This window comes from Fistularia commersonii, chromosome 28, assembly GCF_037954325.1.
Source record: "Fistularia commersonii isolate RoL2024-O1a breed Wild chromosome 28, RoL_Fcom_v1.0, whole genome shotgun sequence".
Classification (NCBI taxonomy): domain Eukaryota; kingdom Metazoa; phylum Chordata; class Actinopteri; order Syngnathiformes; family Fistulariidae; genus Fistularia; species Fistularia commersonii.
In genome coordinates, this window is record NC_141311.1 from 11,371,734 (window position 1) to 11,474,441 (window position 102,708).

The following is a 102,708-nucleotide window of genomic DNA, read 5'->3' on the forward strand; positions in this document are numbered from 1 at the left end:
CTTTTCTCCGGGGCAACTCATATTCCTTTCTTACATCGATATCCCCCAGTTATCCATGACAATAATTGTTCCGACCATATGTGAATTTAACTGATGCCCCACAAATGTGTAAGCGTGCTATGTTTTGTTTTTACAAATAAAGTCTTAAGCTTGTTAATCTGGACTGTCAGGATGTGCTTGCAAATCAATTCATATGTGTCAGTCCCGTGATCATTAAAAACTGTTTTTTGAACAAATAACTTAATCCACGCCTGACATACACTGGCATGTATGACATTTTCCCTCACGCAGCAAATCTTGATCAAATTTGTCATGGGAATGAAATGTTTTATCAAGAATGATTAGATTCTCCGTTTTACTCGCCATAATCACACATAATTGTACACATGCAAACATCCCTGCCACTGTAAGTAATAAATCCATGAGATGACAAGTATTTGAGTAAATGTGCAACAAGGAACCTTGAGCTGTATCTTGGGCTCAATTTTGCCACTGCAATCTGACAGTTCTCCACTAGAGGGGATATTGCTTTTGCCATTAAGATTCTTGAAAGTCTTCCTCTCCAAGTAAGTCAAAAAGCCACAGTGCGAACCAAAAAATATACATATAAATAAATAAAAATAAAAATAAAATAAAAAATAGAAAGAAACTAGGGACTTACATTATTCTCGAAATAGTCTATAACCATAAGAGAAGTTTTTTTTTTTTTCTTTTTCGTTGCATTGAATTTTTAAAAACAAATGTTAAACACGAAGAACAAATGCTGTCTATCTCTGCATATCAAACAACCGCACTCATCTGATCTCTCCATTTTACGGCCATCCTCATCTATTTACCTGCTGTTGTCAAATAGAAAAACACAGTGATTAACTTCCATGGAGACTTAATTAACAAATCAAACATCTGGATATTCAGACCTGGAATACTGCAAAGGCTTAGCAGCCTCTTGTAACTATGGGCATTTGATATATCAAACAGTCTAGCCTGATGCTTCTTGCTGAAATTCCCCCATCTGGCTTGTTTTGTACCTTTTGACAGCGTACCTCAACTTCCAGTTTTCTTAATTTTTGGCGTTTGCAAATCGCAACTCTATGTTCATTCTTGTTGGAATGGGAAAAGAGTAAGAGTCATATCAGAATAGCAAATTACAGCAAATCTTTTGCAAAGAGGCATTTTTGAGACATAAAGTAATCATCTTTTAAACATGGAAGATGTTTTCATAAACCATCATAGCATATAATATAATATAATATGATATAATATAATATAATATAATATAATATAATATAATATAATATAATATAATATAATATAATATAATATAATATATCATATCATATCATATCATATCATATCATATCATATCATATCATATCATATCATATCATAACATATAATCTCATATCATATCATATCATATCATGTCACTTCCACAATAATTAGACATCACCCACCATTAGAATTGTTACAACTACTGCTTCATTTAAAATTATGTTTAATCGTTATGGAAATAATGGGAAAAAAAAACAAAAACATGTGACCAATTTTCTGGTCGTGAAGAAAATTAGACAAAAAGCAAGGAGTTGTTGAAAAGTGTTCAGCATCTTTGAGAGCAGGATAGTTTTGAAAAGCACATAATCTTTGATGTATATCTTTCATCTTAAATCTGCAATTGCAATGGTTTAGAATAGTATAGAAAACCATAGCGACTCATTTGTATGTCAAGGATTCCAACTTCATAAACATACACAATTTCTTTACACATCAAATTGTTACATTTCAGATAATCATTCATCTGTTTTTTGCCTGTTTGTGTGTTGGTTTCAGGGGATTTTCACATAGTATAGTGAAAATTGAAAATATTACTTTAATGATTGTTAATGTGCTTCTAATCCAAGATTCTATTGAGTTTAATCGCTTAACTTATCAGTGTATTGTGAATGAAAGCATTTGCTCAGAATGTCCCAATGAAACTGAAAGTCCAGGCCTGGCAATGCTCTATCCACCAAGCTAATATCCTACAGACCACACTTTTTGGCTTACCCCTCCTTATCCTCAGGCTGCACCAGCTGCCGTCTACCTCGGACCACATTCCACGCCCCGGATATGTTGTCCTCTTCCTCATCTCTCCTCCTCCTCATTTGTAGGTGCTTTTTCCTCCTTTTTGGCTGCAACTTTGCAAAAGGTGAACACAAGTGATTTTCAACAGCACCGTGCATAACTAATGGTGGAAACATGCTAAAATCATCGAAGAAATGTCCTTGGGAAGACAAATGAATTTTCAGCAGAATAATTAACTTAATTAACAAATTTGCATGCATATTCATCAGGGCCATTGAAGTCTTTCCAGCTCAGCTTGATGAACGTTGCTGTGTAATAACCAGCTCATTTACAATCTGCCATCCACTGCCATTTGTGTGGATTACTGAGAAAAGATATGCGTGTCTGCGCGTGTGTGTGTGTCTGTGTGTGTTTTTAGAAATGTATGAACACGACGATAATGGTGCATCCTATGTGCACACACTCTCTCCTGTTTCTCTTAATATGTAACAGAGGATAGCTTAAAGAATTGATTTGACATACTGTTTTGTTGGATACACATACCAATTTAGGCCCAGCTGCCTCTCCTTACAATCACACACATGCATAAACACATAGGGGGAAAAAGAGACAGAGATACACATAGAAAAAGTATTCATATATGTACATATTCATAGCCACGTATCTTCTGTCAATATGACTGATGGGGACCCGACTTTGTGTTTGAGTGATCTACACCCTTACCTCGTTGCATCTTTCGCCCCCTCTCCTCCTATCCCCGTCCTCTCTTGTGGGCAGTTCTTGGCACAGATCCTAAGTCGTAAACTCTCCTGGGTTGCCAGACTGTGTGTTGTTGCAAACGTGAGGCCCTGTGTACCCCCTCCCTATCTCTGCAGGGCAATCTTTAAAAGCAGCAAGGTGTGACGGCACAGACTGGCAGCTTGGCAGCCCTGCCTGAGGATACCAACGTTCTGTCAGCCGTGAACGGGCACCATCACATGGGCTTGCCTAACTAATACGCTTGCAGTACATGTGCCTTTCTCATGCCTCATCTATGTCAATCTGAGACAAAGGGAATCATTAAGAAATTCACATGGCTTTGTTTTGTGATTTTGCTGGGATATAGATAATTGGGAATTTCACACAAGCTAAGGTAACTGAAGAAGTGATTATCCAAATGAGTTTAGAAGAGTTAATTACACTCACATGGATGTATTTGACCTTCTTCTGGTTGGATGAGAAATAAAAACTTATAGTGGGAAAACTATTGATGTTCTCTTAAGATGGTTTCCTCGCAAGGTTGTACTTATTGATGTTAAAGCCTGGTAAGTTAGCAACTTTCCAATGGAAAAAGCAAACTGCTGCACCTCCCATATCAACGGAATGGCAAGTAAATGATTTTGCACCTTTCATACAAGCAGTACGCTGCACTGTCCCAAGATTTTGCTGTTGCAATTATCACATTTAGTCAAGACAAAACCAGCCATAATTCTGGGGGGAAAAAATAGCATCCTGACACTAAAAACTTGTGATATTCAGCATTCTTTCCTCCCCTTGCGTCTGTGATACTTTGTCCAATGCATTTTATGCAGACATATGTGTGACACTCGAAGCTGTTATCATAGATGGAAGTGTGAAGGCGAATTATTGCAGTAATATGTTACTCTCTTGAGTGTTGTGACAGGAAAATGCTTCTCAGAAACAGAATTGGCATTTTCAAGGATTGTCTTGACACATAAGTCTTGTCTTCCATGCTGGTTTCTGAGATGCCAAGTCTGCAAATCAATTTGTCTGACATATTTTGACTATGCTCGATACTTTTTAACAGGCTCTGTCTGATAGAACAGTTGTGCTTATTGAAAGACTTCTTATCATTTCGATGGCATGTTTTACTCATAAAAAGCCGCCATTCATTGTGCTGCCGGCCCTTATTGTTTTGAACCTTTCACTGAAGCAAGACGAATACAAAAAACAAATGGACCATTAAGCTGACCTTCAAACTAGGGCCTTATGAAAATCAGATGGTTGTCATCACAGTGACAGGGATATTTACGCCACCACAGCCTGTTTCCCCTAAGTGGATATGAAAGATACAGATCAATGTGCATTTTCATTATTTGTATTTTGAAGTGACAGCAACTCTCACAGCTCTAATGAATAGAATTATGAAAGCTTCATGCTTCTGAGTGACATTCAATCACAGAACATGAAGGGTTTGTTTCGGCTGAAACAGAAGCTCCCCCCTGCAGACCGTCTTTACTGGCCTGCCAATACTGATTGTGCCATTCTTTAGTAGTTACAGCAACTGATATTAAAGATTCAGAACATACATACAGGTTCCCATTGCCATTATCTAAACAATATCAATGATGACAAAGTCCCCACAATATGTGCTATAGAGGGATAGAGATAATGCCTAAAGGGTAATATCTGCCATTTTGGCTTAGGGCTGTCAAATATACGGACATTTAAAAGGGGTGTTTTCCACCCAGCTTGGGCCAGTATATCCGGGAATATAATCTTGCTATTTCTGTGAGCTTTTAGCTCTCTTGCTCTGTTACTCTGTTAAGGTGTTTGTCAATGCATTTGTGTGTGTGCGTGCGTGCGTGTGTGTGTGTGTGTGTGTATGTTAGGGGGATGGGATAGGATATGTGTGGGGGGTATTTGACGATGGTACCGTTTGATGGTGCAATTGATGAGAAAGTTCTGAAGAAAGTCCCAAAGCCTCAGAGGAATTTGATTACCTCCATCCATTATCTGCACAGTGAGCAATCGCGAGGCTCACCATCTGTCATCCGTTTCATTTGCATCGTCAACACCTGCCCTGCCTGTTTATGCCTTCACATTTTTATAAGCTGCCTTTCAAGGCAGGGAAAAATGTTGACTTTCCCTTCTAAATGCATTAATTCCACAAGTTCAAAGAACATATTGAATGCAAACAACTTGGTTTATGTCTAATAGACTTTGGAAAGTCTCCCTTTTATTGCTACAGATTTGTGTGTGGGGGGGCGTTCAAGATGCTTTCACAGCTTTGTGAACAATAAAGTGTTTAATTTCATGGCTGAACTGATGCAAGATAGATAGATAGATAGATAGATAGATAGATAGATAGATAGATAGATAGATAGATAGATAGATAGATAGATAGATAGATAGATAGATAGATAGATAGATAGATAGATACCATTTGTTATAACACATTGTGCTGCATGCATTCACTTTTCGCTTCTTCCCTCCCTCCCTCCCCCCTTCCCTCCCTCCAAAAAAACCTCCCCCACCCAACCATCCCCTCTCCCATATCCCCAGGTGGTGCCGACGGCTGCGGGGCCCATTAGCGACAGAATTCCTGCCTCCAGCAGGCCATGCGTGTCCCGAGTGACACATTTTTGGACCGACACCAAGAATCCAACCCTCCACAGACAGCTCACTTCCCTCTGCAGTCACCACAGTATGTGCGTGTGTTCATTTTATGAGTGTTTATGTGTTCTTGTGTGTGTGTTTGTGCAAGTGAGAGAGAGAGATAGAGAGGCCTTGCAAACACAGTATGAGTCCCACAGGAAATGCTTCAAAGGCAGTATGGGACAGATTGGTGATGGCGTGGAGTGGACTAGAATATTAAAAAGACACATGAAGATATTCTACAATAGAAAGTTCATACATCGATAAGATGACTATCCTGTCTTCTGGGAACATTTGTTGCAGTCGTGTCCTCCTTGAAATTTTCCTATGGGCATTAACTCAAAAGTATATATAAGTGTTTCATTTTCATAGAAAACCTAATTGGATTTTGTAGCAGCACATTGCTGTTTGTTGATGCTCTTTGCCAGATGATGCTTATATACCAAACTTTCTTTCACAAACAGTTCCTGCTGTACAATAGTTGCACTACTATGTACTGCATATTGTGAAAGGTGGCCCATCTGAATAGATATATGAAATTGATTGTCAACATTAAGATGGAGTGATTATGAAATGATACACACAAAGTACAAAAGAGACAGTCTTTTTAAATTGATATTATGAATGGAGTCTTTCTCCATACTAATAGATAGTTAATTATGTACCTAATGACTCCTCACAAAGCACTATATAATTAGTCTAGATGAGCCGAGAAAGTTCCTACTTGTTCTTACATGTTTAATGTTGGTGATTTCTCATCTTTAAATGGGAGTGTGGAAGATGGTGTTACTATCTATCAATCTATCTATCTATCTATCTATCTATCTATCTATCTATCTATCTATCTATCTATCTATCTATCTATCTATCTATCTATCTATCTATCTATCTATCTATCTATCTATCTATCTATCTATCTATCTATCTATCTATCTATCTATCTATCTATTCAAAATCTCCATCGTCTGAAAAAATTAGCTGTTCACAGTATTACCCAAGCAGCTCTGCCAGTACTTAACAACATAGCAATACCATCAACAATAGCATCATAAACTGCTTTATTTCTTGATCTGCCTCCTACCCTGGTGACTATAACTATGACTAAACAGATTAAGTAGCTAACAGATTACAGATGGTCTAAAGTCAGTCTTTTCAAGTCAGGATATGTTCCAAATTTAGCTCCAAATAATTATTCCGTCGCTGCAAGTTGTTAAATTTTCCCTGTGGATAGACGACAACAGTGGTCCAGTGCGACCTCATATTATTTACCAGCCTCTGTGCAAGGGCTCCAATAAGATCTTCATGCCAAGAAAAAGGTGTTCAAAACTTCATAGGCATTATGTCTCTTTTTACTGCAAATTGGATCAAAAATATCAAAAATGAAAAAGTGTTATGAAATTAAAATAAGGCTTTTGATTGGATTATAACCTTTCTTCAAATGCACTAAATGTACATTGGTACTGTGAGACACAAGCTAAATGCATGCTTTTAACTACAACATAAGATTTTTGATCATGTCAACCGGGAAATATGTGGGCAATTTTAAGCTACTCTTGTAAAAGACCTTTTAGAATATTTTCTGCACATTATTTCATCGTGCTCTATTTCAATAATCTCCTGAGGCCAACTTCCAGCCCAGATCAATCAGGCAAGGTTACCATCTTCTAAGGTTTTGCACTAAGTTATGCAAAGAAAATCTTTAATGTTGCACCTTGGCCTTAGGATTATTTGCAGAATGTACTGTGGTCCTGTTGAAGTATCCAGTACAAGTTAACAGTTCTATCGAGAAAAAATTAAATATATACAAAGTACTTCTCGAAAAATCATTAGTAGCCCCAGAATCTGATTGAGATATTTGACCAGTAGGCCTTAGTCTTAAGCCTTTGGGATGAGAGGGGGGCTTGTTTTGGAACTGAAGGGTTGTAGCCTTTTTAAGGAAACTAGCACCTCAAACTTGTTGGTCTTTTTTTTTTGTTAAATTTTTTCTTGTTTTATTAATTGTTCCCTTGTTTGAAAAGTGAAAATACTGCTAGATTTTTAGACTGACACAATCCTTGCATCTTTTATTAATTTATTGATTTCAAGACTGAATGGACCTGGTGTTTTAAGGAAGCGTCTGAACCAAGTTGGTGTACATTTTCACTTCCGACCTCCTCCTATGGTCACAAGTTTTGAGTAATGACTGAAAGATTTAAATTGGTAAAGAATATCGCCATTGTAACAATTTATACACAGGCAAATTATAGTGACATACTTAGTTGTGATGACAATGAGGCAAAGATCTGCATCTAAGTCACAGAAAATTGTGAAAAAGGTGTGTATCATGTATTTGCATATTGTCCAAAGTACATTGACTGCTGTGGGCAGAAATGCTTCAGCGTCATTTATTTAGAAGTGAGTACATCAGTGTCATAATTTGGATAATCACCGGGGCAGTAGCCACCGTGATTCTACTCTTGTTCTCTTCTCCGCTGTTTCCATTTTTACCTTACTGGAACCAGTTGAGTATCTCGGGAAACAATTTGTGTCTATTTTAGATTGCAGTTTTAATAGCTTCCACTGTTATGACACCTTTCTATCTTACTTGCCCTGGAAGCCCTTTTATAATTTGACCTCATTGATTCATTCATTCATTCATGCTAACACACTGATAGTGCAACCTACTTATTTAGAGTAACAGGGGAGTAATGTTCCCTGAAGACATCTTGGTAGTGTGCAGAAGCTGAGGATGGAACAGATAACCCTTCAGTCTCCAGACTGACACTCAGACATCTGTGCCACTAAATCCCAGAACACATGTGATGAAATAAATACCTCATCCAGTCTGTAAACACCTTAGCTTAACTTGAATGCATTAATGGGGAGGTGGAAATTTGGGCCGACTTATATACATGTATAATACTTAGCGGCATATATGGACAATGGAGCTGTCAAAAAGAATCAGACACTTATCATAACATACCAGAATTAGTCCATTGAGTACAAAAGGTGTCTGAAACAGACTCCCGCTGTTCTTCTATTTCTGACAGTCATTAGAAGTACAATACAAGAAGTCAACGCACCGCTCGACCAGCTGAAGATGTTGCACGTTCAGGCAGTGTGCGAAAGTGAGAAGAAAAGCATGTACACCGTTGTGAAAAAAATCTATCTATATTCCGTAGCACATTCATGCCGACCAGATGCTCACATTCACAGCCGAGGGAATCAAAAATACTTCACCCTGTATCACCAGTATCTCAGTCGGCCCTGACACGGGGTGTTGCTGGGGTGTCAAAGGATCACACCCATGCATCCCAGCTGCTCTGAAACTAATTCTATACACTCTTGTGGTGAAGCGCCACTCTTCTCGCTCACATTATACTACACCCTTAGACAAAGTACAAAGCCCAACAGTGATGTAGTGACAGATGCGCCTGTCACATATTTAGCATCTTCCCCACCTTCAAAATAGTGCCACGGCAGAAGTACCTCTGCCTCCCTTGCGTTGCCATTCATAGCCTACTATTCACAAGTCATCCTTTCACACTCCCTGGTGGTTAAAAGCAGATTGTAAAACAGAAATCCTTTACCCAATATTTATCCAGTCAGACCAAATATTATAAATGATGCCTATATCTGTCCTTTCTTTTTCAGGCCAACATATTCTCTCTCCCACCCATCTAACCCCTCAGTGCCAAGTTCACAGATAGAGAAGGTACTTCCTGTGAGAGGCTGGGCCGGCTGCCAGAGAGACTGATCCACCAATCTGACATGCTAATGAGATCTTGGCCCATAGTCCTCGAGTGTCAGGCCTCCACTGCAGCACCAGCCCTTCCCGTGACCTGCAACACACATGCATCCACACACACGCCTGGCCTACTCATATGTTTAATTTTTTCACACATGCATCCACACACTGGGGGAGTGTGTGTGGGGTTTCAGCTCCTTAAATCTGTCTAATTAAAACACCAAATCCCTCTACTCCCTTCACCCACCAAACCAATCCTCACTTCCCAGCCGCCCCCCTCCCACGTGCACATACGTGCGCGCGCGCACACACACACACACACACACACAGACGCACCCCACCCTCCTCCATCCTCACTGCCACAAACCCCGATTCCGCAGGAGAAATGATTATTAGGAATTTAATGGGGGAACATTTCCCATCCCACACCATCTGGGGCTTGGGAATGGCACAAAATTTGAGGATGCTTGGCGACATGGCGGGGAACATTATTTTCATTTTTCTTGAGTGGGGTTCAGATTTCAGATATTGCAGAAAAAGGGTTGTGATTACAATAAATTACCATAGAAATACGCACATTTAAAAAAAAATGGGATTGTATTGTTTCTGATCATCGTAATAGTTAAGTTGTGATTCCACTTTCTAACTTTCTGCAACTTCTGAGATGACGACTGTCAGCAGACCTTTGCAACTAATGAAAAAAAGTGTTTGTTCCGGTCTCATTATGATGCTATATCTCTTATTGAAAATGCATTTCTATACAATATATACCTCCATTCGCATCCTTTGCCTCCCACACAGAGCCGGCCATATGCTGCCTCTACTTGTTTCTCCAATCCCTCTCTCTTCTCTCGGCTTAATGAGCTGCATGAATGTAGGGGTTCGTGTACACATTTGACCCCACGCTAAACTGCTGCGTGCCACCCTGTGGACCCTGTGGGCGTCAAATGCCACCCACCCCCTCCACACCCCCTCATCCCTGCCTGCCTTCTTACAAGGCCCCAATAGGGATTAGAACCCACCTCTCATTCGTGAAAACATGCATACACACAAATGCAGAGAAACACACATGCCTGATGATGACAGATGAGGTGAAAATCAAACTGAATGGGACAAATGGTGGCGGGCTTGGGAGTCGGGGGCTTAAAGAGATGCTTTTAGGGGCCCTTAGGGACATCCTGCATCCAGCTCAACTGATGAGACAGAAGAAGAGAAGGATGAGTAAGGGAATGAGGGCAGGAGCAATATCATGTACTATCTTACTCCAAGTCAAAATTGTTTGGTAGTTTGTCTATCTTTTTTCTTTTCTTCATATCTTCCATATCTCTCTCCCTCCCTCTCTCATAATTTCTTCCTTTCTTTCCTTTCGCCTTTCTATCCCCCCCCCCCAAACCATGCTGCGTTCTTTTCTTCATTCAGGTAGCAAAATACAATTTTCACCCAACCGAGGCTGGTTATTCAAAGCAACATGTGGATAGTCCACGATCTGTACGTGGACGAGATGATATCTTATTTATCTGCTCGGCACCGTTAATAGTATTCTTTTATAACTGTATTGACTATATGCGTATCTGTGACACTTTAATTTTCAAATGCAAAATAAAATATAATTGCCACTAAATCACTGATAAGATATGATTTAAAATATTCAGCATCTGATTACTGTGTAATAACCACAAATTATTTTGCTGATAAGTAAGCATTTAACTTTGTGCCAACTATTAATTATCATCAATTAAAGAATAACAAAAGCTTACTGAACCTAAACAAGCCTGGATGACAGTTGTAGTTCTTGCTTGGCCTAAATCCGCCAGGAAAAAAGTATCAGATACATAACCACATGAAAGGTGTTGCTGCAAGAGCAACTTTTTTTCCGCCAAAACTCCCATAACACTTCTCAGCATTTCCCTTTGAGATATTTTATAAATATTTCAATCGATTTCAATCCGTAATACATTTTTATTAGGATACGCTCAAATTCAAAAATTCAAATTCGGCCATGCAAGAGAAGGCATATATTAAACGTAATCGACAATGTTTCATTTGCAAATAATTCAAACACACACACACACACACACACACACACACACACACACACACACACACACACACACACATACAACTTTCCCATAAACTGGTCGGACTGAGATGAACGTTGGCGTCTAAACTCCGCCACATTATGGCCATTTTTTTTCTTTCCCACAAAGGAATTTGCAATGAAACAAATTGTGTCGTTAAATCAATGTTTCCTCGATTCTTTGTGTTGGCCTTGTAAGCTTTAATATATCTAAAATATTGATCTTTGCAGTATTCTTTTTTAAAATCCACCTGTTTTCGAGTAAAAATCCCAGTGCGCTCGGTCGGAGTGCAGGTTCATAGACCAAAGATGCAATCTAAATAAATAATACCATTTACACCGGGAAAAAGGTTTAAATTCATTTGGAAATCATTTATTTTCACATAACCATCTGCAGTCGATCATTATCAGAAAGCCGAGAGACTTTTTAAACATAAACCTCGCAATATCACAAAACAAGAACACATTACTTCACGAATTTTTCGATCCATAACGAGTTTGCGCGATTGTGTGAGTGCGTGTGTGTGTGTGATAGATAAAGGGTTAGGGGGACGTCCGAGTAATTGCTCAGTATTCGAATTGAGTTTGAAAATGGACAGAATATGATAACACGGTCACAAACACTGTTCAGAAATACATGATTTTGCCTTCCCTTGCTTCTCAGCAGCAATAGGGCCGCGTCAAAAGTTCACAACCAAACACCCCAAAACTTTAATTGAATTGCATATTGACGGTCGTCATCTCTTTTAAGGCATGTTGCTGGGATTCATGAAAGGTTAAAACTGTTACATCTTACACACTATGTTTGTTTTTTTTTTCTTCCTCCCCTCCAGTGCGACCTAAAGCCATAACTGTCGTGAAATACACAACAACGCAACGTAAAGAAGAAAATGGAATTCACTTAAAAAGTATCACGGCCGAAATGTACAACATCCTTATAATATATTATCCACGTTCAAATCGACGCACTTATAATAAATTAGCTTAAATAAATACAATAATAATTTACATTCACCTCGTTACTGCACGATTTTTAACAAAGAAAAACGCATTTCATTTCATTTTTTTAACCCCCGTTAGGACCAGTTTGGATGATGTCATCACCATCATCATCGTCACATCAGCTCTTCGAACCCCAACCCGCCTTTTATATCATAACTTTTTTTTTTTTTTGCAAAGATGTCCTAAATTTAATTAGATGTAATGAGAAAAGCCCCTAGGATCATGTATTTTTATTTTATAAAGCAATGTCTAAGTTTGCCCGCCTTGCATAGCTCAATTGGCCTTTATTGCTTTCTGAACTCTGAACCCGAATCATGTCACAAGAGTATTTCCTGTGGAGATGACACATCGTTTGAGTGATATTTTTGCTCTTTTTTTTTTAAATGCTTTTATCACAAGGATCGACATTTTTTTTGTTCTGCATTGCCGCCGTCAAACGCAAATATTCCGATCAATAGTCCTGGCGTTCACAGATCAATAAAGCTATTTCGAGTTGCATCTTGCGAATTGTTCAAAACAACTCGCACCTCAAACAAAATTACTGTACATCTGATATTCTGTGTTTCTATTTCCCCCCCCCCCAAATATCTCTACATCTCTGTCAACGCCTGACAAGATCTGCGTTCAGTCAAGCAAAGTCATGAAAAAAAAAATGTTTTTGTACTTAAATCGTAATTTCATCTGAGGTGCAGACGTTTATCATTTGAAACACACAAACTGACGCTACGACACGCAATGATTCTTTAAAAGGGAGTCTCTTTTTTTTTTTTGACATTTGCGGGGTCGAATTGGTGTCACCTCTGAAACTTCAAACTTTGTCCGTCTGGTCGATTAATTGTGGAAAGAGCCGTTAATTTCCCCTTGTGCTTGGAAGGACTGGCTGCGGACGTGCAGCTCGTAAGGGAACCGGGCCTCTGGGGAGACTCTGTACATGGAGTTGTGCGCCAGAGCCGCGCGTCCTGACGCACTGCAGTAGCGCATACCGTAGTGGTTATTTTTACTGTACTCGGGAGGATCTTCGTGTTTGAGGGAGAAAATCCCGTTAAAGTTCATCGGCGGGCTCAGCTGGCCATCGAAATGCGGGCTCCCGGCCTCCGGGGACTGGTTCTCGTAGTAGGGCTCGTACGCTCCGCTGTAACTGTAGTGACGGAACGGTTTGGCACCGCTGTCCAAATTGCCGCCGCTGTGGCCGGGCGGAGTGTTCATGTCTGAGCTCGGGTACGAATACATGGCATCGTACGGCGATCTCCCGGAGAACATGACCTCCCCGTTGTGGTCGGTGAGGAAATTTCTGGCGTTCAGCTGCAAACAACCCGCCACTAAGTTGGTCGTGGGCTGGGATAATCCTTTGCACAACGTCTGCACGAAGGCGAGGAGGTCCGGTCTCTTCCCCGCGCTCAGGGTCTCTGACAGGGCCCAGATGTAATTTTTGGCCAGTCTGAGGGTCTCGATCTTGGATAGTTTCTGCGTTTTGGAGTAGCACGGTACAACTTTGCGTAGGCTCTCCAGGGCTGCGTTCAAGCCGTGCATCCGGCTGCGTTCGCGGGCGTTGGCTTCGTGACGCCGGAGTTTGGCCCTATCCATCTGCTCCTTGCCGGGCTTCTTTTTCCGTGGGCCTCTCTTTTTAGGATGCCCGTTCTCGTCGCGGTCGTCCTCGCGTTCATCCTCTTCCCGGTCGGAGACCTCGTCGTCGGCCTCCCTCATGTCTGAGTGTGACCTCTCCGGGTGCTGCTGCCGCTCCTGCTCCAGGCTCTCAGGTAAGCTTTCACGGGGATAGTTGGCACCGAACCGTGGCTCACACATCATATGTGGTTCCTCGAATGGCAGCGTCAACATATTTCCTGCAAAATCAAAGGAAAACAATAATGGGGACAGACAGTTTTGCGGCGAGGGGCAAATTGACAAGCGAGGCCAATGTCACCGCTGTCTTGTGTTTTCAAACTTGATTTGTTTTTGTACTTGTTGCTGCAAAAAAAAAACAACACATCTCTCGGAACACATCTATCATGGGTTTGAACTTGTAGCTGTCACAAACGCGTGCAAATATATGCGCAACGTACCTCTGATCAGCGCGCACCGTGCATGTTGCCCAATATCTCCTGCGAATCCGCGCTGCCTCTTCTTCTCCTGCAAATCAAAAATGACAAGAAAAAAGGAGAAACTGCGCACCCTCTTTTTTTCTCGCGTTGGTCTGCTCTCCCTTCCCCTCTCTCCCCCTCTCCCTCACTCTTTCCCTCCCTCTCTTCCCCTTCCCTCGCTCTTTGAGGAATGACACTCATGCCAGCAGTGGGTACCCATGCCATCTGCCGCTGACGTCTTGTGGCAGCCTGGACCACGTGTTCCATCTCTCCCGGGACCTCCATGCATACCGATCATCTGGCAGCTTCTGTAATGGGCACCGGGAGGCCCGCGTTTACCGTCAAAAACACAGACCAGAGACGGATAACAACTAATAACTGCATCTCCGCGTGTAAGAAAGATGAATTAATACATTTTTTTTTTTTTTTGGTCCGAAACACAGGAAACACAGGAGAGTTTTCTGCACATCCTCAACAGGTGAGGGTTCCACGTGGCACACTTTTTTAAAAAAATGGGAAAAATAAAAATGAATTCAATAATATTATTAAAATATTTACACGTTTGAGCCTATGTTATACTGCATTTATATATATTTTATATAGTGGATGGAACACTTTTGATTAACCTATTGTTCATGCATCTGTATTCAAGAAATAGTAATATGGTTGTCATTGAGTTAGAAATTAGTTAAACAAAAGTCAGCTTAAAGGGGTTCTTAAACTTTGTAGTTCTGTTTGAGGCCGCAGGCCTTTTCTGATAGAACGCACCTGTCAGCACTTTTGACACTTTTATGAAAAGTGTTTGGGAAAAAAAATCCAAGTTACGGCATTTTCAAGAACATCGAATGAATAAAGCAATAAATAAAAAAATAAATGCTGAATTGTAGCCTGTGCATTTGACAAAGCTACTTGTTGTTTCGGCCTCAAACAATTCTCAAACATAACTCTGGCTTATAATATTATGTGTATGTGACACTCCTTAAGAACTTTTACTCTCACACTTTTACTCTCTTTTTACCATTACCTCTCTGACGTTATCATCATTAGGACACATCTTATAGCCAGGGGTTGTAGGGTTCCCAGTAATCACTGAGGCTGTGGACTCGGCAGTCACATACTAAAAAATAAAACCGCTGACTTTCTCAGTCCCACCTACTGATAATTTGCAGTCTCATGTTAACCTACTTCAAATTTTTTGATGGTGGGAGGACACCAGAGTACCGCCAGAGAAACCATGCTGGGTCCTCTGGGAGAACACACATATGCCACACTGAATGGCGCGAGTCAACCACTGAATTCTAACCATCCTGCTCTGAAAGTGAGAGGGCTCGCCACCGAACCACCGTGCTACATGTTTTGGATCGTGAGAGAAAAAAACAAAAAACGCATTGGTGGAATATATTGAACACCCCAACAATAAGGAAGTGAAGATCACTATACACTAACAGTCTATGCACTAACAGACCGCGTGACCTCACAGTTCATTAATGTAAAACAGGTAAATAAATTCTAGCCTGCACAGAGGTGGTAGCTGTAGTTTCTCAGGACCGTAGACATTAAGTACACCCCGCGGAAAAGGCTCAGTGGCATGCTGCCAAATGCACACTGGGGCACAGCTGGCACTCGATATGGGTATATGCTCTCCTCAGTTATGTGGCTCACACACACTACCGCGCACACAAACGTATCCCGGTGAATGACCTTCTTACAAGGAGAATCAATTAAAACAACTTATCAATCTTTATATAGTGGACATTGTAAGACATCGATCAGCCATGTTGGCCAGCCAGGATAGGGCCACTGCAAACTTATCATACCTTAAATCCAGAGAATGAAAAAAAAAAAAACACAAAGGTGTGTCCAGAACCAACAATGACAGCATGTACACACACTTTATGTACCAAACCTATCGGGTTGGGAAGCGAATGTAGGAGTAGCCCAGCTATAAGAAGCTGTTAATGTGAATAAAAACCTCACGTTAGCGCGCATATGGACAAACTTGTCGTAATCGACTTGTTTTGGCAACTGGACGTGTATTTCTTCTCTTGAAGGTGTTTCCCCCCTCATCCAGGAGGCTTCTTCAGTTCATATGGTCAAACATGCACCGTGCAGGAAGAAGAGAAGGAGCGTATAGACATGGACACACACAAGCCATAAAACAACGACAACAAAAAAACAGTCTTCGTCACAGCCCCCGCCCCCAAAAAGCCTCATCTGGTCTGCTGACTGTTCTGGTCCAGCAAACACACACACACACACACACACACACACACACACACTCACACACACACTCACACACACACACACACACACACACACACACACACACATACACACGGCCGCCACCATCACTACCACCAGCATGTGATGAGTCAAACTCCCCATCTCAGACTAATCAGTTGACTGCACTAATTGCAAATGCAAATATGCAAATTTATATTAATTAATTACTCCACTAATTAGTTCTCTTGTCTTTTCAGGTAATAAATCATGGTATGGTTGAGAGAGAAAGAGGGAGATAGACGTGGTAGTGATCTTTTGTCTGCTACAAATCCTACTTTCAGGTCTGAAACAAATCCTTGGGGTATTTTGGACACTTTTCATCAAAGCTGTCCTCTACTGAGATGTCTTACCTTTTTTTAATTTCTTCACAACTATGCTAATCCGGTGAATTATTGCAATTCTGATTTTATGCGTTATACTTCAACGGTGGAAGCAAAGTAATTTGAGAAGTATGACAAATAGCAGAGGTTGGTAAATCACAACGTCTCTTTGACAGTTCTTGCCTGTCAGCTCTTTTAATTATCACATTATCAGCTTTTATAGGCACATTGCGTGGTGTGGTGCTGCAATTGAAGGTGCTGCTGATCGCATGCTGGGTTCCAGGCGTTTCTCAATAGATGTCAGCACTTAAAGGGAGTTTGTGTCTGCAAGACGAGTGAATGGAAAAGTTATTTGCTATATGATGATAAAATTTCCACTGTCAAAAAGTAATGTCTGCAGACTTACCCCACTGGCCAGTGCATATAATGAGTACAGATTCATTAAAATGCAAGCATTTCTCCTTCCTCACTCAGATCCAGGAAAGTGAAATATTAATTATGAACATTGTCATTCACATTTCATGTTGTTAACTTCAACATTGTTATACTTGTTTGAAGAAATAAGAATCACATGCATAAAAGCTGATGTTTCTTTTCAATATTTTTGCAAGTCCTGTTCTGTGAAATCAGCCGTTTCTGATACGGGTGAGATTTTCCAGTATTAGATTATTCGTTCAATTCTAAAGAGTGATTAGTTACATATAACATATGTTTTTCAAGAAAGCATGAGATTTTCCTCTTGTTTTGTCAGTACCTTTTAGTCCATGAATATCCCCAGACAGAATTTCAGTGACGTGCACAAAGGATCTTTCATAACAACCATCAAACAACATAAGAAAAACACTTATTTCAATGCAAACAAACATTGGTTCAATTAAAAACCTTCAGTTAAAAAGCCTTTCTACTACTCTATTAGACTCCACTAGATAAAATGACTCATCTCATAATTACTAATCACCACTGATTGGTGGCTTGAAAACATCACAGATGCGTCTTCGGATCTCCATGAGGAATTTGTTTTATCAGTAAAATCATACTGATGCTGTGATGTTAGAATCTCAGTAAAGGAACACTTATCTTCATCAACAACACAAATAGTCCTGCAATGTTTTCATAATGTTTCCAGCCTTAATATGATACTTTCAAGGGCCAAAATTGAAACTTTGCAAAAGTTGCCAATGTATATCACCAGTGCACCTGACCATAAATGTAAAAGATAAACTATATTATTAAGACCTTTATTGGAGATAGATTTGAAGTGAAATATTGTTATTCACCCAGGATGTTTTTGCAAATATAGTCTGCAGAAATAAGATACAATGAGAAACTACTTTATTGATCTGCATTGGGGAAATTCGAGAAGTCATAGGTGTCACTTGTATAATATAGCTTCTTTTTATTTGGTTTGGTGAACGGTTGAACTTTGTGGACCACTACATTATTGTTTTATCAAATTAGGTAGCAAATAAATTATTCGTACGATATTTATAGAATATCTTATATTATATTCTTACATATGGATTTAAATACAATAAACTTAGGAATAAATTATAGGTAAGAAAAAAGGGAGTCTAAGTAAATAATCTCTTCTAGTTTGGTGCAGTTAACAATTAAATTGTGACTGTGGCTCCAGCCAAGAAGTTAAATTTCCTTTTTGAGTAAATGCATGTGAAAGAGATTTGAACGCACCCTTGTGGATAAAACTGACACGAAAATATTGAGCTGATCTCCAAGAATATAATTTGGAGTGAATAATTAGCGTATAGAAAAATGAAAAAATTAAACGCACCTCCCCTGTTAAAAACATGTAATTAAGATGTAAAGACAAGCATAAATCAAGTTTATGCATTTAAAATATCACTTGGCAATTATCATAAATTTGTTTGCTGTTATTTTGAGCTTTTGAGGCCTGACTTTCCTTCATATTTGAGGAGAAATATTTTTCTAAAATTGATACATGGCATGGCTTTAATGATTTAAAATGGCACTTTAAAGCAAAATTATCCCATCATATAGCTAAAAAAGAAACAAGGATTACCAAACTTGGAAATAGGCTTCCCCAAAATAAGATACCTGTATCATACTTGTGCATTCAGTATGAGGTAGATTAGCCTTTATAGTCTAAAGAGACGGCATGTTTCATGTTGATATGATATCAGCAGCAAAACATGTCCAACTCCCACCCACTGAAGGTGCATAGTGAGTTGGATGTGCAGGGGAGGGCTGAGGATTGCAGGACTGATTACCAGAGGCCAGGTCCTGGACTGGTGTCCTCCAGCTGTGCTTTTCTACCCAATTAGAAACTCCATATGCTGCAGCACTCAGCTGGTGAGTCCCCACTCCTCCCAACAAACAGGTGGAGCACTGTGAGTTTGTCTATGTCACTGTTATCTAGCACTGAAAAGCAAAAGAAGCACCCCCCCCCCCCCTCCAAATTCCATCAACATTTACACATAGGTAAATTTACCTGAGTTTTGTGTATTATCCACCGGGATAGTTTCTTCACTCCAACTCACTTCCTCAGTGCAAACAAAAAGACTCAAACTGTCACTTTAACTAGAAACACTCAGGTATTAAGTTGTGGTAGTGTGTGTGTGTGTGTGTGTGTGTGTGTGTGTGTTTGCTAATAGTATTAAAATATGGGAATATGAATAATGGATATGTTTTTGAAAATGTATAATGTAAAGATGTTGGTCCTGTTTTCAGACAGAGATGGGATGCCAGTGTGAAATGTTCCTTGGGGCACCCGTTTCTTTTTCAAAGCACAATCTGTTCACACACGCTCAAAGTGCCTGTGACAATCTGTTATGGTAGAATACGACACTTCCATACCCTCAAAGTGATAACATAAATAAGAATATGTCGGATTTCATTTTGATGTAAAAGTTGCATATTTTCTTTTATATTGTATAAAATGTAAATTTTAGCGCAGCGTAAAACTCGCAGGCTTTTATCCAATACAGTGTGTATTGGACTGCACCTTTATTTGAGTAAACAAAAGCCGTCATAATCTCATAACTGCCTGAGACTGCGACCTCTGCAGCAGATTGTGTTCAGATTCAGCGTTTTCCCTCACTTTGCGAACATATAGCACAAAGCTTTTATAGTGGTGCTTTGTTGTTGTTTTTTTAACTTATTTGTTTATCTACTTTAGTTTCTTTTAGTTTTGTCCTTTCCATCATCTGTACGTACTGCTTCTTGTTCCAAACCAAATTGCAGAAGAGATTGATATTCTATTATATTTATAATGTCTTAATAGAGCAGGAGCAAGAGAGGAAAACATTAGATTTTGAAGCAGGTCTGAATTTCAAAGTCACAAATTAACATTTATTAACATTGTGGGATGGAACATTTAATTAAAGAAACATTCAAAGACAAGAAAGCATGAAATCAAATGTTCTGTTTATCTCATTGCCATAATCTCTCTCTACTTTTCCCGTCTTTCTTCATCTATCTTCTTTTGTGTGCGTGTGTTTGTGTGCATTTCCATGAAATTTTTACACTGTAGTATCTTTCTAATTGAGTTTTTTGACTCCCTTATGTCTGTAATAGTCCTGTTGTGATTTCTTAATTATTTTCAAGATTTTCAAATTTGAGTGTGTTTTTTTTTTTTTTAAGAAGTGCTCGATCTCTTCTTACTTTCAGATTGTTTTAATGAAAGGTTTAGATAATATCCAAACTGATACAACGGATGTTTCACAATGACATCTTGTGTCTATGAATAAGCAACATGTAGCTCTCCTGTGAAATAAACAGATTTGTCTTTAAGAAGACTGGGTTATATAGTTAGCAGCTTCAGAACAGGTTGTTTTTCCACCTTGAGTCAAACATGTCAGGATATTCAGTCATGAAACAATTTAAAAGTAAGAGCAATGATGCACAGAAGAGTGGTTTCTGTGCCAGAGTTTGTATTCTGTGCCATAGTCTATAGTTTACAGTCTTTATTAACCCTTTCAGAGATGAGGAGCAGGTTCTAAGTCTCTTCATGATAACATGAAATGTAGTAATCTTGAGCAAATGTAATAAGAATAAGAATAAGAATAAGAATAAGAACAACTTTATTTATCCTGAAGGAAATTGTTGTGCCAGAGTTTCAGGTAAAACATGACAATAATAAATAACAGTAGGAAGGAGGGAGAATAAGAAATACAAATAAAACCATTAAGTGTCAAAGTCAAGGCTATTAAGTGTTTTAAGGTCTTAAAAAGTACAAAGATTTGGATATTCCCTCTGGCTGAAGGAAGAATGAACTATGATTTCATTGATATTCACCAAAGTAAACATAGGATTTAAAACCATAATCTTCATACACTCTCGTCATTCTGATTTAAAAATAAAAATAAAAAAATCTAATGTTATAGATGACAGAACAGGGGAGCTCATCTTTCTTTGAGACCTTCTTCAGCGGCACACTATTGGGCCATCTGGCAACATTTCTCTGGCATGGTGCTGAAACAGCAGCCTGTGTTCGCTGCAGCACTGCGTCCTTTGTCTAACTGGATAAACAGCTAAAGAAACATGATACATGACATAAAAGGTAGAAGTCAAACTTGTAATAGATGTGGATATAGTTAGTGAATACCAGTTTACGCCATTGCTAAAGCATTGAGAGCATAATATTCTCCCATTAAGTCTCTTATGGTGAATGCCAGATGGGCTAACTCCCTGCATGGACAGCAAGGCCATGACCAGCGGTGGCATTTTGGGGAGAAATGACCAGCTCTCCTAAAGGTGGAGCAGCACGTGCGGTTGGAGGCTGGCCAGTGTAACAGCTGTCAGAAGACTACTCACCTTAAGGCAGGTGCAGTGGAATTCATCTGTGTTGCCGCACGAGTAAATAAAAGCTAAAAGTCTTTGTTTTGAGAAAGACGAAGCAACACAAAAAAGGAAATCAAAGAAAAATATGTTGATTCCTCCCAACACATAAAGTGTGTGTTACCTCTTTATGGTTCCTTCTTTTAGTTCAGCTGTTAATATTTAGTCATTGATGATAGCAAAAACAAAGTAATAAAAAAATCAGCAGAGCTCAACATTAAAAGACATATGGTTGCACTTGATGTAGGATAAAATGATTATTTTCAAGATTAACTGTTAGATTTCAATGACTTTTTTCAGCATTTAAGTAAAGATTACCATCTCAATCTTTTAGTATTGTATCCCAAATTACAAGACTGAAATTTTGATCTTCAGGGTTTCCATCATTATCTATATCATCAAACCCCAAATTGGTGTTCATTGGTAATCTCTTTACAATTAATTTCATAAATATTATAATTTCATAGAACACAACCTGGAACAAGATTAGACATGACTGCACCTCTTGAGGCTTGTTGAAAGCAGATTTTTAAGAAGTCGTTAAACCATATGCAACATAAGGCTTCGTTCACTTTTCAAAAATAAATAAGTACTGTATAAGTATATAAATCAGTATTGCGACCACAATAACAAAAAAAATATTGCTCTGAATAAAATCAAGAATGATATCAGGGAGAAATTATACTTTAAATGACTATCAACAAGAATCTTAGGTTTCTGTTCATTTCCAAGAACCCTGCCAATATGTTTCTTCAGTTCTTTTTATGTCGGCTCTTGATCACATTTTTGTCTAAAGACATAGGGGGGCGTCATTTCCCAGCAAATCTAATCATCTGCTGTGTGCCATGATTGACCACAATGGGGGTCTGCCCTGCTCCTTGTGTCCACCCAGGGTGGGAGTGGGAGGGTTGTCGAGCTCGCAGCCAAGACACCTCACCTGACAGTCTTCCAGTGCGGGAGCACATGGCTGCCAGCAGAAATAGATTTTTACTATTTGGGGGCGGTTCCCCCAGTCAAGATGGGAGGAAGCCTGGCTCTTTAAGAGTTGGGCCAATTCCCAGACACAGTAGCGGCTCCTGCCACTGGCCTTTTGATTCTGGGCTCTTGATCACTCACTCTAAATAGAATTTGTAGTCTCTCCAGTATAGTAGGGTTTTCAGTTCTATTAAACAGCTTGATATGCAATTTCTACTTCAAATGCTGGGTGACGTGGTTATGTGTAGTGTATTGTAGGGATTCCCAAAAGGCCGGTCCGACAGGGGATGTCTTGCAGAAAAGCCTTTTATTTTTACGTTCAATTTGGAAATTATACATTTGGTCAATTTGCTGATTAACAAAGAGTGCAAGGACAGGGGCCAGTTTTTTTTTATGCACTGAGAAGCTCAAGTTTTCTGAAATTATGTCAGTAATGCTAACTGTTCCGTGAAAAACTAATTGGTCAAGAAATTAATAAAAATCAATAAGACCATGTTTAAAAACATATGTTGATTTTTGACCCCCAATATTTCCATATGGAAAAAAACACTTGGTTTGTTATTATTAGTGAAAAACAAATTGGTCAATAAATAAATAAAAACCAATAAAACCATGTTTAAAAACATATGTCAATTTTTGATCCACAATATTTCTATATGGAAAAAAACACTTGGTTTGTTATTTGACACTAAAATTAAAGGGTTTTCATAAATGGTATTATGGTTTAATTCCATAAGGAAAACATCCCATTTAAACCAAGCGGCTTCTCTGTTCAGGGGAAAGAGATTTAAAGCAACTGATCAGCTTACAGAAGTATCAGCAGATTCTTTTAAACATCTATCTACAGCTATTCAATTACTTCTTATCTGTGTAAGAATGGGAACACAAAAGGCTGTAAAATAAAAACCGATGGCCATGTGAATAGATCAGACAAACTAAACAAAAGAAACTTACGAAAAGAAAAGTGGGGAATGATTTGACAGACTTTGTTTTCTCTTTTGTGTCCCCCTCCTTTCACATCACAAAGCGGGACTGGAGCGAAGCCCAAGCTGGGACAGGAGGAGGGGCGGAGGACAAATACCAAACCACTCTTATATGCACGGATACACAGAATTTGCACATGCAAAGAACATCATATGCCTTGACATATGTGATGTGTTCTCTGACATTGATACGCAAGTCAGGAGCTTGAGAATCATGAAAGGGAAAAACAGTTTAGATACCCGTTGCGGTTGCTATTGACTGGAAATAACCGGAGAAATGCAGTCTCTCATTTCACTTACAAGCAGGTTGACTATTAAAGAGAGAAATAGCCAAAAACAGAGGGTCTGTAAATCAACAGCGTGCCAAAATGGAAAAAAAAGAATGAAGTTTAAGCGTCCTCACTAGATTTGTCATTCAAGCCAAAAATAAGCATTAAAAGCTCTTTAAAATGCTGATGATGGCTTTTGGTTACAGGCAGTTCCATTTCCTATCCCTGGCAAGGTTTTTTTATGGTGAGGGACCTAATACAAGATTTCTGTTCTAGTGCAAACACAGTGGCCATGGGCACCAAGGAACAGCTGCCGCATAATTGAATTAACATTTGCCTTCTGCTTTGCTACTGCTGAGAAGTCATACACATCCCTCCATGAGCTCCATCAACCTGCCCATGAATATGCATGCTACTAGTGATAAATATGTGTTTTGTGTCTAATGTTTCTGGAGCTGCCTGTACACGGGATGAACAGCAATAGTCTGACGGTATTGAAGAAGTGACACCTCGCCACATCAAGTGCATTGATCATTTTTAGTGCCATGGGCCCTGCGAGGCTCACAGCAGCCTGTGTTGAAGGAACTTCTGTGAAATCTAAAGTCTAACAGAGACATCTAGTGGAGAGCTGATAACAGACGAGACAAGTGACAAGGCCATGCTACAGGCTGCTAGACCTGGGCTGCCTGCTGTCCCTCCACAGATAAATAATCCAAAATGTAGTTAAAAAAGCACATTTGACCACAGGTTGATCCCATGATTCCCTTGTCAACTGTGACTTGTATTTATCTTTGAGAGGACATGCTTATAATCAGAACAACAGTATAAAATGCCTCATAGGTAAAACGATTTATTCAACATTTGGTAAATATTTGGAAAGGTTGACCCTAGTGTCACTAGCTGATATAAGGTGACACCTAAACTCACTTATTACATTGTGCAATAAAGACATTTTACTTTGTTAATACATAGTTTTGAAATAAACTGACTACTGATGTTAACAGTATAATCAGATAATCTTTTTATTAAACATGATGAGGTCTTAATTAGCAAGCACCATATGAGTGACTTTCTTTTACACCTAAATACAATTGGTAATTTTCAATATTACACAAAAATTGCACCTATGATGAGATGATAATAGCTGAGATTATCTTTAGGGATCTTTAGCTTGATGACTTTACAAAAAGTGTGTCCAAATTGTTGGGGTGATGGAATAGATGCACGATAATTCCACAAGTACAAAAAAAAAAATGTCCCATCGATGTTGGATATCCTTCAAGAACCAGGTGTGCACAAACACACTGTTCTTCACTTTCTAAAATTACACTTTAGAAGAAATGAAGACAGGCAAACATGATCTGAGCCCTTTAAATCCAGATTTATTGATACAGCTGTGCAGTCACATAGCATGGTGGCACACACGACCGCCTGGTCGGCATGGGACAGTGACACACACAGGCATGCACATACATGCACACACATAAGCACAAGCACACTTCTTCGTAAGGGATGAAGTGGGCTGTTTAGTGTTGTTTCATGCTATTTTTGCTTTTATCCAGATATAGACCAAAACCTACGTGTATTTGAACGGAGTCAGGCTGTGGTTCACTGAATACACGAAGGCTTCATCTTTTAGGTGGAATGAATGCTTTTCTAAAGCAGTTTTTGAACATGGGTGAGTTGTTTAATTGTTTTATACAGTCCACTTCATCACTTTTTTGTCTCAAACATACATGCACTTACAAGCACGCACGCACGCACGCACGCACACACGCACACACACACACACACACTTGAGCAGTTCACAGTGAAAGGATCATAAATAAATGTCTAGCATGTTTCCAACAAACACACTAACATGCGGGCACGCAGGCGCACGCACGCCACACCCATGCGCACACACACACACACACACACACACACACACACACACACACACACACACACACACACACACACACACACACACACACACACTTTACATCCATCTAACTTCAGTCACTAGATCAGTTTGAAATCAGTCATATAAGTGATTCAGACTAAACAAGGTAACACAGCTTCAACAAACAACAAATAATCAGTTCCATTACAAAACACCATGTTCAGAAGACTTTAAATATCATTAATACAGCTATGATTGGGATTATGGCTGGTATAAATTGCTGTCAAATATTCATACATAGGCTATCACAGTAGCATATGAAAGAGCAGAAATATATTTTCCATACCAAGAATCAGGTAAGCAAATTTTGAGGATGCAATAGTTGTGTTTGTTCTACTTGAAATTCTAAACCTGCTAAGATTTACACATAAAACATAATTTTGAGCCACTTGAATATTTTTGAGCTTGTGCAATAAGAGATTCAGAGACAGAGAAGAAAAAAAGACATCAAAGAGAAACATGTTAAAAAACACATTTTGACAATCCATCCTCTGAGACATAAAAGAGTGTAGAGTCACAGAATAAAAACATACAGCACAGAAACAAATGTAAAAGAGAAAAATATACAATTTTACTACTAGACAACATTATACTGCTGAGTTGACAGACACACTGCGGGTTTCCAAACATGTCTAAATCAAGTCTTGAGTCGAAAGTCAGTATTGTGAAATATTGTAGGAAGATTACTGCTTTCTTTGACTGCACTTAGATTAGCACAGGTTCAAATGACATCACAAAGTTGTTCTTTTTCTATAAGTGAAAGATGTGAAACAGTGAGTACATATAGAGGCACACATTCAGCCAACAGGCTTGCTAACCACTGACTGTATCGTTAGGTAGAAAGTAGAGCAGTTACATTAATTGTTAATATAAAAATGGGTGCTTAATAAAACAGAAAAAAAGCAGAAAAAAAAATCATAATGATCTACAATTTCCATTCATATAAATGTATATTTGCTGGATATCTTTTCCCTTTTGAACTCAATATATTCTATGTATATTATTATATGCAGCAGTATACACAAAATAAGTACTTCAAAATATCTATAGAAAGTGCCAAGAACTCCATCCTGGCACTATGAATTTTAGGAGTGCCAGCGGGGGGGGGGGGGGGGGGGAGTATACAACTTCTTGGTAACATTTCCATCATGATGCAAATACTGCCAAATTTCTGTTTTCCCCAGGTACACATATATATTAAAAGCAGATATAGTAAAAGCAGAAGCAGCGTTGCAGAGGTTCAGTATGTTACATATGCACAGTAGGCAATATTTGCATCTTACAGTATATTCACAAGATTACATGGGTCTTGAAAGCTCTAAAAACCTGGCAAGCAACCAAGAAGCAGACACAGTTCGGACTGAGCCCTGGATGAACAGACATCCCAAAAAGCATAATGGATATAATAGGCAAATGGGTATGTGAGTACATTGTCAACACATTGATTAGAACATGACATAAATAACCTAGAATGAGAATGTGAAGCCTCTGCAACATATCTAGTCAACAAAATGAAGTAGGAAATAAATATATCAATTATCTATCATAGACTGACAATATTTACGTTTGCTACAGCTGAAACACACACCAGAAGGCATCAAGAAGATATTAGACAAACAACAGCTTAGGGGACATTTAAAAGGGATGTACAATGTGAGGATCTTTGACACAAGTAATGCATGACTTGGAATAAACATTGCAAGCGTATAGGAATTTTACTGTTCAATTATACATTAATGTTTGGTATATTATGAAACAAGACTGCATTTGTATATATAATAGGCTTCAAATGCAAATCTTGCACTGTAATTTGACATATTTCCCTAAAATATTTTCCATCTAATCTACAACTGTCTGACAGTGTATTGTGTGATCAAACAATTTCTAATCAACCTCAGATCCACTTACATGGAACCTTCCAGTGTATACAGTCAAGACAAGGGAAAGAAAACATACATTATTATAATAAATCAATATAGAGAGAAATAGTAATATTTCAATAACAAAACAAAAATGAAAATTGCAACGTGTAAGTAAAGCACAAAGTAAATATGTTCATGGAAACAGATGGGTCACAAAAGCAGTGAAACAAACTGCTCTGAAAGCACATGGAATATTAGAAGCATGACCTGTAAAACATTTTGTGAGTGGATTTTTCTTGAACCTGCCTACTTGTGAAATGGTGCTGCATAAAATCTAAGCTTAGTGCGGTCAAATTAACCATCATATATTGAAAACATGCTTTATATACCATATAACAGATTGTGAAGTCCCTTTAAGGCTCATCTTCTATGCTCTTGTCAAAAACTTGCAATTTTTCAACTTTATTTGTTGACAGTTTGTGTTGTGAAATTTAGTTGAAATGGAACATAAAGCAAAAAACAGTGAGAAATGTGACTTTTACAATGGTTATATGCAATTCACCTAAACATACAGTTCATGATTGGGGGAAGTGAAATAATCTAAAAACATAGCAACCATTTAAAGGCTCTGTCTTCTCACCATGTAACTTCTTTCATGTTATTTTCATCAGTAAAAAGAGATAAGGAGGTAAATAAATGCACATGGGAGGAGCTCTTTGTATAGAGGATGTGAGTCTAAACATGTAAGAAATAAAGAAACAAAATGCATGTTATGTAGAGGAAGTTAAGGTGTCATTTTCTTGTTTTCCTGTAGGGTGCGACACAGTCCATCTATCAGCTTTTTCCTCCTGTGGGTGTGGGTGTGGGTGTGAGTGCTCCAGGGTGTGTGTACGTGTTCAGGTTCAGCAGCAGCAGCAGGACAGGGAAGATGGGACAATATGAAGACAAACCTGTTGCTGGCTTATTCCATGGAAATCTCTGTTTAAGAGGAAAATGGCAGCATAATAACATACAAATAAATAAAGATAGCCAAAGATAATGTGTTGTATTCATGGAAAGGGAAAATTGTAAATTCCTGCTCAATAGCCAGTAAAAGCAACTATAAGCCCAGGGTCTGTCCAGATCAAACAAAATAATGTTATTTAACCTAAAATGTTTTCATTGTAAGTGTTGGAAAAATTATTTGATCTGCATTACTTGGATCCTTGACAAAATACAAACTGTGGCTAAAAGAGCAAACCCAAATCATTTTGGGGCTACCGGTATATTTGTAGGAAAACTCACCGCTGATTCCAGGGGCCTTGTTTTCCAAACTCTCTGGTGATTCAGCCCCTTCAGACAGTTCGCCTAAAAAGCCAAGATCCAAATACACAACGCAAAATAGTATGACAATGTGTAACCATTTTCAGTAGCAATCACGTACTTTCCAAAAAAGAATCTTCAAAGTCTCTCTTAAAGTGATGTACCATTCTGCATCAGAGGGTTCTGGTGTATGGCACTCCCAGGTGGTTTGGTCTCCTCTGTCTCCTCGGTGCCATTATCTGGCGGTATGGGGACCTCAGTTGACCCATCGCTGTCCAGTTTGTCATCTTTTGGTTCACAGTCTGATTCTGCTTGAACCTCTTGAGATTCCATAGAGTCTTCCAGCTGGGCTTGCTCTTCCGCCTCCCTCTTTGCTCTTTCCTCAGCCTCTGGGGTCACATGAAGTGGAACACAAGATTAGCGTGTCAGACATTGTGTTCGTGTATTCATGCAATTTCATGTGTAACTTAATTAAGGGGAACCCCTTCTATTACTTGGCAAACTCTTGGTCAAAGATTATCAATTTCATTGCATGGGTTCATAATCAAGATTTACTGAGGATTTAAAAATGGGAACAAATGAGTTTTAATGACTATTATTGTTAATTTGTTAAAGATTCATATAGTCAGAGATTTATTAATACAGTAAGGATTATGATTGACAGGCTGTAAACATTTTTCAACATAAATTAATAAATATAACATTTTCATCATTTACATGATGTTACATATTTTATGTCATTGGCAAAATACTGGCTAAGGTAAATATAGTTTTACATCACTTTAAGCCAACATGTGCGTTAATATAATCAAGATCACTGTATTGACCAAGTGATGGAAAGGCTTCTTTCTGAGAGTGTGTACAATTTGCCAGAGTGCATTAATGATTTCAATAGGTGTTCCAATCAAGTGATAAAAGCTTATTACAAATAAAAGAATAAACTGCTGAATATATGTGAATCCAAAAATTCATATATTACTGTTTTGTGAATGAATATTTTAAAAGAACGGAAAGAAAATTGATTAAGAACTTATTGATTGGAAATTAAAGTAAATGTCCCTGTTGATAAATAATAGGCTAAACGTTGCTAGTAAAGGCATAAGGTCACGTGGCAAACAACTTAAAAATTAGAATAAATTATGTTGATTTTCATATTCTAAGCCACCACTAAATATAACTACCCATTCTTTAAAATATTTACATAGTTAAAATCTACCTCTGTTTAAGACCACAATTTATAAGAAAATACCCACATTTCTTGAACGACTCCTGTAATGATAAGATGCTTTTCCGGGGTCTCAAGTGTCTACTAACACACTTATCACTTGTATTTTACCAGCAGAAATTCTGTTTGGAAGTGCTGTACCTTTAGCAGCCTGTGCTTTCCATCTCTCTCTATTTTGGTAAACCTCTTCATTCCATAACGCTTTGAAATTCTTCATGTCCACTGTCAGCAAAGAGCTTTGGCCTGATGAACAGCTGTCAGAGCCCATGCTCTTCACGCTGTGCCTCTTGTTTTCCTCTGAGCTAATACTGTTCAGACTGGAAAGAAAAAAGGATATTTTTTAACAAGACAAGCCTGGCAGGGGGATATGAGGATGCACTGGTCTCAAGCTGACAATGTTTTTTATCATTTGTTGCCAACTTTACCGATGTTCTCAATTTAGGATATCATGTTTAAGTCAAGGTCAGCAATACGTGAAGCAGTCAGCTGAGCCTGATAACTTTACACAAGTAATGTGTAATGTGTAACTTGTGTAATTACACAAGTAATCAAACCATTAAAGTCATATGTGGTTAAAGGTTGTTTCATTCTAAAGAACAAATGCATAAAGAATGAAGAGCTATGTACTGATTTGCTTTTGTGTTGTTATTTTTCACATCTGCCTGTATCAACTAGTCTGAATGTGTTATTGTAGTTTTTTTACCAGCTGAAAAATGTAAACACCCAGATGGAAAAGAGAGGGGTAGTTGAAGGGGCTTATAGTGATGGCAGAACAAGCATAGCAGCAAACGTAGGAGATATTACCAACAAAATTCATTACCACCACTTGCGAGTTCTATTATTGATCAAAAACTTAAAAACAAAAAGTTTCAAACAGTCAAACTCACTTGATAGAAATTAATTGAATACAAACTAAGAGGGACGGAGCAGCCATCTATAGAAACTAAAGTAAACCAATGTCAACCAGTGAAAATACTACTTATTGTTGTTTAAAGTCTCCAAAGATTAATATGAGCTGACCAGAGTAACAGTTCTGCTATTTGGTAGAAAAAAAACTCCATGCAGTTTGAATGCTATCCCACAGTTTCAGCAGTCTTTCCCATAAACTGCAAAATTTTGACGGATGGATTCGTTTTGCTGCCCACTCCTCCTCACAGCATCGCTGCAGCACTTTGTGGTATGTCTCTTGGAACTGAACAAGTCTTGTTCTACTTTCAGCTTTTCCCTTCAGGGTTTGCTAAAGCAAATCAACTTTCTCCATCTTATCCTATTTTCAGTATACTCCTCTCTAACACCAACTAGCTTCATATCCTCTCACTACATCCATAAATCTTCTCCTTGGTCTTCCTCTAGACCTCTTCCCTGGCAGCTCCAATTCCCACAACCGTCTACCAATATATTCACTATCCCTCCGCTGAACATGACCAAACCGACCAGTCTGGCTTTTCTGACCTTCTCTCCTAAACATCTAACATGTGCTGTTCCTCCGATAGACTGATTCCTGATCCTATCCACCCTGGTCACTCCCAAAGAGAACCACAGCATCTTCATCTAGCAACTTCTTGATTTCCACTCCCTGTAGCCTCACTGTTCCAGCTGGTTCCTCTCATTCACACACACACATATATTCTGTCTTGCTACGACTAACCTTCATTCCTCTCCTTTCCAAAGCATACCTCCACCTCTCTGGATTTTCCTCAACCTGTTCTCTGCTCTCACAAGAGATCACATTGTCATCTGCAAACATCATGGTCCATGAAGATTCCTGTCTAACCTCATCGCTGTCCTGTCCATCACCAGTGCAAACCAGAAAGGGCTCAGAGCTGATCCCCAATGAAGCCCCACCTCCACCTTGAACTCTGTTATACCCACAGCACACCTCACCACTGGCTCACAACTAGCATACATGTCTTGCATCAGCCAAACATACTTCTCTGCTACTCAATACTTCGTCATACAATACCAGAGATCCTCTCTTGATCACCTGTTATATTCTTTTTCTAGGTCTACAAAAACACAATACAGCCCCCTCTGGCCTTCTTTGTACATCTCTATTACATTCTCAAAGCAAATACTGCATCTATAGTACTCTTTCTAGGTATGAAGCCATACTGCTGCTCACAAATGCTGACTTCTTTCAGTCTAGTTTCCACTTCTATTTCCCTTAGCTTCATTGTATGGCTCTAAAATGTATCCCTCTATAGTTGCCGCAATTCTGCACATCCCCCTTATTCTTAAATATGGCCACCATCACACTTCTTCTCCATTCCTCAGGCATCTTCTCACTCTCTAAGACCATGTTGAATAATCTAGCCAGAAACTGAACTGCTGCCTCTCCTAGACACATGTATATCATTAGGACCAACTCTTCATCCTCTTCAATGCCTTCCTCATTTCACTTTTACTCATCTCTGCTCCTTTGTGGTCTACAACAGTCACCTCTTCCACCCTTGCCTCTCTTTCGTTTTACAAATTCACCGGGTCTTCAAAGTACTCTTGCCATCTTCCCATCACTGTTCTAGCATGTATTAAAACATTTCCCTCTCTATCCTTATTAACCTGGACCTGCAGTACATCTTTTCTATCTGTATCTCTTTGTTTTGCCAGCCTGTATAAATCATTCCCTCCCTCCTCACAGTCCAAGCACCCAAGCATACAAGTTGTTGTATGCCCTTTGTTTTGCCTTTGCTACCTTTACCTTACGCTGTATCTCCTTGTACTCCTGTCTGTTCTTTTCAGTCCCCTCAGTGTCCCACTTCTTCATTGCTAACCTCTTTCCCTGTATCTACTCCGGCTCATCATCATTCCACCACCAAGTCTCCATATGTAATTTCCTTCCAGATGACACACTAAGTACTGTCTTACCTGTCTCCCTGATAAAATTCGCTGTAGTTGTCCAGTCATCTGGAAGCTCTACCTGACCACCCAGAGTCTTTCTCAATTCCTCCCTGAAAATCACACAACACTCCTCCCTTTTCAGCTTCCATCACTTTGTCCTCTGCGCTGCCTTTGTCCTTTTGATCTTCCTTGTCATCAGAGTCATCCTACAAACCACAATCCTATACTGTCTGGCTACACTCTCACCTTCCAATACTTTGCAGTCACCAATCGCTTTCAAGTTACCTCATCTATACAAGATATAGTCTACCTGTGTGCTCTTATAAGTTACCCTATGTTCCTGTCTTTTCTGGAAAAAATACTCACTACAGCCAGTGATTAAGCATGGAGAGAGAAATGTATTGACACATGCTAGAAGAGTGATGGGAAGATGGAAAGAGTACTTTGAAGACCTGATGAATTTGTAAAATGATTGAGAGGCAAGGGTGGAAGAGGTGACTATTGTAGACCACAAAGGAGCAGAGATGAGTAAAAGTGAAGTGAGGAAGGCATTGAAGAGGATGAAGAGTGGAAAGGCAGTTGGTCCTAATGATATACCTGTGGAGGTATGGAAGTGTCTAGGAGAGGCAGCAGTTCAGTTTCTGGCTAGATTATTCAACATGGTCTTAGAGAGCAAGAAGATGCCTGAGGAATGGAGAAGAAGTGTGATGGTGGCCATATTTAAGAATAAGGAGGATGTGCAGAATTGCGGCAACTATAGAGGGATAAAGTTGATGAGCCATACAATGAAGTTAAGGGAAATAGAAGTGGAAACTAGACTGAAAGAAGTCAGCATTTGTGAGCAGCAGTATGGCTTCATGCCTGAAAGGAGTACTATGGATGCAGTATTTGCTTGTAAAATGCTAATCGACAAGTACAGAGATGGCCAGAGGGATCTGCATTATGCTTTTGTAGACCTAGAAAAAGCCTATGACAGGGTGCAGAGAGAAGAACTCTAGTATTGAATGAGGAATTCTGGAGTGGCAGAGAAGTATGTTAGACTGGTGCAGGACATGTATGCTAGCTGTGAGACAGTGGTGAGGTGTGCTGTAGGGGTAACAGAAAAGTTCAAGGTAGAGGTGGGGCTTCATCTGGGATGAGCTCTGATCAGCTCCTTCTTGTTTGCAGTGGTGATGGACAGGCTGACAGATGAAGTTAGACAGGAATCTCCATGGACCATGATGTTTGCAGATGACATTTTGATCTGTAGTGAGAACAGAGAACAGGTTGAGGAAAATCTAGAGAGGTGAAGGTATGTTCAGGAAAGGAGAGGAATGAAGGTTAGTCGCAGCAAGACAGAATATGTGTGTGTGAATGAAAGGAAACCAGGTGGAACGGTGAGGCTACAGGGAGTGGAGATCAAGAAGATGGAGGATTTCAGTTACAGTCCAGAGCAAGCTAGAATGTGGAGAAGAGGTAAAGAAATTAGTCTAAGCAGCTTGGAATGGGTGGAGAAAAGTGTCAGGGGTACTATGCAATAGCAGACTATCAACCAGAATGAAAGGAAAGGTGTACAAGACAGTGGTGAGACCAGCGATGCTGTGTGGCCTAGAAACAGTGAAAATGACAAAAAGACAGGAGGCAGAGCTTGAGGTCGCAGAAATGAAGATGCTCAGGTTATATTTGGGAGTGATGAGGATGGATAGGATCAGGAATGAGTCCATCAGAGGGACAGCACGTTAGATGTTTTGGCAAGAAGATCAGAGAAGCCAGACTGAGATGGATATGAAGTCAGTTGGTGTGAGAGAGGAGGATACAGAGAATCGTGTTAGATGGAGATAGTTGATTTGCTGTGGCAACCCCTGACAGGAAAAGAAGAAGATGAGTAAAAACTGTGGAGTTGCTGGTGATGCAGAAACCAATAATCAACAGCTATTTCCAATTTTGGATAATCTGTGACCTCAAAGAAGAAAGTTAATTTGTATCAACTCTGTTTACATTTTTCTCATCATTGTCACTGAATAAATTCAAATTTTCTTTTCCCCAGCTCAACCCAGTAGATATAGATTTCAACATCTAGTTCTTATATGTTGAAATCTACATCTACTGTTAAGAAAAAAATGAAATGGTTAAAACATTTTTCAAATAAACAAAAAAAAAAACCCCATCAATATTAAACACTAGAAATAAATAAAGAACATCTTCAAGTAAAACATTCAATAAACCATTTGCGAAACTACTACAGAAGTTGTAGTGTGAAAAGCAACACTTTTATTTTATTTTTTTTTACCATATGGTACATGTTGTCTTTACAGAATAGTATTTTGGAATATGCTAGACTACATTAAAAAAATATGGAGTGGGATGCTGCTCAGCAGAATCAGACAGCCGCAGTTAGGTGTAGTACCTAACTTTGATTCCACTTATACAATTTTTTTTTTAATATTAATGTTACATTTAGTACTGCATTTTAATTCCCACTTTCAATCAAGAGCCATACACATTGGTCTATCTTCGTCACAGGGGACATCATAATGTACACGGTTGCAATATCTTAACTATTTTTAAATGGTTTCTGATGGGAAGACACTGTGATAATAAGGAGTGTACTGTATCTACAGTGACAACCTAAAATTTACTCTTTTATGTTCAAGAAGGGATAATCACTAAATTTTCATGTGCACAATTTTTTTTCAAAATATATCATGTGGCCAAAAGTAATACTGCTACAGATAAATGTGAAATGTTTCAGAGATCAATCAGTTATTTTCTGGTGATCTCACCAGAGAGGTCACTCGGTGACCTCGGAGGAAAGTGAAATGTCTGGGGATTGCTGTAGTTGTGAGAATTGTTTTTTTATTCGATCTTAAAATAATTGAGTTTTAAAAGGTGGAAGGCAGATGGAAAAGTGGGAGGGTGAGGACAGGCAGTTTAAAACAACTGGAAGCAGCTGAAATTAATATGAAGGAACAGTCTTGGCGGCAAGTTGGGTACAGAAACACCACAAGCAGTAATATAATCAATGATTTCCCCATGGGTAGCTGCAGTTGGAAGTCCAACTAATGATAGTAGTAGAGCAGAATTAAGAGGCTGATTTTAAGTGCATACAGTGGAAGGTGCACCGCAAGACCAAAGTCATTTCAATTACAAAGCACAGTTTCAAAAACAAACAAAATAATTAAAATTTTTGAATCATATTCCAGCAGAAAAAAGAAATAGCACCTGGAACAGATTTTTCCGTTGGGGTGGTTTTAAATCTTACAATAATGACGCGTTTCACATTACTGGCAAATACTGTAGTGCAGGAAAAATTGAGAATATTCATTAGCCAGTCTTGAACTGGGGCCATTCTTCATCAAGGACGGTGAGGCAAACTTGAGTGGCATCACTAAAATGTAAATTTCAAGGTATGCGGCTCTGCCAGATGAGGTGGAGACATTTCCATGCAAACAAATGGATTACACCAGGAAGACGCATCTGTTGTTATACCATTAGGCATGCTGATACTGCAGAGAAACTGTAGCGATTTAATCATATCATGTATCAAGTATGAAGTCATTCTGAGAGTTAAGCAGCTAAGTAAGAACTGGGGCAGTAAAGTTGGGAAAGCAGTTAATTTTCCATCTTGCTTTCTTGTCATGCAGTAACCTCTACTGCTCTTGACAAAACAATTCTTCTGGCTCTATGTTTTCCGGGGTAACACAGATTGAAATATTTCCAAATTTTTTTAAAGACTGCTCATTAAAAATAAGCGCTTTAGCTCACCTTGAGCGCCGAAAACCTGCAAGACCTGAATGTGAGGCCTCATCAATGAGTGGTGTGACGATTCGTTCCATCATGTCTGTCAGTACGGTGAAGGTGGGCACCACAATGAAGTCGATGAACCCTGGTGACGAAGGAATTTCCGACATTCCAAGATTTAATAAAATACCACATTTTTATTGAACTATAGCGTAGGGAGATATTTGGAAAACATTATCATGTATACACAATGACTAAATGTAATTTCAAAATCAGGAGTTCGGACAGATTGAGGTCGGGTGATGACTTCCGACCAAAGGCAAATTAACAAAAGGTGAGTTTATACAGTGTAATGAAAAATAATGGGCATATGACAAGTGGCGATATAAGGATGAAAATATACACTTCTTGAGCTTTAGAGCGAACTATAATTTGCCTATTAGTATCAAGCCTCTCGAATGTGACATTCATTCTTGATGCCATTGGAGTGGGTCACAATATTCACAGAGCTTTTTCATTCGTATCAAAGACCGATACCAACGTTGCTGAGCTCCAGGGGGGAATTACAGCTAAATAAGTTTTCCATGGCTCACATTGTTGAAATTTAGTCTTCAGCACTTTCTTACATTGGTGCAAGAGCCCAAAACTTTCATTTAACATGATGGCACTTACGAATATGGTCCATGAAAATTGGAGCATGTGCCCAAATGGAATTTTTGCTTTCACTGGGTTTTTTTTCAGGTTGCAGAAAGATAACTTCATAAATCATATAGCACCACAACAACTTTTACCTTTTATATTCTATATAATGTTATATTTTCTTTAAAGAGCTGAACATCCAGGTTAATATTTTCACCCACTATGCAGGTGTTGTGACTCACCTATCTGAGACTGAGCCACCAGTGTAGACTTCCTGTCACAGAGTGGAGAGAATGGCAGCCCAAGGTCTGCCTCTTTGTCCCCCTAGAAACAAATCAGTATTCTCGATCAAAAGTCAATCTCAGCTTTAGGTTTCCAGCAAATTGGACCCTGCCCTTGGGGCGTACATGCACAAAACTGACTTAAATCATAAAACACAATTGCAGCCCACATAGCTCACACATCAAAACTGTATACCATACATTTATGGTTTCAACATCCATTGGATTTTTTTCACCTTTGACCCAAGTGCTATGTGCGACAAATGTGTTTCATTTTCTCCTCTGATTGGTCAGAGACACACGGAATATTCAGCTGTGTGTCAATGTTCGGTGGAGGAGCTACTTAATTACAATTTACATACATGCAGATGGTTGCCTTTGTAAAAGCAGCGACAATAACAATAGTGCTGATGACGAGAACAACGTAGTTTTAAAAAGAAAATGGAAAAAGTGAAACTAATATAGCCCTTAATTTACAGAAGAAATAATTACCTTTTGTAGGGACTGACAAACTCATAAATTCTAATTACGATATGGTCATACAATAGCAGTTCTGATTTCGAAGTACCTCCCTGCAAAGTTGTTTTTCTGGGGGGGAGAAATTGCCTGAGGTAATACATCTGCTTTTGGAAATAAAAAAATATTCCAATAAAAGTAAATAAAATAAATGGATTTTATTTTATTTAATAACATATAATAATCAAACTGTATAAATCTGACGGGTAATCATTTATTGCATGATTTAAATATGAATTTAAAGGAGTAGTTGCAAGACACTTTTTTAAGCGTACGGCTCTCTCAAATGGAAGACTGATGTTATAATATAACAACAGCTAGTACTGTCAACTATTATCTCAACGCCATCAAAAAAACTGAATGTAAGAATCTCTTTCAGAGGTCCAATTTCCTGATTTACTGTTTCATTCCTAGCAGTGCTCCTTGTGTAGCTCCAACCAAAGTTCAAAAATGTTCCATTTGCACTCCTTTTAACCTAAGGAATAGCAGAGGGCTCATTCATAAATGAGGTTCATAAACACATATATGTATTATTATATATATACTGCGTGCACAATTATCAAGCAAGCTGTATTGTTGAGGATTCATTTTGTTATTGTACAACTACAGTGCTTTTGGTCAATCCAAAATGTTAAACCCTCAAACCTGAACATTTCAGTAGTAAAAGTGAAGTTTTGGCTTTCTTACAAGAATATCTATATGTACACCATTATTAGGCAAGTATTAGTGTGCAGAATTATTATCCAACTATATAAAAAAAATATATTTTTCCATCTCACTTGTTTATTTTCACCTGTTAAAGTGAGAATAATAAACAATCTCAAAATTTACAGGTAAACATTTCAAAAATAAAACAAACCAAAACGCTCAGTGACCAATATAGGCACTGAAGTCGCAAGCCTTCCATTAACGGAGTCAGTCAGTTTCTTGATCTGGTCAGAATCAACTTTTTGTGCAGCTACAACCACAGCCTCCCAGACACTGTTCAGAGAGGTTTACTGTTTACCTTCAGTGTAAATGTTCTGCTTAAGGCCCGAAAAGTTCTCAATAGGGTTTAAGTCAGGTGAAGAAGGGGGCCATGTCATTAGCTTTTCATCTTTAAGGTCCAACTAGCTCATCTTTAATAATACCTGCCCATACCAGTACCGCACCTCCACCTTGCAGGTGCCTGAGTCGAGGTGGCGCTCTCTGTCATTTATTGATCCAACAACGGGCCCATCCATCTGCTCTGTCAAAACTCACTTTCATCTCATCAGTCCACAGAAGCTTTGAAAAATCTGTCTTCAGATATTTCTTGGCCCATTCTTGATGTTTCACCTTTTGTGTCTTGTTCAGGGGAGGTCGGGTTTCAGCCTTTCTTACCCCGGCCATGTCTATGGGAACTGAACACCTTGTACTTCTTGACATGCCAGATAGGTTGCAATTATGGTATATGGCAGCACTGGAGGATAATGGGTTCCCGGTAGCTTCATGTTTGATTCTTCTCAAATCTTCGGCGGTTAATTTGCGTCTTTTCTTCTCAACACATTTCTTGCAACCCTGTTGACTATTTGCAACAAAATGTATGGCGGATCTGTGATCACACCCAAATATCTTAGATATTTCAAGAGTGCTGCATCCCTCTGAAAGCCTTTTTTACCATTTTCGTCTTTTCAGAGTCCTGAGGAGAAGAATCTGCTTAATAATTATGCTTACGCTGATATAGGTTGTTGATCTCCTTAGGCAACACAGTCCCTTGTTACACAAATACACATAACCTGATATGCATTAAATCCAATAAGCATTCAAGTTTCTACAGCTTGGAGTTGGAGTTTATGGATAAAATGATGATATGGTCAAAATAATCACTTGTCTAATAATTGTGCACACAATGTATCACCAAATTTTTTTAACTTTTCTGACCTGTCAGCACCAGCTCACCTGTCTGAAGAACTCCTCAAGTAGAGAGGTGGTCCAGCGGTAATGGAGGTCCCAGCTTTTGGCTGGGTGGCTGATGTCTGCTGTGTGCAGCAGTAAAGATAAAGCTTTGGGCTTGTCAATGCTATAAAAGAGAAAAGATAAGGTATAAGAAACTTATTTCCCAGCGTTTACGTTGTTTTTTATGGATTTTTAATTACCAAAAGGCAGTAGAATTTTGATTGATTAAAAGTAGTTTTTATGTTAGAATTGTTGGAGCAGAAAGATGGAGGTTAAACATGTGGCAAAGCAGCACCTGCACTTGAAAAATATCTTTTAAGTTAGTCTTCTGTGAAGGTGGAGCACAATGACACAAAAAGAAGGAATAGCAAATGTAGAGCTAGGAAATATGTAGCAAATATTTATTGCATAAAACTACAAAAAGGTAATGTAATGCAAAAGATTCATACAACTTAAAAAACACTTAATATTTTAAGATACATTTTCATAACTACATGTAACAGCAGACGGTCTGCAACTTAATTTATCAATGCATATTGAAATATGCATATATCGATATTTTAGATAAAAGGAAAGAAATGTGGTAAAAGTTCTGATATTAAATGACAAAGGCATGTAATTTTGCAAATTGAGAAATTGTCTTGTAAGATATCGAAATGGAAACAGTATAAATGTGTCAATTAATTCATTCAATCGGCTAATTAATCGGTCTTCTGAAGAGTAACCGTACTAATTCACCAACACTAATGTGTTGAACAGTTTACTTTGTCATTTGGTACTATTAGCTTTGTTGATGGGGTGCAAAAATAAGTTCTAAATAGCTGTTGTAATTCCACTGACCCAGTATCGGCAACCTCCACTGTAACACAGGATGGAGAAAAAAAAAAATTCCCGACAATTAAACACATGCAGATTCATGTGAAAATCTATAAGCTGAAAATTCATATACCGTCATAATGACTTAGAAGCAGATGCCTCCAGCCAAAAATAAAGGAAGAAAACAACACATTTTTTTCCTTCAATCACACTGCCTCCATTAAGTTAATCGCTTTTAGTCACTGGAACAGAGAGAGAAGATGCACCTCATCAAACATGAGTGGCGTCTGAGATGTCATCTGATAGCATATCAAACTATTGTGCTTAATGAACTAATGCATTACCAGACTAGTATGGAAAAATAGCAGACAGGACACTCATAAACACACACATGCACACAAACACACAAAAACATACTCACACACATGCATTCATGCACGTACACATACACACTCACACATACACAAGTACACATGTGCGCACACGCACACTCACATACACACACACACACACACACGCAAACCCTTCAAGGTGAAGCATGGGTAAGAAGGACTGGCTCAAATTTCCCCTCATTCCATTTGCATCATAAAGCATCTTAAAATGCATTTAAAGTAGACCGGTTTAAATTACTTCACATTGGAGTCAATTCAGCAGTACCACCTTCTGCAGACTGACGTCACACATTCACATTCTTGTTAGACACTCTACTGTAACTTGATGAATACTGTATAGTCAGTGATTTTTGGTTTTGAACAATACACAGGCAAAGGCACTGGTGATCTCAACACACAATTTAAGTATTTTACTGTATCTCCGTATCACTGTTTTCAGAAAATTTTTGAAAACATAATGATGGATTTGCATTATGAAAAGATATACTATATATGGATGAAAATAATACAGCAAAGGTCAAATTCCGCACAACATCTGTAGCATCCTGCTACAAAATATGATTGTTATACTTGTTTTTACAGGATTTTCACCTTGCTTTTTTTAAATTGCTATAAAGTGGTTTTAGGGGATGTACTTTTTACTGAGAAGGGTTAATAGGAAGGGTTAATGGGATCTTAAACATTTGGTGGTGGCTGATGGTGGGGTTAATTGTGCTTAATGAACTGATACATGCCATTTTGATGGCGGTGTGCACATGGTGCGGCTCCTCAGTGTCCCACCAAAATGTTATTTTCGTGCTGCCGCCCTGTAAGTCGCAGTGATTTGTTTGTCTTCCTGAGGTCTAATCATCAGGAGTTTCTGCTTGTCATCGGCAGAGTTAGGAGGCTGTGGTCTGCTCGCTCTGGAGGACAACATCATCATCATCAACCACTTCTTTATCTTGCTCAGAGTGGAAGTGTCACACACAGTGCGCGAGGATGCAGAGAAGTGGTAAGTGTGGAGGTATTTGGGCTCGGTGAGTGGCGAACAGACATAAGCAGGCCATCCCAACCATCATGCTAGACAATATACATCAGTTGGAAAAAAAAAACGGGCCGCTGCCAACTACTGTCATCAATTCTGAAGACTATGATAGCGAGCTATGTCTTTTTATCCTCTGCTTACATTCATTTGAGCTTCAGCAACATCACAAGGAGTGAGGCACTGAATTCGCTGCACCGCCATATCAGTGGGAAGCAGACAAATCACCCGGATGTTTTTCTCATCTTAGCAGGGGGACTTTCTCTTTCTCAGGACATAAAGGTTCCAACATTGGGAAACAGCATTCTGGAGCATAGCTTCACCAGCCAGGGAGGCGCGCACAAGACCCTCCAACACAGCGTTAGAGCAGCTGAGGAGATTGTCGTGCCCGTCTCCCATCTAGAGCCCTTGCTTCAACTGCAAGGCCCTTAGTATTCCAGGTGATCCCTCTGACCTGTCTCAGAGCTTCTTTAGTCTACTCCCATCAGGAAGGAGACTGCACAGTCTGCACAGGACCAGCTGAGTCAAGGACCGATTCATTCACCAGGCTCTCAACTTCCTCCTTGCTCTGCCCCCTCTCACCCCTCTGCTCTTCTGCTGCCCTCCCACTCCCAACGAAACCACTGAGCCCTGTCATCCCCAGGAACTGCTCACTGCTATATATACAAACTTTTTACTCAGGGTTAAAGCAGCCACTTATGTAGAACTGGCTCAACCACTCATATTATGTAGAATTGGACTTGCACTTAAAACAGTTGTGTGCCTAAGATTTCTTATAATTAATCTTTTTTTATTCTATTTCATTTATTTCTTTATTTGACAGATGTATATATTGTTTCTACTTGTTTTTTTTTTATCTGGCATACAAGAAAATTCATCTGCTGCACCTTTTGTCAATGCGATTTGAATCTTCTATATGAATGTAATACATGTTAGGATTAACAATAAAGTAGACTTTGACTTATTTGAGATGAGCATTGCAACAATTAGATAAATGCATTTAAATGGCACAGAAGGAAACTGACCCCTCAGGCTGTTGTAGAAAGTTCTTCATGGCCTTCACCTGCTGAAAGTGACAAGACATATCTGTGGCTAGCACCATCTCGACCACGAGAGCCCGTAATTCTCTGGATTGGAAGAACAGAGAAAGATTATCATTACATTACATTAAATTGCATTTGGCAGACGCTTTTATCCAAAGCGACTTACAATAGAGGACATAGGGACTGCAAATAACACTTGCAAATACACGATGCACAGGAAATATACAGAACAGTAAGCTTGGGTTAGTGAGCTTTTTTTTGTTTTTTTTTGACAAAGACATACACAAACGTACACACACACACTGCATAGCCTAACTATCATGCAACACATCATGTTTTCAAATGTCTAAAGCTCTGCAAAAAATATTGCCATGTTACAAAACCTCAATAAGTAAAGGAAGGGGGGGGTCAATATGGTATTGAAGAGGAATTTTTAATGTTTATTTATACATGCCTTATGGCAAGTCTTGGGTCATGCACACGTTGCAGCTGTGTCCTTTAACACATTTCATGTGACTGTTTCATTTTGCAGCAACTTATAGGACCTCGAGGGTAATCCTGCTTTTTTTTATTCGACATAACACATGTCTCAGTCTTGAGAAAGAAGTTACCACTAAGATCTAAATGTGTCACGTGGAACCATTTCATTTCTGTTTATCTGTCTCTGTCCCCTCTAAGCCACGTCTCTGTTTCATCCTCCTTTATCTTTCTGCCCCTCTCTCTCTCTCTCATTGGCTGTCTATGTCAATCTCTCTGACCTCCAATCATCCTTGGAAAGGTTGTAGAGGATGTTCATCTCATCATCGTCCTGCAGTAGGCGGTAGGCTGCACTGAGATGGTGACTCTCCAACACTGAGCGGTCATTATACAGAATAGCTGTGTCCGACCTGCCGATCATTAAGGGGGCGAGAGAAAAAAAAACATCTTAAATTGGCTGACATTGCAAGGAAGCAATAGTGCAATAATGTTGGTGCTACTTCTTGTATGTTTCAGTGAATCAGTGATCTTCACTGCCGCTTCAGCGATCAGTGACTGTGAATCGGGTCGAGTTTGAAATGCCAAGGTGAAACAAGGTGAAAGATCTTTGTCGATGCAAAGCCTTAAATGCCGTTTTCTAATGAACGATCAGGATTAAATTACTGTTCGGATAAGAGCAGGCTATAATGCTTTGTCAACTCAGCATAGTGTTATTACTTTGGTGTCATTATGATCAATTTACTGCAATATCAAAATTACATATTGCCCATGCATTGAAATTGAGCTTTTTAAAGTGTGAACTCTCTACTGAATGAGGTACCATTTGGAAGAACGGTATCCAATAATTCATTATTCTTAAGGTACAATATTTATCTACACAAAATAGTTGCTTAAGTCCATGGCATTCAGTTGAATTTTGACTCCCTTTCTGTGCCACTGATATTACTGCAGTGCACTTTGTTCCAGTGAGAATTTATAGGTTCTTTGGTGGAAATGAAAAAGTGTATTGAGTCTGTGCCATGCATTTTTGATTTTATGATCCATTACCTTGTTTGAATGTGGAAGTTGTTTGTGGTCCCTGTGTGCTCATAGTCATGTACTGCCGCTGCAAAGATCATGGCAAAGATCTCCAGCTCAGTCAACCAATGCTATAGGCAAGTGAAAAGAGGGAGGGAGGGGGGTTGAGGTTGAAGTACGAGGAGTGACAATAAGTAAGGTAAGAATGAGGAAGATATTAAAAGGAGCATAATCGTGAAAGGAGGATTTTCGAAAGGGAAGGCAATGGTACAGAAAAGACAGACATCAATGGCAAAGAGAATGGTAAAGTAATAAACAATAGAGACAAAATTGACCGAAATTAGATAAGAAAAAAGTGAAGCCAGCAAAAGGAAAATGAATGAAATGCATCATAAAGATACATGATATAGAGGATGTACAGGTTTTTGGTATGAGGAATTAAAAAATAAAGTAAACAAATGTGAATGATCAAAAAGAGGGAAGGCCAGAAAATAAAAAAAGAAACTTTAGATAAGATTAGTTGAATTTAAGATGAAATTTCACTGTCAGTCTTCACCTTCCCCCTTTTTTTTCCATCGCAGTCGTGTCTCATTAACATTTGTCACCGTTGCTAAATATAAGTGTGTCATGATGTCTAATTTCATTATGAGCCAATCTTGTTGGGGCGTAGAATTACACAGCATGCAGTCCTGATTACATTTTGGTTCAGTTTTCAACCTTTTTTAGTTTGATGTGGCGCAACAGCAAATAGGTGTGCAATATCAAACTGTCAACACGCTGTTAAAAGAATAGTATGACATTTCTAAACACAATCTCGTTTGATTTCTCATTTAAGCTTGTGGGGATCCGCAGCCTATCATTTGCATTTATTTGGAACATGACAGTGCTGTAAGTAGTCAGTTTGCTTCACATTGAGACTTGAAAAACTATCAGACAGTAGAACGAGTCAAATTTGTATCTCTCGTATTTTGGCGCTGATGCCAAAAGAACAAACGTGAATGTCAATTGATGAAGGATGCAAATACATTTTGCAATCTAATACATTAGACAAACGTCATTATTTGGAGTTATTGCAATTATCTTGGTTGCCTAGCACATATTGTACCACCACCAAAGTGAACTGAAAGAACATGCATAGATTCATAGATAGATCAGAATGAAGTTGACCTTTTCCCATAACACTTAAAAAGAAATAAGCAACTGTCTAATCCGGAAAACGGCGAGAATAAAATGTGAACAGTTATGTCTCAAATAAGGATACATATTCTTAAAATAACATATATAAAATCAACACACCTCTACATTTATACATATGTTCTATTGTTTACAGCCATACATGTTTAATCTGTATGTGTACGCAGCCTGTACACACACACACCTGTGAGTGGGCATTTTCCTGTGAGATTCATGAGCATCAGAGTGCACTCGCGTATACTGAGTGGGGATTTAGCTCAGGAAAGTCAGTCAATATCGGTGACTAATCAACAGTGGGGGATGGGAAAGTCATTAAGAAGAAGGCGAGAGCAAGATGGCCGATCCATCCTTTAGTATATTTCCTCATGGGCCTGCTTTATGAATGGCCTGTTGATTGTTGATTTAATGGAGTCCGGAGGGCCTATGAAATGATAGATGCTGTTTTCCGGCTCTCCCAGGAGCCTGTGGTTCTAGCAATGATATGGTTTACAGGGTAAGGCACAGCCCAAAAAAACATGCCATGTTGACAGCTGTTGCAGCCACCTTATTAAGGTGATTAAATAAAAACCCTGGAAGCGTGGCAGTCAGCTTGCTTGGGACTTTGAACTCAGCCCTATAGTGAGGCATGTGTTCTGGAGGGAAAAATTACACCATTTGAAATGGCCTTGAGTCACAGCTGCATAGGGGTATGAGATGTAGGTCAATGCTTTAAAAAGGAAGAGCGGTTACACAAAATGCAAAGAATAACTGAAGCCACATCATAGCAAAATATCAAGAAATATGGGATATACGACAGTTGGATGCTGAAACAAAAACTAGAAATAAGCCACTAACATTTCAAATAGACTCCTACACATGTAGGCTGAAATCTTCCACCTTGCTGGAGAGCCAGAGCGTTGGGTAGAACGCTTTGTGGATATTAGCCGTGTTTAGAAGGTGCGTGTAAGGCAAAACTGCAATTAAGCTGTTAAAGGGGACCGAATCCTGAATCAAATCAAATGCGAATCAAATCCTCTTAATCCGGAGGCAGAATTTCTGCATGTGTTTCTACTTGAGAGTGAAACAACTGGTTTCTGTAGATTTTCAAACACATACAGTTGATGTTGTGTACATATCCTACTTACCACCATGCCAGTCTTGAGAAGCAAGTAGTGAACAGTCTGTGTGACATCTGCTGCATGCATCAAGTTGTGGTAGGGGTTTTTATGTTTGCTATAGCCCACTTCTAAGGCCTCTACAAATGAGACCACTGCAGATATCGGAATCTGATCATACACACAAAAAAAACAAAAAAAAACAATAAAAACACATGGCAGACAGCTAGAAACTTGAACGGTCTATCTTTAAATGTACATAATAATACCATACAATATAATGCACCCTCTCCCTTCATAGCGTCTGAAATTGATGTCACAAAGTAGACTGTGTATCATTTAACAACTGCAGCCTATGATTATGTATTCAACTCAGCTTCATTGCCCATATCATTTACTCTGAGAAGCTGTCACTTCAAGTGGAGTGCCCTCAACTCTAAGACAGGAACCAAATGAACTTCATCACAATGAGATGACATCCACTGTGTCAAACTACGTCCCTCAATTGCCATAGCTAAAATAGATAAATCTAAGACTTCAGTGGCAAAGAGGTGAAGCTCACTTCAGTGAAATCAAGTGCACTGAGGAAGAATTATAAAGAAGCTGGCAAAAATAATGAATATCCCCTTATTTCATAAGAACAAAAAACACAAAACAGTCACCATTGATGCATTTCACTCCAAACTATTTACCTTGAAACGGTTAATGAGGTCGTATCTGGTGAGCAACTCGTAGAAAATGAATTTTAACGCATGATCCCCACTTGCGTCATTTAGGGCAAAGACATCAAATGACCACTTGTCAACATTCTGTGTAGGGGGAAAAATCATGATATAATACACCACAAAACATATATTTTCATATGCTTTGAATGCTTTTTCTTGAATATTTGAGCCAGTCAATACCTTAAGCACTGATATGACAGAAGAGGGGTAGCTGAGTCCCACCAAATTGGAGGTGCGTCGGTACATTCTGTTGGGGTGTGATAAAAACATTAAATGAAGCACCTTTGTATTTACTGGCACAAAAACATCCCTTGGTTCAAAACTAGAGGGCTCTGCAGGGTGCATATCAAAATAACTCATAGCTGGGGAAACTGGAAGCAGTCATATTATTTTGCAGTGGATCTGATGGTCGTCTTCAACTACTGTAATGTTGCTAAATTACAAGGTAACAAAACCAATGTTAATTTCAATGAATTATTTGAATGAACACAATATATAGTGGAACTTTTCAATTTATGTTTGTTCTATATAGAATGCCCTCCCCCTTCATTGTAAATGAGCAGCTTAGAAATACTTTTACTTTAAGAGCAGTCCAAAGCAACGTGAGAGGAAAAGCCGCAAGGAATAAAAGAAGAAATACTTATACTTTACATGCCTAGTGAAGCTAACTGATTAAAATAAATGTATTTAGTGAACAACTATATGTCATATAGTGTGATAACCTGCAATCTAGGAGCAAGAGTTGTTTTCTAATTCTCAAGTGATTATGTTTTGCCCAGTTTGTCAAGGAGGCAGCATGGTGGTGCGATGGTTAGCGCTCCACGCCAGAGTGTATCCCACCTCTTGCGATATACATTTAAGTCACGTGAATGTGCAAAATATTCATAAAAATTTTCAAGGCAAACCCTAGATTGAGCATTTGAAAGGACCATACTGGTATTCACGTGACCTATAAGTCCACAAGCTAACAAAGTTTTGATGTATTGAAACCAATGTACAACATTAAGTAAATTGTGACATTTGTACATATACCTCTCTGATCTCTAAATAAAAGAAAATGTTAATGTGTAAATTCCTTATCATTTCCATGTTTTCAGATTTGTATGGTTCTGACATCAATGTCGGCTTGTATAGTTGATGTAGCTGATGTTTTTGTATTAATGTACATTTATATTGTGCATTACCTTTTTTGTGTTGCCCGAAGAAGACGCCTACATATGTAATAAAAAAATAATTTAGAATAAATAATAATTTGAAAAGAGTAGAAAATGAATGTTGAATTTTTTTTTTAACTATTACCCTCAAAAAATTCTGTTTTCAATAAAGCTTTTCTCAATTCCCAGTGGTAGAATATTCTCTCTCCTTTATGAGGATTTTTTTTTTAATTAAAGTGACAGTAATTTCTCTATTCCCTGTGATAGAATATTCTCTCTCTTTTATGAGGATGAGATTGAAATAACTGTACTTCAAGTTGTCTCAGGACTTCCTGATGATTGAAACGATAACAGCCGTGGACGATATCAAGTTAATAATACTAGATTATTTGAAGATTAGTCACTTCAAAACTTCACTTGGATTTGGTTGTCGTTATATGCCAGTGCATTACAAAAGATGCAACAATTTTACCTCTCAACAAAAATTCCAGCCTGGACCGCATGGACAATACTGCGGAATCTAGGTTTCTCTTCATTGCGTCGCAGCATTAGGCCCATCTGTCGAGTAAAAGTGGAGGCCAGCCAGTCCCGGACCTCTGAAGGTACAGATTCTGACTGAATGTCGCTAAGCTCATCCTCTGTGTCTACTAAGCGCCTGAAACAAAGAAAAAATAAAATAAAAAACATACAACAGAAGCATATAAACAGGGATACAGACAAGAGAAACTTTCAGATGCAGAGACTAAATGTATACTGGAAATATTTTTTGCAGGTTAAACAGAGAATCACTTGCAGATCCCTGGACTGCTAGTCAAATATTCCCAATATTGAACTTCAAAACATGCTTGGTCAGGATGTGCAACTTTAATCCAATTATGTGATATAATTCTCTGAAACCTGTTGTGTTGACATGTGAGAGGGATCAACAGCAAAGCCTGTTGGTCCCTACCCTCTGAACTGAATACATGTTCTTATGGGATATAGAAAGCATTAAGCATCAAACTGATAATCATGGTGAGACATGAATTCCACACAGGATCGTTCATCATCCTGCATCCTGGAGTGGTCATGCTATTGCCAGCCTTAATCTGGTTGGATCTAGAAGATGAGAGCCTTACATAATTCCATAATCCCAGTCATATCTTGGAAGCTGGACTCAATTCTGATATTGACATACATTCGTACATCATCTGACTTTAGGATGACCTTATCAATTATGAAAATGGACGTGAAAAAAGACTGTGGATTCTACATACTGTAAAGTCTAATAATGTTTTCATCACATCATTGGTCCATCATGGAGAAGGCATTAAGATCAGTTTAGTTCCAAGCTACATTTGTTAAGATTATTTGTATGAAATAAAACACAATTGTATTTAACTTGTTTTCATTAATCATATCAGAGAAGCCCATCCCCGTGTAATATGAACTGGTTTATAACTCGTAAGACCATTCATTCTAGAAGGTAATGGCCGGGGTAGATGCAGCTAATGTTGCAAGAACATATCTTAAAAAGATGATACTTTGCGTGGAAATAGTTATTGGAGATGTTAAATAATCTGAATAAACTGGCTAAAAACTAGGACGTCCTAAATGTGATGTTAAACGACTGAAACAGACTGATATACAATATAAGTGAAAACGAAAAAAAAACAAAAAAACAAGCAAAAACAAAAATCATGACAAAGTGTTGCATTGACAGTTTGTGATGATTTTTGAATTATATGCAATCCTGCCATGTTAATACCTCTTCTACTGCAGATGATATTTTTTTTTTCTTACCTTGTTTCCTCAATGTAAACTGATTCCAGCACGGATGCTGCATACTCAAGGTTTTTCTTGAGGTCAGCAAGGGAAGCTTCTCCTCTCTCTAGTTGCTTCACCAGACATCTTAATCTAAAACAGGGATTCAATGGTCATTAACAAACGGTAATGGAATTAGGCCCCTCAGCCATCTTGACATGATAAATGAAATGCAGCTGATATTAGTTTAATCTGATCAGGTCTGCTTCTGCCCAACATGTTTATTTTGGCCAAAAAACACACAAACGGCAAAAGTATAGACAACATGGTTTTTCAACGAGAGTATTCATATTATTAAAACTGACAGGCATTTGATTCTCTGATTAATAATCACTTTCTCCGACAAGTAGACAGAAACGACCAAAGATTTTAGACAAATGTTGTATGCATTCATTAGCTCTGCCTTTTTCCCAAGCCGACTGAACAGTCACTATAATACTGAATCAGAAGAAATGCTTTCTTAATTCCTTTACAATGGCGCTGCAATGGAATCTCCTATTCAATGGAGCCTCCATGTGATCATTATTTTCCTTTTTAATGTCTTAACTGGCAACTTCATTAGTGGTCATTTCTTAAAAGAGACATTCCCATCTGTTAAACACAGGTGTAATTAAGAGAACAATTACATTTATAAATTAATAGGGGCTGTCCTTCAGCATGAATCAGTGACAGAGCCATTACACAAACCGCTTCCCTGTCATGGTCCTGTACCCAAAACTGATTGGAGGTCAAATTCAGTTGTGATAGGCCTTCATTCAAACTATTGGTTTGTCTGGTTTTGAAATATTTCAAAAATTGGATGTTTTAAATACAATTCATTCCCATAATGTTGCATTCTGTATTCATATCAACTTGAATTAGACATCCATCATAATTCAGGTCAGAGAAGCTATGTTGCTGGCACATGACATCAGCTAATTATCAGAATGACGATGGATTGGACATTCTCTTTTAAGTCAAAGAACAGCAAGTTGATCTTAATATACACTACTGTATGATGTTAGTCTCAAACATTGGCATTAAACCTTATGAAAACATCAAACCATCAAAAAAAATGGAGGGGTTGGGGAGAGGGGGGGAGCCACAAGAACACACGATAAAAGCTTAAAATTCAAATAGTAGCTGCAATTAATACATTAAATATTATCCTGAAAATGAGTTCCATCAAATCAGCATTCAACTAAACATCAATATGCACAGACCAACTGAACAAATTGCAGAAAAATTAATGTATATGAAAAAAATTGTTAACACATGTCAGTCAGTGCAAATTATGGCTACAGATCCATGTGCTCATTCAAGCTCCTGCAAAAACCAATCTTAAAGAGATAGACAGATGAAAACACATTTTAGAGGAGATTTTATACTGTTCATCCTTGTGCATTATAACACCTGCTGCTGTGCTGGAGGTCATGTGCTCTTTCACAGTGAATGCCTGCAGAGGCTACGCTTGTTACTGAATTATTAAGCAGAAAGGTAGGGGAGTAGAAGGTTTCAGATGCTCTCATTGATTACATTCCCTGACAGCCAGTGCAGGATTTTTTTGTAAAGGCAATAAAAATGTCCCTGTGAAACATGGTCACAGAAGCCTATATAATTCTTTAGGCACACTTATTTCGCTTTTCGCAAGTTTGAATAGGTTTTTCTTGGGAACAGCAGGGGAAAAAAATCTACAAAAATCTGCTTCGAATTACTTTTTTCTACTTTCAACCAAACCATAATGCATTTTTAAATGTTTAAAGGTGTCATCATCAGGAAGTATAGACTCTAAAAGGTTTCTATCTGGTTGTAGGTTACATTCTGAATACTGTGAAATTTCTAATTAGTTAGAGATGTTTAGGAAATGAGTACATATGCTGTAAAGGGATCATTTTCATATAACTTATGCCACAGCAGCTGCATTTGTCGACTTATATTTATTTTTTTCGACTATCTTAAGACTCACGAGGAAGTAAATGAATGAATACAAAGCTGCAACTCTAGGATCACTACCATGTGATTTGGTGGCACTGATGATGGTTATTAGGAACAGCTGTGTGCCACAAAGCTTCCCTAATATACAAAAGTAAAAATAACAACTTACACCTCCCCCTAAAACACCACCTGCACACCCACACACATACACACACATACACACACACACATACACATACACACATATATATATATATATATATGAATACATATACATACATATATATTTATATATATGTGTGTGTGTGTGTGGGTGTATGTGTGTGTATATATTTATACACACACAGGCGTTCCCTGTCCAGTTTGGGCAGCGGGTCGGCCGTGGGCCTGATGGACATCACGCTGTCGCTAATGGAATCCAACAATGTTGAGTTCCTTTTCTTTTCCTGCCCCAGATTCCGCCTCCAGCGCTCGCAACCTTGGCTAACTCCCGGTGTCCGGCCGCCGGCGAGGAGCGAACACGGCCTCATAGTCAACCCGGCTAAGTGTCAGTTCGGACTGCCGGTGATCGAGTGAATGGTTGTCTGTCTGTATATGTGGCCCCGCGATTTACAGGGCTACCAGTCCAGTGTGTACCCCACCTTTCGCTTAATGACAGCTGGGATAAGTTCCAGCATACGCCGTGACACTGAGTGCAGAGGAAAGCGGCAGATGATGAATGGATGGATGGATATATTTATTTCTGTGTGTGTGTGTATATATATATATATATATATATATATATATGGTTAGACACCTCGGAAATTGGGAGTGATCTCAATTAGAATTGTCCCAAATCCTAGCCAAGATCCTTTACAAAAACAGGTCATTTGTTCATTTGCCCCTTTACTATTGAATATGAAGGAGGAGCAAACAACCTTCTCATTTTAAATAACATTTTGATAAGGGTGTATGCATTTGCACACAAAAAAATCAAAAAGAGGGGTTTTAAAGAATCACTTTATCAGAAAAACAGATGAAAATAAGCCCATAACCCTAATCCCTAATTAATAAATAATAACTCTAATTTGTCTAATCTGACTCTGCATTTTGTAGCATTGTGAGGATGTCCTGCTGAAGGACTTAAGATTGACTTTAGCCTATACTTTCCTTCTGCACATCGACTAAAAGACACATCTCTGAGCAATTCCGCTCTGAGCATATATATATATATGTCACATCTCTGCCCAACAAAACAAAAGTCATCGAATTTTATCAGCTGTCATAACTTAGGGCGGTATCCAGCTAGGTTAAAAGGACAAGGCCTGAAGAAACTCCTTGGCAAGTAGGAAAATCACTAAGTTGGGGAGAAAACTCATTTGTTGGAGGAGCAAACATGATTTGATTTGCTAGGACTGACCACTTGTTCAAGAACTATCTTCTCAGTTTTTACATTAACTGCATTCCTTCTCTAATTATAAAATAAAAACAAACATGTTGCTGCAGCTTGGTTGGTAGAGTGTGTGTCCCTCAATCGGAGAATTGGTGGTTCAGTCCCTGACTCCACATGTCAAAGTGTCCTTGGACACTGAACTCCACGTGGCCCCTGATGGCCTAGTTAGCACCTTGAATGGAAGCTCTGCTACCATAAGTGTGTGTGAGTCTGCAAATGCTATCTAGTGTAAAGCATGCGAAAGCCCTATATGAATGCAGACCATTTACAAATAAAATTTTCAAACAAATCAGAATGGTACTAAGGGAACAAACAAAGTTATAATGATCCATCAATGAAAAGTATGGAAGACCAATAATAACCCCAGCTTTTGGGTAAATAGTTAAGCAATCCATAGCTTGCACTTTTATTTTAAAATAGTCTTTTAATATGAATATCTCTGTAAGTGTATTTGAGTGCAAGATAACTGATATAGACAATGAATGAATGAATTGATTGATTAATAGAAATGTAAAGATTGAAGACTAGTAATAGTGAGTACTGAAGTGGAATTGCAGCGGCTACACTCCACTTGAAGGAACTGGTTCGAAATCAATTTCTGAGAATATAGATGCAGTTTGAGGAAAACTTGAAAAAGTTATGAATATGTTGAGTGACTGGACTGATTTGCTATGTACTGTGTAAATATCCCATTCACTACCTTACCCATTCACATGTCATGTCCTAACTCTGCCGTCTCTCTTATCCTTGTTTGTCCCGGCCCACACACATCCTAGCGAGATTTGTTTATTTATTTTATTCATTGCAATTATTTTTGTCACTGTTTTTATATTGTCATTTCATTCTGGTTGTGTATTTTTCCCCCTCACTGTTCGTTGATGTTGCCCATTGTTATCCCTGATGTTGTTGCTTTTACTGTTGTTGTCGTCTGCTGTCTATTTATCCGCTGTCTATTTATTCGTGTCTGTTGTATCTATTATATATATATATATATATATATATATATATTTATTTATTTTTATTTTTTTACCTTATAACTGTTACGCGGCTGTGACAAAGGAATTTTCCCTATGAGGATCAATACAGTTTATCTTATCTTACCTTAAATATTGAGTAACGGCAAAAGTGCAACAAGATAGAATGGAGTGTGGATGTGGTTCATGGAAATGGATTCATTTAAAACTGGGAATTATTCGAACAAAAACAACTAAAGATCAGTTGGTGCTCTTTTGTAAGACTGCAACACAAAAGCAGCTTTTATATGGAGCTTTAAAGTGACAGTTACCACCCACCCAAACAAAATTTTTTTTTTTTTTCCTTTTGTTTGTGGTGCTATTGATCCATCTAGATTGAGGCTGTGTGAGTGGCTGCAGTTTGAGGATATCGATCAGGTGCCCAATTTCATGATATACTGTAGGACTGATTGGAGATCTTTATGCTCAAAGTGTCAAAAATGTACATTTAACTTGTACAAAGTACATGGTTAATCTGGAGGTTCGGCAATATTCAATCATGTGCAGGATTTTCAGAAAAAAGGATTTTTCAAAGCAGTAAAGTATCATTTGTTTTGAATATAATAAGGTCCAGTATGACAATTCTTGGCTCTGTGTTCCTAAAAATGAATGAAATATAATTTCCGGGTGTTGCATCATGGCACAAAAAGTTCTGTTATTGATATATGAGCTATTTTCAAACTTCTAAACTTGTATGGATTTTTTTAGGCTATTTATCTATACCGTACATTATGCATCTCTCAAAAAATGGGCTGGTTTTGAAGCCTGTGATATTTGTGCTTTACTGTCTTTCTATGTAATCGACTGAAAACTAGGCTCAGGTTAGATAAGCCACTTGGTCTCCAATGGCACTGATTTAAGGATGCTGAATTCTATTATCATATAAGCCTGAGAAATCAAGTGTTGAAATGTGAGTACAGTCTGATATTTGGATGCCATTCTGACCTTGATTTGTCAGATGAGATGAGAGTCTTGGTAGATGAGCTCAAATTAGATTTTAACTACCAACAACATATTTTAATTACATCAGTTTATCTAGATTGAAATCTTTATGTTTACTTTAACATATGGCTTTCCAAAGGAATTGCACAATTGTTCATGTCTATTCATTGTTTAAGAACGTGAATGGCAACATTGACTATCTGTTAATAAATGTGCACACTGGCTGATTTGAGTGCTATTGATTAAATCTGGTAATGTTGGACATATTTCTCTGTTGAAATTGTTCTGGAAGCAGGATTAAATAGAAGTGGAACAATAAGGAAAACAGACATGGTTTCACTCATGGGGGTCAGCAGAGAGCACAGAGGGGAGATTAAAGTTAGAATTTGGGTTTAGTGTGTTTGCCTGCAGCTCCTTGGTCCTGACTGAAAAAGGAAAATGAAAAAAAAAAAAAAAATCAGAAAATGTTTTTGGCAATCTAGTCGAACTAAGTCTGTCTGTTGTGTTCTTTAAATGAAATAACAAAGCAGATGGCAATGAAATATACATTTCTTCCTCCTCTAACAAATGGTTAGTTACTCCAGCAAAAGAAACTTTCCGCAGCTCAATACATAACAACATACTTACTGGGAAATATATAAATGAATGAATGAATGAAGTGTATTTCATTTTGGTTATTTACCTGCAAGGAGGAACCTCGGGAACAATTTTCCACACAGTACATAGAAGAGTAAGAGATACAAAAAGACTGAGTGGAGGGAAATTAAAGCACTTCTAAGATTAAAAAAATGTCACAGCCAGTGCTACAGTGACACTATAGCCTGGATGGAGTGTAATCCATGTTCTGTGGTCAATGTTATCACTTCGAGGGATTAGCATGCTTTCAGGGAACACACACAGATTTGGGGCTGATAAGCAGAAAAAGGCCTGTAAAAATATGATGACTCAGATCAGCTGTAGTGCCAAAGAATCTATGGCCTTGGCCATGATTTGTGACTGCAGCAGATTGTGAGACGTCCACATTTTGACAAGACAGAAGAGTTGTAGCGGTAAATAGATAGGCTTGGTTTAATCTAATGTTGGTATGTGTCATTCCTCTCCCCAAAAGGAGCCCACCCACCTGCCTGGATGACTAGAGACCAGTAGAACTCACTCCAATCATCATGAAGTGCTTCGAGAGAGTGGTGCTGGCCCACATTCAGAACGACATCCCAGAAACCCTAGACCCCCTGCAATTCGGATACCGGCCCAACAGGTCCACCTCAGACGCCAGCCTCCACTACTCCCTTTCCCACCTAGAAAACAAAGACTCCTACTTCAGGATGCTCTTTGTGGACTAGTGTTCCGCATTCAACATAGTCATACCCTACAAACTCACAGTCATACCCTACAAACCTCACAAACTCACCCCACCCTCTCACTGGCTCCTGGACTACCTGACTGGCAGACCTAAGTCATTCAGGATAGGTAACAGGATCTCAGCCAGCATCATCGTGAACACGGCACTCCTCAGGGATGTGTCCTCAGCCCCATCCTCTACACACTGTTCACCCACGACTGTGTCGCCTCCCATGAGGACAACATCATCCTGAAGTTTGCAGACAACCCTGCAGTGATAGGATACATCACCGGCAGAGACGAAACGGCCTACAGGATGGAGGTGGCCATTCTGGTGAAGTGGTGTAAGGAGAACAACTTCACCCCCAACACAGACAAGACCAAGGAGATGATAGCGGACATGAGGAAGGAGAGAAGACCTAATCAGCCACTGTTCCTCCAAGGTCTCGAGGATGAGAGGGTGAGCAGCTTCCAATAACTGGGTGTCCACATAAGCGAGGACCTCACCTGATCCCTCAACACCACGCAAACGGTCAGATGGGCTCAACAGCGGCTGTACTTCCTGAGGAGGCTGAGGAGGTCTGGCATGTCGCCTAAGATCCTCAGCAACTTCTACAGCTGCATTGGTGAGAGCCTCCTGACCAGATGCATCACTGTTTGGTACAGCAGGAACACCGCTCTGGACCGAAGACGCCTGCAGAAAGTGGTAAAGAATGCAGTGAGGATCACCAGAACCCCACTGCCTTCTCTGCAGAGCTTCTACCACTGAGTCCACAGGAGAGCTGCCTCCATCACCAAGGACCACACCCACCCCCAACATGGACTCGATTATAATACGATTAAAGAAGTCATTCTATCCGACTGAAACATGATTCTACACTGTGCATGTACACTGTGATTTGAATCTTGAATTTGAATCCAGCAGAGAATGGAGAGCTGTTTATGTACCATACAAGTGGCGCTCTTATTGAATTCATTTAATTTGTTAATTTGTCCGAGTATGTGGCAAGCGGGGAAAAATCTGTAAGGCAATCGTTTTCAATTCAATTAATTCAGGTCAGTTCAGTTCAAAAAACTTCTTTCCTGGTGGCAACTACAATGTTTTCTTGTGCCAGATATTTGGATGGAGAAAAGTTCATTAATGGGTTTAAAATCTTAAGTAATTTAAAACATTACCACTGAGTCATCATTTTCCAATCATTACGTCAAAACATGTATAAACCTGTATAAAAAGTTTTGTAATGGGAGAGTATATATAAAAGTTTGAATCAGGAGCACAGTAAGTGCTGTCAGTAGAACATTGCTGTATAAAATCTCCATATAACATGTAACACTCTGTGGTAATTCAGGGATTAAACCTAAACAATGTTCTTTTGGTTCTATTTTTGCCCAGGTATATCCCCCACTCCCCTCACACCCCCTTTGTCCGTTCAAAAATTCACCTGCAGTTTTTCTTTTGCCTTTTTTGTCTGAATTTTTTGTGTTAATGTGATTTGATTATCATTTGAAATGATGTAGCAACCTGTTGTTTTGTCTATGATTGTTTACCTTTGCAAATGAAAAATAGGTGATTTAAGCATATATCTCACATTACACACCGAGCACTTCTATCTAAACTTCCCAAATATCAGAGATCCTACAGCAATCATGCTTCATGTTGTTTGGATTGGTAGGTTTGAATGCTTGTTAAGTACAATTGATCTGCCAAAGAGTTTAATTTGAATCAAGCTGAGACCTTTTTGCTATGCATTTCAGGGTGGTCACTTTTACAAATGAGACATCTGTCAATATAACAGTGGGCTGGATCATTTGCTGTATTAGCTTGATGTAGTAGCAAGTCAGCAAATCAACTGTATGTCATAGAAAACACTTAATGCCTCTTGCATTGACATACAGGAATTTGTCAAAAGGCATCAAAGTTTAGGTTTCAATAGTCATTTGCTGAAATAAAGTAACATATTTAATTATCTTTTATTTGACAAAATATTATTTTCTTGTTTTCCTCTATTGAAAATTTGAGATGTATATAAACCCCAATTCCCATTAAGTGGGGAGGCTGTCTAAAGCGTAAATATATAATTTTCAACAAATATTCAGGTGAAAAAACTATAAAGACAAGATATGTAATATAAACTTTAATGTTTTTTGCAACTAGTTTGATTTTGTTGCCACACATTCCAAATAAACAGGGACAGGGGTATTTTTACCACTGTATTACATCACCTTTCCTTTGAAAAACACTCAATACACATTTTAAAAGGGAGGACACTAATTGTTAAAGGTTTATAAATGGAATTCTGATCCATGCTTGGTTTTTGTATAATTTCAGTTTCTGAACAGTCCGGGGTCTCTGTTGTCCTATTTTGCACATATTTTCAATAGGAGACAAGTCTGGACTTTGGAGCGTATTCAACTGAATATAGGTTCAAAGTGATTTGCAAACCATTATATTCTGTTTTTATTCAAGTGTTACACAATGGAATTGAGGTTAGTGTTTTGAGAATATCTTACGTTCTTTCCAAATTTCCTTATAATTGATCCCTGCTCACTTGTTCTGTCTTGCTATAGAATGCAAATTTAATACCTAAACTATAGCAAAAGCACTGAGCAATGTAATACTTCATTTTTAGGTGGGAACGACTATTACAAGCGCAACGTCTCCACTGCTGTTGATGGCTCTAATTACAACTACAAATGTTCGGGCAGTGCAAGCAAGAACATTCTCTCAACGAAACCGGTAACTTCTTCAAAATGTTCTGATATCTGTTCTAAACAAAGCCTTTCCCGTGGGAGGCTGAAAATGACAGATGTGACAAGAATGGTGGGGTATAGAAGAAGACTTAAAAAGATCAGTGGTTGGTTGAAAACAGCCCACTCATGTCAAAGTCTCAATCAAATGCACCTGCCGAGCTAAAAAAGTAAAATAAATTAAATGCAAAGCAAAAACTCGTAGAGGCATGACAGAAAAAAAAATATTTGTTTAAAAATGACCAGTTTACAATGTAGTGAACATCTCAATGAGTTAGAAAAAGGAGGAAGGTTCACTGATGAACTGCGGCAATTTATACCACACACAAAGAAAAAATAAATAAAAATGCAGTTGGACACATCAACAGGCAATACAGCCTCCTTGGGGCAAAACAATGTTCAGGTTTAACTGAACCCCTTTTGGGGGATGTTTGTCTAAAATGTGATGGAGAGGTCCTTTATTTAAATTGATCAGGGATTAATAGATGCATACTGTAGATGTTACACAAGACTCTCCACATCATATGAAGCAGATGGGCATACAAGTAGTTACCTCTTACAAGCAAGACTGGAGAGCATACATCATGAAGCCTGCAGTTATTTTGGGAATCTGCTGACCTTTTTCTGATATCACTGAGAAAGAATAAAAATAGTACTGCATTTTATCTTACTTGATATTTAGCACTGCCGTATGAGATGATGAAAATAATAATTTTCTGGGCCAAAAATAAAGCAGAGGTAATATTACACAGATCATGTGGATAAGTGTACACAATTAATATGGCCTTACCTGGCTCGACACTTTTAAAAGCAGTGTATTATAGAAATTCTTGTGGTATTGATTACAAAAGATATTTTTTCATGTTAAAGAATACTTTTCAATGCAGATATCCAGTAAAACTTTAGTCTTTGCTGTCTAAACTATTATGTTTTACAACTGAACGTAAATAAAACAGCTACTTAATCAGCTCTTTACTGACAGTTGGCAGGACATGAACTAAAATTGTTCCAATCCAAGCAATTCACCAAGTAAAAATTCCTCATTTCCCAATTGAGACATAGTAGAGTAGTCAATCGTAGTCATAATATAGATAGTATTCTCAACCATCGACATTTGTCTCCTTCTCCAATGGTTTGCACAAAAACAGGAACTGTAGGGAAGGGGATAATCACTTGAGAGGAAAGCCTACCTTTCTTGTTTTTCTCTGTAAAATTCATTTTACAGTCCTGGCATGTTTTAGTGTGTCAAAGGCTATTTACAAATTACAGAACACACACATGGGAGACAGCAGACAGGTCTGCTAACCATGAGCTTCAACGACATGTTAATCATGGTATAGTTTCCCTACATATTCCAAACAACCGCTTGAGACTCATGTGAATTGTAACAGAGGCAGCAACCTCTATTGCACCAACCTAATTCTCAATGAAAAAGCCTATCATGCGTCTAATCTTATATAGTATCAGTAGCACAAATTAGTATTTGAGATTTTTAGACACCGATGTGGCAATGCTGCATTTTCATATTTGTGTCTGAGACATTTATTTTCAACAGAGCACAAGCACAGCCACTCTGGGACATACTAATTCAAATGCTGTATATCTCCTTCCCCAGGTAGTATTTGATCACCACATAAATGTTGTGTCTTTGACAGATAGGCTAGTAAACATAAACCAGGCTGTTTGCATGACAATATGCTTTCAAAACTTTGCTCAGGGCAGATTTGTGAGGTGGGTGTGATATACATAAAGGTGGATGACATACACACATGGCAATGAATAAAGGGAGTGTTTTGTTTGGCTATTTCAGTCTTTTTGGTGTGTTTTGCATACTCACATGACCTAATCAGTTATCTGACCCATTTAAAAGGATAAATGAAAACAAATATCTGAGCTCTTGAGATAGGGGACAGCATAAAGAGATAGGACTGCTTATCAGAGTATGTGTTATTGTCACATCCATGTGTACATAAAGATGGGAAATTACCGGTGTAAGAAATTAACTTTTGCACATTTAAGATTGAATTATATGTCAATGAAAGGCAACTGCACCATTTGCATCAGAAGAGTGGAATTGTTTTATTTACCAGCAGCAAAGCCATTATTTTAAAAGGCTGAACATTCATCAGCTAAATATGCTTTTATTATCCTGGTAAACTCCATATGTATTTGCAAGCTACATGTAAAGCAGGCCTTCATAGGGCTCTCTGCAGAGGTAAACTATGTGGATGCAAAACTAAGATATTCACTGTGATTAAAGTTTCACTGTCTGTGACATTATATGTCAGATTGACTGAAAGGAATTTAAAATGTAAAAAACTGTTGTAATAAGATGATAGTTTATTGATCCCCATTGGAGAAATTCATGTGTCACTGCAGGGTAAGAAGACAGTGATCAAAAAAAACATTAAAAGGACAGAGACAATTAATAAACAACAGATAACAGATACATTAAATAGCACAGACAAAGAAATATAAAGATTAAATAGTTGAAAAAAAAAAAAAAACGCTACTCAAGAACAGAAACAAAGTGACAAATTGCATGCAGATAGTGGCCATTAACTAGGGATGCGACTCCATCAGCTGTGTGCTGCACAAACTCCTGTTGCATAGTCAGATTTTGGTCGGGACGTATTAAGGGTTAAGTTATGCACGGGATGGGATGATCATTGGCTGAATGAGCTGCCCATCAGCAACAGCTTGCCGTGTAGAGGAGGACTGTTTCCAAACAGTCCAACTTCAATCCCACCACCGAGTGGGCTTTCCTTACCAGCTTGTTGAGCTTGTTAATCTCACAAGTCTTGGCACCGCCCCAACGGCACACTGCAGCAAAGAAGAGCATGGCGGCAACCATAAATTGGTAGAAGGCTTTGGGGAGCTCGCTACAGACACCGGACGACATAAGTCTCCCCAGGAAGGCTCTGACGGTTGTAGGTCCAGTTCAGTTTATTGTCTATGTGGACCCCAAGGTGCCTGTACAAGTCCAATTCAACTGGAAGTATGTATTTTGGTTGTTTTTTTTTTTGTTTTGGAGCAATCCTTATTTTAATTAGATACAGTCAAGCAATTCCTACCTGTCAGTTAAAATGAATAAATAAATAGATAAATAAATAGATAAATAAATAAGTAAGTGATTTCAAAAAATGTTGCATTCTAATTGGAGATTTTACACATTATGATGCGCATCCTCCTCCATGAATGCCACCATGCAGCCTCATGGCACAAAGGATCCTGGTTCAATTCCAGAGAGGGGACTTTTCTGTGTTTTGCGTGTTCTATCGCCCATTGACATGCTACAGCCTATCCCAGTGCCAGAAGATGAATATATAATGATGTAACTCGAGGTTAACATTATTGATTGCAGTATATGTATTAATGGCCAGGGAAAAATATACTTGTTCGAACTGAACAGTTAGAATTTAAAGCTGTTCTAAATCCACAAAACATTTGCTTTAATCCCAGTAAGCAATTTGTGAGTTCTGGGAATTCATTTGTTCTGCAGGGAAAGAAAACAAAGCCAACAGCTTAATAGAGCATCGAGAGTCTGCACATGAGCAGCACTACAACATGATGATCACTATTGGTGTGCCAATCAATACTTAAACATCCATACTTCAAAACCAATATAGTAATTCTTCAGATACCCTCATTTATGTAATGCTGTCAGATAAGAATATTAATACTGATTCTAAGTAATTTCTAAACGGAACGTATTTTATTATCAAAGGGGGACTCAAATCCCATTGACAAAACCTACTTTTGTCTTTGCCTAAATTATGCAAACGATGGTTCAATAATATAATAAATGAAGTGCACTACCATAATCACTTGGTACATTTTTTAGGTCAGTCAGAATCTTTTCTTCTTAAGTCCTTTTTTAATTTTTATCTCCAAACATGCAAGAGGATTCTGATCCTAATTTCTGATTCTAATTCTGAAACACTTGTCACATGAGATGATAGATGTCTCTATTCATGCATGTTATTATGAATGGTAATTTCTGAATGGAAGTGATTGTACACCCAGATTTCTACTATGTGTTTATTTCATGAACAAGAGGTTTTCACTTGCAACATTTCTTTGCATCTGTCCCTGTATAGTAAAAGTTCTCTTAACAATGCACAAAATGTCTGCTTTAAACACTGCACTGAACCCAAAAATCTCAGTTAAGACTTCAGGCCTTATTTTAATGAATTAACACACAAGGTCCAAGGCACTCCTAGCAGGTTTCCATTGGGTCAAAGCATGGAAAACACCATCTGTTATTTTGAAGATGCAATTATGATGCCCGGTGCACACTTTAAATCAATTATCCTGAGCATAAGTTCATGCACGAGTTCTGCATCTGTTTGAGAGACACTTTGATAAAAAATCTGAATGTTGGCTCTTTCCATTAAGAGAATCAGGTGCATTGCTGACACAGGTGTTTTATCTCTGAGGTATTATGATGACACACTTGTTTCACCGAGATCAGTGTGCTTTTGAGAGAAAGTCAATTGTAACTATGAACAACCTGCAGTTATGTAATATTTATCCAGCACATGTAAATAAACTGCATCAGTCTCCGGTCACAGCACATCATACATAACTTACACATAATTTCCTTCTATTTTTTTCTAACACAAACTATTGACCAATTAAATGAGACTGTGATTTTTTTTTTTAATTCTGTGCCCCACAATACACAGCATGATTATAATTATTTATCATTGGTATGATCATCCTTATTATTTGTGTGTGGGTTCTCAATCTGAAGCTAATACATGAAAATGATTTTTTTGAATACATTGATCTGTTTGACCCTGGCACCATCAAGATATCTTTTCATACATTCATCGTGAACATATTTTCCCTGTCTCATTAGCTGTCTCAGAGTTGTTTATCTTCATAAAATGTTACAGCACTGTAGTATTAATAGATTATACTGCATCAGCATTCATAAATGTTCATCCCCTCCTGCATCCCCAACCCCCCCGGAAAACAAAAAATATTAACGATGGAATAAATGTATGTATGTAATGGTTCTGAGGTGGCTATTTGGTTGAGTGGTCAGTTTTGACTTCCAACTACTGGTACTTTGGATCTTCGGTGATTGAATTACACTGTTTGTAAGTTTTGGATAAAAGCATTTGCCAACTGACTGTAATGTAATGATTCACTGTAGCGACCCCTGAAGGGGGAAGCCGAAACAAGAAGAAGAGCATCTATAAGTGAACTATACATATTCAGTCCTGGCCTAGTACAATAAACCATAGAGGAAAACAACAAAAATGAACAATAAATTACACTATAATGTTTTAAATGTTTTAGTTGTTCACTCACAAATAAAATCCCAAAAAACATAATACTTGTATTGTTTTCTGTTTCAAGAAAAGGTCCCTGCCCATTGAAAAATCATCAATATATCTTAAAATATGCCTGAAAATTTTTAACACCTAAAACTTTTGTTAATATGAAACTGAAGTGACTCAAGTTAAAATCCTCCCAGGAAAAAGCATCAAGACTTGAAAATGTTACATTTAACAAAATATCCTGCTCTTATTCTCTCTATTTGACTTGATTAGCAAAACCAACAGAGTGAGTCGGCTCAATCAACAGTTTATTACATTGCAATTCAAGTCAGCAAGATACAACAGACAAGCAGAAATAATGGGATGCTTGGCGTGTAATCAAAGTTCAGTGGCCTGACACAAAGTAACCCAACTGAATTAATTGACCTCAGTGACTCTCTGCACAGATCCTGTCATTCCAACAGCTCACCCAGTGATAGAAAGGACATACACTTTCATTTTGTTCATCCGTCTTAAGTATGCCGTCCACTTTTTCAAAACGATGTCACCGTTTGTTCCTGCAAAATGCGCTTGTACCATATGCTCTTCATCAAGGTCAGTGAAATAACTTTGTGTCATTTTGAGAAATATGAATTTCCGTTCTAAAAGGCAAACAGCCACAGAAAAAAAAAAAAAAATTCAAAACAATGCAAAACAGAATTCATAATCTCACATACAAATCCCTGTCTTGATATCCCTCCAGTAGCCATACCTACAATTCTGGCTCTTCTGTCAAACATGCTCTCTGCCATGCCATGTGTCTGTGCTGGAGTATAATCCCTAAAGCACAGTGGTTCATGAGTTATGTAATCTGAAAGATTAAAGCATGCATGGCAGGGAAGGTCTGGGTGGGAGAGCCAATTGGAGGCCGATGTGAACGTGAACTTGTTGGTGCCAATATGCTGCCAATAGTGAGAGGGGGAAAAAAAAGACCTCCACTATTGAGGCATAGATTCAAAAGTGAATAAATTATCCCTGCATAAATATATATATATATATGACCCGATATCTTCAGGAAATTGCCGTTTACTCTCATATTACTTCCTTTTCAATCTGTGAGACAACTATTCACAAAAAATGGCAAGCATAGAATTTATGATGCTACTTGAAAACTAGTAAATTCAAGCAAGCTTTTGTTTATGTTTAAACCCTTATGCGCTATATAATATTCACATATTTTAAGTGATTCTAAATGTGTTGCAATGGATCCTTATGACTTTCTCTGTGTCATTGTCTGTGTAGAACTTAAAATTTAGCATCTTATCTGATGGTCCTTGTTGCTCATCTTATGTTGTGACAGGGTGGTAATGACTTCGCAAACATCGAAAGCACCATCTATTTGTTGAAAACTAATTCTTCCTTAAATACATTGTATGCCACAACATCTCAATATGGTCTATGGACCCTGTTCGGTTTAACTGTGTGAATGAACAGTCTTGACACGAGCATATGACAAACACAAGGAGTGGGATCTACATGTCTGCCATTGTTTTGGTTACTTAGGAAACATGTTATTAGCCTTGATATAATGGCAAATTGCAAAATTACTTTTAAAGTCATGTTGATTATTAAATAACTACATTTTATAAATATCTTTGATATTGTGAGGTGTTTTTTACATCATCAGAAAATTTCTCACCCCCAGATTATCACTTCTGCACCCTTAGCAAACAAGTTAACCCCAATTACTCTGTCACTATTCTCAGTCACACGGGTTATACAAGGTAACAGGATTTAATTTAGCTTCTTCAAGGCATGTTAACATGTGGGGGAGAGCATATTTATAAATACAGACCAGGAGGGGGTAGGGCTGGGACACTCAAAATTGAAAGTTAGAAAGAACCTTTAACTACCCCATACATGAATCTTGCTAATTTCAATTATATCAGTTTGTGAAATAGTGCTTTGCCAATAGTCCCTCTATCCTGTCCTAGTTGGCTGTCTCGAGCTCTGTGATGAAAAAGAGGTCAAACTATTATTTAACCAATAGAGCTCAACCAAAATAGCCTGCCTAAAAAAATCATGTCAAAGTTCATTTTCATCAAGGATAAAGCAGTGAAAATAGGTTTCACATGTAAATAATGCAGAAAACATTTGAAAATGTATGATTGATTCGTATTTGTTAACATGCAAGAGGAAATTGATTAAAACTATTGAAATCTTGATTGCCGCTCAAATTAGCCATGAGAGTATGACCTTGTGTTCAAAGTGCTTAATTTACATAGATCTTTTAAAAAGGATAAAAATGTGATTGTCCAAGTCAAATTTGTTTGATGAAATGAGTATCAAATGAGGATTTTTGAAAATGAAATGCAAGCAAACAAAAATCAGCTAAAACATTCACACACCTTTACAGATTTACAACATATACCCATTCTATAATTACTTCAGATTACTGTGAACACGTTAAGCTTCTTGATTAAGCGTAGCCTTTAACCACAGATTAAAGTGGCTCCCCAACCAGGCGTTATATTAAGCCATCTCGCCCACATATTTAGCTGGCATCACACTGGTTGCCAGCAGTGGGTGTTCTCTTTGCCAAATTCTGCTGCTAGGCTAATAATTTGAACACGGCTCTTTGTTGTATTTGACAGTCCCATGAGAGTATTGAAAACTTGAACTTCGATACTATAAAAGCTAATCCCTGGTATATGAACATGCATCTTTGTGTCCTACGATACAACTTTGAGAGTGATTCCAAAACACTATTATGAATAGAAGACTCGAGAGAAAGTCAGTCGAGGTTGAAACACAAAGAATCAATAAATAATTTTTCAAAAACACATCACTAAATAGCTGGTTTGAGCAGTATGGTTCACAGATTTGAGTAGTGTGGATCATTATTATGACAGACAGGAACAAGGGGGCTTTCACGGATTTACTTGTACTGTATCAGGGTCCTAGTCTCAAGTGGTTCAGATAATCATATAGACATTAAATTATACCAAATGTAAAATTCCAAGAAAAGACCATGTTAATTGTGAGTACTGTAACACAAACCAAGGTGCATTAATGGGATGCAATTAAAAACAGTCTAGACGATGCAGTTAAGACCTTCTATACCCCCGAGATGTGGGTCCTGTTGGTAATAGTCACCCTATTTTCAATCATTTCAATATACCCTGGTCCTCTTGCACTCTTCCCCAATCATAAATATTACTTTGTTTGACTTTTTAGAGATTACATTGCATTGCCTAATTTACCTGTGACTGTGCTGTTGAATGACAAATTGTCCGTACACATGAAAGTGTAATTGTACAGATCGCTTACTTTGAATGTGTTTGCATAATCGGCATAATCGGCATATTTGCATTTGATTACCAGTAGATTTACTGGAAACCGTGGGTGGTTCGGTAAAAAGAATAACTAAAACACTGAGCTGTTGGTTTTTACCAAACTGGGAGTGCCATATAGCAGTTTGCCTTCCACTTGGCACAGCAAATGTTTTCTAACACATCATATATTTACATTGCTTAAAATGAATTAATACTCAGTAACTACATCTACGACCAACTGTTTCTTAGGCCTAGTATGACCCAAAAAATTGATATGCTGTTCTCTGCTCACTCTAAGCTCTGCAACATGCAGCTACACTTCTTGAAAATGCCAGAACTTCTTGATGGCTATTTATGAATAATGACTGCCCATGTCCACAATGCACCTTTTAACCTGGGGGAAAAAGCACAGGGAAAAGCAGAATCCGTAACTTCAACATCAAAAGAGCCTTATAGTATACAAGTGAAAGAAAGACACTTTAGTCCATTTTGTACCAGTATTTGATCAATATTAACCTAGTTTTGTGTCTGAATGAAATGATGTTGAGACCTGAGAAATGAAAACATGTGGGCTGTGAAAAGCAAGGGAAAATAAAATCAAACAGAAGTTAAAGATAATAATATCCCTGTGGCAAAAAACAACTAAGGGTTACTTGTGGCGGTCAGAAACAGACACAATCACAGATGCCATTGTGATGACCAAATGAAAGAGATGGGGCAGAGAAAATAGATCTTTCAACTGGATTATGGCTGATTCTAATTCAGACACCAACATAATAAATGATAGAGATTCCCATAGTAATGTCATTATATCAGTACCAAAATATTGCAAATACAATGACAGCAGGCAAACCAACACAGAATGTGGTACCTTCTTAAAATGAATTACTAAGATAGATCACTGAATGACTAAGTCAATATACAAATACACAGTATATGATTCAGATTGTTAAACTATCAAAAAAAAATATGGGAGATATAGAGATATATGAGAACATTTAATGTAGCTGCCGCAGTCTGCATCCTCACCCCCCACCATATACACTCAAAAAACAAAGAATAAATCAATAAAAGCTGAAAAGTGGTGTACTGCGGTGAATGATCACTGGCATGTCCTTCAACCTTCAACAGGCGAGGGCATTGGAGTGCAACTTCTATGGCCATGAGCCCTTCACACAATGTATGTACATCAAGAGAAGATCATGGAGCTATATACTGTATATATTTTTGATGCACTTCAACTCCATGAAGAACTAACCCTGAAGCTGAGACTGTTATTTAAGTGTCCTTGAATGACAGTGTGAACCACTAGGATGTGGTTGTCTATTGAATTCTAGCATTGCATTGCTCCCCAGGAGTTTGCAAACAAAATGTTTTCTTGTCAAACCTGCAGAACAGAATATAAATTTGCTCACGTATCATGTATGAGATCTGTATTAAACTTAATGGTCCTGTACATTAACATGTTGTTGAACCAGAAACAGAGGTGAACCACAGCAAAGGGCATCACTAATGACACTAGCAAAATAAAGGACAGCCCACGCTATCTGCACAAACATGGTTTGCATCCAATAAAACATATTGCTGGGTGTGTATGTGTGTGCATATTCATGAAGACAGATTTTCTTTGAAAACATGAGTTGTTGAACTGTCCTCAGGTCTATCAGTATTGAAGGTCTTACCCTATTGAAAAATATTATACTTGCTACTTTTTGTATCTTTTTCAGTACAAATCACTTATATAGTAAATCATCAGTGTGGTGGTTATTATTGGAAAATTTTATATTGATTTTGTGATGGGATAAGATGAAGTCTGTGGTGGACGTACAGCAGTGGGATTTCTCCTCTGGGAACTGTGAATAGATGCAGTGTTGGACAACTAAATAGAAAGGTGACTTTCCTGTTCTTGGTCCTTTAGTTTGATAGAAAAAAGAAATGAAATGAGCTTCCAATAAAAGTGTGTGTTGATTTACTAGTGGAACAAATATAACACAAAAAAATGATTCTGAAAAATGTGAGTGTATGTATTCGTGGTCCTTTCTGGTCTTGCTTGGAATCTGTATTTACTATAAGTTCTGTTAATACCAAATTGATTTAAAGGTATATTTATGAATTGTTGTGACATTTTAAACCAGTGTGTCCAAGTTGCAATTTTTGCTATTATGTCAGTACCACTTGCATTTCATAAATATCAAGTGAAATATTTGTGTTTTAGTGACTGTATATAAAAGTAATCTACATAAAAACAGCAATTCAGAAAAGGACCATCAGAATAATTACCAACACCGAATATAAAGACCACATAAATTAACTCTTTTTCAAGCAAACACTTTTAACATTTCAGGATCTGGTTATATTCAAAACAGCACAAATAATATACAAACCAAGAAATCACTTTCTACAAAAAATAAATGAATTGTTTGCAGAGAAAAAAAGAGGAAATCATTTAAGAGGGGAGACACATTTTAAAATGCCATTTGAAAAAGTAATTTTTTAAAAGTATATGAGTTTCAGCTTCAGGGGTGAAATTATGAAATAGTCTTGCAGATGAATTTAAGCAAGGTACAAATATAAAGCTGATTAAACTCATACACAAAACACACATTTTAAATAAATATGAGGATGAAGAGCAGCTGCTAAATCCAGGACTTTAGTGTGGGTGTCAAAAAACAAAAATATTGTGTTTGTGTCTTTTTGTTGGCTTCAACAACCCTCCCCCTCGCCATATTACTAGTTGTACTGCAGAAATACACTTCATTCAAATTTTATTTTCTGTAATGGATGTTTAGTCAATTGTGTTTCTTGAGAATTCTAATAAAATGATAGATAGCATATTTTTAGTTAGCTTCTATAAAATTGTGTTATTTCAGCATTTGTTTATTTATGCTCTCACATAGGCAGCCATTACGACTATATAAACCAAACACACAAACAGAGAGAGAGAAAGAGAGGAGACAGAGAGCGAGAGGTTTAATTAGACTTTGCAATCTTTTTTCCAAGTTGTAACGAAACATATTTCACTTCCCAATACAAAATAATTCATTGTTTATTGTTCATGACACAGCCAGGCACCAAGTTTCAGGCATAGCATCATTGATCAATACCTCTTTAGCCAAATGAATTCCACAGAGAAGTTGCAAAAATAAATAAGTCAGCAACTGCTTTTTCTGCAAACTGTACTGAATAACTATAAGTGTGTGACAAAGAAATGGCAAAAAAATCTATTGTATAAAGTATTGGGCTACCACAAAAGGCAAACCATAGCAAATCAATTTGAATCTGCATTGGCTCTAAAACTATATGACTTTATACACACACAAACACACACACACATATATATGTATATCCATCCATCTTCCCCCCACCCTTACTCGGAATTGGGTCGCAGGGGCAGCAGCCGGAGCAGTGAAGCCCAAACCCTCTCCCCGCAACATGGTCCAGCTCATGGGGGGATTCAAGGGCGTTCCCAGGCCAGCCTGGAGACATAGTGTCTCCAGCGTGTCCTGGGTCTTCCCCGTGATCTCCTCCCAGAAGGATATGCCTGGAATATCTTCCCCGGATGTGTCCAGGAGGCATACTGACTTCTCATCCTATCTCCGAGGGAGAGTCCGGCCACCCTACAGAGGAAACTCATTTTGGCCGCTTGGATCCACGATCTTGTTCTTTCAGTCGCTACCCACACCTCGTGACCATAGGTGAGGGAGGGAATGTAGATCGACCAGTAAATTGAGAGCTTCGCCTTTTTGCTCAGCTCCCTCTTCACCTCGACAGACCAGTACAGAGTCTGCATCCCTGCAGACGCCACACCGATCCGCCTGTCGCTCTCCCGCTTCATTCTTCCCTCACTTGTGAACAAAACCCCAAGATACTTGAACTCCTCCACTTGGGGCAGGACCTCTTCCCCAACCCGGAGTGGGTATTCCACCCATTTCCGGTTGAGCACCATGGTCTCGGATTTGGGGGTGCTGATCCTCATTCCGGCTGCTTCACACTCTGCTGCGAACCGCTCCAGTGAGAGCTGGAGATCATGGCCTGATGAAGCCAACAGAACCACATCATCTGTAAAAAGCAAAGACTCGATCCTGCGGCCACCAGATCTCACCACCCTGGCTGCGCCTAGAAATTCTGTCCATAAAAGTTATGAACAGTATCTGTGACAAAGGGCAGCCCTGGCGGAGTCCAACTCTCACCGGGAACTGGTCCGACTTACAACTGACAAAACGGACCAAGCTCCGACACCGATTATACAGGGACCGAACAGCCCGTATGACGGGGTTCAGTACCCCATACTCCCAGAGCACCCCCCACAGGGTTGCTCGCGGGACACGGTCGAATGCCTTCTCCAGGTCCATAAAACACAGGTAGACTGGTTGGGCAAACTCCAATGCCTCCTCAGGAACCCTACCAAGGGTATAGAGCTGGTCTACTGTTCCACAACCAGGACGAAAACCGCACTGCTCCTCCTGGATCAGAGGTCCAACAACCCCGCGAACCCTCTTCTCCAGCAACCCTGAATAGACCTTACCAGGGAGGTTGGCAGCGCGCACACACACACACACACACACACACACACACACACACACACACACACACACACACACGTATACAGACTTTTCTGTTCCAAATCCTGCAGATATTTCCCTGCCAAATTCTTCATTCAGTCCTCTCTCCTTTAAACTTAAACTATTCACAGTTTGGTTAAAAATGATGAAACATATTGAGCTCTTGAGCTCTTTGTTGAAGTGAGTCATCTTACTGTTTGCACCAAATGTTATGCAAGTAACACTAAGACAATATAACCTAAAGTCTGAGGCCTTATGTTTTGGTCAATACCAGAGTTATAAGTCAAAGTTGTTATAAATGTGAATGAAAATCAAGTCCAATTCAGTTAGAATCATTCAGTTAGCTCATGGTGCAGGTTCCAGAAATTCACTTGCTAACAGAAAAATATGGAATTACATTTTTATTTGTATATTAAAGTGAGTTGCCTATGGATAGGACAGGATAGGATAGAACTTTATCGATCTCTTGGGAGACTGGAGAGGGAAATTATAGAAGCTTTGCAACCTTATTCATCACATTGGAAACCCAAGACAGACTCCAAATAATCCATTTCGTAGGGTCTTAATTTTGTGGTTTCCTTATTTTCATCTTCAGCCCACTACTCTTATCTTGTTACCAAAATTTTCATGAAATGGTCCTTGGCATTATTTATCTTTTGTCATTATAGCTAGTTATATATTATATTTATTTAGTGTATTATATTTGACTATGGTATACCGTATAAGCAACATCCCTCCAAGAGTGAAATAACTGAGTTACTGTGAGATGAATGATGTTAGATGACAGATAGCTCATTGAACAACAAAAATATTCACACAGATGGCTTGCAGGCATCTCTCATGAATAAATACATTCAGTGTAGTAAACGTTAGATTAGAGGATGCTCATAGTATTTCTTTTAAAAGCCACAGACTGTGACCGATTATTGGCAACTCAAAATCAATAAATACAGATACACAAAAAAATAAATTAAAAAAAAAAATCACATTTCTCCCCTATCTTTCTGTGACCTGCCGCCTATGTCCAGGGGTAATATCTTTTACACAAACTACTAGCAAGCATGAGACAATGGGCTGGATGGGAAGGGGGTGAGGGGGTCTTAAAAAAAGGAAAAAAGAAAACAGATTAAACTGACAATTGGGGACCATATATTGTATGCGGGAAAGCATGTGGCAGTAAGGTTCTCTGTTAAACTGTCATTTAGGCTTGGCAAGTCCCAACAAAAGCAGTACATTAAGCGCAATAATGCTAGTTAAGAGGCTGAAAATTATCAGTAAAGATATAAATACGGGTCATATGTGTACTGTATTGCTTATTTCATATCTAAATATGTATTACTATGACTATTATAATCAGGATATTTACTGTATGAAAATCATACATTCTCATTATCACTGTATATGGTAATGCACAGTAATAAGTTTTAACAGTTTAAAAGCAATGTTGGAGAAAATGCTGGATCACATTTTTTGGATCATACTTTTTAAATTATAATTTATCCCAACAGTGTTCAAAAGAAGAAATATTATATTTTAAGGGAGCACACTGACTACATTAGTTCATTGATAAGAGATTGAATGACTTGATGCATTTTCATATTGCTTGAAACCAGTATATTGCCGGATACAATAAATTCAAGTAACGAACATCTATTGAGTTAAGGAGTATATACTGTAGATGGCTAAACTGAGAGGCATATCTTATCACCTGTCTGGCTCAGACAAAGACCGAGTCATGAACCCACAGTTACCGCAAAAGACAGAAAAACCTAAAGTTAAAAAAAAAGTGGGGAAAGGAAAATATGATCAGTTGAGGACAATACAAGTTACAATTAACCCAAGCTTGGAGGTTCTTGTGAGCTTGGCTTTACCCCACAAATCATCCAGCAGTGGGGACAAGATGAAAAGGGGGAGAAGGAAGGGAAAAAAGGCTGAAGAAAGTAATAGACTAGAAGAAGTGAATGACCTTGCTATAACCACAAAGTATTAGTGCATAGTCCAGCCGATTTTAGAACGCTTTCATACCAGTGTTACACTTCAATTGCTTATTCTGTTGGACGAAAGGTCTCAGATAGCTGTGTAAATATCATAGGGAAATCAGATTGATTCTGTGTAGTACAGAGTCCTCTGCAAGCCAAATGTGAATGAGTAAATATGTACAGTACTTTGAAGGGCCTGTGAATAAAAAAGGGCTATATAAATTAAGTACATTTATAATTTCACTATAATGCAAATAAAAAAGGGACTAAAAAGAGACAAATGACTTTAATGCTTTATGTATAGCACACTTCATACACACACATATAAACATGGAACTAAATAAAAGCAAGAACTCCACAACTTATTGCCAAAAACAATTATTGAAAGAACAGCAAGTCATTCAAGGCTGAAATTGAGGTCTTGAGCCCACTCAGCTTGTCTGTTGTCAATCTAAACTCAACCCCTCCACCCAGACTAAAATGAAGAGCATTGCCCAGTGTTTTACATCTGCTCCTCTGACCCCACTATCTCTGATCGCATTTTTACTACATAAAAGCCCAAGAGGCAACGGAAAAATGGTATTTCATGTCAAGAAAAGCAAAAGTCAAAATAAACTTTTATTGTGATATAAACTTTAATGAAAAATTACAATTATTTGAATGATCAGACAATCATTGCTAATGTGGTGACTTGTAATAAAAAGTAATGTTTAAAATGACCTTTAGTTGTACTGAGTGAGAATGATGTGATATCTGTTGTAGAGGTTATTTCTAATTGGTCAATACTGAGCATCGTTTCTTAAGTTCTCTTTCATTCTGCTCTTTGTTTCTCACAAACAAATCATTGTTTAATGAGATCATGACATTTGTTCAGGTATCCAGCCAATCCAAATCGGAGACTAAAAGCGTACTGCATCGTTCCTCCAAATGAATCATCACCAGTAAATAGCTACGATGGCTGCCAGAGCTGAGCACCAGAAATGAGAAAAAGATGCTCAGGTAACATCCAATGGGCCTATCTTAAAAGGCAACCAATACCTAGAAGATTTTTTCTCTGTGATTACTAACATTCCCCGGAGTTGAAGAACCGGTTCTTTGTTATTCATTGTTCTTTCTATTGGGATTTACTAAACTACATTGAAAAACACAAACATGTAAAGTTACATATTCTTGTCTAGTATAAATCAAAGTGCACAAATGTTTATTTTTCTTAGTAAAGTCTTAAATATCTTCTTCATATGTTGTTGGGTTTTTCTAAGCGGACTAATTTAACAGAGGCCATGACTTCAATGATGCTCACTGGTGTTTTCCATTCTCACAGTTAGGATTTATAAGTCAATCATTTAATGTGGCCGGATCTCTTGCCTGTAACAGAAAAATTGTAGTTAGTCTTACAGATTATGAAATGCCTTTTTTAAACTCCATCAGATCATTGTATGTTTGTTAAAGATTATGAATTTATGCCAAACATTATCGAGTTAAAAATAGGTTATATTATGTGAAAATACAAATGATAAAATAATTAGAAAAATTCGAGTGAAGAGACATTGTGAGCTTATAGTCTTTCTATGGATTTCATCCTGTTGCAAACTTGATTTCCTGAGAATAAATGAGATGATTAAACCTATACTTTATCTAATTACCCTTTATTATTACAAAAATGTAAAGCTATGACTGATTTGCAAGGAAGTTTTAGGATCGTTTATGGTCAACATCTCCAAAACACAGCACTTTTCCATAATTTATGTATCTATGCCATTTGAGTTGTGCTTGTTCTGAAAAGACTTTGAAACCTGAATACTGACATGACATACAATACAGACAAGCTTGACAACATAAAGTGGCTAAATCTGAATGCAAAACCCTTATATGCTATTCAGGAAACAAGGTAAAATTATATTTATGTCATGGAGACTTGACCCATCTAAAGGCAAAATAAATTGCCAATCTTGTGACCTTGTACATAATAAATGACAGTAATTGGTTGTGTGATTTTGGTTTGATGATCTATGGATTTTTGGTCAACCAAAGAGGAAGTATTGGTGCATCCTTCTTTAAGAGGATTACAACCAATTACTCAGTGTCAATTGTGAAGCTCAGTATTCATTCAGGAAGAAACACATTTTTAATTCCCTCACAGAAACGGCTGCTTACAGCAATAGGCCAATAACAGCATTTAAAATGAGAGCAGAATTTGAACTTTAAGGGGGTTAACAAACCATGTTTTCCATAGTAATGCAAAAACAAATATTTTGGGCGACCTAGGGTAAAAGTCAAATCAAGCTAAGATAATAAATATTACAATAAATAAATAAATAATGAATAAAATATTGAATATTATCAAATGATTAACCCTCTCAGGCTCAAATTAAGTTGTAGTTGCAGGAAAAATCTGATATTTGGCTGTCGCAAATCTGCAACATCTGCCTGGAGAAGGTTAAAAGAATAGGACAGAAACAAGAAGAAAATTATGCATTCTTCTATACTCTCTTGACAGCTTTAAGATGTTTAGGAGAGTGACTATAAATGTTCAAAAGTTCTCTTTGCATGTACTGGACATACAGAGGAATCTCACATCTTCTCAATTCCTCTGCATGTCCAGTACATTTTTATCTATTGTGACATATCCTTTTAGAAAGCCCTGTATTAAATCTACATTAACTTTTTCCTTCACTTGTAGTAAACAACTTTAGTATAGCAGTCAAACCCATTAACTGGGCCCCACGACTTTCTGAATCGGTTTCATTCCCATTGTTTTTGAAGAGAACTTTTCAGCAAGGCACCAAATGATCAGTGCATCTTTAGTATTATAATTGCTTTGCCAAAGACAAGTCTCCTGCTAATCAAGTTTTAATATAACCTCATCACAGACCTACCGCACAGGAGACACCCTCCTGTCACTGTTATCTTTCTTGGTAGAACCAGGAAGCCATTATTTCCTAATGAGTAAGCCACAATACACTGTAATGCTCTCCAGTTTGAATAGCTGATGGATTTAATTATATTTTTAATGCAGAATTGCAAATAATGTACTAATAGAGTAGGACACAACCGAAATCTCAGGTGTTGAATACTACCGCACTCTGTTCGGATGATACACATGAAGGATCTGTTATGTGCTGACATAGATGAACACAAGATGAGCTGGGAAAACAAAAAACATTTTTCCTCAGTCATTCAAAGTGCCAAGAAGGACCATTTTCAGGGGGAGGGTGTTTAAACGAGCTGGCTAGAATAACACCACAGGTAAAACCCCATATCAGTGAGTGCCAGCCTCATTTCTACCAAAGGCTCTGAAAAAGCAATTCCCTCTTCCATTCAACTGTTTATGGCAAGATGATGAGGCTGCAGCACGAGCTGGAACCAAATTATTAAAATTTGTTTTGAAACAGGTTTTGTACTGCAGAGTTGAAAGCAAAGATGAGTCCATTCAGACGATAAAAGTGCAAAAAAAAAAAATCATCAGCGTGGCATTTGCATGCGCATGACAAAAATAACGGATCGAGGTAAGATAAGTAACAGAAAGAAAGAGCAAAAGAGAAATAGAGAGCGAGAGAGAGAGAGATTCACAAGTTGTTAGAGTAAAACCGAGTAAGTGTCTGACTTCTCTGGTTAGGGACTAAGAACCACAGATGTGTTTGGTGGGACTTTTTCAAACTTCAGCTGATTCTGTTAGTACCTTCACTCCTCATGACCTAATGACATTCCATATCTGGGGAATTGTTTTACATTGTGAGGAGATGGAAGGGAGCTGTCCATAGAAGACAGATCTTGAACAAAAATCCTAACTTTCTTTTCATTATCACATCCATCTCTTTTAAATGCATCTCCCAGATTTCCCCTTTCTACCACCTCTTCACTGTAAACGGGCTATTCTATCTTTCCATCTGCATGTGTGAGGGGTTGTCCTGGTGTGTCAGTAATGACAATGTCCCAGTGTTCCTTTCTGCCAATTAGCTCAGCCGTAATTACACAGACACACATGGAGCTGTCAATCACCTGGCTCCTCCACACAGGAACTCACCCACCCAGCAGAGCAAGAGAGAGAGTGAGAGAGACCGTAACAGAAAGATTCAGTTTCCAACAGCTAGCTCTACACCACGCAAAACAACCACAGACTGTGCCAATAAGTAGCATGAAGAGATATTTGTTCAATTACTCTGACTGTGCAATCCCACAATTCAGAAGAAAATGCCAAGAAAGTGCATTGCAACAGTGCTTTGGCAGCCTTGATTTGTATTGCATCAATTTCCCATTTTTTGTACCGAAAAGTGTTGCCTTTTTTATTGCTTTATTTTGCTGTCATTTAGAAGATGTATATGTTCATGGCCCATTTGCCGCACAAATTCAAGTTAAGACAGCCAAGCAAATGTAATCACATATGAAAAATTCTTTTTGGCACATACATACTCTACAAGGTAAACTGACATATACACTAATATCAGCACTTCGCCATGATATACTTAAACCATTTGATCAAATTGCCAAGCCTTTATCCATCCATCCATCCTGCATATCTGGGACCGGGTTGCACCCAGACTTCCCAGCCACTTGGTGCAGCTCTTACAGGGACATCCCGAGGCATCCCCAGGCCAGCTTAGAGACATAGTCCCTCCAGCATGTGCTGGGTCTTCCCGGGCGTTGGACATACCCAGAACCCCTCACTAGGTAGGCATCGAGAAGGCATGCTAACCAGATGCCTGTATCACCTCATATGACTATAATCTAGGTGGAGGAGCAGGGACTCTACTTTGAGCCCTTCCTAGGTGGCCAAACTCCTCACCCTATCTCTAAGGGAGAGCCTGAGCACCCCGTGCAGAAAACTCATTTCAGTCGGTTGGATACGTGACCTTGTTCGGTCGCGATCCACAACATGTGACCAAAGGTGAGGGTAGGAACATGGATCTACCAGTAAATTGAGTTTCACCTTGGCTCAGCCTCTACTTCACCAAGACAGACCGGTGCAGAATCCACATCACTGCTGATGGTGCACCGACTGGTCTTCTTCCATCTTTCCCTCACTTGTGAACAAGACCCAGGGGACTTTTAGTATCCGGAGTGTGCACCCACTTCCGACTGAGAACTATGGCCTCGGTTTTGGAGGTGCTTCTCCTCCTTCCGACTGCTTCACATTCGGCTGCTTCATCGAGAGTTGGAGATCACAGTAGGATGAAGCCAACAAAACTATAGTACATCATCCCCCATGAGCAAGACCAAATCCTGAGGTCACCAAACCGGATCCCCTCAACATCTTGGCTGCGGCTAGAAATTCTATCCAGAAGAGTTATGATAAGAGTCGGTGACAAAGGACAGCCATGGCGAAGGCCAACGCTCACCGTAAACAAATCGGACTTACAAAACCAGTCTTAATTTTTTTATGAAACAAGTTTTTTCTTTTAACTTTTAGAGGTTATTTTCATGAAAAAGTATAATCAGATACTCCTCTTTATACTTAAAGCACTGACCTTGGCTTAGCTTTAGATAACTATGTACATGATCATGTTCAGTGAATGTAACAAGCTCATGTGTCAATCGTTCAGTGAATAAAACTTCATTATGATGAAGAAATGTGACAGAGCAAAAAAAATTCTGCATATTCCGGAAAGGTTCAAGCCTAGAATTTGATTTAATTAAGGCCAGAATATAAAACTTTTGCACTGAAGACATATTTGATACACACACAACTCCTAAATTCCTTCTACCTTGCTGCATTAATCAACTTTACAAAATTGCAGGAAATAAAAAAAAACATTTAATCACTATGCAAGTGATAAAAAGTAAGTATTAGATTATATTAAACATTTCACTGTTTTACAGATTGTCTAGGGTGCTAGAGCCAGAAATATATATTCTTCACCAGCATAAGTAATCACCGCAGAGCCAAAAAGAATAATAGAACTGACATATCAATGCAGAAACAACCTTAACAAATGATACTTACATTTCTATTAACCATGCATTCAGTTGTATTAATTACTGCTTGATTTAGTGCTTGTAACTACCTACTCCCTTGAGTATCTCAAAATACTAAATAAATGAATGCTCCAGACTAAAGTGGATAATATTGCACAAAGTTTATGCATCAAGCTTAAGTCTCCATTTTGCAAAACACATACCTCCTCGTACCTTCTACCCAGACTTGAACGCTCTATCGGGAAATTACTTCAAGCATAAACGTGTAACAAAGAGTATTGAACTTATCAAGTTGTGACCAAAAACTGCTCCTAATAATACAGTCAGCAAGTAAGTAGGTAAGAATAACATGAAGTCATTGTGACAAAATGACAATTTTTATTCAAAATGCATTTCATTATAGTTACAAAATGTTTTATAAGGTGACCGAAAAATGACGAGGCAAAAAATGCAGCAGTAGGTCATGCACTAGGTCAGGGTATGCAGGAGAGTAAGGGCTGATGAGTAAAGGAACCGAGAAACAAGGGGAAAGTGTGATGAATTAGAGATTAACAGTAAGGATAGGATGGACAAAGTAGATGCGGAGGCAGTCCATGGTCCCAGCATCAAGCCTTACCTCTGGGACGTCTTCTTATACTTCCGCCTGCCAGGGAAAGAAAATATACAGGATATTATTGAGATATACATATACTGTTGACCAAGTTTTAAGACAGAATTATAAAAAATATTGTACGATTCGCAGCATGCAAAAACAAGGAGAAATGAGCACATGACTTTGCTTTTCATACAAATGAAAAAATGACATGTGAACTAAGATAAAACCATGGCAAATAATAGTATCTTGGGATGTTGTTCAGTATGGTCCTCTCCATCCAATACTATTACACAAATTGCTTCCAAAAAACATTGGAGGTCATTTTAAGACATTATTTAGATATTATTACCTTTGTTACCTTTGCAGATCAATCCTTCTCAGACAACAGTGTATACTATCCCTCATGTAACCAAGCAGATCCCCAGCAAAATAAGAAGTACTACGACTTTACTGAAATAGTTAATAATCTGGCAGCATTTTCATTTATTCTTTTCAATTTGGGGGGAAATATTAATGTATTCTTTTCTGATGATTACACGTTTTTGTTTATTACACTTATCTATTTTTTCTGATTTTTGGTAGCTTCTGTTGAATTTTAATGAAATTTATTCTTTTTTTTCCTCTGGTTTTTGGAAAGAGGTGCAAATCTACCTATACGGCTTTAGGTTGTTTGATAACATTCTGTCATATCCTGCCTGGCTCAACGCAGCAAGAGACTCCAACTTCAAACACCAACAAATGAAATATTGTGGGAGGGGGGCATTACAAACATAAGCAAACAATATGGAAAAAAAATACATTAAGCTCCAGAATTTACAAAAATAATAAAAATGTTATTATTACTTTCTCTTTCCATGTGGATAGCATTGCAGTCTCAGGAATTGTTTTTTCAATTAGTACATTTAAAAAAACAATAAAACTCAAAATTGCTTATGAAAAAATCTGAAGCAAATAAATAACATTGTTTATACACTCACGCATAAACCACTTGACAGCCCACATACTCACTGAAAATACACCTACTATCAGTTACCCTGACATTTTGCCTGAAACACACAAACAACTCCAGGAAGACTGGAGAGCAGATTTTATTTATATACCATAATTCATATATATATACATGCACACACACACACACACACACACACACACACACACACACACACACACACACATACACACACAAATATAGAATTACTGTGTATCAGACAGACAGATAGCAGGATGGAAAGAAGAATGGTTCCACTGCCATTCAATCATATGCAGGGGTAGATTTAAAATTCCAGTCAGGGAGTATCATAGCACTTAGCTTGATTTGTTTCTTGATTGTTCTGTGTATCAATCTTTGTAGAGCTTGTTGAAAAAGTGCAAGCTAAGAATTTTGTCGGTAATGAAACATAAGGAACTCCCTCAGGATTGAGAAAGAATTGTCTCATGACTAAATAAATCATCTGAGGGTCTCTAAAGGGGCCATTAAGCAATTTCAGCTTTATTCATACCAAGTACCACTCCAATGGTTATGTTAAAGTGAGCTTGAAGTTTCAAGGAATAGGCAAATGACACTTAAAGACCAGAGGTGATATTTGCAGTAAAAGAACTGTAATGATAAGGCCTAAAAGGACAAAACTACTGATATTTCTTAGACGCCAATGCTTTACCTCTCCTTTGCCCTCCCCCGACAAGCCTGTTTTACATCTACAAGTGTGTCAACATTACAACTTCTAATTAGATGGTTTTAATGCAGCGTCCTCTGTATAATGAGGATGCGAGTTGAAAAAGAGTCATGACCATTTCAGGAATTATAATAACTGCAAATGTGCTGTGATGTTATTGAACAAAACATTACCTGGCAAAATATATCTTTGGAGAATTTCTGTGGGCAGTAATCTTTTTTCCTTCTTGTTTTTACAGGCACCAAGTCCTTATAAAAATCAAACGGCTACATTGACTTTCTTTGGGCCAGTAAAGTTACCCATCCCTTAAGGGCTACCTCTGTGATGAACTGTTGATCAAGCAATTAAATTATTCATTGATTTCCATTAACCAGTGGGTGACAGAGGGGTTGGTCTGTCGTAGTGATGTAAATTATTCATGGAAGTCCATTGAAATCCATTCACTGATGCAAAAACATAAAGGGGCAATTTGTCAGTTGTTAGTAATAAAACACAACATGCTGTTCATGCCTTGATCAGTGGTTGTCACCAGGCTTTATAATGCATAACTGACTATTGAGCAAAGGGAAAACTGTCCAAAGCCAACGCTTGGGTGATTAGTGTACTCTGTGGAATATCCGGTGCCACAGTGTTCTGATAGCCATCCAGCTCACACTCACACCAATCATTCTCCTGCCAAACAAATCTCCTATGTAAGCTGACAGTACATACATAAAATGTCCCCAAGCCACAATACATATTCAAAAACACAACCGATCTGTTTTTCACAAGCTCTCTGGTCATCCTCTCCTGTACCACACACAAATCCAGATTTTAAGAATATAACACATATTGTATGAAGATTCCATATTTTTGGGTGCTGCCAGTTGGAGAAATGTATGGCTTATGAAATTGAAATAAACTATTGAAAAATAAGCACACAGAATGTAGCAGATGATGCTACTGAGGGAAAACTGCAGTATATCAAGCTTCTTACACAGAAAAAAGAGGCAGTTTCTAATCATAGAATAAAAGATATACTATGAAGTAGGGAAACCCTAAAAATAAGTCAGACACATGTGGAATTCAGTGGTAAACAAAGAAACAAAGCCAAATTGATGAATAGAAAAAAAAATCAAATAAAACTGAGGTTTACCCTCACATATATTTTTAAGTACTTTCGATTCTAATTTACTACTTCTTTAAATAAATAATAGCTAAACGTGTATTTTTTTTTGGCAAAAATAACATAAGCTACCAGATAGTCATTTGAGATTTTAGGAATTTGTATAAGGTTAATTTGGTATTATTATATCAGTAAGGTCATCACATTGCAACACACAGGAGTGGTTAAAATGATCATGATTTTTTTTTTTTTTTTTTTTTTAAACATTACGTCTGGATACTTGTTTTTTTGTAATTCCAAGATGAATTGCATGAACATGTAGCCAGGGGGAAAAAGCGGGAGATCAAAATGAACATAGAAAAAGACAGACATTTCCTCAACCTCATTGCATTACCCGGGTATATGCAATCCCCTAGTGCCATAATCTAACAACACAATCTTTTAAGCTAAAGTGACAAAGATCTCATTGTTTCTGCTCAGCCTGCCTTCTGTATTATGTTAAAATCAAGGTGATGCTCCTCTTTGATAGCTTGGTTCTCATAGTTCGAAAATGGTCAACACATTCCATGTCATGTAGTGCAAGGTGCACAAAAGTATATAGTTTCTATAATGCTAGATAATAATCCCATCCTTAACTAAAGGTAACAAGTTGAGGTTATACATAAGCATTATTCAATTTTACACACAGACATGTACATGCACTAAGTCACACACACAGACACACTTGTTGAAAACAGTAAGAGTAGATATACTTACAGTCCTCGGAGTCTGAGCCAAATCTTTTCAATTTGTTCTGGCTGGAGGTACTTCAGGGCCGTGCTTTCAAACTCCTCGATCTCTTTGGTGGGAGACTCCATACTAAAGGCTCTGACTGATGGATATGCCAACAGGAGATAAAAAAGTTTAATCCTTCTTAAACGGGAGCAGTAGAAGCAGAGTGCGACTGCGATATATTAGATCTCAGGTTGCAAACCAAGGTTTCTTCCCCTCTTCATTCACATTTGCAGTCACAGTTGCGACAAATGAGCCATCATCCTTCCTTTCTTCTTCTGTTCTATCTCCACTCTTCTTTAAATTATCGTATGTGTGACTGCAACTCAGTCTCTAGTACGGTGATCAGGCAGCTCTGGCAGTCATGAAACAGCCCAAGAGTGACTCTTTCCTTTCTCCCTCTCTGCCTCTCTCACTCGTTCACTTCTTTCCTGTGTGAGCACAGGGGTCCTGGAGCCGTGCCATGCTCTCCCAGCAACAACGGGATGCAAACGGCAGTGCAGCGCAATCCGGGATTAACGGTCACTGTCGAGCTCTCCACAGAAGTGGGAGGGAGGAGTAACACCAGCAGTCAAACAGTGGGAGGAGTCCAGGCTGATAACGAGAAACCATATTCTGTTTCATCCACTGGAAATGAGGGGCAGCGAGTATGGATAGAAAAGAGAGAGACCTTTCCAGGAGTCTATGAATGTCCTGTAGTACAATAAGATATTTATCCTCAAAAATAGAATAAACCAACAGGGCCAGGTGTTTCCTATGTCGTCTTTCAGAGATACCTTGTCATAGAGCTGTAGTGGTTGTCAGGAATGCAGCATAAAGATAAATGGAGAAAAGGCAGACTTCAACGGAATAGACAAATATGCCAGAAAATACCGATGCTTTAGGGATAATCATGTATTTATCTGCAAATGTAGATAATACATTTGCCGGGCAGCTTATTAAGTGACGGGCAAAGCAGGATTGAATAGTGTGCAGACAGCACACTGACACTGATTTGACTGAGATTACACTGATCCAATGAGAGCAGGACATTTCACATTTCAGTCCACCACAAATACAACTAATGCAATACAGAACAATTTCATCCTCCTCCACCCACTGTACAGCATGGCATTGAAGAGATGTCCATCTGTGGCTTCATGAGCAAAATTTTAATTCATTCACGAATCATTTTGACTTGCAACTGGCAGTCCATTGTGTATTTTTTTAAATTTAAGCCATTTACGGTGAAAAATTTTATTTTCAGCTTCTTTCTATACACAACCCCCATTGCATTTTAAAGACAACAGTCATATAACTGTTATTTACTCTTTCAACTGTATGTCAATAGTTGAGCCAGAATATCACATAACACATTTTAGAGTTACAGCCTTTTGACACATGATCCAACATTTTCAGAGGCTCAAAAATAATTGGACATTTAAATGGACAAGCAGCTTCACAGCCAGTTGTAGCCTGTTCCCTTAATATTCAAAGACAGATTAACCTTATAACCTACTGTGGATCCCGGGTATTAAAAATGCCATTGGTAGTAGCTGGTTGCTGTTCAACTGAACCGTCAACGTATCAGTGCACTGAATTGCACTGAAAAGCTGAAAAAAATATGATTGTGATAGCTATGGCGAAGATTTGGCTATGGACAAATATTTTTTGTATATTCCTAAAAACTAGTAGTAAATAAGAATGCACTTGCCATTCCAGCAACACAATATCTTGACTCCAGCAGATGATCAAAAAAGCCTATTATGAAAAAATAACTGTCAAATAATCTAACCAACTCAATGGTCTGTAGAGGATGAGGTTACATAATTTGTGACAGTATACAATCAAATACATGTCATGAATATATAGTGGGTTTTCAACACAATGGAACCGGATACTTCTCTCTTGTAATACGGGCTGTATTTGCTGTTCAGATTTAGCAAAATCTCCATAAAAAAAAAGTTCTTTGCCTTGTAATGCCTTGCATTGCAGTTAAATCTAAAATATTCTATGGAAGCTACTGAATACTGCAGCATTTTGTATGTATTCCCGCACATATGACGCCAGATATCCTTAATACATTTTTTCCTTGCCCTGTTGGTTTCTGAAAGTCTATTAAAGACCCGCATGGACAGAGCGCTCCATCCTCTCATTTTTCACTAGTCCAAAACTTGCAAGGATGACTAAACCCCATGCTTTCTCTAAGAACCCCAGCACACTTTCAGGTCTTTCAATTACTTGATGCAGGATGCAGAGATAATGTCAGGGTGCCACCTCAAAGAGGCTCCTGCTTTCATCTGCTGAGATGGGTCCTCTGTGAGGCGGGAGGAGAAAGGTTTGCCTGAGTGCCACGAAGCCTGCTGATGTACACTTCAAAGACACACTTGTCTTTCTCTCAGTCTGTATTTTGACTTTCGGTTTCTATCTTATTCTTTACAAAATGCACTATTTATCACAGATTTTCTCAATTTTATTGTAGAGGTATGCAGAACCTCGGGAGACGCTGAGCCACATCAAATTTGATAGGTCAACTAGAGGGAAAAGTACAACAGTAATTTCCAATATCAGTGCTTGCTTTGCTTTTGTTTGCAGGTTTTTTCACCCCAGGGAACAAATCCATCATGTCATTTCGATGTATTATTATAACTCTTAACAAGGTTGAGAAATGAACTCGGAATTTCAGCTGTTAAAGTATTTGGGGTGGCGTGGCGAAGGAGGCAGAGCAATTTTCTTTTGAACCAAACATTCCTGGTTCGATTCCTGGCTCTTCTAAGAGTGTTGCTCATGGTTCATCCTGGACTTCTTCACAGGGATTAATAAAGGATAAATTACTATTAAGTAGAAGTGAACATAAAAAGGACACTACGAAACTGAAACAACAAGCTGCAGTATATCTATGCATTTCATTTTACAGTCCGAAACCAAGACATAGATCTGGTATTAATATTTATCATGAGTTGTGAAATGTCTAAAATGGGCTACATCATCAATAAGCAGTATGCACACAATAATTGAATGACTAAATTAATTAAAATTAGATATCTCATTGAGAAATTGATGATGCTCAAAAAATTGTCTGCCCTTTCACTTCATCTCTCTTTTATGACATTTGACGACTCGCGTTGTAATATTTCGCACAATGTCAAAACACCAGGCTCTAAAAGCTAACTAGGGTGTCAAAATGAAACTTCGAAACATCTTACAGTCATAGAGAAAAAAAAAATTCTCTGATGCATAAAATAGCACTCTCAAGAAAGAAGCTTTGTTGAGAGAAAACTTCCCTGCAGCCTTTGCAACCAAGGAGTCTAAGAATACTTTAATTACATTGCCTACTGATGAATGAAACACCTTGCGGGAAAAAGCAGCATGGCAAGTGTAGCAACATGGCTAATTTGTAACATTGCACTGTGAGAGGGCATGAAACAATGTTGATAACATGATGAAATGTTCTTTGCTTTTGGCTCTTTTTCAAATTTTATTTTAGCGATGTCAAGGAATCTCAGTAAATACTGAGAGAAATGCTTGCTTTACAAGATGTTATACTAGATAAAATTCACTACTCAGGAAGACAAATTTCATAACAGTGTAAATAAGGCAATAAAAATACATCTGGATATGAATAAATGGTTTGCTTTAATTACTTCTTAAAAATAATATATCGAAATAATATATTGATGGCTGGAATGCAAAACCTCCTATCTGAAAAAAAAACTGTTTTCAGGAAATGAAAAAAACATTTCATTTGATAATAGTATGGTCTTTGTTAAAGATATTCAAGAATATTCTATTGTTCACGGACTATATTTCTATATTATAATTTAAAAATACATAGCATGTATTTTCACCACTGATAATGCAGATAAGTGTTTTTTCTTAATTTTTTCTGCTTCATTGTGCACATAGGAGTTTTGTCATGTGACATTTATGTCAAAAGAAAGGGCGGGATTATCTTGCAGATAGACTGAAAATGTGGAGCCATCCCATTTCACACCATTCAATGCAAAAACCCAAAATCGAAAAATTTGCAGATAGGAGGTTTTGCATTCTAGCCATCAACAGGACAGAAGTGTTTGTGAGGGCTTTCACAAAAGTTCATCATATAAAACTGGTGGAGCAACACAAGTGTCATCCAAATTTGTTATTGTCCCATATAATTACATTCAAAACATGCCCCATACTGCTCACAAAAAAAAAATCAAACAAAACATCAATAAATAAATAATAGAACTTTTGATTCCAATCAATCAGTCTTTTGAATGAGGCTGAGAGAGTTAACAGAAAATACACTCATCCTCAGTATTCTTTTCAATGTACATATGTGCTTAGGCTCCCTTGAAGCTCCTAAATTGAAAACGACACATGAGCAGACCCAGTCATTTGGAGGTACATGAAAAATTCAGATCTCATTTAAATTTCCGAGTAAGTCGATAAGGATATCTATGCATCAAAATAGCAGTCACCTTTGCAGTAATAACCACATTTTGTTGAAGATCATACATCACAAAATATAATTTCCCATACATACTTCCTTTCTCTTCCAGTATTGGTGTCGTGGAGAGGGAGGGATTGGGGCAGCCGCCCATATTGCTATATTTGTTTCTAAAGTGATGGAAGTATGAACATTCTGAAAAGTTAATTCTTGAGGCTCAAAGGGTAAATATATAGTAGCTGAACTGGAGGCTGACTACAGAAAAAAAAAACACACACACAAACAAGTTTCAGTATTAGTTTTGCAAAACAGACCCTCTTATGTAAAATGGTTGTTGTGCCAAAATAATTGTTGGGATGTTAAAAAGATTAATTCATAAATATATAAAACTCCTACCCCTACAACATTCGTTCACCATTCTATAATATTAGATTGGTGTGGTACCTTACCGAGAAGCCGGATATCAAGTCTTCAGAAATATAGCAACAATATGTACTTGCATATTACCTTTTTTCCAAATTTTGCTGTAAATCTATTAAATGCAATAGCTTTAATTAAAATATTATACTAGAAAAGAAAACACTGATCACAGCACTGTGTTGCTAACTGCTCACATTTTAGTGAGCAAACCATTTTTTTCCGTATTGTACATGCAGTGCAGTGATCAGTACTTCGGCGTTACAGCATGAAGGACTCTAGTTCAATATCGACAAGGAATTCTGTAGAGTTTGCATGTTCTTCCTGTGTCTACGTGGGTTTTCCACCAGGTTCGTTGGTTTCTTACCATATTCCAAAAATATGCAGCAAGTGGAAAAATTAGGAAAATTGCCCCGAATGAGTGAATGAGTGAATGTTGCCTGTTTTGTACCCCAACTCTTGCCTGATAACAGCTGGGATAGGCCCCTGCATCCCCTACGACCCTGGGTGCAGAATAAGCGGCAGAAGATGGAATGATGGATGGATTTTACTTATTTTGTGAAAAAATATGGGTTGTGATATCCAGAGGCTTCCTCTTTTGTAACCTATTTCTCTAATGGTAAGGTGAATCTATAAAGGATGTTGGGGAATATTTTAAGCAAAAAGTACTAAAAATTGTCAGCTATAGCACAGTACTAATTTCTAAACAAGATCTATATGCAAAAATTCTTTCATTAAAAAAATGTTGAAAATCATTCTTCCAAGTACCATTTTTCCATCAAGTACACCAAATGTTATGCTATTCACCCTCGTTGTGACATTAATAAAACAGTTCTGAAGATCATCTTTTTTCTTTACATTGTGAAACTAAGATAACGCAGGGTATGTCGAATGTGAAAATGTCTTTTTTGTGTGATTTTGAAAAATATATAATACATAATAGTGAGGTGTAACTGAAGCAAGCTGGAACCTAGTAAAATATCACGGGGGGAGCAGAGAGGCCCTGACTTCCCTCTCCACACTTCATAAATATGGATAGTTTGATCAAACATTACCTGTGCTTGTCATCAACATGTTTCTGTTATTAAACTGATGATCCCTTGTTTACTGGCTGTTCACTATTTTGCTCGGTCACTAAACTGTTAAAATCAGCTCTAAGTTGAAGACATTAAAATGTATTGATCAATATGGCATCTTTATAGTAAGAACAGTAAGTAGTAAAATCATATCCCTTCCAAAAACACAGTATCCATCAAACATAAACACATTTAGATTTGAAAGAATTCAAAGTTTTCATTCTGTCATCAGCACACGATGACTTTTCGATTCCTAGGATAAAGTTGATGGCAACTTTCTATGCCGGAGATGACTTCTGGGTCAAGGCTTAACAAACCGCACTCTGTCTGTAACTCAAACAGCTGAAGATGGCAAACACCCCATCAGATTTATGCTGCAGAGACAAAACATTTCCATCATCAAAGTGCCTCCAGGCCTGTCACTGCTCTGATCAAAATCTTATTTTAACCTGATGGTAAGAGATATAACAGGAAGAGTGGCATAATTTGCAAAGACATTACTTGACATGTAGAGATTGGGAAGTTTGAAGTCCACTGTTGTAAGTTAAATGAATTTGCATGGCCAAAGTTAATAGGATGCTGTTAAGGTTGGGGGCAAGTCTCAAGACATCCCCATAATATATTTTGCTTGATTGTTAGTAGATTAAAAAAGGTTAAAAAAGTCCACACACCAAAATGGCTCCAATGCAAAGATAATTGATTTCAGCATTATTTCAACTTAACGCTTTGAGACACATTGGTTCTTCTTCAGATGCATCTGAAGAGGAGCCAAAATAAGAGCTAAAATTGAGCTCAAAACTTTTGAACCTTTTTTCAGTCTATGTTTTTTTCTGGTCCAGCACCCATCCCAAACTGGGCAGCGGATGTGCATGTTTTTTCTCCAGCTTGATTGTTAGTGAATACCACCACAAGTAGTGGATCTTTAGCATCATCACTCCAAAAACACAATTTGACAAGCATTGAAATAAAGCAAGATGTTTCTAAATACATATAAAAATAATGAATAAGATTGGCCCAAAAAGTCAGACTGATGACTGACATAGATAACCTGATATCAATATAGTGTGCATTAAATCATTAAATGCCTGTTTTTAGAGGGATTATCGCTGATAAATACTAGAAATAAAATGTCAATGTACACAAAACCAAGTCAGAACTGATAACTGACAATGTTTACTTTCTACTGAGATGTTAGAGATTTTTCTATATCAGAGATTTGACTTAAGCACTTTAATGTTTAATCAGCTATAGTTGAACAAGTATCTGCATTGACTGTTTCCTGATACTGCTAATACTGTCTATACTTAGAAAGAAGAGAATGCATGCCTTTCTGTAATAATGTGGCGTCATGTGGACGGATACCAATGATATGGCTCTTTAACATCCTAATTGTGAGGTCACACCTCAAGCGTTACGATGAATAGCTCTGCCATTTGTGCAAGTGCTTTCAGTCACACTGGACAGTGGAAGCTCATTAGCCAGCAAGTGGGGTTGCTTGCTATGACTCAAAGGATGTCAGTGGGGGTCTGAGACGGAAACTGCAGCCAAACAACGGGTAAATCTATGACACTGTGAGCTGCCATGAAGAGATACTTGCCTTAATCAACTGCAAAGTTCACAGGCATCCAATTAGGCAGTAGAAAAATTGGATGGTTGACCAAGGAAGCTCATGTGTGCATGGCTGTTAGAATTCCACTGTGCTTTTTATCCTATCAAGGTAGATAATGAATAGACCGGCTATTAAAAAAATGAAAAAAAGCTGACACAAAACATGATATTTCAATGGCGATTGGTCACCTGCCAAAACATTAGGTTTTGTAATCAAATGCTTTTATGTCATGTTAAATACAATACAAAGAAAGGAGACAGCATTTAAACTTCTTAAGTCGAGTAAGAAGTAAACTAAAACCATTACAAAACAAAATAAATATTTGTAAAATGGCTTGCATTTACAACTTTCAAGATAATCTGAAGAGCAAAATTGTGGTAATAGTCCATCCATCGCCTGCTACTTATCCTGCAGTTACACAGACACGGAGAACATCCAAACTCCACACAGAAAAGTCAAACTGCATATGTAAAACAAATACTGAAACTGTCCGATGGCACACAATAAGTAAGTTTAGGCAATGTGGTAAACAATGCCACTGGCTGTCATTCACAAATACAATGAGAAGAACAAGTATTTGATACACTGCTTATTTTTCAGCTTTTCCCACTTACAAAGTATGTAGAGGTCTGTACTTTTTATCATATGTACTCTTCACTCGGTATGTGACGGAATCTAAAACAAAAGTCCAGAAAAACAAATTGTATGATTTTTAAGTAATTAATTTGCATTTTATCGCATGACATAAGTATTTGATCACCTGCCAACCAGAAAGAATTGCGGCTCTCACTGATCTATTAGTTCTTCTTTAAGAAGCCCTCCCATCTTATACCGCACAGTGAAGTCTTAACCAAAGTGTCAAGGGAGACATCAGAACCATTAAATACTTAAATTGAATGCCAAACAAGGCAATTGTCTCAGTGAAAAATGGACCCTGAAACCATTTGCAACAAGCTACATTTTGCAGACTGTTTCAGCCCCAAACAAAACTGGTGATGCCAAATACAATATACTGAGTGTGTGCGTTCCCACTAGTGAGATAACATTTAAAGCGGACCAGACAAGTGACCTTATTCTGATGTTTTCAATGCTTGGCAGGGGGAAACTGAGAAGATTCATGACATAAGTAGAAGCACTTTTCCAACGATCATACAAAAAACAAAGAATACCATCAGTTATAGCGCTAAAAAAAAAAGATTGGCAGATAGCCTATCTTCAACAACATTAGTAATAATTAAAATACACTATGAAAAAGGAATACCAGCCTTGACGGGAAAAAGAGTATTGTAAACCATTCATTCTCAGCCACATATCAGTTAGTATGACAGACACTTTAGCGTTATATATGGGACCGAAATAAATCAATATCTCCAAACAAAGGAATTTCCCTGATTATAACTAACTGTGTACTTTCTACTTTCAGAAGAACAAGAAAAACTTTGGATCAACTCTTCCCTTGCCCAGACTCAGGTCACCAGGGTAACCCCCGGGAGCCAGGTGGGGCTTGACGGCGAGCGCCTGGAGGCCAAGCCTTCACCCACGGGGCTCGACCGGGCACAGCCCGAAGGACTGACATGGTCCCTCTTTCCCTGGGCTCACCACCCACAAGAAGGGACAAGGGCTTTGGGTGCAGCGTGAGTCCCCTGTCAGAAGGAGTTCCCACCTCCAGCAGAGCTACAACCACGTCCCGGGGGAGGAAGGGGGACAGTGAGTCAGATGAGATGAGAACAACTTTATTTATCCCGAAGGAAATTGTTGTGCCGGGGTTTCAAGTAAAAAAAAAAAAAAAAAAAAACATAAGAGTAATAGATAATAGTAGAAAGGAGGAAGAATAAGAAATACAATGAAATAAAGAATGGGTCAGAATGGGTCATGTTCCATGCTGCCATTGTCGAGCCGGCAGACCAGAGCTGCAACCATAAGGCGGTCGGCGCCTGTTGGGGCGGCAACTTTCGAACCCACTGGGGGACTCCAGCGGTGAAGGATGCTGTCAAACTGAAGAAGGAGTCCTATCGGGCCTTTCTGGCCTGTGGGTACCAGTAGGCCAAGCGGCATGCAGCCTTCGTGGTCACCAAGGCAAAAACTCAGTTAGAGCAATTAAGGGATACCCTGGAGACCGATTTCCGTAGGGCATTGAGGAGATTCCGGTCCACCACCCGGTGGCTTGGGATGGGGAAGCAGTGTTCCGTCAGTCTAAATGTGTTTTGTGGAGCTGGAGAAGGCATTCGACCGTGTCCCGCTTGCAATCCTGTGGAGATATTCGGAGCTTGGTCCGCATTGCTGGTTGTAAGTCGGGCACATTTCCGGTGAGAGTTGGTGCCCTTTGTCATAGATTCTGTTCATAACTTTTATGGAAAGAATTTCAAGGTGCAGCAACGGCGTCAAGGAGATCCGGTTTGGTGGCTGCAGGATCGAGTGTCTGCTTTTTGCAGACGATGTGGTTGTGGTGGCTTCATTAAGTCATGATCTCCAGCTCTCGCTGGAGCAGTTCGCAGCCGCCGTGAAGTGAAGCGGCCGGGATGAGGATCAGCACCTCCAAATCCGAAACAGAATGCCCACCCCGGGTCGGGGAAGAGCCACAAGAATGACCAGAAGAATGAGATTGCGGATACAAGCGGATGAAGTGAGTTTCCTCCACAGGCTGGCCAAACTCTCCCTTAGAGATAAGGTGAGAAGTTCAGTCATCCAGGAGGAGTAAAGCCACTGCTGCTCCGCATAGAAAGGAATCAGATGAGGTGGCTCGGGCATCTGGTCAGGATGTCACCTGGACGCCTCCCAGGAGGTATTCCAGGCATGTCCATCTAGGAGGAGACCACAGGGAAGACCCAGGACAGGCTGGAGACGCTATGTCTCCAGGCTGGCCTTGGAACGCCTTGGGGTCCCCCCAGGGGAGCAGGACCATGTGGCGGGGGAGAGGAAGGTCTGGGCCTCACTGCTCCGGCCCCCACGACCCGACTCTGGAGAAGCGAGGGAAGACGGAGGGATAGATGGACTTTCTACTTTCCAACCCTTTTTTTTTTTTATTAAAATCTGGGTTTAAAATTTCAAACGATAGGGCAGGTTTGCATTCACTGAAGGGTAAATCACTTTCCCTTTGTTCCCCTGACCGTCGAGTTGAAAAAAAGCAGTTTGTGGGACAATAACACCAAAGTACTTTGAGATAGCAAAAATAGTAACAACAGAAAGCATTGTGGAAAATTTATAAGTAATATTTGGAAAAAGGTATCATTCTGTGAATGCTTACGCTGAAACATGTTAGAAATGTCACACTGCTAGTAGAAGCTGATTTTGTACTTACAATATAATCAAAAATGTTCTAGCATACAAGTTTAATTTAGTCCCTTGGCAAACACTTATTGCTCCACACCTGCTGCATGTTGGAACGGACTCCTGAGCCATCAAGGTTAATTGAAATCAGCCATAAGAAGACGTTCAATACACCAAAAGTGACAACAAATTATGGTAATGGTGGTTTAAAGTCCTTGTTATCAAGGTGGAATCAATCATGCGGACGTCCCTTGAGGTCAGCAGCCATACATAGCAATTAGCACAGTGTGTGTTTATGCATATATGTGTGTGTGTGTGTGTATAAAGGATGCTAAATGTCAGACATGAGATTATCCTCCTTATAGCCAACAAGCAATGGGTTCTTCTTTTACTGTCGCTGACCTAATACACAAATCCAAATTTGATTGAGGCCCCAAAATGACAAAAAAGAAGCTACGACAAAGGGTAGCACCTCAGTGTGAGGTAGGTTTCCTCTCTACAGCCACATAAAGGACAAAAGGGTCATCGGTGAGAGTATCTAAATTCATTATGTAAGTCTTGTATGCGTAGATCTTGATGGATCATCGCATGTGCCGATTTATCACTATCACCTGACATAGAATCCCCTCAATAATGATTAAGGGAGAAAAAAAAATTGTTTACAGCACCAAACCTGATGGCAGTTTTCTCAGTAGCATCCGGTTCATCTGCAGAGGGAAGATCATCGGCCAGAATCTCCTCAGGACTGCGGGGGTCATTCAAGGGGGCCTTCTGCTCTTTCCCCTTGATCCCCATCCCTGCTGTGATGGCATTCCACAAAGCACTCTGAGACTTTGAACCTCAAAAAGACAAACACAAATAGAGTATTAAATGTAGCATGTCTGTTGATAAGAAATAAGATACTTATATCTGCAGCGACCGCAAGGGACATTCAGTAGCTCAGACAGGGAATGTGAACCTTTCTCATGCTGCCATCATGTGGTTAAAAGCTACCAATGCATGTTAACCTTCAACTCAGTCTTTTTCCTATACAAGATATTTCATTCAGTTGATGGAGTCTTTGAAACCTCAGGCACAAAATTCTATTAAAATAGAAAAATGTTTAAAAATAAATGAGTTAGATTATTTCTTATTTTGGTAGTGCTAACACTATTTAGATCGGCATTTGAATTGCGATACAATATCATACTGATGTAGTCGAAAAAGTGCAGGAGACGGAGGTGGCAAAGAGGGAAACTAGAGGTCGGAAGTTACAAGCTCAGTCCGTATCTACTGCAGAGACTGTGTTTTAGTCTCCTTATGTGAGATACAAAGCCTCTGCTGCTCCAGATTACTTTTTTTCAATGTGTGAATATGGGAGAGTGTTTTTGCACGTTTGCACCTTGAACAGCAGCCTGTGCCAACACAGTGCGAGTATGAAATTGACATTGAATGGGTAAGTGTGCTGTAAAGGTCTTTTAAGTGATAAGTAGACTAAAATAGCACTTCTTTAACCCAGCTCTTATACAATTTACTTCTTTGATTCACAATATTCTGTTCATTTCCATTTGTTCAAAGGGAAACATAAGTTATTGAAAAAAATAGCACATCAAAATGAACGTAAAATATTTGTCTTGAGGCACTACTTTACACCAAATAATTGATTCACCACATAAGCACACCTATCGACATCAATACCATGTGATGTTTTTGAAGTCTATAATTGAAAATAGTACAATCTACAAAACATTGACAAAAATACATGCTGTTTTATCATAATCACTTCAAATCCATCAATTGAATACACAAATCAATAGTTATACACATATATAAATTCATAATACTATATTGTTCTTTTTAAGAGGTTAGTAAATATCACTGGTCAGCCCTTGGCATAACAGTTTGTATCCAAATTACATGACACTTTAAATAATTGATTTCTAGTAACACTCACGTGCAAAACTGGCTTGTGGTCTCGTGGAGCTTTCTCCATCTTCATTCGCCACTGGAAGGAAAAAAAAATGTGGAAGAAGGCTTCAGGCAAAATCTATTACAGTCATTCTAAAAAATATGTTCATAGTTCTTCAGTGCACAACAATGTTTTAGGGAAGAGCGTTTGATTGTACTGTTTAGCCTGTCTTTATGATGAATAATAAAAATACTGAAGGCTTGAGAAAATGAGAAAAAAAGAATTAATTTGCTATTTATGGACGAAAACAAAGAAAATCGAGTTTCAAGGTTGAAGTCATTTGGGAAAATTCTGGGGAAATTGAGTGACATGGCAAACTTTCTATGGAAACTACACCCATGAACAATCATTAAACGATGTCATGCCATTTGCCTAAACAGTGAGTTCATAGCCCACTCCTCAAAGTTATGCAATATGGATCAAATGTATGGTACTTAATTCAACCACACAAACTACAGGCACAATTATTTGCTATAATTTATGTTCTGAAAAATTGTGGGTAGGGGAAAAAAGTTTAAATTTTAACAACGTAATTAGTTTTTTTGTGATATCCATTTATAACTGTTTTCACAAAATAGAACAGAAATTTACAATTCTCGAGGTCTGAAAGTTTATTTCATTCATTATCTCTACCTGGACCCTATCCCAGCTGTCACTGTGCAAAGGGAGACCCTGGATAGGGCAACAGAAATATACAACCATTCATTCCTTCATTCACATCTTGGAATTTGGGGTCTCTAAATCAACCTACTGCATGTTTTTGGATTGTGGGAAGAAACCCTAAAACTCAGAGGAAACCCATGCAGACACAGGGAGAGCACGCAAACTCCACACAGAAAGGCCCTCTTACAGGGTTTGGAATCAAACCAGAGACCTTGGTGTGAAGTTCCCTCATGCCACCTGGCCTGGAAATGTATTTTTCAAATTCTACTTTTTAAAAAGTTTGCCTTACAGCCTGGTGCAAATTTATCTTGATGCAAAGAAAATACATACCAAAACAGAAAATGTGAGGAGATTAATTTCCTATTCTTAATCTGTATCATTTTTGAATAGTTATATTTTTTCACTTAATAGACTTAATAGACTCAAACTCTGCATTCTGATGTAATGCTGTTCATTGTAATGAAAGTGTAATAAATGTAGAGCAGAGGTTATTTGTAAAACAAAACTAAAGAGAATAGAACAATTCCATAAAGCTACATGATTAATGTTTAAAAAATTCATAGAACTGAAGATACAAATCAAAACAATTATGGCATAATCTTGATTAATACTGGCATGCACAATTGTTAAAAAGAGAATAGGTATAATTTTATCTTTTTAGCAATGTTGGCATCATTTTCTTTAGGTATAATGAATATTCTTGATCACAATGCATTATGCTCTATGGATGCTAACTTAAATGACTAGTCAAGAATGTTTAAAAATGTAAGGCAGACACACACAAATGGCATTAATAAAGGTGTCAAAATATGATTTTCTTTTTTTTATTTATTCATTATGTACACTTCTTAACCCAGCCATATGGGTTTCTGGAGTGCATGACTCAGTACCTGTGGACATTAGGCCAGTACATTCCTGGACCACGTATTGAGATAAGACAACCCACTGTTAGAGATGCATGATGTTTGCTTTTTATTTGAACAGCAGGATGAACATTTTAAAAGTTTACTAATGTTAGAATATGAATTGAAACTGGTTGCGTCTGTAATTCTACGGAAATTATGTCTGTGCCTACAAGTGGATATGTTGATGACATATAGTATCCCAGTCACCCCTTCTGAGTGACCCCTTTTCCTATAGATGGCCTTCAGCAACATTATAATCTGGTCCACAGCAGGAATAATTATAAGGTTGGGGTGACCATCTGCATGCAGAAATAAAATGTAGAAGGGGTCAAAACACTTTCACCAAGGAGCATATCCTCAGAAAACTGCTCATATCTGAGCTGTAAAGTACACCACTTATTAACCATTCCCCAACCATTCATTTGCAATCAAATATCACCATTCTTGTCAAAATCTTCTCGTAGCAAATGGACTTGGTTTTCTTGCGTAGAATACATTGCACCTCTCACCCGAGAGGCTTCCTCAGTTCTCTTCTTCATGACCAGAATGACTGAGAACCTCCACAGGCAAATATCACCATGTTCCCAACCAGCCTTCTTTGATTCACTTGTTAATAACTGTATTAGTGGTTTTGTCATTGTAATTTCAAGCCTATAGTATTCCACTTAAAGGTGTCTAGTTGCAACTCTAAAATACAAATCTAAATTAGGCATATACTGAACTTCTATGGAGCTCATAATAGTTCTGCTCTAGAAATGTATGTTAAGAGTATAATTCTCAATACGTCATTTCAGTCTTACACTAAACATCTTGTATTCATCATGAAGATGAAATGCATTCGGTCATTTGACTCATACGAGCTTTGTCTTAAAATGTCAAGAAGGGGGGATGCAGATTTAATCAAATTTTTATCTTGTCATAAGCAGGCACAATACTTTTAAAAGGTGAAGAGTGACTTTTAATTGAGTATTTCCAATGTCCTGCCACCACATGATATTCATCAGACAAGGAAGTGAGTACTCTAATGAAAACCCAAATTGCATTTTTATGAAGAAAAAATAATCAGAAATTAAAGTTATAGAAAAAGAAAAGAATCTAAATGAGATACCCCTCCTAGAGCAGCCACCTTACCGTGGTGGAGGGGTTTATGTGTCCCAGTGATCCTGGGAGCTATGTTGTTGGGGGCTTTATGCCCCTGGAAGGGTCACTCAAGGCAGACAGGTTCCAAGTGAGGGACCAGACAAAGTGTGGCTAAGAAGACCTCCCATGAAGAAGAAAATCATTGGACCCACTTTCCCTTTGCCTGGACGCGGGTCATCCCGCCCCTGGGCATGGCTCTGGGGGACCCCCAGTGACCCACGTTAGGGCATTGGAAAACTGGGCCCAAATGCCTTCTTCATAAGGGGTCTTCTGAGCCCCTCTTTGTCTGGTCACTCAACTGGGACCTGTTTTCCTTGGGTGACCCTTCCTGGGGCATAAAAAACAACATCCCAGGATCACTGGGACGCGCAAACCCCTCCACCAAGATATAGTGGCAGCTCAACAAGGGGAGATTATTTTGTATTTATTCATAATTTATTACTCACATAAGTTGAGTCACATGTTATTTTAGAGGCAAAGGTAAAAACTGTGCTATTCGAATCAGTTTGTAAGCATACGTAAATCGCTGATGGGCGGGGCGTCAAATAAGATCTTGGCTACCGCACCAAAATTGTGTAAAGCTCTCTCGAGGACCAGTTCACCTGACATGAATGAGTGGGATTATGTAAGCAAAGAAGGGATGAGATGGAGCCAATATCCCTTTTGCTGGTCTTTGAGGTAGTCAATATAACAATGTACAACACAAGGCACAATATAATAACATTCTACCTGTTTACCAAAGTTTAAATAGCTAAGTGTCACTCTTGAAATAAGTCATATACACCTTGTAAAAAAAACACTACTTTGTCATTTCATTGTGATGTATATTTCCTCATTGTAAATTGTATCAGTGGACAATATCTTTCCATGATGCAAAGAAAAAATGTGTTTGAAAATGTGTTTGGACTTTAATTTTTTGAAAAAAGAGCTTCAAATTACTTAAACCCAACAGCTGGGTTAAAAAGTCTGAAGTTGTAGACAAGTTATGAAAATCCTTTAATTCATTAAAAAGGGATATAAGGGACGAAATTTCAGACTAAACAGACCCTACATTTAAATCAAAGACAAAGACAGTTGCAATGTGCACTGATTCTGAGATGTGTGAGGAAAACAAGAACCTTGATGCTTCTCACTCTTACTGATTAGTTGAAAATTAAATACCTGATTATCACATGAGCTATTTAGTATAAATAAAAAACATACCATGCTAACACATCAAGCTCAATACCAAATGCCACAGTCGGAAACTAAGCAGATGCTGTCAGCTGCACTCCAGATTCAGCGTTAAATACGAGTGGCGAGCCCAAGATGTTCAGCCTTGCAATGAGGCACCAGTGCTTAGGAGTCGTGCTTCAGAGGAGGTGATTTGCAAAATACAGTGCAGACAGAAACCCAGAACCAATGAGCAATTGATTGTGAGGCTTGACGGTTACCATGACAACTGTTTGTGGGTTGGAAGGGTGTGATATAGGTCATAAGTGAAAGGAGCACTTTTGAGAGGTAACGTCGTGTGCCTGTGCTAGTGCACATCATAACGTATATTTACAGTAGAAATTGTTTGAGCCGCATGCATTGCTTATTGAATTAAATTAAATCATATGTCAAAAAATGTTAATGGCTTTTGTGTCACAACTACCTTAATTTCAAATGATCAGTGCAATGTACTATTCTGGTGCTTTCATAGACAGGTAATTTCTGCCCTGAAACACTATTTAATGCGGCTAAAAATGCAT

At 38.3% G+C, this 102,708-nt stretch overlaps 2 protein-coding genes across 3 annotated transcripts; both read right to left on the reverse strand.

Annotated features, from left to right (window-relative positions):
- Positions 1-11,594: 11,594 nt before the first annotated feature.
- neurod6b (neuronal differentiation 6b) lies at positions 11,595-14,445 on the reverse strand. Of its 2 annotated transcripts, XM_086175623.1 has the most exons (3): positions 14,306-14,445; positions 14,167-14,210; positions 11,595-14,086 (listed from the first exon to the last, which is right to left on the reverse strand). In XM_086175623.1, exon 3 carries the CDS (start codon positions 14,079-14,081, stop codon positions 13,077-13,079), a length of 1,005 nt encoding a protein of 334 aa, XP_086031749.1. In that variant the 5' UTR covers positions 14,082-14,086; positions 14,167-14,210; positions 14,306-14,445; the 3' UTR covers positions 11,595-13,076. The 2 variants fall into 2 exon arrangements, with proteins under 2 accessions (XP_086031749.1, XP_086031750.1); XM_086175624.1 differs by lacking the exon at positions 14,167-14,210.
- A 10,891-nt stretch (positions 14,446-25,336) lies between these two features.
- On the reverse strand, positions 25,337-86,012 carry pde1cb (phosphodiesterase 1C, calmodulin-dependent b). The gene is made up of 17 exons (XM_086176231.1): positions 85,525-86,012; positions 82,012-82,038; positions 50,929-51,042; positions 49,619-49,801; positions 48,173-48,239; positions 47,960-48,076; positions 47,298-47,438; positions 45,010-45,110; positions 44,244-44,372; positions 43,468-43,569; positions 40,217-40,337; positions 37,742-37,823; positions 36,885-37,005; positions 30,444-30,619; positions 29,242-29,466; positions 29,060-29,122; positions 25,337-28,753 (listed from the first exon to the last, which is right to left on the reverse strand). The coding sequence occupies exons 1-17, from the start codon at positions 85,623-85,625 to the stop codon at positions 28,737-28,739; spliced, it is 1,887 nt and encodes a 628-aa protein (XP_086032357.1). The 5' UTR covers positions 85,626-86,012; the 3' UTR covers positions 25,337-28,736.
- Between the last annotated feature and the right edge of the window lie 16,696 nt (positions 86,013-102,708).

Coding starts and splice junctions, on each gene's coding strand:
- pde1cb (XM_086176231.1), bottom strand. CDS start 85,625: ATGGAGTCTCCCACCAAAGAGATCGAGGAGTTTGAAAGCACGGCCCTG. Junction 48,077..48,172: donor CTGTCATATCAGTGCTTAAG/GTATTGACTGGC, acceptor CCCCCTACACAG/AATGTTGACAAGTGGTCATT. Junction 37,006..37,741: donor GGTGGCTCAGTCTCAGATAG/GTGAGTCACAAC, acceptor CTTCGTCACCAG/GGTTCATCGACTTCATTGTG.
- neurod6b (XM_086175624.1), bottom strand. CDS start 14,081: ATGTTGACGCTGCCATTCGAGGAACCACATATGATGTGTGAGCCACGG.